This window comes from Oncorhynchus nerka, linkage group LG28 (assembly GCF_034236695.1).
Source record: "Oncorhynchus nerka isolate Pitt River linkage group LG28, Oner_Uvic_2.0, whole genome shotgun sequence".
NCBI lineage: Eukaryota > Metazoa > Chordata > Actinopteri > Salmoniformes > Salmonidae > Oncorhynchus > Oncorhynchus nerka.
Genome location: NC_088423.1, coordinates 71178782 through 71322960, shown reverse-complemented (window position 1 = coordinate 71322960; position 144179 = coordinate 71178782). Strand labels below are relative to the sequence as shown.

The 144179-nt window shown below is 43.2% G+C and overlaps 4 protein-coding genes and 3 non-coding genes across 8 annotated transcripts; all 7 read right to left on the bottom strand.

The window, feature by feature from the left end:
* Positions 1 to 72257: 72257 nt before the first annotated feature.
* On the bottom strand, positions 72258 to 110352 carry LOC115112226 (copine-7-like). The gene is made up of 15 exons (XM_029639145.2): positions 109728 to 110352; positions 94982 to 95164; positions 94644 to 94718; positions 91050 to 91124; positions 86755 to 86838; positions 86576 to 86665; positions 86312 to 86410; positions 85844 to 85930; positions 85072 to 85131; positions 83842 to 83975; positions 77273 to 77327; positions 76141 to 76192; positions 75653 to 75786; positions 73463 to 73699; positions 72258 to 72884 (listed from the first exon to the last, which is right to left on the bottom strand). The coding sequence occupies exons 1-15, from the start codon at positions 109899 to 109901 to the stop codon at positions 72711 to 72713; spliced, it is 1713 nt and encodes a 570-aa protein (XP_029495005.1). The 5' UTR covers positions 109902 to 110352; the 3' UTR covers positions 72258 to 72710.
* Positions 110353 to 117558: 7206 nt separating this feature from the next.
* On the bottom strand, positions 117559 to 120630 carry rpl13 (ribosomal protein L13). Its single transcript, XM_029639158.2, has 6 exons — positions 120529 to 120630; positions 119936 to 120053; positions 119535 to 119676; positions 118888 to 119061; positions 118204 to 118260; positions 117559 to 117765 (listed from the first exon to the last, which is right to left on the bottom strand). The coding sequence occupies exons 2-6, from the start codon at positions 120037 to 120039 to the stop codon at positions 117607 to 117609; spliced, it is 636 nt and encodes a 211-aa protein (XP_029495018.1). The 5' UTR covers positions 120040 to 120053; positions 120529 to 120630; the 3' UTR covers positions 117559 to 117606.
* LOC115112588 (small nucleolar RNA MBII-202) lies at positions 117931 to 118015 on the bottom strand. The gene has a single exon (XR_003860962.1). It is a non-coding gene; the product is annotated as a small nucleolar RNA MBII-202 (small nucleolar RNA).
* On the bottom strand, positions 118583 to 118662 carry LOC115112583 (small nucleolar RNA MBII-202). The gene has a single exon (XR_003860958.1). It is a non-coding gene; the product is annotated as a small nucleolar RNA MBII-202 (small nucleolar RNA).
* On the bottom strand, positions 119296 to 119374 carry LOC115112587 (small nucleolar RNA MBII-202). Its single transcript, XR_003860961.1, has one exon. It is a non-coding gene; the product is annotated as a small nucleolar RNA MBII-202 (small nucleolar RNA).
* A 1117-nt stretch (positions 120631 to 121747) lies between the features above and the next one.
* Positions 121748 to 125939, bottom strand: LOC115112239 (glycine cleavage system H protein, mitochondrial-like). Its single transcript, XM_029639169.2, has 5 exons — positions 125520 to 125939; positions 123838 to 123917; positions 123391 to 123454; positions 123164 to 123295; positions 121748 to 122845 (listed from the first exon to the last, which is right to left on the bottom strand). Exons 1-5 carry the CDS (start codon positions 125668 to 125670, stop codon positions 122748 to 122750), a joined length of 525 nt encoding a protein of 174 aa, XP_029495029.1. The 5' UTR covers positions 125671 to 125939; the 3' UTR covers positions 121748 to 122747.
* A 2062-nt stretch (positions 125940 to 128001) lies between these two features.
* Positions 128002 to 139457, bottom strand: kars1 (lysyl-tRNA synthetase 1). 2 transcript variants are annotated; one of them, XM_029639140.2, is made up of 15 exons: positions 139357 to 139431; positions 132613 to 132801; positions 132298 to 132439; positions 131956 to 132121; positions 131756 to 131849; positions 131471 to 131657; positions 131189 to 131314; positions 130838 to 130957; positions 130589 to 130751; positions 130289 to 130462; positions 130098 to 130183; positions 129916 to 130001; positions 129612 to 129738; positions 129238 to 129381; positions 128002 to 128303 (listed from the first exon to the last, which is right to left on the bottom strand). In XM_029639140.2, exons 2-15 carry the CDS (start codon positions 132753 to 132755, stop codon positions 128229 to 128231), a joined length of 1833 nt encoding a protein of 610 aa, XP_029495000.1. In that variant the 5' UTR covers positions 132756 to 132801; positions 139357 to 139431; the 3' UTR covers positions 128002 to 128228. The 2 variants fall into 2 exon arrangements, with proteins under 2 accessions (XP_029495000.1, XP_029495002.1); XM_029639142.2 differs by lacking the exon at positions 132613 to 132801 and having other exon boundaries at positions 139357 to 139457.
* Positions 139458 to 144179: the final 4722 nt, after the last annotated feature.

The window sequence follows — 144179 nt, the reverse complement described above, 5'->3', positions numbered from 1 at the left end:
GCATCAGATGGGAGCTCCTACCACCCAGTGGTCTAAGGTTGCCACTGTGATTTCCTTGCTGACTGGGAGGGTGTTGGAATGGGCTACGGCCGTCTGGGCGAGAGGAGCTTGATTTTAAATGTATTTTTGATCATCCCCTGGAGGGCAGAGGGAGGTGAGTGGCTACTGCAATTACAGCAGGGGATCCAGGCGGCTGCAGAGTACGTGCTCATCTTTCGGACAGTAGCGGCATCAAGTGGATGGAATGAGCCGGCGCTCCATACACTATTTAGAAGAGGTCCTAGACGTAATTGGCTTGTCGCGACGACAACCTTGCCTTGGACGCACTCATTGCGATGGCCATCCATTTGGATAACCTACTTCAGGAGCGCCGGTACACTCATCGCTTCCCTCCCTCAGTGAACACTCGGATCAGAGCATGAATCCATGGAGGTAGGGGGTCACTCGTCTCCCCCAGCTATAGCCGCAGACGGATACAGCTGGGGCTTTGTCTGTACTGTGGACAAGGAGGACACAAGCTCCAGAGCTGTCCGGCAGGTCAGAACCTGGGATTCACAAGAGCAGAGGGACAGTCGCATGATCTTCCACCCCCTGGGACAGGAGTGAGTTCCATCACTGTCTACTAGGCTCTTTTTGGTGTCCATCACACTGACTGTCACTTATGTACGGTGTCTACAGCGTTAGTGGATTTTGGTGCCGCGGGGGAACTTTATTGACCAGACCCTTGCCTCCTCCCTTAACATCATAACTCATACCCGCTCTCCTCTCCTTTTCAGGTTCAAGCCCTGGCCAGTCAGGCACTCACCCTCACCGTGGAGTCCAGTCATCAGGAGACCATCCCCCTTTTCATTACCAGTCCACAAGATCATCCTCGGCCTCCCTTGGCTTCAATGCCATAACCCTACCATCTCATGGTCGAGGATGAGAATTACAGACTGGTCGCCTGAATGCCGGCAGACCTGCTTCCCTGTCCTTTGTGGTTCCATGTCGGTTGAGAGTCCTATGGTTGCCCAACATCCCAGAGGTATATCAGAACCTGCAGGAGGTATTCTCTTCCTCCTCATTGCCCCTGGGACTGTGCCATCGACCTGCTTTCAGGTTCTGTGCAGATGCATCTACCCTCTGTCGGTGGCTGAGAACCAGGCCATGGAGGATTACATCCAAGTTGCGTTCCAACAAGGTTTCATTTGCACGTCCACTTGTCCTGCATCAGCTTTATTTTTCTTTATAGCCAAGAAATATGGAGGGTTATGTCCCTGCATCGACTAGAGGACTCAACAAAATCAGCACCAAGTATCGGTACCCTCTCCCATTGGTGCCATCACGCAGCTTTTTATTTAAAAAAAACTAAAGTGGACCTGCGGAGCGCTTACAATCTCATCCAGGAGGGGGATGAGTGGAAGACATCATTCAGCACCATGTCTGGTCACTACGAGTACTTGGTGATGCCCTTTGTAATGCTCCGTTAGTGTTCAGGGACATGCTCGGATGCCAGATTGTGTATATCGATAACATCCTGAGCTACTCGACTACCCTGGAGGATCACATCACCCCAGTTCGAGCAGTCCTGGAATGCATCCTGGCTGACCATCTGTTTGTCAAGCCTGAAGTTCCAATTCCACCAGAGGTTGGTATCCTTAGGTTACCAAATCAGGGTGTGAGGATGGAAGACCAGTAGGTAGATGCAGTCATGCCATGGCCAGTCCCAACCACCATAAAGGAGTTACAACGTTTTTTTGCGGTTTACCAACTTCTACCACCTCTTCATCAGGAATGTCAGCTCTGTTGCTGCTCCTCTCCTTAAGGGAGGGCCCTGTAGGTTGGTGTGGAGCCCATTAGCCGACGAGGCCTTCTGTCCAAAGGGACGTTTCACCTCCACCCGCTGCTCAAACATCCAGATCCCACAAGATCCTTTGTGGTAGAGGTGGATGCTTCAGAGGTTGGCGTGGGGGCAGTTCTGTCTCAACGACACTGAAATTGTACCCCCTGTGCTTTTTTTTTTCTTTCTCTAAAACTGTCCTCTGCAGAGGAATTCCGATGTCGTGTGATCGGGAGCTCCTGGCGGTAAAGTTGTCATTAGAGGATTGGAGACACTGGCTGGTTCCTTGGTGCCCTCCATTCGCCATTCTCACTGACCATCGGAACCTGGAGTACATACGGACAGAGAGGAGGTTGAATCCGTGCTGTTCTTCAAGATTTGACTTCACGCCAACTTATCGCCCAAGTTCAAAGGACACCAAGGCTGATGCCCTGTCCCGGCTCTACGATTCGGGGGAGAGGGTCCTGTACAGAGTGCACCCATCCTCCCTGCAGACATCCTCCAGGCATTGGAGAAGGAGCCCGCACCCACTAACTGTCCTCCTGAACGCATCTACGTTCCCACTGATAAGGGATCGGCTGCTGACCTGGGCACACATCTGTCGTCACTGGACATCCAGGTATTTCTTGCACCATCCATTTAATCTGAGCGCGGGATGTCACTCGCTACTTCAACTCCTGTTCTATATGTGCTCAAACACCCCCCCCCCCCCCCCACAGAACACTCCAGCAGGGCAAACTCCTTCACCCTTCCCGTGCCTTCCGCGACCCTGGCCACATCCATCCATTGACTTTGTAACCAAAATCCTGTTAAAAATCCTGTTTTTAATCACTCTTCCTGGTCTCTTCCTGGTCTCCCCACTGCTCTCCAGGTCGCTGAGGCACTTTTCTGGCATTATGGCCTTCTGCAGGACATCGTCACTGCCCGTGGCCCTGAATTCACATCACGAGTATGGGGGGCCTTTAGGGAGACGCTCCGGGTCACGGTCAGCCTCACTTCCTGGTACCGGCTTCAGACAAACGGGCAGATAGCGGCTGAACCAGGAGCTCAGGAGTTTCCTGAACAGTCACTGTCAGGACCGGCAGGGTGAGTGGGCACGTTTCCTTCCATGGGCAGAGTACTCCCAGAACGCGCTACGTCACTCCTCCACTGGATTGACCCCCTTCCAGTGTGTTTTGTGTTTTCAGCCAGCCCTGGCTCCGTGGACCCCGAGCCAGACCAATGCTCCTGCGGTTGAGTGGTTTTGGCGTGCAGAAGTGTGGCGTGATGCTCACGTAAGACTCCAGCACGCCGTCTACTGCAGTGAGACCCCTGTGTTCCATCCTGAGGATCGCGTCTGGCTTTCTACCAGGAACCTCCCACTCCGCCTGCCCTGCTAGAAGCCCTTCTGGACTCCCGGTGTCGTGGGGGTCAGCTCCAGTACCATGGTGGACTGGGAGGGGTATGTAGGGTTCCGGTGGAGGACTTTCAAGATCCCAACATCAGCCGTGATTTCCACTTTCGCTGTCCAGACCGATCTGCTCCTCAGGGTCGTCTCCTTGTGCGGCGTCGTCCTGCAGCAGGAGCCGCGCGTCAGGGGGGGATTACTGTCACGTCTACTGCTCCTCCGGCGTTGCCGGAATACTAACCACCGGGCCTGGGATTCTTCATTACATGCACATGTTGATCATTATGATTCACACCTCTTATCTGTCCCTCCCTTATGTTTGTTCCTCAGTCGGTATTCATGTTTGTTTTATTAAACGTTTCACCTGCTTCTTGATTCACAGCGTTTTCGTTCAAATTTCAATGGCATGCTTATTTCATTTAATTGACAATGGTAACTATCAATCAAAACTTGACAATGGAACTGATGTCTGTGCCCAGTGAGAATGTATCCAGAGGAATAATGTCAACCTCCCACTTGATGTGACCCCTCTCTTATGTGACTATTATAATTGAGGAAAGCTATTCACAGAATTACACAGGCTCTTAGTCCAAACCCCAACCCAAGGACACTTATATTCCCCCAGAGAAATTGACTTTCTCATATTTCTTCACTTGGGCACTGTCATTAGAGCAGTGAAATCTTATGCAGATGATTCTGGTTCTTTCAAGACTCACTACAAATCGGGAAAAGGCACTGACAGGAAGTGGTCTATGCACCATAACTCTTATTTGAACTTTTTCCTTGTCATGATTCATTAGAACATTTAAAGGACGCATAGTGAGCCATGTGCACAATCCCCACAGCAATCTGACATCTCATTGAGATTTACATGATCAAGGCACAAGTGAGTCCATTAGTAAGCACAGAGTGTTTTACTTTACTAAGGCAATGAGGGCATAAAGTCAGTAATTTAATAGTCTGATAACCAGACATCTGTCATTGAACTCCACAGCTCCGAACCATACATAGTAGCCTGATAGGGTTTGAGTGTTAGAGCCCTATAGATGGTGGAATATAAATAGACAAGTATGTTCTTTGCAACATGTTGGCCAAACAATGCTTTATCTCAAAGACTCAATCATGGACACTGACAATTGTGGCTGCTTTGCGTGATGTGTTGTCTCTACCTCCTTGCCCTTTGCTGTTGTCAGTACCCTATTTTGTTATGCTGCCATGCTGTGTTGCTGTGTTGCTGCCATGCTGTGTTACTGCCGTGTTGTCTTAGGTCTCTATGTAGTTTTGTCCTATTTTAATTTACATTTTTAATCCCAGCCCCTCTCCCCGCACAAGGCCTTTTGGTAGGCCGTCATTGTAAATAAGAATGTGTTCTTAACTGACTTGCCTAGTTAAAGGTTAAATAAAAAATACAGCTGTCCTTTTCAATTATCTGTGTGGTGGGTATGAATGATGACCATTAACTGTTTTTCCTCCTGGGTAAGACTGCTGCACTAATTCATACATTGACAGAGTTATGCAATACCTATGCCACTGTGCTTCTGCCTCCTACCCTCACACAGGAATGCCAATCCTGAGGCTAGAGCATTTCAGCATTACATAATCACTCCTCCCCTCTCACTCGAAAAGAGCTCTGCTATGGTATGAGCTATTGACATTCATTAAATGTCTTGCCTCATCTGTTGTTTTTCTATGCCACAACATTGATTGTAACCCCTAACCCCTCCTCTCTGCTCTTGGGAGTGTAGAGGCTGGTTGCTAGATGCAGGGAAGCTGTGCACTGCATAATGTTAAGGCTCCTTTGTTTGCTGCTCTCCCCACAGACTGAGCTCTCGGTGTGGGGAGGCAACGGAGGGGAGAGGGCCCGGTAAGGTTTCCAGAACACTGCCTTCCATAGTTTGTCTACAAAGCAGGAACATGCAGTGGTGGATACCGTCCGCATCTCCAGTCTATTGGCACCTCGCCTTCGAGAGCATGATCTCTCTTTGCTATGAATAAATAAATAAAGCATAAAGAATTAATGAATAAATGAAAGTGTGGCAATGGTAATCATCCTCTTGGAGAGCCTGCAGGTTCCCTTCATTAAAGTTTCATAACCAATCATTAAAATGCAGGCAAGGAGGAAGAGAACCAGCCCACATCTTTACCAGATCAACCCCCTTTTCACGAGGGAACAAAGTTTTGAATAAATGTATACATTCATAATGAAATGTGAAGATGATGTGGCTCGGAAACGTTTGGCTGTTGGAACTGCTAAATGAACTTCACCTCTAACTTACTGTACTGTAGGGCTAAGCCTGGTCTTTGAATCATCTTACTTCCTGGACAAGGTATTTACTAGGCAATCAAAACAGCAATTCCCTCTGGTGGCCTAGCTTACTGAGCAGCTCCCAAGACTTGTTTGTTGATTGGCCTTTCAGACACCTATTATTTCTATCAGAGAGCAGACCTGTCCACCAGCGGTGATGACAGAGCGACAGGGACAGAGCCTCTTGCTTTTCTTTAACAGATGGAGGTGCCTGCTCCTCCGTATCCCCTTTGACATGGTGTGGAGGAAATCTATCATGGAGAGTTTTCAAGGGTAGGTCATCCAACTCGAGACCTCATACTGTAACTTTTCTTCCTGTCTAATTTGCAATGCATGTCTTCTCCCAGAGGGCTACTAATTCATTAGCAGTCTGCATGACTGACGGAGCATGGAGGTGCGTTACAGTCTACTTAACCCTGTTTCCCACTAGAGACAGGAGCCATAAAGACATCCAGCACACCACACAGACAGTATAATAACTTTAAGTTGTTTCAACCCTAGGCAAAAAAAAGCCTCTCCTTAGTGAAACACTGCTGTAAACTTTAGGATCAAAGAGATAACTATGGCTGGCGATATAATATATACCATTAGCGTGATACAACCCCAAGCTTAATAGTTTATGCTATAGTTTCGATTGGACTCAAATACATGCAAAACAATTCCAAAGGGGCGTTCAAATCTGGAATGTTTTACAGTGTAATGCCATTTTAAAGCCTGTCATAGTTATGACTCCACACAATTATCACATCATGCAGAAAATGAAATGATAATAACGTCATGTTCCTTTTTAAAGCATAGCTAGTAATCTCTCAAAAAGTTGTATTTCTCCTTTGAAAGGACACTAATGGATGATCAAAACTGAGAGCTGGAAAATTGAATTTAAGGGCCACTGGGCTGTTTCCTGTTTCCTTCTCTGTGTTATTTGTCTTGTCCTCTCAAATGGGACTGCTGTATTCCAAAGAGGACATCCATTCAGGGAGAGCTGCTTGCAACTGCATACATTGTTGAATCTGTAATTTGTATTTCCAGACAGTATGGCAAAAAACAGATACTGTTTTCGTGATACATAACACACAAGAAATGCAGCTACATTAGGTGAAAAAACGGGCAACATCATCAATATTCAATATAAGAGACATATGGGACTGTTAAAAGTAACAGAAAATATCATGAGCAACCAGCCTTGGCCTAGTTTGCACTTAACATTAGAACACTCATTCAGAATGCAATTTGTGATAACGTAAAAGTTATGAATTACACTACAATAATTTATCTTTCTTTCTCTCGCTCCCCCCCCTCTCTCCGTCAGTGTGTGTGTGTGTGTGTGTGTGTGTGTGTGTGTGTCATTCAGTGGAATCATCTTTTCAGGCTGACAAAATCACTAACTGCATTTGAAGTCGGAAGGTTACATACACCTTTGCCAAATACATTTCAACTCAGTTTTTCACAGTTTCGGACATTTAATCCAAGTAAAAATTCCCTGTCTTAGGTCAGTTAGGATCACCACTTTATTTTAGCTTTTATTCCTTTCATCACGTTTACATACACTCAATTAGTATTTGGTAGCATTTCCTTTAAATTGTTTAACTTCGATCAAACGTTTCGGGTAGCCTTCCACAAGCTTCCCACAATAAGTTGGGTGAATTTTGGCCCATTCCTCCTGACAGAGGTGGTGTAACTGAGTTAGGTTTGTAGGCCTCCTTACTCTCACACTCTTATTCAGTTCTGCCCAAAAATTGTATATAGGATGGAGGTCAGGGCTTTGTGTTGGCCACTCCAATACCTTGACTTTGTTGTCCTTAAGCCATTTTGCCATAACTTTGGAAGTATGCTTGGGGTCATTGTCCATTTGGAAGAACATTTGCAACCAAGTTTTAACTACCTGACTGATGTCTTCAGATGTTGCTTCAATCTATACACATAATTTTCCTCCTTCATGATGCCATCTATTTTGTGAAGTGCACCAGTCCCTCCTGCAGCAAAGCACCCCCACATCATGAAGCTGCCACCCCCATGCTTCAAGGTTGGGATGGTGTTCTTCGGCTTGCAAGCCTCCCCCTTTTTCCTCCAAACATAACAATGGTCATTATGGCCAAACAGTTCTATTTTTGTTTCATCAGACCAGAGGACATTTCTCCAAAAAGTACGATCTTTGTCTCCATGTGCAGTTGCAAACCGTAGTCTGGCTTTTTTATAGCGGTTTTGGAGCACTGGCTTCTTCCTTGCTGAGCGGCCTTTCAGGTTATGTCCATATAGGACTCGTTTTACTGTGGATATTGATACTTTTGTACCTGTTTCCTCCAGCATCTTCACAAGGTCCTTTGCTGTTGCTCTGGGATTGATTTGCACTTTTCACACAAGAGTATGTTCATCTCTAGGAGACAGAACGTGTCTCCTTCCTGAGCGGTATGATGGCTGCATGGTCCCATGGTGTTTATACTTGCGTACTATTGTTTGTACAGATGAACGTGGTACCTTCAGGCATTTGGAAATTGCTCCCAAGGATGACCCAGACTTGTGGAGGTCTGGGATTTTTATTCTGAGGTCTTGGCTGATTTCTTTTGATTTCTCCATGATGTCAAGCAAAGAGGCACTGAGTTTGAAGGTTGGCCTTGAAATACATCCACAGGTACACTTCCAATCGACTCAAATTGTGTCAATTAGCCTATCAGAAGCTTCTAAAGCCATGACATCATTTTTTGGAATTTTCCAGGCTGTTTAAAAGCACAGTCAACTTAGTGTATGTAAACTTCTGACCCACTGGAATTGTGATACAGTGAATTATAAGTGAAATAATCTGTCTGTAAACAATTGTTGGAAATATTACTTGTGTCATGCACAAAGTAGATGTCCTAACTGACTTGCCAAAACGGTGGTTTGTTAACAAGAAACTTGTGAAGTAGTTGAAAAACTAGTTTTAATGACTCCAATTTAAGTGCATGTAAACTTCCGACTTCAACTGTAGGTCTATAACAGTTTGGGTCTAGAGTGTCTCCCCCTTTGAAGAGGGGGATGACCATGGCCGCTTTCCAATCTTTGGGGATCTCAGATGATACGAAAGAGAGTTACGGCAGATAATTTTAGAAAGAGCATCCTACAATCTAAGCTAGATGCCCTCAATCTCACACAAATTATCAATGAACATACCAGGTACAACCCTAAATCCGTAACCATTGCCCTCTAAATACACCTCTGCTGTCTTCAACCAGGATCTCAGCGATCACTGCCTCATTGATTTTTAAAAGTAGAAGCTCGATTTGTTTGGGCACAGACCTGGATAGTAAGTAACTCTGCAGGCTATCTCTGCAGTAGATTGCAACTCCGCCCCCTTTGGCAGTTCTATCTTGTCGGATGATGTTATAGATAGGGATGGACATTTCAGGATTTTTGGTAGACTTCCTAAGCCAGGATTCAGACACGGCTAGGGTTGGCGGAGTGCGCTAAAGCAGTGAATAAAACAAACTTAGGGAGGAGGTTCTAATGTTAACGTGCATGAAACCAAAGCTTTTACGGTTACAGAAGTCAACAAATTAGAGCCCCTAGGGAATGGGAGTGGTGCTGGGGGCTGCAGGGCCTGGGTTAACCTCTACATCACCAGAGAAACAGAGGAGGACTAGGATAAGGGTACGGCTAAAGGCTATAAGAAATGGTTGTCTAGTGCGTTCGGAACAGAGAGTAAAAGGAGCAGATTTCTGGGAGCGGAAGAATGGATTCAAGGCATAATGTACAGACAAGGGTATGGTAGGATGTGAGTACAGTGGGGGTAAACTTAAGCATTGAGTGACGCTGAGAGAGGTTTTGTCTCTAGAGGCACCAGTTAAGCCAGGTGAGGTCACTGTATGTGTGGGGGGTGGGACAAAAGGGCTACCTAAGGAGTATTGGGCAGGACTGGGGGCTCTACAGTGAAATAAGACAATAATCACTAACCAAAACAGCAATGGACAAGGCATATTGACATTAGGGAGAGGCATGTGTAGCCAAGTGATCATAGGGTCCAAAGAGTAGCGATAGATGAGTCAGGGAGCCAATTCAGTTGTCGATTCTACGCTTGGCGAGCTGGAGACACAGCGATTCAGACAGCTTGCAGGCCGGGGATAGCAGATGGGCCTCCAGCGACGTAGCAACGGAAGAGCCTGTTGAAACCACCTCGGACGGTTACATCGGCAGACCAGTCATGCTGGATCGGCGGGACTCCGTGTCGGCAGTAAAGGTTCCAGGCCAATTGGCAAAAGAGGTATTGTAGCCCAAGAATTGGCTGGTGAACCTCTTTGGCTAGCCAGGAGATGGGCCTAGCTCCAGGCTAGGAGTAGACACTCGGATAGCAGCTAGCTAGCTGCGATGATCCGGTGTAAAGGTTCAGAGCTTGCGATAGGAATCCGAAGATGTGGTAGAGAAAAAGCAGTCCAATATGCTTTGGGTCTCTGTGGAGACTGGCAGGAATTGACTGGGCTGAGGCTGGCTGATGTCCGAGTTAACGGAAAGGACCGCTAGCAGAGGCTAACAGACGTGTTAGCTGGCTAGCTTCTGATGGGGGTTCCGGTTCTAAAGTATAAAAATAGCAGATCCATACCACATTGGATAAGGGGGGTTGCAGTCCGTAGATGGAAAGTGAGATCGAAATATATACTAAATATATACGAAGAAAATGATATATACATGGGACAGGACAGGACGGGACAAGACAAAACACACGTCCGACTGCAACGCCATCTTGGATTACCATGAATTGGCTGTGTGGTTAGAATTTTATTCACAAGCCAACAGCCATCAACCAAGAGGCTCTTGTTAGTCATTGCATGTAGCAGTAGTACAAAGTGCAGCCAATCAGGACATAATCAAAGCATGATCATCATTTCATCTTTTGTTTTATCCTTGTGAGACAATAGCAATGTTTCTTTAATGAGTGAGAGCACACTGTTATTCTGGAGACCATTCAGCATTCCAAATATCTGCTGCCATCCAAACGCCCAAAGCCCCACCCAGCTCTCTCTCTCTTTCTCTCTCTCTATTTCTCTCACCTCCAGTTCTTGCCTGAAGCCGGCGCTAGGTCTCCATCTCCCCTTGTTCTGGCTTTGCTGCTGTTGATCTAAGTGGGAGCCAGGGCTTGCCGAATAATACACCAGGATTTAGTTTTTATATTGAGCTTGTAACACCTCTGCCGGTTCCAGTGCTGTACTCACATTTAGTTTGACACCAGTGAGAGAGAACTGTTGACTGAGAGGTGGAGTCCCATTGCCCAAAATGACATAATGCAACATGTAGAATCGCTGAGAAGGATAACACAGAGACTCAAAATAGATCCTGTGGACCAGCTCCTTATGTCGGCTGACATGAATGAATCTGCCTCATAGCTTTCTTAAAGTGGGAATAGCTATCTGTGAACATCTCCTGAAACGTGATACTGTTTAGTAATATAACCTAATATAGTAATATAAATTAATTGCAAATTCCTTGTAATTGTTTTTCATTATTTTCTTGACTCCTAATGAAACCTGTTAGTTGTCCATCTGTGCCTGAAAAGTCATATGGTATCGTACAGAAACAATGGAGGGGTTATTTTATTCCCTGCCCTTTCTCTCCCAGGTTTCTAGGATTCTTTCTGTTTAGGTCTACTTCCCAGGTTCACTTATTTCCTGGAGGCGATCGCTGGCCACTTTCATGTGGCGCTGAACTTCAGAAACCGGATACAATTGCTGTCTACTTTCCTGTGATGCTGAAGTTGTTGCGCATGAGCCAGGAGCTGTCCACTGTTCAGTGGCGCTGAAACTCTGACATTCTGATTCCGTCGCTGTCTGTATCAGTGGTGCTGAATAATTGCTGTTAGCTTCTTTGTTTACTTTAGCACCTGACCTTGCTCTCTTGTGGATCTCTTTGATTCGAAGAGGAACTCCCTGCCTGTCAGTGTGATAGGAGGAGAGGTGATAGAAGACTGTGCAGAGTGATAGAGAGTAGAGACCAAGTTGTTATCCTGTCAGACTGACAACACTCAGGGGATCCTGGGTAACAATGAAGCTGACAAGACTAGCACAGCGGAAGACTGAGGTGGTGGTGGAGTTCGGTGTGGAGACCTGGAGTGTGTCTTGCCGGTGTGTCTAATACACATCTGTCTTTCAGCATCGGTGTCTTTTATCCTCCATCCCTCTATCCCACTGCTGTAGGCATGAGCACCTGTGTGCAGATCTACCTCGCTCCTTCCATCCGCGTCTGATCAGCTAGTGGGTGAGAGCACATGAGAGAGCCGAGTCTGTTTGTTCTAAATGAAAGGAGAACACTTGAAAAATCTCTCTTATTCTGTGTACAGTGAAGCACAGCAAAACTTCAATGGATTCTAGTCCCAGAGGTTCCACAGAGGTATTTTCTCTTTGAATCAATACACACATCTCTGTGCCAAAACTAGCTAATTACCCCCATGAGTTGTATGAGTTCCAAGTTTCAGGTTTCAAGTTGTATTTCTCACATGCTCAAGTAGAGTGAAATGCTTAATTTGCAAGCCCTTCTCAGCAGTTTATTATTCAATACCAAAATAGTATAACATAAAAACATGAGGAATAAAACATATATATGTATATATATATATATATATATATATATATACAGTACCAGTCAAAGTTTGGACACACCTACTCATTCAAGGGTTTTTCTTTATTTTTGTCATGTATTGTCATGTTATGTCTTGTCCCTGTGCTTTCTCTTCTCTTCATTTCCCCCTGCTGGTCGTATTAGGTTACTTTCTCTCTCTCTATCTCTCTCTCTCTCTCTATCGTTCCGTTCCTGCTCCCAGCTGTTCCTCATTCTCCTAACGACCTCGTTTACTCTCTCACACCTGTCCCCTCTTTTGCCCTCTGATTAAGTCTCTATTTCTCTCTCTGTTTCTGCTTCTGTCCTTGTCGGATTCTTGTTTGCTTTGCCCTTGTCCCGTCCTGTTGTAATCTGCCTCTTCATCAGATGCTGCGTGTGAGCAGGTGTCTCTGTCCTCTACGGCCCGCGCCTACCCGGAGGGACCAGCAGTCTGTTGCCGCTAGCCCTGCTATTCTCCTCTACTACTAGAAGGGGGACTCTCCTGTAAAGATAGAGGATTTATGTTTTCCCTGTTTGGACATCTCCTGTAAAGATTGAGGATTTATGTTTTCCCTGTTTGGACATTAAAAGACTCTGTTTCTGTTAAATCGCTTTTGGGTCCTCACTCACCTGCATAACAGAAGAATCCGACCAAGAATGGACCCAGCCACTTCGGATCCTCTCTACTCAGCCGTCGAGATCCAGGGAGCGATGCTAGGCAGACACGAGCAGGAATTGTCTGTTGCTCGACATGCCGTTGAGACCCTGGCCGCCCAAGTCTCCGACCTCTCGAAACATATTCACAATCTCCGCCTCGATCCACCGGCTACTTCCAGGGCTTCCGAGTCTCCGGAGCCCAGAATTAATAACCCACCGTGTTACTCTGGGGAGCCCACTGAATGCCGCTCGTTCCTCACCCAGTGTGATATTGTGTTCTCTCTCCAGCCCAACACGTACTCCAGGGGTACAGCTCGTATCGCCTACGTCATATCTCTCCTTACTGGACGGGCTCGTGAGTGGGGCACGGCAATCTGGGAGGCAAGGGCTGAGTGTACTAACCAGTATCAGAACTTTAAGGAGGAGATGATACGGGTTTTGATCGTTCAGTTTTTGGGAAAGAAGCTTCTGGGCCCTGTCTTCCCTATGTCAAGGTAATCGATCCATAACGGACTACTCTATAGAGTTTCGCACTCTTGCTGCCTCCAGTGACTGGAACGAGCCGGCGTTGCTCGCTCGTTTTCTGGAGGGTCTCCACGCGGAGGTAAAGGATGAGATTCTCTCCCGGGAGGTTCCTTCCAGCGTGGATTCTTTGATTGAACTCGCTATTCGCATAGAACGACGGGTAGATCTTCGTCACCGAGCTCGTGGAAGAGAGCTCGCGTTATCCGTTTCCCCCCTCTCCGCATCTCTACCATCTTCCTCCACTGGCTCAGGTGCTGAGCCCATGCAGCTGGGGGGTATTCGCATCTCGACTAAGGAGAGGGAACGGAGAATCACCAACCGCCTCTGTCTCTATTGCGGTTCCGCTGGTCATTTTGTCATTTCATGTCCAGTAAAAGCCAGAGCTCATCAGTAAGCGGAGGGCTACTGGTGAGCGCTACTACTCAGGTCTCTCCTTCAAGATCCTGTACTACCTTGTCGGTCCATCTACGCTGGACCGGTTCGGCAGCTTCCTGCAGTGCCTTGATAGACTCTGGGGCGGAGGGCTGTTTTATGGACGAAGCCTGGGCTCGGGAACATGACATTCCTCTCAGACAGTTAGGGGAGCCCACGGCCATGTTCGCCTTGGATGGTAGTCCTCTCCCCAGGATTCAGCGTGAAACGCTACCTTTAACCCTCACTGTCTCTGGTAATCATAGCGAAACCATTTCTTTTTTGATTTTTCGTTCACCTTTTACACCTGTTGTTTTGGGCCATCCCTGGCTAGTGTGTCATAATCCTTCTATTAATTGGTCTAGTAACTCTATCCTCTCCTGGAACGTCTCTTGTCATGTGAAGTGTTTAATGTCTGCTATTCCACCTGTTTCTTCTGCCCCCTCTTCACAGGAGGAGCCTGTTGATTTGACAGGGGTGCCGGAGGAATATCATGATCTGCACACGGTCTTCAGTCGGTCCAGGGCCACCTCCCTTCCTCCTCACCGGTCGTATGATTGTAGTATTGATCTCCTTCCGGGTACCACTCCCCCCCCGGGGTAGACTATACTCTCTGTCGGCTCCCGAACGTAAGGCTCTCGAAGATTATTTGTCTGTAGCTCTCGACGCCGGTACCGTAGTCCCTTCCTCCTCTCCCGCCGGAGCGGGGGTTTTTTTTGTTAAGAAAAAGGACGGGACCCTGCGCCCCTGCGTGGATTATCGAGGGCTGAATGACATAACGGTTAAGAATCGTTATCCGCTTCCCCTTATGTCTTCAGCCTTCGAGATCCTGCAGGGAGCCAGGTTTTTCACTAAGTTGGACCTTCGTAACGCTTACCATCTCGTGCGCATCAGGGAGGGGGACGAGTGGAAAACGGCGTTTAACACTCTGTTAGGGCACTCCAGCTGTCTTTCAGGCATTAGTGAATGATGTACTGAGAGACATGCTGAACATCTTTGTTTTCGTTTACCTTGACGATATCCTGATTTTTTCACCGTCACTCCAGATTCATGTTCAGCACGTTCGACGTGTCCTCCAGCGCCTTTTAGAGAATTGTCTTTATGTGAAGGCTGAGAAGTGCGCTTTTCATGTCTCCTCCGTCACATTTCTCGGTTCTGTTATTTCCGCTGAAGGCATTCAGATGGATCCCGCTAAGGTCCAAGCTGTCAGCGATTGGCCCGTCCCTAAGTCACGTGTCGAGCTGCAGCGCTTTCTCGGTTTCGCGAATTTCTATCGTCGTTTCATTCGTAATTTCGGTCAGGTGGCAGCTCCTCTCACAGCCCTTACTTCTGTCAAGACGTGCTTTAAGTGGTCCGTTTCCACCCAGGGAGCTTTTGATCTCCTCAAGAAGCGTTTTACATCCGCTCCTATCCTTGTTACACCTGACGTCTCTAGACAGTTCATTGTCGAGGTTGACGCGTCAGAGGTGGGCGTGGGAGCCATTCTGTCCCAGGTCTCCCATTCTGACGATAAGGTCCACCCTTGCGCGTATTTTTCTCATCGCCTGTCGCCGTCAGAACGTAACTATGATGTGGGAAACCGCGAACTGCTCGCCATCCGCTTAGCCCTAGGCGAATGGCGACAGTGGTTGGAGGGGGCGACCGTTTCTTTTGTCGTTTGGACTGACCATAAGAACCTTGAGTACATCCGTTCTGCCAAACGACTTAATGCGCGTCAGGCTCGTTGGGCGCTGTTTTTCGCTCGTTTCGAGTTCGTTATTTCTTATCGTCCGGGCTCAAAGAACACCAAGCCTGATGCTTTATCCCGTCTCTTCAGTTCTTCAGTAGCCTCCACCGACCCCGAGGGGAGTCTCCCTGAGGGGCGTGTTGTCGGGTTGACTGTCTGGGGAATTGAGAGGCAGGTAAAGCAAGCACTCACTCACACTCCGTCGCCGCGCGCTTGTCCTAGGAACCTTCTTTTCGTTCCCGTTCCTACTCGTCTGGCCGTTCTTCAGTGGGCTCACTCTGCCAAGTTAGCCGGCCACCCCGGCGTTCGGGGTACGCTTGCTTCTATTCGCCAGCGTTTTTGGTGGCCCACTCAGGAGCGTGACACGCGTCGTTTCGTGGCTGCTTGTTTGGACTGCGCGCAGACTAAGTCCGGTAACTCTCCTCCTGCCGGCCGTCTCAGACCACTTTCCATTCCCTCTCGACCGTGGTCTCACATCGCCTTAGACTTTATTACCGGTCTGCCTTCGTCAGCGGGGAAGACTGTTCTTCTAACGGTTGTCGATAGGTTCTCTAAGGCGGCTCATTTTATTCCCCTCGCTAAGCTTCCTTCTGCTAAAGAGACGGCACAAATCATCATTGAGAATGTTTTCAAAATTCATGGCCTTCCGTCAGACGCCGTTTCGGACAGGGGTCCGCAATTCACGTCTCAATTTTGGAGGGATTTTTGCCGTTTGATTGGGGCTTCCATCAGTCTCTCTTCCGGTTTTCACCCCCAGTCTAACGGTCAAGCAGAACGGGCCAATCAGACTATTGGTCGCATCTTACGCAGTCTTTCCTTTCGAAACCCTGCGTCTTGGGCAGAACAGCTCCCCTGGGCAGAATACGCTCACAACTCGCTTCCTTCGTCTGCGACCGGGCTATCTCCTTTTCAGAGTAGCCTCGGGTACCAGCCTCCTCTGTTCTCGTCCCAGCTCGCCGAGTCCAGCGTCCCCTCCGCTCAGGCTTTTGTCCAACGTTGTGAGCGCACCTGGAAGAGGGTCAGGTCTGCACTTTGCCGTTATAGGGCGCAGACTGTGAGAGCCGCTAATAAGCGTAGGACTAAGAGTCCTAGGTATTGTCGCGGTCAGAGAGTATGGCTCTCCACTCGTTACCTTCCCCTTATGACAGCTTCTCGCAAATTGACCCCGCGGTTCATTGGTCCGTTCCGTATTTCTCAGGTCGTTAATCCTGTCGCAGTGCGACTTCTTCTTCCGCGACATCTTCGTCGCGTCCACCCAGTCTTCCATGTCTCCTGTGTCAAGCCTTTTCTTCGCGCCCCGTTCGTCCCCCCGTCCTTGTCGGGGCGCACCTATCTACAGGGTCCGGAAGATTATGGACATGCGTCCTCGGGGCCGTGGTCATCAGTACCTAGTGGATTGGGAGGGGTACGGTCCTGAGGAAAGGAGTTGGGTTCCATCTCGGGACGTGCTGGACCGTTCGCTGATCGATGATTTCCTCCGTTGCCGCCAGGTTTCCTCCTCGAGTGCGCCAGGAGGCGCTCGGTGAGTGGGGGGGTACTGTCATGTATTGTCATGTTATGTCTTGTCCCTGTGCTTTCTCTTCTCTTCATTTCCCCCTGCTGGTCGTATTAGGTTACTTTCTCTCTCTCTATCTCTCTCTCTCTCTATCGTTCCGTTCCTGCTCCCAGCTGTTCCTCATTCTCCTAACGACCTCGTTTACTCTCTCACACCTGTCCCCTCTTTTGCCCTCTGATTAAGTCTCTATTTCTCTCTCTGTTTCTGCTTCTGTCCTTGTCGGATTCTTGTTTGCTTTGCCCTTGTCCCGTCCTGTCGTAATCTGCCTCTTCATCAGATGCTGCGTGTGAGCAGGTGTCTCTGTCCTCTACGGCCCGCGCCTACCCGGAGGGACCAGCAGTCTGTTGCCGCTAGCCCTGCTATTCTCCTCTACTACTAGAAGGGGGACTCTCCTGTAAAGATATAGGATTTATGTTTTCCCTGTTTGGACATCTCCTGTAAAGATTGAGGATTTATGTTTTCCCTGTTTGGACATTAAAAGACTCTGTTTCTGTTAAATCGCTTTTGGGTCCTCACTCACCTGCATAACAATTTTATACATTGTAGAATAATAGTGAAGATTTAAAAAATATGAAATAACACTTATGGAATCATGTAATAACCTAAATGTTATATTTTAGATTCTTCAAAGTAGCCACCCTTTGCTTTGATGACAGCTCTGCACACTCAACCAGCTTCATGAGGAATGCTTTTCTAACAGTCTTGAAGGAGTTCCCACATATGCTGAGAACTTGTTGGCTGCTTTTTAAAAATATATTTAATTACATTTTAATGAACCTTTACTTAACTAGGCAAGTTAGTTAAGAACAAATTCTTATTTACAATGATGGCCTACCCCGGCCAAACCCTAACCCGGACGACACTGGGCCAATTGTGCGCCGCCCTATGGAATTTCGCTGTATTTAGCGCCATCCATCATTCCTTCAATTCTGACCAGTTTCCCAGTCCCTGTCGATGAGAAACATCCCCACAGCATGGTGGTGGCAGGGGATGATGTCCTTGGGGTGATGAGCGGTGTTGGGTTTGCGCCAGACAGCGTTTTCCTTGATGGCCAAAAAGCAACATTTTAGTCTAATCTGACCAGAGTACCTCCTTCCATATGTTTGGGGAGTCTTCCACATGCCTTTTGGCGAACACCAAACGTGTTTGCTTATTTTTTTCTTTAAGCAATGGCTTTTTCTGGTCATTCTTCCGTAAAGTCCAGCTCTGTGGAGTGTGTGGCTTAAAGTGGTCCTCTGGACAGATACTCCAATCTCCGTTGTGGAGCTTTGCAGCTCCTTCAGGGTTATCTTTGGTCTCTTTGTTGACTCTCTGATTAATGCCCTCCTTGCCTGGTCCATGAGTTTTGGTGGGTGGCCCTCTCTTGGCAGGTTTGTTGTGGTGCCATGTTCTTTCCATTTTTTTGTTTCAAATATTTTTATTAAACACACACAAGAATGGTGTATAGGTATACATGACAGGTATAAAATTATTATCTAAACATAAAAGAGCATACAGGAACAACAAGACCCAGAGTTCTGGGTGCAGAACAAATAATACAAAACACGACATACAGAACAAGGACACGTAGAAAGAAAGAGGGAAGATGTCCCCCCCATCCCCTATCCCCCTCCCACCTGCTCGGGTGGTAGGGCCAACACACGCTGCCCAAAGGTAGATTAAAATATTACAATTGAGAGTGCGTTAATAAGTACAAATTCACAGCGCCGACTCGTCCAATTAGGAGAGGAAAGGCTGCCAGATTTTATCAAAAGTTGATAATTTATTGTTCAGAATATATCTAATTCTTTCTAAGTGTACATTGTTTGCCAATTCACTGAGCCATAATTTGGTAGAGGGCGCTTCCCTCCTTTTCCAAAACAACAAGATTAGTTTTTTTGCCGAGATGAGACCATACGAGATTAGTTGTTTTTGGGGGTTGGTTAATCCGTTTAGGGACTCAGATACTCCCAGGATTATCAGAAGCGGGTCTGGATCTATTGAAGTCTCCAAAACTTCAGAGAGGATCCTAAAAATTCCACACCAATAACCATGCAAGCTAGAGCATAGGGCAAAGCAGTGGAGTAGTGTACCCTGCGTAGCCTGACATTTATCACATGTAAGGGATGTGTCAGGAAATATCCTATGCAGTTTAGTTTTGGAATAGTGTAATCTGTGTAATACCTTGAATTGTATGAGACGATGTCTGGAATTAATGGAGCATGTGTGGATATACTCCAAGCTCTCTTCCCAGTCTGCCACTGAGATGTCAGTCCCTAGTTCTTCCTCCCATTTTGCCTTGATGGCATCAGTAGAAGGTGTGCTATATTTTTATACATCCGTCAAACATGGAAGGTTTAGCATTCCCAAATGTTGGGAGGTGTTTTCTAACGTAGTCTCTAATTTGTAGGTATCTGAAAAAATTACTTCTGGGAAGATTATAAGTTTCCCTCAGCAGCTCAAAGGAAGCAAAGGTCCCTTCTATGTATAAATCCCCTATGGTACTTATCCCCAACTCTCCCCATCGCTCAAAGGTGTTATCGAGGTTAGAAGGGGCAAAGGAGGGATTCCTGGCGACAGGGAGCATGAATGACATTGGTCTGAGCTCAAAGTGGACTTTAATTTGCTTCCAGATTCGGACTGTGCCATGTATTATAGGATTGTTACAATAAAGTGACATCTCCAGATTGACAGGCGACAAAATCACAGCGCCAATAGAGAAGGGGTGACACTCCTCACGCTCCATACTAAGCCAGCTGGGTGCCGGGAGTACGTCATCCAACAGAAACGTAACAATGCGGAGGTTAGCGGCCCAGTAATAAAATATAACATTTGGGAGAGACAATCCTCCTTCCATCTTGGATTTACAGAGGTGTTTTTTACCTATCCTGTGTGTTTTATAATCCCAGATGAAAGGATTGATAATTGAGTCCAGTTGTTTATGAAAGGATTTAGGTATGAATACTGGGATGTTCTGATATAGGTAGAGCAGTTGTGGGAGGAAGACCATTTTAATGGCATTAATTCTTCCGAGCAGAGAAATTGGGAGAGTTCTCCAAAATAGTATGTTTGCTTTGAGTTTTTGTATCAGAGAGGGGAAATTCTCTTTAAATAGTAAGGAGTATTGTTTGGTAACTACAATTCCTAGGTAGGTAAATTTTTCTGAAGATAACTTAAATGGGAGATGTTCTAGCCAGGAGGTATTTTGCGACCGTATGGGCATTAATTCACTCTTGTTCCAAATTATTCTGTATCCCGAGAAGGTACCAAACAAATTGATCACATCAAGAATAGCTGGGATACTAGCCTGGGGTTCTGTTACATAGAGGAGGATGTCATCTGCGTATAGGGAGATCTTATTTAGAGTATCTTTAGTATTATAGCCGTGTATTGCTGCATGAGATCTAATCGTCTGGGCGAGCGGTTCGATAATTAGGGCGAAGAGCATAGGCGACAGCGCACAACTCTGCCTTGTCCCCCTGTTGAGGTTAAATCGGGCGACAATGATTGGTTAGTGAGTATTCTGGCACAGGGGTTCCTATATAAAAGCTGGATCCAATTTATGAACCTATCTCCAATATTACATTTCTGTAGGACCTTGAATAGATAGGGCCACTCAACTTGGTCAAAGGCCTTTTCGGCGTCAAGAGATATGACGGCAAGGTCCACGTTGGGTAACCTCTGAGAATACATAATATTGAAGAGGCGCCTGAGATTGAAGAATGAGTTTCTGTTAGGGATAAAGCCGGTCTGATCCGAATGGACCAATTTGCCAATTAAAGTGCTAAGCCTGTTAGCCAGAGTTTTTGCTAAAATCTTTTGGTCTGTATTAAGGAGAGATATTGGTCTGTATGACCCTACCTCTTCTGGATCTTTACCCTTCTTATGTATAACTGTAATGAACGCTTCGTCCAAAGTAGAAGGGAGAGCTCCATCCTCATTGGCCTGAATCAACATTTTGTGCAGATAGGGGAGAGCATGTTGCTGAATGTTTTATAGAATTCACCAGGGTATCCATCTGGGCCCGGGGTCTTGCCACTCTTTAGAGATTTAATTGTTTCTCGGATTTCATCAAGAGATATTTCCTTATTCAGGAAGTTAGAATCTTCCTGGTTCAGGGCAGGAAGATTACAGTCCTCCAAAAATGTTTGCATAATTAAGGGGTTAGGATCCGCTTTAGATGTATATAGAGTCTCATAAAACTGCCGGAATCTGTCATTGATGTCTTTGGGGGAAGAGAGTAATTCCCCAGATGCAGATTTAACCCTGTGAATCATTCGGTCACTCACATTTTTTTCGAAGTTGTCTGGCGAGTAATTTGTGTGGTTTGTCACCAAACTCAAAATATTTTTGCTTGGCATAGAGAAAAGATTTAGCAATTTTAGCTGAGAGAATCTGATTATATTCAAATTTTAAAGAGGTAATTTTTTCATGTTTCTCCATAGATGGGTGGCTAGCATTCTCCCTATCCAGTAAGTGAATTTGTCCCTCTAGTTCTTCCAGTTTTCCTCTGTTTTGCCTACTCCTGGCAGCCTGAAAGGAGATGATACAGCCTCTCAGATAAGCCTTCAGTGTTTCCCACAATAATGCTGGGGAGGTCTCTGTGTTGTCGTTGGTATCAAAGAAACATTTAATTTGGTCTTTAAGATATTCACAGAATGTTGGTTCTGTGAGGAGCTGAGGATTCAACCTCCAGACCCTCTCGTTTGGTACAATGTCACCCAATCTCAGGGAGAAGGTGAGTGGACTGTGGTCCGAGATTATAATATCATGATACCTCACATTACAGGTATAGGGGAGTAGTCTAGCATCCAACAAAAAGTAGTCAATTCGAGTGTAAACCTTGTGAACATGAGAGTAAAAGAAGTATTCCCTACCCGTAGGGTTAGCGATCCTCCATATATCAAATAAGTTTGAATTTTTATGTAGGTATTCAAGAATTCGCTTGAATAGGAGGTAGGGGTTCGCCGGGTAGAGGATCTATCCAAATATTGGTCTAGCACACAGTTAAGGTCCCTCCAATGACCAGGTTAGTATGGGAGATATCTGGAATCAGGGCAAGGACTCTTTTGAAAAAGAGGGGTTGTCAATGTTTGGCCCATAGATATTTAGTAGAGTTACTGAGGTAGAGTGGATTTCTCCTATTGCGATCACATACCGACCCTCTTTATCCGCAATAGTGGTTTTATGTAGAAAGGGAATTCCTTTCCGTACCAGAATCGCTGTGCCTCTCGTTTTGGCAGAGAAGTTAGAGTGATACACTTGCCCCACCCACCTACACTTAAGTCTGCTATGAGAGTTATTCTTCAGATGGGTTTCTTGCAAAAAATATCAGACGAGAGTGCTTTCAAGTGGGCTAGGACCTTGCCCCTCTTAATTGGTTCGTTTAAACCCTTGACATTCCAGGAAGTGAATGTAAGCCCCGCCCCTCCTCTCGTTTGTAGTTCCTATGGTGGCCTGCATACCATGTAACTTGATAAAAAGGTAAGAAAGCGCACCAAACCATCACGATCAGCATATGTAGCACCTACACCCGAGCAGTATCCAACCCACCCCTCCCCCTGCAAGCACCTTTACTTCCCACCCTGTTCCCCTAATTTCCCCAACACTTACCCCCCATCAACCCACATTTAACAGGCATGTACAAACAGGAGAGAAAAAAAGGAAAAATAAAAATAATAAACACATTGTCTGGCCGATGCCAAAAAAGCACGGCGCGACCTCGAACAAGAGGTAAAACAAAAATAAAATCCCAACTATACGTTCACCTCTCACTATCCTAGAACTTCTACTAACATATGAACTGAGGAGGCTCCCGCGAATTAAGTGTTCAGTTAGCATCTAATAAACCTAAACCGAATAAGTTGCAACTTAAACATATTGCGCATTTAAGCGTCATCCTGGGTCAATCCCAGAGATAAGCAAGATATAGCCTCAAGATAATATTGCTAAGCACTGCCGGTCAAAAAATAAACCATCCGCAACCGACCTAGTCAGCCGTACCTTTACATACTGTGGGTCAGGAAATCGGAACAAGGATTTGTTAAATTAAACGTTCCCCCCATAAAAAAAATATGTTTAATAAGTAAAAATATATACCTTATATATATATATATATATATATATACATACACATACATACATACATACACACATATATACACATACATACACACATACATACACACATATACACACACATATATATACATACACACACACACATACACATACCTATATATACATATATATACATACACATCCATAAATATACATGTATGTATACATACCCACACAAAAAATCATATATAAAAATATATATTTAAAGAATATGTATATACATCCATATGCACACATACACATACAAACATTCATACCCCAGAATAACAATCTACACTGATTTAAAATATACACATACATAATACTAAAATGCTAAGAGAAAATAGTAATAAAGTATAAATAGTAATTATATTTACGCACACCTACACATACATAAGCACTACAGAGGGCTGGTGGGACTCTAGTCGGGAGAGAGGCCCACGGCCAGACAAAGGCAGAAAGGCAGAAAACATCAACTTGCTAACCAGGCGTCTGCCCCCTCCCAACCATCACCCCCAGTCCCCTGCAAGCAATAAATACATGGTATGGTAGTAAGAGTGATGTAAGGATTGTAAAATAAAAAACAAAAGTGGGGGAATATAAGTATATCCGTCCGAAGGTGTCAGTGATCAAACCTGGAAGTAAAAAATATGCATCGCTGAGCACAGCCGGGATGAAAGTGAATTTAATGTTAAATGAGAGCTCTGACCGCCATCCATTGGTCTGCTCAGCGTCTTACATGCTCGGTAGCCCTTGTTGAGCCCGTTTAATACGTTTTCACCCAATATGGTATAGTATGGATTCGAGTCCATGAGCAGACCTTAACACGCACTAACAAGGCACTCTAACCTGTACGGGGGATTGGTGTATATCCCCGGATAAACTTCTCTGCGTCCAAAACCAAGGAGAGCCAAATCTTCTCACCGGAAGGCGGGGTAATTCTTAGTGTTGCAGGGAAGAGTAAGGCTGGGCGAAGATGGAGTTTGTAGAGTTTGGTCATGACATCTCTGTAGTCAGCTCTTTGCCACATCGGGCGCATAATCCTCATAGACACGGAATGGATGCCCTTTATGTGACAGGTTGCCCCTCATTCGAGCTTCACGCAGGATAAGATCCTTGGTCTTGAAACTGTGACAACAGATTATTACTGGGCGAGGACGTTGGCCCGGTCCAGGCACTGGGACAAGGGAGCGATGTGCGCGGTCCAGCTGGGGATCCGAATCCAAAACATCCGATCCCATTGCATCCTTCAATAGCTTGGCGAAGAAGTCAGTAGGGCGAGAGCCCGCCTCTATCCCCTCTGCCAGACCAACAACGCGAAGGTTATTACGTCTGGATCGGCCCTCCAGGTCCACCACTTTCACAGAAAGCCTCTGCACAGTATCCTGCAATGACGAGCATAGCTTCTCTAGCTCGTCGATCCTACCAGCGTTGAATTCAGAAGCTTTCTCAAGGTCCACAATACTCTGGCCATGCGAAGCGACCGTTCGAATGACGCTCTCGATTTTGGTGTCCAGCTCAGCAATAGTGGCCTTAAGATCCTCAGCTATAGCAACACGTAGCTCCCCCAAAGCACGGGTAAGTTCTGTAAGTGTCACGTTGTTGCATGTGCCTCCCGCCATGTCTGTCTCGTTGTTTAATGGGGAGTAGGCCTCCGCTGTGGATTTATTGTCCTTTGGTCGCTTATTACTCGGCATTTTCATATAAAAAGTTACAATCTTGTATTAGAAAGAAACGTTTGTTGTAAAAAGTGCCATAAAGTAGGTTAAATTAGATTATTTCGCAAAAAAGTTGCAGGAGCCTCTCACGCACAGCCGTTCACTCCAACATGCTAGCTCCGCCCCCTTTCCATTTTTTAATAATGGATTTGATGGTGCTCCGTGGGATGTTCAAAGTTTCTGATATTTTTTTTTTATAACCCAACCTTGATCTGTACTTCTCCACAACTTTGTCCCTGACCTGTTTGGAGAGCTCCTTGGTCTTCATGGTGCCGCTTGCTTGGTGGTTCCCCTTGCTTAGTGGTGTTGCAGACTCTGGGGTCTTTCGGAATAGGTGTATATATACTGAGATAATGTGACACTTAGATTGCACACAGGTGGACTTTATTTAACTAATTATGTGACTTCTGCTTGGTTCCACCAGATCTTATTTAGGGGCTTCATAGCAAAGGGGGTGAATTCATATGCATGCACCACTTTTCAGTTTTTTTTATTTTTAATTTTTTTTAAACAAGTAATTTTTTAAATTTCACTTCACCAATTTGGACTATTTTGTGTATGTCCATTACATGAAATCCAAATAAAAATCCATTTAAATTACAGGTTGTAATGCAACAAAATAGGAAAAACACCTACGGGGATGAATACATTTGCAAGGCACTGTAGGTGATCAGGCCCACCTCCGTTGTGTCGTCAGCAAACTTGATCATGGAGTTGGAGTCATGCATAGCCACACAGTCGTGGGTAAACAGGGAGTACAATAAGGGGCTAAGCACACACCTCTGGGAGGCCCCCATGTTGAGGGTCAGCGTGGCGGAGGTGTTGTTGCCTATCCTCACCACCTGGGTTCGGCCTGTCAGGAAGCCCATGATCCAGTTGCAGAGGGAGGTGTTCAGTCCCAGGGTCCTGAGCTTGGTGACAAGCTTGGAGGGTACTATGGTGTTAAACGCTGAACTGTAGTCAATGAACAGCATTCTCTCATAGGCATTCCTCTTGTCCAGGTGGGAGAGTGCAGTGTGGAGTGTTAATTGAGTTCGCATGTAGATCTGTTGGGGCAGTATGCAAATTGGAGTGGGTCTAGGGTGTCTGGAATAATAGTTGATGTGTGCCATGACCAGCCTTTCAAAGCACTTAATGATCACAGATGTGAGTGCTACAGGGCAGTAGTCATTGTGGCAGGTAGCCTTAGAATTATTGGGAACACTAATGATGGTGGTCAGCATGAGGCATGTGGAGATGATTCCTCTCCATCCCACTAGCTACCTCAAGGTGCACACACACCATTGGTGAGCTAACCCTGCAAGTACAGTACGGTCTTCAGCTGTCCTTGAACAGAAGGTACTGTAAGTCATCGCCATTACCTTCTTTGCTAAGAGCAATGCCAGGAGTAGTAAGGAAGCACAGTAAAAGTATCCCAGTAATCACTAATGAGCCAGCACATGCAATGACACAATAATTAAGTTCCAATCACAGCAGATAAAACATGACCCTCGCTCTGAGGCATATATAAGGAGAGAGAGAGAGAGAGAGAGAGAGAGAGAGAGAGAGAAGAAATTACTGTACCCAGTCAAGTGGAAATAGATTCTCTACCCTTGTCTATGCTCGGACCTGTTCAGCAATCTAAATGGCACACTATCTAGATAAGGTCAGGCCTCCTTTTCTCTCCTCTCCCCTCAGGTGTGAAATCCAAACTGTTGCTCCATGAGGTGACTTCCTATGATGGATGGACGGGCCCACAGAGGACCAGAGACCTTCACCACCACCCCATCACCTCGACTTCCTGGCCTGTCTCTGACTCCACCCCCTTTTCTGCTGTTCTTCTCACCCTGCCAAGCCTGCTCTCATCCAGAGAGGATGAGGTGAAGTGAGAGGCATAATTGGGCCCAGTTATGCCTCTGGGCCAAACTGGAGGTCAATGAGAGTGTCAAATGTTGTTATTTGTTAGCTGTTGGTGGCTTATTTGATCGAATATAAGTTTCATAATGATTAGGTTTTTACCAAGTGTACTGATATAAGTAGGACAGGTGACAAAAAACACCATATCAGCGTTGTGCCTGGTCATCACTAGTTACCACAAAGTCATAAACCTAGCCTATTTCTACAATTTCTCTTCTTAAAATGTGCTTTTAGACCTAACCCTAAACACACTGCTAACAATATGCCTAACCCTAACCTTAATTTAAGACCAAAAAGCAATTTTTAGTTTTTCATGAATTTTTAGGATCTCGCCAATTTTGACTTTGTGGCTGTGGTAACTAGTGGACACCGTTCAAACCTATTGTCCACACGCATATCTGTCCTCTCATTGGCTAGAATGATCCCAACTGATCTTGCCCCCTCCCGACTGCCTTCCATTTTCAAGACATTTATTGTCATTGTTAGTCTGAACACTAGAGTATCTGGTCAATATAATGGATAATCTGTGTCTCATCACACTCCCATAATGACTGCCAATTTTTCCCATGAGTTAGTAATGGGTGAGAAACACATGTCCGCAAACTCCCGTGGCTCTGAGAGAGGAGGTAAATTACCTGCTCCACCTCGTCAGCTTAGGTTTAGATGCATGTAATCATAGGTCCTAAACACTGATGGCCTCAACGATGTGTGATGGGTTACCTCTACATGTCCACAGAAGCTGCAGTGTGTGGGCATTTTAGCTCTGGCAGTAAGCGAAAGGTGAGTGCCTGGCTCTAGTCATATATTTGTCAGTGCCTTGACAGCTCTCTTTCATCTCCTCCTATAGGTTATTTTCATTTCCATTTTCACCGGCCAGATGGTTTGTACATAAAAACTGTCGCAGCCAAAGAGAATATCAGACTAAAATAAAAAAGAACTGGTACATAATTTACTAAAATACATACTGCATGCTACTTTCACAGTCAGTGTGAAGGCGATGGAATGGCTATGATTATTCAAATGAACAAGAATGTGACAGTCAAATACAGTATGCTGTCCTTAACAGGGGAACCCTCAAATTGTTAAATTACTGAATGTTATAATAACTGTATTATTACGATAGCAACCCAATATTTACTGAACGTGTGTTATGATATGGGGGGTAGTTAGTGTTGAAACATAGGCACCACACTACCAGGACACACTTCCACACTCTATCCCCAGGTGGCAGCACCAACCGAGTCAGGGGCAGGTGCTATGCCAAGTCTTATTAAGCCCACAGGTGGAGGCAATCAAGTAATGATTAGTGCGCAAGCTTGCAGAGCCGGACGGCTGCAGGTTATTTTCTTGGTGGCCATGTGGTCTTCAAAAGCTGACCCTAGGGCACAGAGTGGTGCAGCGGTCTAAGGCACTGCATTGCAGTGCTTGAGGCCGTGAGCGGGAGACCCATGAGGGGGCACACAATTGGCCCAGCGTTGTTTCCTCTGACACATTGGTGCGTCTCGCTTCCGGGTTAAGCGAGCATTATGTCAAGAAGCAGTGCGGCTTGGCAGGTTCGTAATTTGTTTGTTTATTCCATTACTTACCTCGAGGCAGAGTGGCCCACACTCATTGAATATGGCGCTTTTAAATGTTAGAGCAATCACAAGTAAAACCTTTCTCGTGAATGACCTCATTACTGAGCGCAAAGTTGATAGCATGTTTCTCACTGTCATCAGACTGTAGTGCCGCTGTTAATGAAGCCTCCCCCTGGACTACAGCTTTTCATACTCTATCAGAAAAGGGAAAAAAGTTGGTGGGACAGCCTCTATTTTAACTAATGCTCTCAGCTGTAAGGACATTTTTGTTTGGTGACTTTGGGTCTTTTGAGCATCATGCTACACTGTTTAAATGTCAGCCACCAGTGCTGGCCATGACCCTGTATGGCCACATAAGCACTGCCCCACTTTCTTTACTGATCTATCTGAACTATTTTCTATTGTCCTTGAGAACTATGATGAAATTGTTGTGTTGGCCGATTTTAATATTCATGTTGACTAAGAGTCTGAGTCCAAGGCCATTGAATGTATGAATCTTTTGAGCTCTATGGACTTTATCCAACATGTTACTGGGCCCACCCATAACTGCAGCCATACTCTGGACCTGGTTATTACCAAGGGGCTTTCTATTGACATATCCTCTATTGTTGATGTTGCTTTATCTGGTCACCACTGTGTGTTTTTTACTATCTTGTTGCCCATAGCACAGGGTATTACTGAACATGTTATTACTAAACGCTATCTTACCTCTGAAGTTGCTACAGATTTTGAGTGTATGCATAATACTCCTCCACCTATTCTGCCTTCTTCTTGTGATTATTTAGTTTATAACTTTTAATAGCAAATGAAGGGCAACCATTGACGACATAGTTCCAGTAAACTTGAAAAAGGCCACATCAAAACGGAGAGCACTTTAGATGAGTGAGGAAACTAATCAATTAAAGAGAATTTGCAGAAAGGCAGAGCGGAAGTGTAGAAAATCAAAGTTACAGGTCCATTATGATATTTTGAGAGAGCAACTTGGCATATATAACAAGGCAATTAGAAATGACAGACGGGCTCATTTTTCTAACTTGATCACTATTAATCAGAATCATTTGAGAGTGCTCTTCTCGACCATTGAGGGCCTAATTAATCATACCCCCACAAACCTATGTGAACTTTTGGGTTAGCGGCATATTTCAGACATAAGATAACCAACATTAGGCTGGGTATCAGTCAAGCAAGACCTGATGAGAAGTTTGATTATGTGCCCTAGCCCACCACACAAAGGCACTATGGATTTATGTTCCCTGGTTGACACAGACATGCTCAGGAAAGTGGTATCACAACTTATGCCTTCTGCCTGGCTTCTCCATCCTATCCCCACCACCTTCTTCAAAACAGTTTTTAATTGCATATCTGAAGAAGTGCAAGATACTGTTAATCATTCCCTGTTCACAGGCACTTTCCCCACTGCACTAAAAACTGCTATGGTGAAATCCCTTCTGAAGAAAAGTTATGTAGATTCTTCAGCTCTTAGTAATTTTCGGCCAATCTACATTCTTACGCAAAATTCTGGAGAAATTGGTGTTCAAACAGCTAAATGATTTTCCAAGTGCTAACTGTATTTTCTTTTTAATCCAATATGGTTTTCGTGCCCACCACAGCACCAAACAGCCTTAGTTAATAAGGTGATAAATGATCTTAGAGCCAACACAGATGCCAAACAGCTCTCTGTCCTTGTATTCTTAGATTATTAAAAAAAAAAAAAACTTTATTTTACTAGGCAAGTCAGTTAAGAACAAATTCTTATTTTCAATTACACCTTGGAACAGTGGGTTAACTGCCTGTTCAGGGGCAGAACGACAGATTTTGTACCTTGTCAGCTCGGGGATTTGAACTTACAACCTTGCGGTTACTAGTCCAATGCTCTAACCACTAGGCTACCCTGCTGCATTCGACACTGTTGACCATGATGTCCTTCTGGACAGATTGGAGAGGTGAGTTGGCCTCTCCGGTCCAGTTCTAAATTGGTTTAGGACCTATTTAACCGGTCGAGAGTTTGTCACCTTTGGTGAGCATAACTCGGAGAAAATACATATATCATGTGGCGTTCCACAAGGTTTGATTTTGGGTCCGGTACAGTTCAGTTAATATATGTTACCCCTTGGCAGCGTTATCAGAAAGCACAGCATTGATTTTCACTGCTACGCAGACAATACACAACTATTCATTTCTATGTCACCAGAGGATTTTCGCCCCACGGATAGATTATTAGACTGGATTAGTGATTTAAATACTTGGATGGCTCACAACGTCCTCCAGCGTTAGACAAGACTGCACATTTTAATTCACCGGCAATAAATATAAAACATCAGGTAAAAAACCTAGGTGTTATTTTAGATTCTGAACAAAATTTTGAATCACACATTAGGAATGTGACAAAAATAGCTTTTTACCACCTGAGGAACATTACCACGGTGCAGCCGTTTCTCTCTCAGGCTGATACAGACTCATCCATGATTTTATTACAAGCCAGCTTGACTACTGTAATGCTCTCCTGTCTGGTCTACCCAAGAAAGCCATTGGTCAACTGCAAAACAGAATGCTGCAGCACAGGTACTGACCAAGACCAGATGGAGAGCACACATTACACCGGTTTTAAGGTCTCTGAATACATTTTAAGACGATTCTATTGGTTTTTAAACCAATCCCGATACATGTCAGAAATGCTTTTATTGTATGCAAGATCCCTCAGGTCCTCTGGCACTGGCCTTTTCACTCTCCCAAAGCCGAGGACCAAGAGGCATGGAGAGGTAGCCTTCAGTTATTATGCTCCCACCCTCTGGAATAACCTGTCAGAGAACCTGAGACGGGCTGAAACCGTATTAAAACACATATTTTTAGCTTTGCTTTCCTTAGTGTACATTTTAGTTGTTAAGTTTGTGTCATTCTTTATATTTTTTATCTTATTTTTGTTGTGTAGTAAATATTTCAGCTTTTATTTTCATTGTTTATTTGTTTTTTCCTGTTAAACACATTGCATTCCATGTCTGAAATGTGCTGTATAAATAAACACTTGATTTTATTTTATTTAGATGAACTACATCACCACCTTATCCGCTTGAATAAAATACAAAATAGTAGCTAGCAGGATGGAGATCACAAGTTATTTTTAATGAGGGCATTTTGCAAGTGGCTAGTTTACATCAACTACATTCACAAAAACTTTTTGTCGCACCCTGATCTTTCTCATTTGTCTTTGTGCTTGTCTCCACCCCCTCCAGGTGTTGCCCATCTTCCCCATTATTCCCTGTGTATTTATATCTGTGTTCTCTGTTTGTCTGTTGCTGGTTCGTTTTGTTTCGTGAAACCTACCAGCATTTGTTCCCCTGCTCCTGTCTGTTCTTGCTCCTGTTTTATAGTCCTTCTCAGTTTTGACCGTTCTGCCTTTCCTGACCCTGAGACAGCCTGCCATTCTGGGCCTTTTGCACCCTCTCTGGATTACTGACCTCTGCCTGCCTTTGACCTGTCGTTTGCTGGCACCTGTACTAGAAATAAACTTTTGTTTCTTGGACACTGTCTGCATCTGGGTCATACCGGATACTTTTCGAATCACAACCTTCTGGCATCTCTGCCGCATGATTTGTTAGGAGGGCTGTCTGTCTGAAGATGACCCACCCGGAAATGTTTTATTTCCTTATCGAAGTCCAAAAGAGTCCATCAGTCATTGAAACCAGACCCTAGTCACTATTTCCTAGGGTCGGGTGTTCTAGACTAGAGGCCATGTGGGTTGAAATCCTTAGTTTTGGAAATGTCCTTTTAAGTTTATTTTTGTGTATATATATATTTCGGTCATCATTTTGAACAAACACTAATCCGCTTGAGCTAGCCGACCCAGTAGGAGTCAACTCAAGACTGAGCTGGCCCTAGATCTAAGGTAAGGTTGCTGCCTTCTGGGCACATGTATATACAACACGGTCCTCATCCCCTGATTTCTCACATAGATGCACACCTTAAATCAGGTTTCAGACCAGTTAACTAGGCCTAGGACCCCTAGACTTAGCGAGCGTATCAATATTAGTAGGCTAGTTATTGGTTTCATAACAATGCACCTGATAACTTTCCTTGTTAATAAAGTTCCTATAAGGAAATCTAAATAAGTGCTTGTGTCTTATATCAATGTTCAGATTGATCCATTTCCCCCACTAGAGATTTCCATTTGCTTTGTATCCTTCCTCTCAGACACAATTATGAGTCAGGGCCGTCTGGAGAGATGTGTCTCTGCTGCTCTTTGTGGACCTCGTGACTGGCTACTGATCTAAAATAGAACATAATTAGTCCAAGAGGCTGTTATCTGAAGGTTGAGAGAGAGAAGTCCTCCATGGACCCCTACTGGCTAACGTTCTACCTTGGGTAGTGATGGCTCTGTTTAGGGCTCAGAGAGCAAGGGGAGACTTCAGGTCCAGTCTGGAGCACAGAAGCTCCGGGTGGGATGATGGATAGGGAGCATCATGGAAGCATAATGGGAGCTTGTGACAGAGTAAGAACTAATAACAACCGAACAGGTCAAACGCTAACACCACTTCTAGAAGTCTGAACTTTGAGCTGGCCTCAAAGTGTAGGATGTTATCCAATGTTATCCTCCAGTGTAGGATGTTATCCAATGTTATCCTCCAGTGTAGGACGTTATCCAATGTTATCCTCCAGTGTAGGATGTTATCCAATGTTATCCTCCAGTGTAGGATGTTATCCAATGTCGCCATTCACAAGTCCCTCTGCAGTAATTCCAATGTCTTAAATAGGCAGGTAGAAATGAAGGATCCATTTAATGTAATGGGATTTAGTTATTTCCCTTTCATTTGATTGGAGTTTCAAATCCAAACACCTCAACACAGAAATTAAAGTTATTCTCGTCTTGCCTCCCAGGTAAACGATCCCAGATTGGACCTAAATTGATTTGTTTTATAGAGCTTTCGCTCGCCAGAAGAAAGTAGACATTACACACACAGACCTTTGATGATCTGCTTCACTTTAATTTCTCTCTCATTTGTTTCCTGATAGTGATCAGCTGGGAGTGTAAGCTGGGGAGGCACTGGCAGAAACTAGGGTACATAATGAATGGATGGGAGAAATAGATTTGTCTGGCGGGCCCTGAGCAAGGACTGATGGGAATGATGATGAATTTATCCCCTCATTAGGCTAAGAGAACACACAGTCTTTTACTATGTTGGATTGCATTAAAGCTGAGGTGTCCAGCCTATCAGCACTGGGACAGTCAACACCATCAGTTCTGGCTTGGCTGCCCTTGCCAAGAGGTGGGGCTCAGTGGATTTAGCTAATTTCCTTTCAGCAGCAGAGAAACACTCCCATTCAGCCATTCAGTAATGGTTAGTCAAGCACAGTATCGTCAGTCCCAGAGCCAATCATCTCTATTCAGTCTGGTAAATCACCAAACCAGAGTATATTACTCATCAGACAGCAGCCTTCCGTCACCTTGCCAGAGCCCATTTCCTGCCACGCAGGGCTTCTGTTTTGTGCAATTTATTTACCCATGCCCATCTGAACTGGAGAATATTTGGTCATTTCTGTATCATGGATTACTGGGAATATGATGTAGATGTTTTAGTTCATCTAATGTGATGATACTCCAAATTATTACATAGAGGCACTCAACTATTTTCAAATGTAGAAACAAACATGTTAGGTTGGGTGCATCCATGCTGCAAGCCTGACAGTTTTTCTGCTCTGATATTTTCAGTTAGGTTAAAATAATAGTTTTGAGTGTGCATTCGTGCATGTGGATGCATGTGGATTTTTGTCTGCACCTCTTATGCAAATCGGTGTGCGGGATTTCATTTACACGCCCCTCTGAATGTGTTCTTGCTGCAATATCTTTAAACTCCCTCCACTCAACTTCAAACTCCAGTGCACATTGTCAATCATCTGAAATGCCACATCACATCACACTCCAGAGAAATAAATTGAAAATATGATGACAAATATAATTTCTCTCTCTCTATAGGTAAACGTATGCTGGCCACATCTGGGCATATTTAAAGAAAGGTGTCGACAGTATCTTTGAGCAGAGGGGGTAAGGTAGTAGTGGATTCAGCAGTATATCTCTATGTCTGAGGCCAATCTCCATCCCACCATGCCAGGCAGAGCTCCTGTAGAGATGGTGGTGAATCAGTCGTAATTGAACATTTCTATTATAAGCTTAGGTTGGGGAACTTCATTGTACTGCTGACCTGTGCAGTTCAATAGGCTTCCATTGGCAGCTTTTACTCGCAAATCATTAGCCTTTTGTGTTGCAGTCAGTTTGTCTGTACTGTTGGAAAATGGTACATTTAATGGGCACAGCAGGCTGGTTCTGAGACGGTTGTATAGGCACAGACGTCTTTAGGAATGTATGGGATGTACAGTGCATTCAGAAAGTGTTCAGACTCCTTGACTTCTTCCACATTTTGTTACGTTACAGCCGTATTCTAAAATTGATTAAATAATGTATTTCCCTCGTCAATCTACACACAATACCCCATAATAACATTTTATTTAAATTTAAATGTTTAAATCTTAGCAAATGTATTACAAATACAAAACTGAAATACCTTATTTACATAAGTATTCAGACCCTTTGCTATGAGACTTGAAATTGAGCTCAGGTGCAGCCTGTTTCCATTGATTATCCTTGAGATGTTTCTACGACTTGATTGGAGTCCACCTGTAGTAAAGTCAAATTATTGGACATGATTTGAAAAGGCACACACCTGTCTATATAATGTCCCAATGTTGACAGTGCATGTCATCGCAGGAATTGTCTGTAGAGCTCTGAGACAGGATTGTGTCAATGCACAGATCTGGGGAAGGGTACCAAACAATTTCTGCAGCATTGAAGGTTCCCAACAACACAGTGGCCTCCATTATTCTTCAATGGACGAAGTTTGGAACAATCAAGACTCTTCCTAGAGCTGGCCGTCCGGCCAAACTGACCAATCGGGGGAGAAGGGTGTTGGTGCGTTCGTAAATTCACTCTGGAGTGCCAGAGAGCGGTCAAAGAGTGCACTCTGGGTGTTCATAAATTCACTCTGGAGTGCCAGAGAGCGGTCAAAGAGTGCACTCTGGGCGTTCATAAATTCACTCTGGAGTGCCAGAGAGCGGTCAAAGAGTGCACTCTGGGCGTTCATAAATTCACTCTGGAGTGCCAGAGAGCGGTCAAAGAGTGCACTCTGGGAGTTCATAAATTCACTCTGGAGTGCCAGAGAGCGGTCAAAGAGTGCACTCTGGGAGTTCATAAATTCACTCTGGAGTGCCAGAGAGCGGTCAAAGAGTGCACTCTGGGAGTTCATAAATTCAGAGCGTTGTCAGATTGTCCGTTTGTAAAATTCAGAGCATTTTGCTCTCGGAGCGTTTAGAGAGCACACTGGATGCTCTGGCCGAGGGGTAGGGTTGATCCGAGTGTTCTGACCTCACAACAGCAGTCAAGCACCCAAGCTAACTGGCTAAAATTGGCTAGCTTGCTTGCTACTTCCAGACATAACTGAGAGAACACCTCATTCTGACCATTTTACTTGCCCTAGCAGAGCTGGTTAGGCTGTTTTCATGTTATCCAGAGCGTTTGTGACTGTAATTGTGCTGCTGGCAACAATTTAACTAAGCTTTTTTGCAGATTTTTACTGACACCGGCCATATTCAACGGGTGTTGAGCGTTCATAAACTCATCAGTTATCCTGCGCTCTGGCACACTCAGACGAGAGTGCTCTGAAATCGGAGTAGATATTTCCCGAATCCACTGTATGTGTCCCTCTGGGGCTCAAATTGCACCTGAGTTATATGAAATCATGAACAGTTTGTAATAGAATAGTATAATACCATACTGCCAATGACCATCAGGAATATCAAAAATAGGTCACACTTTATTTTGATAGTCTGATAGGGCTCTCCAACCCTGTTCCTGGAGAGCTACAGTCCTGTAGGTTTTTACTCCAACCTTAATATATAGGACACCTGGTTCCAATAATTAGCTGGTTGATGGGCTGAGTCAGGTTAGTTACAACTGGGGTTGGAGCGAAAAGCTAGGACTGTAGCTCTCCAGGAACAGGGTTGGAGAGACCTGCTGTAGAGCATCTACAGATAAGTGATCCCAGGGGTGTCAAACTCATTCCATGGTGGGCCTCGTGTCTGCAGGTCTTTGTTTTTTCCTTTAAATTAAGACTTAGACAACCAGTTAAGGGGAGTTCTTTACTAATTAGTGACCTTAATTCATCAATCAAGTACAAGGGAGGAACAAAAACCTGCAGACATTTGACCCTCTGTGGAATGACTTTGACACATGTGAACTATGCAAATAAAGTGTTACCCCAAAATACAACCAAGACTCACCAGTGCACTTTGATTGGTGCTCTTCTTTTATCATTAAATGTGAAAGAACATCACAAAATCAAACTACACCATAGCACTTCTGGCCATCAGTAAGAGATAAAGCAATCAGTTTGGGGCATGGCCGCTGTATTTAAGCAAAACATTCAATGCTTTGCTCTCCCTCTGTCAAGACGTCCTTGGATAGCCCTCTTCTGTCCATTATGCCTCTCCATAGGCTCTGCCTTTCAATTAGTGCCATATGAAGGGACAGACACAGACCTGCTCTCAGGTGAATTATAGGTATTCCGTCCATTCCGTCCATCCACACAGTAAACTGTTTTCCATGGAGATTTTATTTGTTTGTTCATCCAATCTATTGTCTGAAGCAGAGATCAGGCTCAATAACAGGACCCCACTGGGCAAAGATGTCAGATCAACATCCCATTATATGTGATGTTTTATTGAGTTGTCAACAGACAAACAGTTCAGTTTAAAATAAACCAAACCTTTGACTAACCATTTCCGGTGCCATTAAAGCAACATTATTACATTGATAAAGTATGTTGTAATAATGAGGAAACTATGACTCAGCCAATGTTTTTCCAGTGGGAGGTGGAGGAGGTAGGAGGAGAGAGAACGTTGGTACCTGGGAGGGAGGGAGGGAGGGAGGGAGGAGTACCGTAAGTGCTTTAGGGTCTCCATATTACTCCGACACCCAGAAAGAGAGAGGGGAGCGAAAAAGAGAGAGAGAGGAAAGAGAGGGATATTTTTTAAAGAATCTTGTAGTATATAAATATATTCCCCTTTCTCTAATCACCATTACTATTTTTTTCCCTGTTATTGTTGTCATTATCTCACTTTGCTTTAGAAACAGTGGCCTTGTTATTCATGCTTATAAAGCTTATCTGAATCTGAGAGAGAGCGAGAGAACGAGAGAGAGACAGAGAGAGGAAACAAGGACCATTGATGAATCTCTGAATGACATTTGGCACTGTGAACACTCTCCCTCTGCCTTACAAACTGCTCTGAACAACGTGTCTAATGGAAGCTGTTGTAATGTTCAGCAGACAAAATGTCCCTACTAGAACTGTGAGGGTAATTACTCAGCTCTTGCTCAGCAAGACAGGAAGCACTGTCATTGCATAGCTCCTTCACTATAGATGGGATTTTGTATACCAAACATATTCATCATTGCTTTTCCCTGCAATGCTTGATGGCAGTTTGCAACAAAATACATTTTGGGATAATGGCTGCTCATTTGGTGTCTGTCACAAGCCGGGGTTCCATGACATTTAAACTACATCATAGCGTCAGTCTCTGGCATCGTGATTGCCTCTGAAAAATAAAATTTCCTGCTTAGAGATTTCACATCCACATTTCACATAAAGCTATTGTGGCCACATATCATTCACGAAAGAGAAGGTTTGAACATGAGATTAAATGTGTTATCTAAACCCCAAACAAGACAACGGAAAAAGCGTAGTCAACAAAATTGATATAAATATATATATATATTGAAAAAAATTAACGCAACATGTAAATCATTGGTTCCATGTTTCATGAGCTGAAATAAAAGATCCCAGAAATGTTCCATACGCACAAAAAACGTATTTGTTTTGGCATATCAAGAAGCTGATTAAACAGCATGATCATTACACAGGTGCACCTTGTGCTGGGGACAATGAAAGTCCATTCTAAAATGTGCACTTTTGTCACACAACACAATGTCACAGATGTCTCAAGTTACCACATCAGCCCAAGACCTCCACATCTGGCTTCTTTACCTGTAGGATCGTCTGAGACCAGCCACCCGGACAGCTGATGAAACAGTGGATATGCACAACCGAAGAAACCGTCTCAGGGAAGCTCATCTGCGTGCTCATCGTCCTCACCAGGGTCTTGACATGACAGCAGTTCAGCCTTGTAACCGACATCAGTGGCAAATGCTCACCTTCCATGGCCACTGGCACGCTGGAGAAGTGTGCTCTTCACGGATGGCAGACCGCATGTATGGCGTCGTGTGGGTGAGCGGTTTGTTGTTGTCAACGTTGTGAACAGAGTGCCCCATGGTGGAGGTGGGGTTGTGGTATGGACAGGCATAAGCTATGGAAAGTGAAAACAATTGCATTTTATTGATGGCAATTTTGAATGCACAGAGAAACCATGATGAGATCCTGAGCCCATTGTCGTGCCATTCATCTGCCGCCATCACCTCATGTTTCAGCATGATAATGCACGGCCCCATGTCGCAAGGATCTGGGCACAATTCCCGGAAGCTGAAATTGTCCAAGTTCCGTGGCCTGCATACTCACCAGACATGTCACCCACTGAGTATGTTAGGGATGCTCTGGATCAACAGCGTGTTCTAGTTCCTGACCATATCCAGCAACTTCGGAGTGAGACAACATTCCACAGGCCACAATCAACAGCCTCATCAACTGATGTTTTGCACTGCATGAGGCAAATGGAGGTCACACCGACACTGACTGGTTTTCTGATCCACACCCCTAGCCAGAGGTGGGACCAAGTCATTGTTTTAAAAGTCGTAAGTAAGTCTCAAGTCTTTAGCACTCAAGTCCCAAGTCAAGACAGGCAAGTCCGAGTCAAAAACTCAAGTTAAGACCGTCAAGTATCAAGTCAAGTCTCAAGTCCTAAACTTTGACTTTCGAGTCCTAAACAAGTCATAATGTGCTCTTCACCAAATGTAATACCATTTCATATTTTTAACAAGAGTAATAGTATATTACATTTAAGCAAATCATGAATCCTTTTAAAAATATCTATATATTTATTACTTTCTAAATAAATGTTATATTTCCATGGAAATACATGAGTAGCCATGAGAAAGACACACCCTCCCCAATAGTGATTGACTATCGAGGATCACTATGGGGCGCAATCGGGCGATGTAGGCTTGTACACAATCGCCCAACCTTAACACACACAAACACACACTCTCTCTGTGTGGTTACAGTAGGTCAACGGTTTTAGGAACAGCAGTAACATCAGGCATTATTGGCTACCAACAGCCTAGCCAGTTGTAGGTCAATCTTGGGTGCAATGATCACGTTCCCGCACTGACTGACTGTGTGGAGGCTCATTGATTTAACGTTACGTTAGCCTACATGATACACCAGTAAAGTAATAAAATATATACCTGTCGGCTATATTAGCCACGACTTAGAAATTGTTGGGTCTCCGTCTGTAATTTTCTTCCCACATGTTTTGCAAGTTGCAATCTGTTTGTTGTTGATACAGTGTAATCTTTATATCCGAAAATAATATTTTTGGGTATCATCTTTCCAAGGGCTCCGTCTGAATTCATCCCCCGACGTTCCTCTGCACTGCCACTCACAACTTTTTCTCAGCTGGCACAATTTGATTGGCTGCTGTCTGATTCAAACTGTAATCTGTTAAAAGAAGCGTTGACGAGCTGCACACTTTTTTTAAAAGCATCATTTATCAAATATGAATATTTGGGCTTTGGGAGGGTATCAAGTCAGGTCGAGTCATAAGGCTCAAGTCCAAGTCAAGTCACAAGTCATTGGTGTTAAAGTCAAAGTCGAGTTGCAGTCATCATATTTGTGAGTCCACACCTCTGCCCCTAGCTATTTGTTTTAAGGTATCTGTGACCAACAGATGCATATCTTTATTCCCAGTCATGGGAAATCCATAGATTAGGGCCTGATTTCCATATATGAAGTGTATCTCAGTAAAATCTTAGAAATTGTTGCATGTTGCGCTTATATTTTTGTTCAGTGTAGATTCTCAGCAACTAAATAGATTCTCCCCTTTTTCAGTGAGGTATTAATGAGTTTCTATTGTGACCAGTGGTGATTTTAGCATGTAAATCTTGGTTGGGCAAACTCAAAAAAATGTTTTTAGATACATGCCAGCAAAGCCATTACACAACACAGCACTGAACAATACATTAATTGCACTTTAACGGCGATAAGCGGTGCCCACAAACTGTAAGGGCCTACATAAAGCTGTACCAACAGCAAAGCTTTCTTTCCAGCACAATGGAGTGAATCCTTACCACGCTACACCTATCAGTGGAGCCTTGTCTGGCAGAGAAACAATTCATTCTGCCTCGTCTACTTCCTTTAAAAAAAACATAACATATATGGCTGACTTGCTTAAACAAATGTGGGTTCTACTGACAATTGAGATGTACAAACTATGGCATAATGGAAAGATGAGTGGATAAGAGGCATTCTGTAATTTTGATTAAGACATTAATGAGCGAGCTAAGACGGACATAGTCAATATAACTATATGCTCAGCACTTTTGAAATGTACAGCGACAGAATGCAGAACATGGGCTGCTCTTACAGTATTTTCCCAGTACAACAAGTCAGAACCGTAGGATAACTAAAGGGGGCATATAAGCAGACAATGAAAGCTCTTACAATATTAAGATGATGACATTTCTCAAAAACAGTTTATAGACTACTGTGCGCCACCTAGTCAGAACAGTAACGTAAGGCAAAATTAAGAGGTGAAAATAGACCAAATTATTAGGGTGAGGCACATGGGCTACTAACAGCTTACTACACAACATACACTTAGTATTACTTTCTTAGCTACAGTATACATATCTCACTGGGATATATCATCATTTATGCAGCAATATATAAGACATTTTTGGACTCATCTTGTTGGGATGTGCTCACTTGAACAGGAAGGTGTCGCGGCGGTCCTTCGTGGGAATATTTTGTCATCATAGAAAGAGAAATATTTACAATTCCGTTCACAATGTATTTTCCCAGTATGAGCTTGTTTATTCCTGACTTCCCAGTTGCAATGCTTGCGGTTAGCCACTGTCACCGATTCCTTCCAAACCACTCATTATTGAATATGCGATTGCCAACTTGTTGTGTAATGTTTATGTCCAATGCCCGATGATCACCGATACATTTTATCTATAATATATCTTCATTATTTCTCTTCATATGACAAAGGTTAAAAAGGATTTGCCAGTAGATCGTCAACTTGATTCATGATGATCCGTCCAATCATAGCTACTGTACATATAACGTCATTTGACGTCATTTTATCTGAGGCCAATGATCTTGGCTAACAAGTTGAATCAGCAATACAAAATTGGGTTTAATAATTTATTTACTAAATACCTAACTAATTACACATACACACAATTAATCATAAGTTGATTACAAATTACGTCATAAAGGAAAACGTCCCTAGCGGGCGGAACAGATATGACAGCTTGTTACACAAAGGAAAAGAGGCTGGGTTGAGTGAAAGAGTGGGAAGACAGGAACAAAGGCGAAGCTGTGCTATCGTAAATACATTCTAAATTCTTATGCATTCTAAATTACCGCCCATTTGGAAAAGGAAAATGCAATAAATATTTACTCTGAGCTGCGCTTCAGTAGGTTGGTGGTAGATGGAAGGCCATTTTGCCAAACCGAGTCCTTTGTTCTTTGAAGAATGTCTGGTGGTCAATTGGATACGTTGTAGTAACGTCGTTGTGGTAGACGGGATGCTCAGTCTGTTCCTTCCTAACCTGCGTTTGCAGCTGCTGTTGCTAACTTAACGGCTAGGAGGTATCACTTCTGTAGTGAATAAGCGTTCAAAGTTCATACCATTCGCAACCAAAGCTCACGCTGATGTTGGCTTCATTCTGTAGTTATTATCTGAACCATTCTTACATAGGACCGTCGTCCTCACGTCCTTGGAACAGGAAGTTATGTTGTCGTCAAGGCTTTATATAGGAAGGGAGAAAAGGGGTGTGTTTCATAGTTTACAACCTCTGTCTCTTCACGTGGGCGGGCCACTGAGTGAGCAGCAATATCTTATGAAAACCCACATCTCACATTTTAGAAGCTAAAATCACATTTCATCCCATCATAAATAATTTCATATTCAAACATTTAAATTGAACAACAATTCCATGTGAATCCGATAACTCTGATGTGTAGACTTTCCACTGTAGAGTTTGTAATCTTATCATTGATGAGAATGTCTCAGATGACAACCGAACTGACATCATATTCATTAAGTACCACCGCATATGTTCAATTTTTCGGATTACCTGAATATAGTTAATTTCCCCACACATTCTGATGTTCCCAGAATCTATATGTTAATCAAGTTTTTTTTAATGTAACCTCAGTAGGGTAGAGAGAGGAAAAAGGGGGGAAGAGGTATTTATGACTGTCATAAACCTATCCCCCAGGCCAACGTCATGACAACAGGCTACTTTGACACTGACGAACAGGGAATCTGAGATCAAGAAAAACTACCTTGTATTGAATCCACCAATCGCCTAGGCCATATTGTACAACGTGAGGAGGAAATTATCTTCCTAAAAAAGTTTGGCCGATGCGCTCATGCCAAAAGCCTAATCTCTCTGTTGTTTTGCTTTGTTAAACAATGCTGTTTGCTCAACAGTAGGCTTATTTGGAAGTTGATCAAATCTTTTGGTAGCCTAGAGACAGATTATTCTTCTCTTTTCATCAGGAGCCGTTTGCTTTCCAGCCTGTGTTTTCCCACGATTGTATTAGAAATATTACGAAAGGCCTGTTTTGGCTGCATGCTGTTCACTGACATTTGCCACGTGTCCCCAACTGTACCTTGTGATTGGGCTTTACACAATCCACAACTATGCCATTTTTTAAATATATAAGCTATTGATCCACTAGGGATAAATTATAGGCCTCCACCTAATGTAGCATTCTGAATTAAATAGTGTAATTTCAGTGAATCTCATTCTAGTTATGTGAGAGATTCAGGTGGATTCTCTCTCTCACCACCGCAATGGCCATGCGATGGTCTCTAGGTGTCACGTTGTTCGTAATAATTATGATCGGACCAAGGTGCAGCGTGCATAGAGTTCCACATGTTTAATAAAGAAACTCACCAAAACAATACAGAACAATAACGAAACGTGAAGTAATGCAGTGCTCACAGGCACTACACAAAAACAAACAATATCCCATAACCCGCAGGTGGAAAAATGCAACTTAGTATGATCCCCAATTAGAGACGATGATTACCAGCTGCCTCTAATTGGGAATCATACACAAACCCCAACATAGAAAATAAACCTAGAACCCCACAGAAATAATAAACTAGACTAAAACCCCTAGTCACGCCCTGACCTACTCTACCATAGAAAATACAGGTTTTCTATGGTCAGGACGTGACACTAGGCTACAATGTTGCACAAACCATAAACCCGGGCCAGCCCAACACAAATCAATTCTTAGAATATCGGGCACATTTTCACATTCCGTTTTTTAGGGGGCAGGAGAATTACAGAGGAGGCAACTCAAATTAACACTGATTGCTTTTATTGCCATTTTTACACTGCAATCAGTGAACATTATTCTTCATGCCAGGAGAGTTACCAGATCCGGGAAAATAGGTTCCAGAATGAAACAGTCCAAAACTGAGAGGAGCTAGATCATGTTCCCGCAGGATCCGGCTCAAATTAAGCACTGGTGTTCCTGCTGAGTTCTGTGTGCAGTGGAATAGATTTGGTCTGTTAACAGGCCTGTAATTCCCAATCTCCCCATCAGCCCTGGGCACTCTGTGTTGTTTACTTTACTGTTTGTCTCCATTTCACTTGAGCCTGCTGAGACTGTGATTCAATAACCCTGTCATCCACGCATCTGCCTGTCTACACAGGCAGATGCGTGTGTAGTCCTCCTGGCCATTTGATTGCTTTTCTAACATTTTCAACATATTCGTGTTTCACAAATAGGAAATAATACACTTGATTCTATGAGGAAAATGTCATTTTAATGACAGTTTTAACCTCACTGCTGGAGGGAGAACAGAATGTGCTGTGCGCTGGATAACATACTACTTTTCTCATTACCTCTCTGTGGTGTAGTGTGCCATGAATCTTGATGTATAATTATTATCGTTGTCCTGTAGCCACAAGGGGTGTGTCAGATAGTCTGGTTAGGAGGGAACATGCACAAACACACACATGCGAACTTGCGCGCACACACACACAAACGCGCACACACACACATACATTGTCTGAGCTGAAAATAAGCCCTGCATGAGCATTTGTTTTTTTTTAGACCACATAGGCCTACTCAGAGAGAGTACTGAATGGGCCAGGGAGGTAGTCCATAGGGAGAGGTAAGAGACTGGAGAACCAGGGGAGATAGATTTGACCAGACGAGGATGTTGGCAGGGAAATTAAAACTAGTCTAATCTTTGTGCAAACACCTGGCAGAAGTTGATAGTGGTCCTGTCATTCAAACTGTTTTAATCCAAATCCAATGAGCACATTATAGCCAGCAGTCTTCCAGCTCCTCTAACTTAAGCCTACTTCCCTCATAGTCTGTTCCAAATGTTTCTTAATCTTTCACACCCTCACACGTTTTCACACTCTCACACGTTTTAATTAGCTGCACACTGAATTAAATACAGGATGGTTTGAATTATTACTTGTCAATGTGGTGTTGCTGAAACCGTTGCGGACTGTTGCATCTGCAGCACATTACTCACGTCTACTAATAGATATGCCAATTGCTGTCTATGAATATCAGATGAGGGATTATTATCGCTGATACTGCAGCTCTGGCGTAATGCAACCTCATTTTATGGACCAGGGCCTTACGTTGTCATGGGAGGGAAACCTTCACATAAACTATACGGAAGAGTCTTACTCCAGGGGAGCTGAAGTAGCAAACAAACATAAATAAGAACAAGTGTTCCTGTCGCTTTATAGATCTTCTGGTGGAACTGCAGTGGGATGGAGGTTGACTCGGATGCAGATCTTCAGACTGTAGTAATCTGAGGTCTCAGTTAGGTGTAATCATTATTTTCTGATTTTGGCTGAACTACAGAGAAAGACGTCACGACAGGCAGTCTACACCATAGAGATACATATGTTTGTCTAGTCTGATACAGAATCTCAAGACATTTTCTGTTATGGAATCAACATCGATGAACCATAACCCTGGAAAGGTATCACCCATTTCAGTGAACACTAAGGACAGCCCACTACAGGAAATGTAGAGCCATGTTGAGGCTAAGTGGCATGCCGATGATGTTTTCTGATGTCCTTGGAAAAAACAAACAAAAACTGTCATTATAGCTACTGAAGAGTAAAATATCTTAGTTTTTTATCATTCAATTAATTGGATGATGCTCCATTGTTGACGCCCACCCAGAATCTCTTGTCTATACTACAGAATCTCTTGTCTATACTACAATATAGGCTGTAATTAATGACCATTGATCCTCTATAGGTCCACTGTGGTGTGGAGGAGATCAGATGTGGACCCGGCTCTAACGCTTCTTCCTGCCTGTCTGCGTCATCACTGGTGTCCCTATCGGCCTGCTACATTGACCATAGGCCTGCAGATGGTTTCAACTTTAGTGGACAAACAGCCTTGACATTTCTGGCTCCTGTGACAGTGAAGCAGATCCACAGCCAAATGAAGTTGTCTGTAGGATATTCTACCATACACACAGTTAGCTTTGTAATATTGTTCAGATATTTGCAAACATGTCAACAATATTCTGAAACACAAAATCACAGAATGGGGAGTGGGGCAGTGAGCAACACATGAGAAGCAAAGTATTTACCTTTATTTTAGACACACACAAACACGTTCGTGCGCACATACCCACACGTGCGTACATTGGTACACGGGCAGAGAATGAGAGAGAAAGATGCCTTTCGTCATTGGTCGTTGGATGGCTTTTCTACACTGTCAGTCTCTAAGTACCTTTGGGCTGCTGGGGGAATATACCGCACAGGGGTAAAGTGAACGATTGCGACTCCAGTGGACCGGCGAAAGTTGGCCTGCAGGTCATACAGCTTCACAGTAACAAGACAAAACAAGTGATTTGGAGCAGGAGCATTGTGATTGCTCTGGCAGGAGAACATGGTTTCTATGCCAGTTACCTCCAGTTACCTCCACGGTCTTAGTGAGTCAATTGCCTCCCTCCACAACTCACTGCTTGGGCGTCAATCTTGAAAACAAGGGCCAGCTTGGGAGTACGTTCTACAGATTGCTTGGGCTTGAAGTCACTTCGTCACACAGAACACAACATAATAACAGTGCTAATTGTTTTGCAGGGTCAAATTGACTCCTGAAAAGCTTTGCTTGTGTCTCAGTACTTCAAATCAAATCATATGGTATTTGTCACATGCGCCGAATATCACAGGTGTAGACCTTACAGGGAAATTCTTACTTACAAGCCCTTAACCAACAATGCAGTTTTAAGAAAATACAAAAAAAGTAAGAGATAAGATTAACAAATAATTAAAGAGCAGCAGTAAATAACAATAGCGGGGCTATATACAGGGGGTACCAGTACAGAGTTAATGTCAATGTGCGGGGGCACCGGTGTCAAGGTAATTGAGGTAATATGTACATATAGGTAGAGTTATTAAAGTGACTATGCATAGATAATAACAGAGAGTAGCAGCAGTGTTCTGGGGGGCAATGCACATAGTCTGGGTAGCCATGTGATTAGCTGTTCAGGGGGTAGAAGCTATTTAGGAGCCTCTTGGACCTAAACTTGGCACTCCGGTACCACTTGCCGTGCGGTACCAGAGAGAACAGTCTATGACTAGGGTGACTGGAGTCATTTTTAGGGCCTTCCTGGCCTGGTATACAGGTCCTGGGTGGCCCTGGTGATGTACTGGTGATGTAATGATGGTGTTGGAGTCGTGCTTGGCCGTGCAGTCATGAGTGAACAGGGAGACCAGCCTTTCAAAGTATTTCATGGCTACAGATGTGAGTGCTACGGGTCGGTAGTCATTTAGGCAGGTTACTTTAGTGTTCTTGGGCACAGGGACTATTGTGGTCTGCTTGAAACATGCTGGTATTACAGACTCAGACAGGGAGAGGTTAAAATTGTCAGTGAAGACACTTGCCAGTTGGTCAGCGCATGATCGGAGCACATGTCCTGGTAGTCAGTCTGTGTCTGGTAGTCAGTCTTGTGCATGTTGACCTGTTTAAAGGTCTTACTCACGTCGGCTACGGAGAGCTTGATCACACAGTTGTTCGGAACAGATGATGCTCTCATGCATGCCTCAGTGTTGCTTGCTTCAAAGCGAGCATAGAAGTGATTTAGCTCATCTGGTAGGCTCGTGTCACTGGGCAGCTCGCGGCTGTGCTTCCCTTTGTAGTCTGTAATAGTTTGCAAACCCTGTGTCCTGACTTTGGCCTGGGGGAAGGTTTATGACAGTCATAAATACCTCTTCCCCCCTTTTTCCTCTCTCTACCCTACTGATGTGAAATTTGAAAACCCTTTGGTTAACATAGAGATTCTGGGAACATCAGAAGGCGGCGGGAAATGAACTATATTCTGGTAATCCGACCAATTGAACATATGCGGTGGTACTTAATGAATATGATCTGAGACATTCTCATCAATGATAAGATGACGTAAAACCTACAGTGGAAAGTCTGCACATTGTAGTTCTCTGAAATGTAATTTTAGCTTCCAAATGAGAGATTTGCATTTTCATAAGGTTAGGGCTCTGCTCAATCAGTGGCCCGCCCCTGTGAAGGGACATGGGTTATAAAACTTTTCAAACACGCTCTCCTCTCCCTTCCTATATAAAGCCTTGATGACAATATAACCTCCTGTTCCAAGTACGTGAGGTCTGCAGCCTCTGCGTTAAAAGGACTAACATGTCAACTACAGAACTAAGCCAACCTCAGCGTGAGCTTTGGTTGTGAGTGGTATGAACTTTGAACTCGTATTCACTACAGAAGTGATACCTCCTTGCCGTTGAGTTAGCAACAGCAGCTGCAAACGCAGGCTAGGAAAGAACAGACAGAGTATCCCGTCTACCAACAACGTTACTACAACGTATCCAATTGACCACCAGAGACATTCTTCAAAGGACTTGGTTTGGCAACACGGCCTTCCATCTACCACCAACCTACCGAAGCGCAGCTCAGAGTAAATATTTATTGCATTTTCCTTTTCCAAATGGGCGGTAGTTTAGAATGCATAAGATACTGTATTAACGATAGCACTGCTTTTCCCTTTGTCCCTCAGTCTTCCCGCTCTTTCACTCAAACCCATACCTTTTCTTTTGTGTAACCAGCTGTCATATCTGTTCCGTACTATGGACGTTTTCCTTTATGACGTCATTTGTAAACAAGGTATAATTCATTCTGTGTATATGCAATTCTGTGTGATTAGTTATTTAGTAAATAAATAATTATACCCAATTTTGTATTGCTGATTCAACTTGTTAGCCAGGGTTCGTGAAGATAACCAAGTATTTACAACTTTCAGATGAGACTGAATTAAGGTGACGATTAATATTGACTGCTATTGATGTAAAATATTACTAGGTCTTTAAGAGTTTATTCGGAAGATAACAGCTCTATAAATATTATTTTGTGGTGCCCCGCCTCTCTAGTTAATTACATTTACATGATTAGCTCAATCAGGTAATATTAATTACGGAGAACGGATTTTATAGAATAGCATGTCATATCACTTAATCCGGCATAGCCAAAGACACGACACCTGCCACATCCGGCGAGCGTCGGAGCCAGTGTAGTAGGATTCAATCTTATCCCTGTATTTACACTTTGCCTGTTTGATGGTTCGTCGCAGGGCATAGCGGGATTTCTTGTAAGCTTCCGGGTTATAGTCCCACACCTTTAAAGCGGCAGCTCTACCCTTTACCTCAGTGCAAATGTTGCCTGTTATCCATGGCGTCTGGTTGGGGTATGTACGTACAGTCACTGTGGGGACAACGTCCTCAATGCACTTATTGATAAGGGACTGACGTGGTGTATTCCTCAATGTCATCGGAAGAATCCCGGAACATGTTCCAGTCTGATAGCAAAGCAGTCCTGTAAATTTAGCATCTGCTTCATCTGACCATTTGTTTTATACAGGTGGTGAGGGTAGGCAACAACATCTCCTCCCCGCTGATCCTCAACACGGGGGCCCCACAAGGGTGCGTTCTGAGCCCTCTCCTGTACTCCCTGTTCACCCACGACTGCGTGGCCATGCACGCCTCCAACTCAATCATCAAGTTTGCGGACGACACAACAGTGGTAGGCTTGATTACCAACAACGACGAGACGGCCTACAGGGAGGAGGTGAGGGCCCTCGGAGTGTGGTGTCAGGAAAATAACCTCACACTCAACGTCAACAAAACTAAGGAGATGATTGTGGACTTCAGGAAACAGCAGAGGGAACACCCCCCTATCCACATCGATGGATCAGTAGTGGAGAGGGTAGCAAGTTTTAAGTTCCTCGGCATACACATCACAGACAAACTGAATTGGTCCACTCACACTGACAGCGTCGTGAAGAAGGCGCAGCAGCGCCTCTTCAACATCAGGAGGCTGAAGAAATTCGGCTTGTCACCAAAAGCACTCACAAACTTCTACAGATGCACAATCGAGAGCATCCTGGCGGGCTGTATCACCGCCTGGTACGGCAACTGCTCCGCCCTCAACCGTAAGGCTCTCCAGAGGGTAGTGAGGTCTGCACAACGCATCACCGGGGCAAACTACCTGCCCTCCAGGACACCTACACCACCCGATGTTACAGGAAGGCCATAAAGATCATCAAGGACATCAACCACCCGAACCACTGCCTGTTCACCCCGCTATCATCCAGAAGGCGAGGTCAGTACAGGTGCATCAAAGCTGGGACCGAGAGACTGAAAAACAGCTTCTATCTCAAGGCCATCAGACTGTTAAACAGCAATCACTAACATTGAGTGGCTGCTGCCAACACACTGTCATTGACACTGACCCAACTCCAGCCACTTTAATAATGGGAATTGATGGGAAATGATGTAAATATATCACTAGCCACTTTAAACAATGCTACCTTATATAATGTTACTTACCCTACACTATTCATCTCATATGCATATGTATATACTGTACTCTAGATCATCGACTGCATTCTTATGTCACTAGCCACTTTAACTATGCCACTTTGTTTACTTTGTCTACATACTCATCTCATATGTATATACTGTACTCGATACCATCTACTGTATGCTGCTCTGTACCATCACTCATTCATATATCCTTATGTACATATTCCTTATCCCCTTACACTGTGTATAAGACAGTAGTTTTGGAATTGTTAGTTAGATTACTTGTTGGTTATCACTGCATTGTCGGAACTAGAAGCACAAGCATTTCGCTACACTCGCATTAACATCTGCTAACCATGTGTATGTGACAAATAAATTTGGATTTGATTTGATTTGATTTGATTTTATAGACCGAGTCACTGGTGCTTCCTGCTTTAATTTTTGCTTGTAAGCAGGAATCAGGAGGATAGCGTTGTGGTCGGATTTACCAAATGGAGGGCGAGGGAGAGCTTTGTACACGTCTCTGTGTGTGGAGTACAGGTGATCTAGAATTTCTTTTCCCCTCTGGTTGCACATTTAACATGTTGATAGACATTTGGTAGAACTGATTTAAGTTTCCCTGCATTAAAGTCTCTGGCCACTAGGAGCGCCGCTTCTGGGTGAGGGTTTCCTGTTTGATTATTTCCTTATACAGCTGACTGAGTGCGGTCTTAGTGCCCGCATCTGTCTGTGGTGGTAAATAAACAGCCACGAAAAGTATAGCTGAGAACTCTCTAGGCAAGTAGTGTGGTCTGAAGTTTATCACAATATACTCTTCTTCAGGCGAGCAAAATCTAGAGACTTCCTTAGATTTCGTGCACCAGCTGTTGTTTACAAATATGCACAGGCCGCCCCCCCTGGTCTTACTGGAGTGTGCTGTTCTATCCTGCCGGTGCAGCATGTATCCCGCTAGCTGAATATCCATGTCGTCATTCAGCCACGATTCCGTGAAACATAGGATATTACAGTTTTTGATGTCTCGTTGGTAGGATATTCGTGATCGTACCTCGTCTAGTTTATTGTCCAATGATTGCACGTTGGCGAGTAATGTTGACGGTAATGGCAGCTTTCCTAGTTGTCTTCTGCGGGTCCGGACGAGGCATCCGGCTCTTCGTCCTCTGCGTCGCTTCCTTTTGCGAATGATTGGGATGTCTGCCCTGTGGGGTGTTTGGAGAATATCGTGTGAGTCCTGCTTGTTGTTGTTGTTGTTGAAGAAATCTTTGTCAAATCCGAGGTGAGTGATCGCTGTCCTGATATCCAGAAGCTCTTTTCTTCCGTAAGATACGGTTGCAGAAACATTATGTACAAAATAATTTACAAATATCGCAACAAAAAAAACACATAATAGCACAATTGGTTAGGAGACGGTAAAACGGAGGCCATCTCCTCCGTGCCATTTTCCATTTTTTCGTCAGCCCTCCCCTCCAGCGCTGTCAAACTGCAGACCTGAGGGTCTGTCTGCCGTTTGACAGCAGCCACTTGAGGACAATGCAATTATGCGTGAATCATGAATCTGATCTGTGTGTATAAGTGTCCGGGGTATGTCATGAATACTGAACACGAGAACAGTGGCAGAAATACAGCATGTGAATAGACAACTGAAGAAATAAAGCATTTATGCACTTAGTACTGTAAGTAACTCTGGATAAGAGCATCTGCTTAATAACATCCCAAATATAAACCAACCTGTACCAAGCATCTGTTTAGTAGGCAAAGTGGTTAAAACAAGACAGGAAAAAGAGGAGTGGTTCAGGGGTAACAGGAGAAGACAGTGTCATAACAGGAAAAGAAGTATTCTTTGGGACGTGAAGCCAGCAGGACTGTTCTCTTGTGTGCTCAATTGTATACCTCTGTGCAGTTTGTGTTCTGACAGGTAGCCTGTGTGGAGGTCAAGGAAGGGGTCAGGAGTGACATGGAGGCAGCCAGCTGGGGACTGTTGGGCGATTGTCAAAAATATCACAAAACGCTCACACTGTTGCTACCTCCCTCTGTGAATAATAAGGCTTTTCACTTTGGGAAGTTTCTCAAAGACTTTCTTTTTAGACAAAGAGATTTACCATTGGAAGATCTTTAGCACTGTTTTAAACGATATAACATATAAGGGCACAAGGCTAGGCCCAAGTGCAAACACAGGAGGCAGATGGTAGAGCTCCTATATTTATTATAACAAAGGGAGTAGGCAAAGGCAGGTCGGGGACAGGCGAGAGTTCATAAACCAGGTCAGAGTCCAAACAGTACCAGACAATAGGCAGTCTCGTGGTCAGGCAGGGGTCAGAAACCAGATCCGAGTCCAAAACAGTACAAGGGGATAGGCAGACTGGTAGTCAGAACAGTCAGAGTGGTGAGGCAGGTGGGTTCGGAGTCAGGACAGGCAAGGGTCGAAACCAGGAGGACTAGAAACAAACAGAGACTGGAGAAAGATAGGAGCAAGGAAATCCACTGGTTGACTTGACAAACAAGACGAACTGGCACAGAGAGACAGCAAACACAGGGATATACACACCGGGGATAATAAACGACACCTGGAGGGGGTGGAGATAATCACAAGGACAGGAAAACCAGATCAGAGTGTGACATAACAAAGTAAATAGAGAGAGAACGGACCAAAGGATTACTTGATGCAATAATATTCATAACTCCTGTCAGGTGACAATTGAAAGACAGAATGAACACGTCAAGTGTACAGTAGGCACACAAAAGGTGTCCTTGCCTACTGCATGTTGCTATTTATTTGAATCACTCTACTACTCATAAAAAACAATAAAGGACATGCAGAATGATACCACACATCATTTGAATGTAAACCATCATCAGCAGTACAGACGGTAATGAGATTTGTGGAGAATGAATATAACACTTGAAAATGGTCTCAATATCAAACAATACAGGAATTGTAATTCCTACAGCATATGCCTCCTAAATGCTAAGGAATAATAACCCCCGAGCTTCTGAGTAACGTTCTTGCTGTTTACTAAATTCTATTTATACTTCTCTTTAGACCACTCTGTCTCCTTTTATGAGAAGCCAGGCCTAGCCTGAGTGTTAAAAGGCAGTTTGATGTCACTCACAGTAGTGAGAATGGCAGCCCCTCAGGCTTATCGCAGCAAGGCTGCCTCCCTCTGGTTCCAACAGACCTCCACCCACGCGTCTCGTGATGTGCCTGACATTTTGGGATATTCGCCTGAGATATTATCACTATCACAGGATCTGTTTGCTGCAAAAAAAACGATGACTATTCCCCATTCCTTCCCTTTGGCACAAAACACATTTGACTCAGAGAAAAAGATCACATTGAATGCTGTCATGTGGACACAATGGATTACCTGCTGGGACAACCTCCGGAACATTTGTTCAATACTCTCATCAGTTGATCATGATAGGAGTGTTCAACAAAAAATCTGTAATGCGTCTTCTCAATTAACCATAGGGAAACCTTGGCTTATTCTGAGTTGCATTACTACACCTACTGCAGCATATTGTAACCAACCAGCAATGCTAATTTGATGTGAGTGCAGCACCATCATTTAAAATTCTGTCACAGGTCAGGCTTGGCCTTCTTTTAGTTCTCAGTAAGAGCTGATGGAGGGGGATGAGGCTAGTCTAAGGGCAGAGGTGAGACTGTGCAATTGGCTCAGGTTATATGGCCATTGATTTATGTTGTCTCTTCAGGGAGGGTTCTGCTACTGGTTAGGGCTTTTCTGCAATCCAAGGGAGATGCACACTGACGATACTGGTCTACACATCACATGTAGCCTTCTACAGTATAGAATTCCAGCAGGCCTATAACCATACGCTGTATGTTGCTTAATCATTGTTAAATAATGATGTGACAAGGTAAATATCCTAAGAGGCATGTTGTGAATCACCTAAGTGAAAGATGTATCCTATATGTCCATCACACAAGCCAAGGCCCAATTACTACAGTTCTAAAAATCAGATCAGTCCAATCATACAACAAGTCTACATGCATACTATGCATACAGTTACTGTAGACTATAAATCCACCTTAAAGGGGCTTTCTTTTTCTGCTTGTAAATTGCTAACCATGTAACAAACCAACAGCAACAACAACCTTGAATTATATTCATTAATTTGATTGAAAGGTGAGCTTTTCTTCTACTATTTACTACACCAGGACAACTATCTATGCTGAGGGACCAACAAGTCTAGAACGTTGTGTCTCTAGTTACCTATGTTCATTGTTGATTACAACTAATTATTTTTCTAATGCCTGCCCTTGTTATGCATCCAGTAGTGTTAGTCATCTAATTGCGGGAATAGGACCAAGACTGGAAAAAATTAAGCACATTTATCACCCACAGAGACAGAAAGCCATTGGAGGGGAATCTCAATTGGTACTTCAATTTGATTATTTATTCACAAAAAGACAGAATGGCCGCGTTACAACACATTAGTACTTTCTTGTGACCGGTTCATCTCTCTCCCTTATGTACTGTGTGCTGTGGGAAAAGTATACCCTCCATTTTTCTTCTCAAAATACACTATTTACAGCCACACGAATGCAATAGCTGTAATGACTAGCCCAAAAAATGGAAAAAATCTCTCTGTCTAACCCACGACCAGCCCTCAATCCCATTTAACTCTGCAGACCACAGAAAGATCTATATTTGCTACTGAACAAATATACTGAACAACAATATAAATGCAACATGCAACAATTTCAACACTTTTACTGATTTACAGTTCGTATAAGGAAATCAGTCAATTAAATAAATTCATTAGGCCCTAATCTATGGATTTCACATGACTGGGCAGAGGCGCAGCCATAAGTGGGCCTGGAAGGGCATAGGCCCAACCATTTGGGAGCCAAGCCCAGCTAATCAGAATGAGTTTTTCCCCACAAAGGGCTTTATTACAGACATAAATACTCCTCCGTTTCATCAGCTGTCCGAGTGGCTGGTCTCAGATGATCCAATAGGGGAAGAAGCTGGATCTGGAGGTCCTGGGCTGGCGTGGTTACACCTGGTCTGCAGTTGTGAGGCCAGTTGGATGTACTTCCAAATTCTCTAAAATTATGTTGTTAGAGAATGGTAGAGAAATTAACATTCAATTCTCTGGCAACAGCTCTGGCGGACATTCTTGCAGTCAGCATGCCAAAATGCTGCACACTCCATCAAAACTTGAGACATCTGTGGCATTGTGTTGTGTGTGGCCTTTTATTGTCTCCAGCACAAGGTCCACATGTGTAATGATCATTCTGTTTAATCATCTTCTTGATATGCCACACCTGTCAGGTAGATGGATTTTCTTGGACAAATGCTCACTAACAGGGATGTAACAAATTTGTGCACAAAATGAAACATTTCAGAGATCTTTCATTTCAGCTCACGAAACATGGGACCAACACTTTACATGTTGCGTTTATATTTTTGTTCCGTACATAATGATTGCCAGTATTGAGCTACCTTCAGGAATGAGATTGATGGAGAGAGGTCAAACAAGCGTATTGTATTTACAACATTAGGAATTCAGCGGGTGCTTTACTGATTGGAATAGAACCAGTCTATGGCACCAGTTTGCTCAGTTATAGAAACAATGATAGAACAGTTTATGCTCACATAACTCTATGCATTGCTATTTCTCTCTTTGAACACTGCTATCTAGTGATGGTCTGATAACCAACCTCCACAGCACTATAGTCATTTCTATTGAAGCCCTAGCTGGTTGGCTTGGTTAATAGTGCTAATTATATGTCCCGGGATTCAGCTCCCTGACTAAGAAATTAATACCCTGAACTTTTAAGATAGGAAATAAAACTAACCTTTCAAAGTGCTTATCTAAAACCTCACACTAATATGTATTTCTATCTTTTCCATGGTTTATTGCTGCTCTGGCATTTTGAAAGGGAAGGTTAAGTCAGATAAAGCAACAAAGATGCGCAACCATTTTATTTTTTTATGGGAAAATATGCCTGCTCCTGAAATGTCAAATGAGGTTGGTCTTTCAAATATGAATTTAAATTAGTTTGAATATTGTGAGTTTATCAGACCTATACACTTTTTGTAAAACATCCACAATGACCCAAAAGTCAACAGAATACCATTTTCTGATAAGACAATACACAACCCACAATATTGAAACATGATCCATATCTGAATAATTCCCGAACACATCAGGGATTACAGAAGGGGAATAAGTACACACTCCTGAGGGGCCCCCGTGTTGATGCTTAGCGTGGCGGATGTGTTGTTGCCTACACTCAAAGCCTGGGGTCCAGGATCCTGAGGGAGGTGTTCAGTCCTAGGGTCCTGCCCTTGGTGGGGACTATGGTGTTGAATGCTGAGCTGTTGTCAATGAACAGCATTCTTACATACTGTACAGTATATTCAGACTCCTTAACTTTTTCCACATTTTGTTACGTTAGACCTTCTAAAGTGTATTGAATAGTTTTTCCCCTCATCAATTTACACACAATACCCCATAATGACAAAGCAAAAACAGGTTTTTAGAAATGTATACTAATATACACTGCTCAAAAAAATAAAGGGAACACTTAAACAACACAATGTAACTCCAAGTCTATCACACTTCTGTGAAATCAAACTGTCCACTTAGGAAGCAACACTGATTGACAATACATTTCACATGCTGTTGTGCAAATGGAATAGACAACAGGTGGAAATTATAGGCAATTAGCAAGACACCTCCGATAAAGGAGTGGTTCTGCAGGTGGTGACCACAGACCACTTCTCAGTTCCTATGCTTCCTGGCTGATGTTTTGGTCACTTTTGAATGCTGGTGGTGCTTTCACTCTAGTGGTAGCATGAGACGGAGTCTACAACCCACACAAGTGGCGCAGGTAGTGCAGCTCATCCAGGATGGCACATCAATGCGAGCTGTGGCAAGAAGGTTTGCTGTGTCTGTCAGCGTAGTGTCCAGAGCATGGAGGCGCTACCAGGAGACTGGCCAGTACATCAGGAGACGTGGAGGAGGCCGTTGGAGGGCAACAACCCAGCAGCAGGACCGCTACCTCCACCTTTGTGCAAGGAGGAGTAGGAGGAGCACTGCCAGACCCCTGCAAAATGACCTCCAGCAGGCCACAAATGTGCATGTGTCTGCTCAAACGGTCAGAAACAGACTCCATGAGGGTGGTATGAGGGCCCAACGTCCACAGGTGGGGGTGGTGCTTACAGCCCAACACCGTGCAGGACGTTTGGCATTTGCCAGAGAACACCAAGATTGGCAAATTCGCCACTGGCGCCCTGTGGTCTTCACAGATGAAAGCAGGTTCACACTGAGCACATGTGACAGACGTCACAGAGTCTGGAGACGCAGTGGAGAACATTCTGCTGCCTGCAACATCCTCCAGCATGACCGGTTTGGCGGTGGGTCAGTCATGGTGTGGGGTGGTATTTCTTTGGGGGGGCCGCACAGCCCTCCATGTGCCCGCCAGAGGTAGCCTGACTGCCATTAGGTACCGAGATGAGATCCTCAGACCCTTTGTGAGACCATATGCTGGTGCGGTTGGCCCTGTGTTCCTCCTAATGCAAGACAATGCTAGACCTCATGTGGCTGGAGTGTGTCAGCAGTTCCTGCAGGAGGAAGGCATTGATGCTATGGACTTTGGATCAGCCTGTTGGATCAGTTGGATCAGAGTTGGATCAGCCTGTAGTGTGGTTTTCCACTTTAATTTTGAGTGTGACTCCAAATCCAGACCTCCATGGGTTGATAAATTTGATTTCCATTGATAATTTTTGTGTGATTTTGTTGTCAGCACATTCAACTATGTAAAGAAAAAAGTATTTAATAAGAATATTTCATTCATTCAGATCTAGGATGTGTTATTTTAGTGTTCCCTTAATTTTTTTGAGCAGTTTATATAAAAAAAATATTGGAAATATTGCATGTACATAAGCATTCAGACCCTTTACTCAGTACTTTGTTGAAGCACCTCTGGCAGCGATTACAACCTCTCCCATTCTTCTCTGCAGATTATCTCAAGCTCTGTCAGGTTGGATAAGGAGTGTTGCTGCACAGCTATTTTCAGGTCTCTTCAGAGATGTTCAATCGGGTTCAAGTCTAGGCTCTGGCTGGGCCACTCAAGGACATTCAAAGACTTGTCCCGAAGCCATTTCTGCATTGTCTTGGTTGTGTGCTTAGGGTTGTTGTCCTGTTGGAAGGTAAACCTTTGTCCCAGTCTGAGGTCCTGAGGTTTTCATCAAGGATCTCTCTGTACTTTGCTTCGTTCATCTGTCCCTCGATCCTGACTAATCTCTCAGTCCCTGCCGCTGAAAAATATCCCCACTGCATGATGCTGCCACCACCATGCTTCACCGTAGGGATGGAGCCAAGTTTCCTCCAGACGTGATGCTTGGCATTCAGCCCAAAGAGATTCATCTTAGTTTCATCAGACCAAAGAATCTTGTTTCTCATGGTCTGAGAGTCTTTAGGTGCCTTTTGGCAAACTCCAAGCGGCTATCATGTGCCTTTTACTGGGGAGTGGCTTCCGTCTAGCAACTCTACCATAAAGGCCTGATTGGTGGAGTGCTGCAGAGATGGTTGTCCTTCTAGAAGGTTCTCCCATCTCCACAGAGGAACTCTAGAGCTCTGTCAGAGTGACCATTGGATTCTTGGTCACCTCCTTGACCAAGGCCTTTCTCCCCCGATTGCTCAGTTTGGCCGGGCGGCCAGCTCTAGGAAGAGTCTTGGTGGTTCCAAACTTCTTCCATTTCAGAATGATGGAGGCCACTGTGTTCTTGGGGACCTTCAATGCTGCAAAAATGTTTTGTTACCCTTCCCGAGATCTGAGCCTCAACAAAATCCTGTCTTGGAGCTCTACACACAATTCTTCGACCTCATTGCTTGGTTTTTGCCCTGACATGCACTGTCAACTTTGGGACCTTATATAGACAGGTGTGTGCCTTTCCAAATCATGTCTAATCAATTGAATAAAATAAAAAAATGTTTAGCCCTTTTTCTCCCCAATTTCGTGGTATCCAATTGTTACTATCTTGTCTCATCTCTACAACTCCCGTACGGGCTCGGGAGAGACTAAGGTTGAAAGTCATGCGTCCTCCGATACACAACCCAACCAAGCCGCACTGCTTCTTAACACAGCGCGCATCCAACCCGGAAGCCAGCCGCACCAATGTGTCGGAGGAAACACAGTGCACCTGGCAACCTTGGTTAGCGTGCAAATAAAGAGAGTCGCACACTCCATATATAAACTATATAAAATTTATTGGGTAAAAATTTCGGCTCACTCTGCCTTCTTCAGGGTAGCACCTCTCCATTAAAACATGTTTTTATTCAGTCAATTTAATTTACCACAGGTCGCCTCCAATCAAGCTGTAGAAACATCTCAAGGATAATCAATGGAAACAGAATACACCTGAGCTCAATTTTGAGTCTCAAAGCAAATGGCCTGAATACTTATGTAAATAAGGTATTTCTGTTTTTTTTTTTTAAATTTAATTAGCAAACATTTCTAAAAACCTGTTTACACTTTGTCATTATGGGGTATTGTGTGTAGATTGATGAGGAAAATGATTTATTTAATCAATTTTAGAATAAGGCTGTAATGTAACAAAATGGGTAAATAGTCAAGTGGTCTGAATACTTTCCGAAGGCACTGTAGGTATTCCTTTTGTCCAGGTGGTTGAGGGAGGTGTAAAGTGCAATAGAGATTGCATCATCTGTAGATCTGTTGGGGCAGTATGCTAATTGGAGTGTGTCCAGGGTGTCTGATATGATATAATACATGCCGTTCAGCGTACACTTTTATACAAAGCGACTTACAGTCATGCGTGCATACATTTGACTTATGGTGTTCCCGGGAATCGAACACACTATCCTTGCGTTACAAGCGCCACACTTTATCAACTGAGCTTCAAAGGATATGCCTTTCAAAGCTTTTCATAGCTATAGATGTGAGTGCATCGGGGCCATAGTCATTTAGGCAGATTACCTTGGCAATCTTGGGCACGGGTCGTGGACTATGGTGGTCTGCTTGAAAAGAGAGAGAATGAGAGGGAGGGAGATAAACAGAGAATTCAGACAGTATATTTTGACAATGCTTTATATTCCTTTGGGTCTATTTGCCTCAACTATAAGTCTATGTACCATATAGCCATCTGTTAGATAGGAGACAAACTGATGTATCTCTGTTCCCGTGGAGCTGTCTTCGCTCTGTAAACTATTTTCTCTCATCACTCTGCTTTGATGACTGCCAACTGACTCTAATAGAAATCGTCTGCCAAAGACTGGTGGCAGTCAAAGTTATATGGCATGCAATTGCTGCTCCTTTCAGATGACGGATAACGTTTTGGAATACTGCCAGTAGCATTTGTCACTAGAATATAAAATGACAACAGTATGCATTGGAAAGAGAAAATAAAACACATTATAGAGATGCTGTATATCTTCACTCGCAACATATCCAAACTACTATACCTTTGAGATGCAATCTCAGCAAGTCTTGATAGCCAAGGGACGCTAGTGGAGAGGTGTGTGTGTGCATGTGTGTGTGAAGCGATAGGGAGAGAGTGATGATATACGTTTTCTGTACATACAGTGAGCTCCAAAAGTATTGGGACAGTGAAAATGTTGTTGTTATTTTGGCTCTGTACTCCAGCACTTTAGATTTGAAATGATACAATGAGTATGAGGTTAAAGTGCAGACTCTCAGCTTGTCAGCTTTAATCCATATCCGCTGAACCGTTTAGAAATTACAGCACTTTTTGTTCATAGTCCCCCCATTTTATGGGAACTAAAAGTATTGGGACAAATTGATTTATATGTATATTAAAGTAATTTGCAGTTTGTTTCGGTTGTGTTTCAGATCAATTTGTTCCCGCTAAATAATGTATTGTGTCATTTTTGGAGTCACTTTCATTGTAAATAATAATACAATATGTTTATACATTAATGTAGATGCTACCATGATTATGGAGGGTCCTGAATGGGGGGGGGGGGTTATGATATTGATGCCTCTGTAACTTTCTCACTCATCATTACTTACAATTCATTCAGGATTATCCGTAATCATGGTAGCATCCACATTAACGTAGAAGTGTTTAGAAACATATTATTTTCTTACAATACATTATTTACCGTTAATTGAGCATAACATTATCTGAAACACAACCAAAACAAGCAGCAAATGCATTCAACAAATGTGTAGAGTCACAAGTTTGGTGTAGTCATTGCATGCTATGAATATGGGTCCAAATACTTCACTTTTTACTACTTTAATACAGATGGATAGAATGGTGCTGGAGGGGATGGCCGCTGTTTTACCGATGCTGGCACTAAGACCGCACTCAACAAGCTGTATAAGTGTCACGTCCTGACCATAGAGAGCCCTTATTTTCTCTGGTGGAATAGGTCAGGTCGTGACTGGGGGTTTAGTCTAGTTTATTATTTCTGTGGGGTTCTAGTTTTTTTTTCTATGTTGGTGATTTTGTATGATTCCCAATTAGAGGCAGCTGGTATCGTTGTCTCTATTTGGGGATCATACACTGCTCAAAAAAATAAAGGGAACACTAAAATAACACATCCTAGATCTGAATGAATTTTTTCTTTTTTCTTTACATAGTTGAATGTGCTGACAACAAAATCACACAAAAATGATCAATGGAAATCAAATTTATCAACCCATGGAGGTCTGGATTTGGAGTCACACTCCAAATTAAAGTGGAAAACCACACTACAGGCTGATCCAACTTTGATGTAATGTCCTTAAATCAAGTAAAAATGAGGCTCAGTAGTGTGTGTGGCCTCCACGTGCCTGTATGACCTCCCTACAATGCCTGGGCATGCTCCTGATGAGGTGGCGGATGGTCTCCTGAGGGATCTCCTCCCAGACCTGGACTAAAGCATCCGCCAACTCCTGGACAGTCTGTGGTGCAACGTGGCGTTGGTGGATGGAGCGAGACATGATGTCCCAGATGTGCTCAATTGGATTCAGTTCTGGGGAACGGGAGGGCCAGTCCGTAGCATCAATGGCTTCCTCTTGCAGGAACTGCTGACACACTCCAGCCACATGAGGTCTAGCATTGTCTTGCATTAGGAGGAACCCAGGGCCAACCGCACCAGCATATGGTCTCAGTCTGAGGATCTCATCTCGGTACCTAATGGCAGTCAGGCTACCTCTGGCGAGCACATGGAGGGCTGTGCGGCCCCCCAAAGAAATGCCACCCCACACCATGACTGACACACCGCCAAACCGGTCATGCTGGAGGATGTTGCAGGCAGCAGAACGTTCTCCACGGCGTCTCCAGACTCTGTCACGTCTGTCACATGTGCTCAGTGTGAACCTGCTTTCATCTGTGAAGAGCACAGGGCGCCAGTGGCGAATTTGCCAATCTTGGTGTTCTCTGGCAAATGCCAAACGTTCTGCACGGTGTTGGGCTGCAAGCACAACCCCCACCTGTGGACGTCGGGCCCTCATACCACCCTCATGGAGTCTGTTTCTGACCGTTTGAGCAGACACATGCACATTTGTGGCCTGCTGGAGGTCATTTTGCAGGGGTCTGGCAGTGCTCCTCCTTGCACAAAGGCGGAGGTAGCGGTCCTTCTGCTGGGTTGTTGCCCTCCTACAGCCTCCTCCACATCTCCTGATGTACTGGCCTGTATCCTGGTAGCGCCTCCATGCTCTGGACACTATGCTGACAGACACAGCAAACCTTCTTGCCACAGCTCGCATTGATGTGCCATCCTGGATGAGCTGCACTACCTGAGCCACTTGTGTGGGTTGTAGACTCCGTCTCATGCTACCACTAGAGTGAAAGCACCACCAGCATTCAAAAGTGACCAAAACATCAGCCAGGAAGCATAGGAACTGAGAAGTGGTCTGTGGTCACCACCTGCAGAACCACTCCTTTATTAGGGGTGTCTTGCTAATTGCCTATAATTTCCACCTGTTGTCTATTCCATTTGCACAACAGCATGTGACATTTATTGTCAATCAGTGTTGCTTCCTAAGTGGACAGTTTGATTTCAAAGAAGTGTGATTGACTTGGAGTTACATTGTGTTGTTTAAGTGTTCCCTTTATTTTTTTGAGCAGTGTATTTAAGTAGCATTTTTTCCACCTGTGTTTTGTGGGATATTGTTTATGTGTAGTTGCATGTTAGCACTCCATTGTCGTCACGTTTCGTTTAGTCTTTATTGTTTGATGTGTGGTTCACTTACTTTAAATAAAAGATGTCTGCTTCCAACGATCGTGACAATAAGACCATAAGCAAACAAGAAAATACTCATCCAGAGGCAGCGCTCCTAGTGGCTGGGGACTTTAATGCAGGAAAACTGAAATCTGTTTTACCTAATTTCTACCAGCATGTCACATGCAACTAAAGGGAAAAAACTCTAGATTACCTTTACTCCACTCACAGAGGCGCGTACAAAGCCCTCCATTTGGCAAATCTGACCTTAACTCTATCCTCCTGATTCCTGCTTACAAGCAAAAACTAAAACAGGAAGTAACAGTGACGAGCTTAATAGGGAAGTGGTCCGATGAAGCGGATGCTAAGCTACAGGACTGTTTCGCTAGCACAGACTCACATGTGTTCTGGGATTCATCTGATGGCATTGAGGAGTATACCAAATCAGGCACCGACTTCATTAATAAGTGCATTGACGATCCCCACAATGATCATATACCAACCAGAAAACATGGATTACAGGCAACATACATACTAACATCCGCTGAAGAGCTGCCGCTTTCAAGGAGCAGAACACTAATCCGGATGCTTATAAGAAATCCCGCTATGCCTTCCAACGAACCATCAAACAGGCAAAGCATCAATTCAAGACTAAGATCGAATCCTACTACACTGGCTCTGATGCTTGTCGGATGTCGCAGTGCTTGCAAACTGTCAAGGACTACAAAGGGAAGCCCACTGCAAGCTGACCAGAAGACATCAATACTATGAAATAACACATATGGAATCATGTAGTAACCAAAAAAAGTATTAAACAAATCAAAACATATTTTATATTTGAGATTCTTCAAAATAGCCACACTTTGCCTTGATGACAGCTTTGCACACTTGTCATTCTCTCAATCAGCTTCACCTGGAATGCTTTTCCAACAGTCTTGAAGGAGTTCCCACATATGCTGAGCACTTGTTGGCTGCTTTTCCTTCACTCTGCGGTCCAACTCATCCCAAACCATCTCAATTGGGTTGAGGTCGGGTGATCTGATGCAGCACTGATGCAGCACTCATCATTGTCCTGTTGAAAAACAAATGATAGTCCCAATAACCGCAATACAAATGGGATGGCGTATCGCTGCAGAATGCTGTGGTCGCCATGCTAGTTAAGTGTGCCTTGAATTCTAAATAATTCACCAACAGTGTCACCAGCAAAGCACGCCCACACCATCACACCTCCTCCTCCATGCTTCACGGTGGGAACTACACATGCAGAGATCATCCATTCACCTACTCTGCGTCTCACAGAGACACTGCGGTTGGAACCAAAAATCTCATATTTGGACTCATCAAACCAAAGGACAGATTTCCACCGGTCTAATGTTCATTGCTCATGTTTCATGGCCCAAGAAAGTCTCTTCTACTTATTGATGTCCTTCAGTAGAGGTTTCTTTGCAGCAATTTGACCAGGAAGGCCTGATTCACGCAGTCTCCTCTGAACAGTTGATGTTGAGATGTGTCTGTTACTTGAACTCTATGAGGCATTTATTTGTGCTGCATTTTCTGAGGTTGATAACTCTAATGAACTTATCCTCTGCAGCAGAGTTAACTATGGGTCTTCCTTTCCTGTGGTGGTCCTCATGAGAGCCAGTTTCTTCAATTGCACTGAAATGTTCCGGATTGACTGACCTTCATGTCTTAAAGTAATGATGGACAGTCGTTTCTTTTTGCTTATTTGAGCTGTTCTTGCCATAATATGGACTTGGTCTTTTACCAAATAGGCCTATCTTCTGTATACCACCCCTACCTTGTCACAACACAACTGATTGGCTCAAACGCATTAAGAAGGAAAGAAATTCCACAAATGAATCTTTAACAAGGCACACCTGTTAATTGAAATGCTATGCATTCCATGCTTCATGAAGCTGGTTGAGAGAATGCCAAGAGTGTGGAAAGCTGTCATCAAGGCAAAACCACCATACCTTGAAGAATCTAAGGTTTTACATGTATTTTTATTTGTTTAACACTTTCTTGGTTACTGCATGATTTCATATGTGTTATTTCATAGTTTTGATGGTTTCACTATTATTCTACAATGTAGAAAAACATAAAAATAAAGAAAAACCCTTGAATGAGTAGTTGTGTCCAAACCTTTGACTGGTACTGTACATTCACATTCCTTCAGACTCTTCACATTCGCTGCTGGTACTCTCTGTTTATTATCTATGCATATTCACTTTACCCTTACCTACATGTACATATTACCTCAATTACCTCGACTACCCCAGCACATTGATTCGGTACCGGTACCCCTTGTATATGGCCTCGTTATTGCTATTTTATTGTGTTACTATTTTTCCTTTTGTTTATTTAGCACATTTTTCTTACTTTTGGTCCCCTAAAATAGGGGGACTATATCCAACAAGTGCTGTAATTTCTTAACAAGTCACCACATATGGATGAAAATACCCTCAAATTAAAGTTGACAATCTGCACTTTAACTCATAGTCATTGTATCATTTAAAATATAAAGTGCTGGAATGCAGAGCCAAAACAACAAAGATTGTTTAACTTTTCCAATGCTTTTGGAGCTCACTGAATGTCAGAGAACATCAGAAGAGATGGCTAATTACTCCTGAGCAGCTCCCTACCTCCACCTTCAATCATTAATTTCCTCATTAGAGCCTGCTGCCCAGCACTGTAACGCACACCAATCTACATCCCGCCCTGCCGGCGAGTGGGAACCCAGCTGGGCCTCCCTGCGTTAAAGTCTCTCTATAACTCTCAGTTGATGAGCTGTTTCCTCTGTCTCAGGGTGCGACTCTGTTGTCGATTCTACTGCCGATGAATGTTTGACTGTGCTGAGCGCTCTTTAATTGTGGATGTAAATCAGGGCACAAAGGATCTGCAGAGAGAAGAGAGTGTTTCCCCTTTACAGAGGAATGGGTCCACTCAGCTTCATTATCCTTGCTAATATAGACAGGAAAACAGTAAGGGAGAGTGGGGTAAGTTGAGCCAAAGGGGTAAGTTCACCCACCGTTGTTTCTAGGAAACCATACACAAAATGTATAATTTGACCAGATATTTAGGAAGAGGTCACCATTTCATGGAGTCTGTGATGGTAGGAATCACATGGAAAAGTCAAATTAATTTATTTAGAGGTTTCATGATGCTTGTTTCTAAACCAAATATATAATTTTAAGATTGTTCATTACATAAGGTGGGGTCTCTATAAGCTTCAATATGAGGTCCTAAACCTAGCATGAAAGTGCATCCTTGTAGCTGTCTGGGCTAATATAGTCAAATTGTATACCTCAACTTACCCCATACACTCTTTCAACAGGGCACCGTCATAGGATGCCACCTTTCCAACAAGTCAACAATTTAATCCATTTTAGAATAAGGCTGTAACAAAACAAATGTGGAATATATCAATGGGTCTGAATACTTTCCGAATGCACTGTATTACTTTCTGTATAAGAACACAAGATCCTGAAAAATATTTAGATATTTTTTAGAAAGAATATTATATTTCCCTTGACGGAGTGATGCAGAATGTAAAACATTGATCAACTTACACCACTCCTCCCTACAGCCAGGCCTGCTGGAGGAATCCAATACCTCTCGAATGGTCGGCAGAGCAGCATCAGGATTGTGGGATATCAGTTTTCCAGGATATCACTTCAACCCCAACATTATGTTTTATCAATACTTTTACCACCACTTTGACCTGCCGTTGTGAGGTTTAAAAATAAACTTCTTTACAACCATGTGATGGAAGGAGCAGGGTTTTTACTGTAAGACTTGAAGAAGCAGCTTATCCAGCAAAGCTTTAGCCTCGAGCATAGAGCTCAGCTGGGGTGGCTTGTGGATTCTATCTGGCCTTGTGAGGGCACTGAACAACACAGTCAAGGCTTCTGTTAAAAAATAAGTATTTAAAGAAAAACTTCCCTCTATTCCGTACCGAGCCCTCTACCACTCCCCCTCCCTGGTTTTCTCCGAACATAGGTATTCTCACAAGTCCCCGTCACCATGGAAACAGCCGCTATGCAGCGCTCTCGCACAATAGCCGTTAAATGAAAGGAACTGTCTGAAGGAGCAGTCTTCACCCCCATTACATGTACTGACGCTATACAGCCTCATCCTCACTGACCCGGCCACGGTGAGCGTGTGCATGGAGTATCCCGTCCAAAGCTTACGCCACACCGGGGAAATCATACGAGAGCAGAGATTGCGTCTCCCAAAAGACTGCTGCATTCCTCTCTCAATTGTATTCCTCTTTCCCATTTAAATTGAACCACAAGGCAAAAAACATGTTATAGGTCCCAGAAAATGAACAGGAGATGTCACTCCATCTCTCTGGTGGTTTAATGGCATCAGTAAGTGCTTTGAGTCAGATGTGGGGTTCACAGGGGCCACTGTAATGGAAATATGTGAGAAATTCCTATTGTAGCAACATATTATCCAATATTGTCTTGCCTCCAAAAGGTACGTCATAAATTCCCACAACCTAATAACCTGAATCGAATGAGAAGAAGAATGATCAAATCAATGGCAATAAATACTAAATCTTTATTTAGTTTTCCACTTAAAAACCATGGAAGAATATAGACAAATATTTCCACTTTTTTTACAAGGATGAGACATCACAGACACTATCATGCAGTTGACTGGATTTATTGGCCTAAATGCAAGATAAATAGAGCATCCACAACATGAACAGAGGTTTGTGCAAATGCAGGCTTGCCTATCAGCATATCATACTCCAAAGGAATGCACAACACATCTTAACAACAGAAGTAAGCATGCAATGAATTCTCTTTTTAGAATTAAAATATCTATGACCTCAAAATCATCCAGTGGTTTAGGGAATACACAGCAGGGCAATAGACTAGCCTGTATTACCTTCCACCCATTGTACCGTAGTGTTCAGAGCCCATGTTTGTCAGTGGTGAATGCAAAATAAATATCTCAGATTATGTACTATTCGCCGTGCTCATTTAAAAACAGTCATTCTCCCTGCATAAATATTTTAAAGGAGACATCCACCATTGAAATCAATACTGCTAGACACAGTATGCATCAGGGTTAGCAATACCTGCACTAACTGCATTTGGTCTAAAGGGTTTATTCTTAAAATTAACTAAGCAAAGGATGATTTGAGTTGATGGAGAGTGCTTTGGCTTGTGCCTGAGGGCAACATTACATAATGAGCCATGTTGTCCAGGGCCATGTTGTCCAGGGCCATGTTGTCCAGGGTGGGAACAAAAGTACAGCACAGCAAAGAAACACCAGAAAGATGCTGATACTTGTGCCTTGAGCATATGGTGTTCAAATCCCGTTCCCCCTCAGGAACAGGAATACTGATTCATGTCAGCTTGATATCACTTGCTGTTGCTCAGAGTGTGTAATGTATGTATGGTCTTAGTGCGCGCATATGTTGAGCTGCACACAAGCCAATTCTATGAAAATGCACACTGTTTTAGCTTGTGCAATAAAGATAAGGACCAAGGGGCTGGAACGGTAACAGTGTACCCCATCATCTTGCCAATGATTCATACATTTCTCAATATAGATCTGATAGATAAGGTCTCTTGCCATTGCACAACAGTAATCCTAAAAATGAGTTATCCATTCATGTGATGAATAAATCCATGGCATTATGCCACCTTGAGAAATGGTGTCATCATATTCAAACAAACACATAGTAGATATCCAAACAAAAACAAACAAAGAATGAATAAATCTAAAGTACTTCAATATATTACCATTGACGTCAGCACTCAGTCCAACAGAACATTGGCAAATGTTCTACATCAATTTCCCCATCCTACACGTCCCACTGCAGAGCCCCAGTGTGGAGATGAAAGTCCATCCAGGGTTATTTACATTCAGCTGATCAAGTAGGACTCCAGATCTGGGCGTCCTGAATCAATAGGCAGTAGGCTTATGGTCCTTAGTAACAGATACACACTCACTGTTCTTCAGAGGAGCTCAGACCACAGCACACAGGAGTACCGGGGAGTTTAGCCACAGTTATGTACACAAGAGCACACGGGCCATCTGGGAGAGATGCAATTATTGAGAGAGAAGCCAAAGTGAACTTGATAATTACAAAGTTGCATCAACAAAGGGGACAGAGGCAATGGCACGGACTGGCATCAACATCTAGAGACCTATATTATGCTAATTGGCCAATGACCATCTATGGTGGGTTCAAATGAATTCCAGCCTGCATGTGGTTGTTACTGTCCAGAGAAATGTACTGATGAGGATTAGGGCTAGTTTTCCTAGTGATTTTCATGGTATTTCTCCATTATGAGAAAACATTTGCAATCTTTATACTGAATTGCAAACCTGTTTTTAAGTGTTATTCTTAGTGTATGTAAAAATATGGGCAGACAAAATAATAGGATTTCAGTGATTCAGGTTACCTGTTTGCATCATATCTGATGCACCTAAACTACGTCAGTAGAATTTTTTTATCAGAAGAAGTTCATGGAACTATGTGCAAGACTTCTTACCCATGATTTATACAATCAACAAGTCAAAGTGTCAACAGAGACAACAAAATAGTTCCTAGAGGGAAAACATTGTTACAGTACATATTCATCATGGAGGGATGTGCATGTAAAGCTGCTTACCATAAGTCAGCAGCATCTCATCCAAACAAGGCCATGATCCCACTCTCTGGTCTTCTCTCATTAACGTCAGTGTACTCCTGTGACATTTGCACTCTTCAAACAATAGAAATCATATACATTCCACCGTATTTCGTTTCTTCAGCAGACAGTGCAGTGAGGTCTTTCACATGAGTAATGAGACGCAAGGTTATCTCCCTTGAATAAGATTTTTTTTGAAAGACCTAAAATATCATACAGCCTTGTGATACAAACACCACGAAGAGCCCCATTTAAAATGTTCCTCATTAATTCAGTTAAGAGATGTCACTGGCTAAGGCTCCAGATAGGGATTGATCTTTTTCTCAACCTGACCGAAGGTATGCTTCATATGGAGGTAATGGGCGTAACAGTTGAAAAAGATCTCATTTATCTGATGTAGATCTTCATCATTAATTATCATGTATACACTTCTGTAAAATGTTATTTGAATGCTCTGCCATAATGACTGCTTAAGGTTATTATAAACCCGAGATTGACATAAATACATGTTATGTTACATCGCTAAATCTGTAATAAATCACTAAGCTTTAAAACGTTGTACTGTAACGTAATATTAGTGTGAGTCATGTTACAAAATGTCAGGTTTGCTTGTACAGTACCCGTCAAAAGTTTGGACCCATCTACTCATTCAAGGGTTTCTCTATATTCTTACTATTTTCTACATAGTAGAATAATAGTGAAGACATCACAACTATGAAATAACACATATGGAATCATGTAGTAACCCAAAAAGCATTAAACAAATAAAAATATATTTTAGAAAGTAGCCACCCTTTGCCTTGATGAAAACTTTGCACTCTTGTCAATACGTTTCCAACAGTGTTGAAGGAGTTTCCACATATACTGAGCACTTGTTGGCTGCTTTTCCTTCACTCTGTTTGGGATGAGTTGGACCGCAATCTCAATTGGGTTGAGGTCGGGTGATTGTGGAGGCCAGGTCATCTGATGCAGCGCTCCATCCCTCTCCTTTGTCAAATAGCCCGTACACAGCCTGGAGGTGTGTTTTGGGTCATTGTCCTGTTGAAAAACAAATGACAGTCCCACTAAGCGTAAACCAGATGGGATGGTTTATCGCTGCAGAATGCTGTGGTCACCATGCTGGTTAAGTGTGCCTTGAATTCTAAATGAATCACTGACAGTATCACCAACAAAGCACCTCCACACCTCCACCATGCTTCACGGATGGAACCATATATGCAGAGATCATCCGTTCACCTACTCTGTTTCTCACAAAGACACTGTGGTTGGTACCAAGTCTCAAAAGGCCAGATTTCCACCAGTCTAATGTCCATTGCTAGTGTTTCCTGGCCAAAGCAAGTCTCTTCTTATTATTGGTGTCCTTTAGTAGTGGTTTCTTCGCAGCAATTCGACCATGAAGGTCTGATATACGCAGTCTCCTCTGAACAGTGGTTTTTGAGATGTCTGCTACTCAAACTCTGTGAAGCATTTATTTGGGCTGTTAATTCAATGGTTTTTGCGACTGCAGTTTTCTGGATTGACTGACCATAATGTCTTAAAGTAATGGACTGTCGTTTCTCTTTGCTTATTTGAGCTGTTCTTGCAATAATATGAATTTTTACCAAATAGTATATCTCCTGTATACCACCCCTACCTTTTCAAAACACAACTTTTTAGCTCATTAAGGAAAGAAATTCCACAAATTAACAAGGCACACCTGTTAATTGAAATACATTCCAGGTGACTACCTCATGAAGCTGGTTGAGAGAATGCCAAGTGTGTTCTAAGCTATCATCAAGGCAAAGGGTGGCCACTTTGAAGAATATAAAATATATTTAGATTTGTTTAACACTTTTTTGATTACTACATGATTCCATATGTGTTATTTTATAGTTTCGATGTCTTCACTATCATTCTACAATGTAGAAAACAGTCAAAATAAAGAAAAACCCTTGAATGAGTAGATGTGTCCAAACTTTTGACTGGTACTGTATATGACTACCTTTTCTGTGCAGGCATCGTGTTGGAATAGTAAAATAAAGTTTTACCTAAATGTCTTTCCACATAATTGAAAGACTCATGTGGTTTGATATGTTTAGATCCCCCCCCCCCTCCCTTTCAGTTGACAGGCTCTTCCGACAATACCAGTGATGGGCAGTAAGACTTAGAGAGACACAGCAGAGCAAAATGGACACAGAGGAGAAGCAGACTGACGCCTTGGAGAGCCTTAGAAGTCATAGAAAAATCAATTGAGGGCCGAGGTGCCAGTATCAGGGTAGAAGGGGACAGAGAGCATGTGACCATAGTTGATCAACTCTGGGAGGGATTCACCTGCATGCATCCCCAAAACAGGAGGAAGAGGACGAAGGCTCCAGCATCATGCTGAACAGGCAGATGGATGCACAGCCAGGCAGAGGGACATGATCCGAATGGAGAGAGAAAACAATCCAAAGGTTTCTAGTCTGTGTGTGAACACTGTACGAATGAAAAGGAATGATAACACCACTAATATTAATGACCATGGTTCTTGGTCCAGAGCAGCGATATGCACCCTCTCTCTCGCTCTCTCTGCTGGACAGATGTAGTCAGGCTGTGGTCCCCACTGCTGGCAGTGATTCTGTAGGGGTGTTGGCAAGGGAGGTGGGAGAGTCACATGATGGGACGGGCGGCATGGGGCAGATGGCCTTGTGACTGTAGTACTCCACCACTTGGTTGGGCACTTCCGCCAGGACACATTTGGCTAAGGCAGCGGGCGAGGCCTGTGAAAAATAGAACACAGCTGTAGTCTGGACAGTTCTGGCACAAGACCCCAAACGGTTAAAGCAATAATTTTCAGTGGCACCTAAATCCAATGAAACTCTGGGCAAATTGTGTTTTAACCTAACAAAAGGAAGAATGGAAAGAGTGATTTGTGTTTTCCGTTGTTTGGGCAGCGGTCAAAATGAAAGAGAGCTTTGGGGAGCATACAGACAAATCGCATCAAGCTTTTGGAGGTATTTTTGCATTTTTCATCATTACTTTTCGAAATTAATGGATTTTCTTTCCTGGTGACAACATTTATTTTTCTTAGGAGGGTTTTCTGAAGCTCCTCCATCTGTAGCACTGGCAATTGGAGGGTAATGCTATTACCCCCCCTTTGGAGGTCACATTGGGAGACTTAATGGCCTTCAGCATCGCTATTATAAAAAGTAGTGCAGTTTCTGAGACCTTTTGAGACCCACACCTCTGTTCTTTTGGCTTGGTTGGAATATGACTGTGGCATAGCAGAGTAGAGGGAGGTAGGGAAGTTGGAGGGATGGAGGTATAGACAACGGAAGGGAAGGAGGGCAATACTGACTGTTTTGAAGTCTCTGAAGGGCACAAACTGCACAATGTCTCGGAGGACGGGCTCTCCTTTGGGTGAGCGCAGCACCCCGTCATCCCCGTCCAGGATCTGCATGTCTGTGAAGTCTGCATTGCCCACGCCAACGATAATGATGGACAGGGGCTGGTAGGAGGCGCGCACGATGGCCTCGCGTGTGTCTGCCATGTCTGTCACCACGCCGTCCGTGAGGATCAGCAGGATGTGGTAACGCTGGAGGAGAGAGGAAAGAGGAGAGGGTTGCGGTTGCGTGTTGACCTTTTGTCACCACACACTTCAGTGCTCTTGGTTTGTCTGTGTGTAACACATCATCCTCTGAAATCTGACTGCTCCCACTGAGAAACACTGAGAAAAGTAATAATGTATTCATCTCTAGTCCCATCAACACCGCTCTCTTTCCCTGCAGGATATCAATATGAATGAGAAAATCCTCAACATCTACATGTATCCTACATTTGCCAATGGATTTTACATATGAGGTCTATGAGTGTATTCCCTTGTATTCTCCTCTCAGATGTCCCATGAGCCTAGGGATTCAAGTGCCCCGGCTGCAGTTTTAACTCATGTCCTGAATTCTCTTTGCATTGAACCTTTGGTCTCATTTACTGATCAGAAGAAGGGATGATTGAATAATGAATGAAGATCAGTACAAGGACAAAGCAGAAGAAATGGCCAGAATGATGGAAAAGTGTTTCGAATGTAATGGGAATAGCCTGAGGGCAAACTAATGTAGGAACACATTGATATTAAAGGCCTTGGGCATTCTTGTTAACTCAATCCGTGCAGCGTTTCATTGAGAGATTTTAAAAGGTTCTTATGCAGAACCTCAATAAATTATAACAGATTTATATAATGGGTTGGTCTAATCCTGGATGCTGATTGGTTAAAACCGTGTTCCAGACAGTGTCTATTCCACAAGTTAGCACCGGCTAAGGCTATGAAATGCCTATTTACTGTTCCATCTCACTGCGCAATCCACTGTCTCATCAGCCCAACCAGACAATTTATAAACTTGATCTCCCATTTCTTTTAGACTAGTATTTGGTTTTCAACAGCAGAGATTTGTATAAACCTTGCTGTCAGTCTCTTTGATATTTGTAACATTGTTTCAATATTGAAATTCGATCTCCAGCTGTTCGATTGTAATCAACGTGTCGGGACTCGGGAGTCAGGATGAGACAGACAGGCAGCTTTTCTCAGCCAGTTGAAATCATAAATCAGCATAGTTTTTATGGATATATACAAACAAATGTCCATAGAAAAACAGGTCAAACTAAACAAAGTGCAGCTAGTTTGCGGTCTTTCCAGCTTCAGTTTGAAGTAATTGTTTTAGCTGTGTCATTGGCTAGCTCCTCCAAACAGTTTACTGGTGAGAGAGCAAATGTTCCATGCCAGGTGAAATAGCTCATCATTAGCTCATTGTTATGGATGTATCCAAATAACTGTCATTAGAAAACAGTTTAAACAAACACAAATGCAGCTACTTTTCTGTTATTCTGGCTGCACTGTTTGATGTGACTGTGTTAGCCCAAGTTGGCTAGCTAAAGATAAGGGTATAGGAACGTTGCCAGCCAGCATGACAACGGAACATTTAGAACAAAGGTCCATAGATATAGAATAAAAATACTTAACTGGGTCGTGTCTCCAGCAAACCAGCCAGCCGGCTTGGGCAGCAATCCTAGATTTGACGATTTGGACAATATCTTGTGGAAGTAGTATGAATAAATGTATCTAAATAACGTTTTTAATGGAAATATGTCAATCATTATTTTATTTTGTTGGTATCCCGTTGTATAAAAGTGATAATTCCCTCAAATACGGTGTTTGGAGGATATATTGGCATGGTTTGCCGGCCTGAGACTAACAACAACAGTGCCAATTTCCTCCAAACACCGGCTTCTAGAGACATAATCACTTAATTAGACAAAAACATTTAATAGTGAATGACATCACTATTATGTTTTTCATTTCTACACTCAATCATACACCTACATGGTCTGTCTTGGCTGACTGGTATTAATTGGGTAAAAGCTGAGCTGAGCCTGAGACAGCTCATCCATGGAGGCTCAATGGGTGGGATATCAGTTATGGATATTTGTATTTTTCTCCATATCATGCAGGCCTGTACTGTACATCACTCCATTACAGCAGTAAAGGGACGCTTACTGAGGCATCTTTGATGGTCTCCTCTCCTGCTGACAGCTTGGCTATCCTGCTGATGATGGGAGAGACGTTGGTGGGGCCATACAGCTGGATCTTAGGCAGGCAGTTCTGGTAGGCCTCCACCACCCCCTGAATCTCTGAACACACAGACACACACACAGACATACACGCACACACACACACACACGTTCTACTGTGGGTACACACCTTGAAGTAGCACATTGAGGGACGGAGGGAGGAAGGGAGAGAGACAGGTGGGCTGGAGTAAAATAACTAAGGATCAAAGTATTACTGGAAATGTGAATTTGTAGGGCTCTGTGTCCATTAAAGATGGGTTCTGAGAGCGGGAAAAGCACTCAAGCTCCACATGTTATCTTCTATGCCAATTTTTCATTGTAAAATGTCAGCGGTAGAGATTGATGGAGGGTTGGGCAGAGCTGCTGAGATGTTCAGAAGTATAAGGTACCCAGAGGAGGCTTCATCTCTCTTACCTTCACATTCATCGTCCTCTGGGTTGAAATTGATGGCAAAGTCATGGGACACCTGTTTGTTGGGAAATTTAAAAAAGTCAGACACAGTTGTACTGGAAATTAGTGTAGACACAAAATCCCTATGCCTCAATTTAAATACAAATGGGGTCTTCAAGGACACTCATTTATTTCAGTTCACATTGTACAATCTTTTGAATGTCTGAAGTAGCTTTGGAATAAATGAAAATATAGGACCATAAGTCGACATAAAGCTTACTTTGAGTATGAGAATGATCATGTTCCTGATATTAAGTGGTCCAGTTATCTTATTGAACAAAGCCACAGCCTCACAACCTTTTGAAAGCGTTTACTATTTTGGGTAAATACAACAGCTTTGGGCTCTTGAACTATTGCTGAATTTACCGATTTGGTTTTGTAGCATTTTAGCAGCCTGGGGTACAGAAATAGTTCAGATGTGGCATTTTTCTATCCAATCAAAACAACAGTCTTTTAGGTCCAGTGTATGTACCTTTGACAAGACAGATGCCATTAAGCCATAATTACAGAACTTACAGTAGTCAAGTCTATTTAAAAGCCAATGCACAGAACAGAAGCAGATGCTGATAGCCTTCTTTTCTCTTTTCTCTGTCTGTTGACCTGCCAGTAATTCAGTGTGCCTGTAATGTGACTCTCTATCTCTGGAAGCAGTCTGTGTCTGAAAGCGAGCGGTGTGTGTGTGTGTGCGCGCGCGCGCGGCACTTCAAACCCTCTCCCCAGGGTGCTAGTTAAAACAACAGCGGAGTCGCTGTTCTCCATGGCAAATCTGCTAAAACAACGCCCCTCCTCGCTCCTGAAACCTTATGACAAGTGGCCATCAACACCAAGGAGCCTTGCGCCACACTGCCTGCTTGCCATTATTTTAATTTCCTCAGAGCATGTTATTTTCTCAGGGACAGGTATTTCCAGAGAAGGGGCTTGTGAATAAAAATAAACTCAATTATGAATTTGAAATGTGAGACATTGACAGTGACAAATGGTGTCAGGAAATAGGGCAATCAGCCATTCAATATAGACTTACGGCAAAATACCAAGAAAGAGATGGAAAATAAGCAGTGAGGGAAAGATTATAACAACTAAACAAGATAATACTCACCTCGTAATTGGGTGGAATTCTGGCACCAAATCCCAAGGCGGAAAATCTTTTGTCACTAAAATGTAGAGTAAATCAATCATACAATAATACTGTTGTCACTGTTACAATAGAGAACACACTGTCACTGATCAAATGGAAGATACTTGTCGTGAACATTATTGTAATTGATCTCTTCCACACAGGAAAAAATACACTGCAAATCCCTCCTTTTAAGTCTTGTTTACAATTCAATCAGTTAGGACACTCAAATGACAATTTAAGAATTGCGTCTGTGTTCCAGCTGTCAGTTTGCACCTATGGGGTGAGATTATGTTACTATCCGCCACCAAGTGGTTATTGTGCCGTCGCAATGGCTGTATTCCCCACATCATTATCGGTATCATTCTAATATGATGAGCTGATGTAGTACTACTATATGCTTTGCCATATTGAATGCATTACTCTTTGTCAGGAGGGCAGGAGAGCACTGCACTAGAGGAATGAAAGCAGGAACTGTGAGGGAGAATGAGAGTGTAAGACACAGTAGGACAGAAGCAATGCCTGCTGGGAAATACCACTAGACATACAGTAGATCTGATCACATGGTATGCTGTGGGGCTCACTGAGCAGTATGCGAGCCGAGACAAGAGACAAAACAGGAGTCCTCATAATGCAACGGCAAAAAGAGAGGGTTGAAGAAAGGATTCAAATGTGAGATGGAATGATTAGTGAGACACACACATTCCCTCAGAGAACGAGAGCTGTATCTACCACTCTCCAATCCATGGCACTGTGAACATGTGTGCTGAGCTGTGTTAGCTTCTTTTCCATCACATTAGTAATACTGCCTAAATGCATGATTTTGTCTCTGCTATCAGGACATTTTTCATGCAGAAAAAAAAGTGGATTCTCGAGCACCGTGGCAATCTGAATGAACATCTCCATAATAACATCTTGGTTTCATCCATCAGCATTTGAAAGGAGCTGTTTTAATTTATTTACTGCAGCAGGAAGGGGCGAGAGTGATGACATGGGCTGGGATCACTAAAGCAGGAAGTAATAAGCATTCAATTGAAGATTTGCCTGTAAGCCTTCATTAGAGACAACTAAAGCTTTCCCTTTACTCTGAACTTTAATTCGCTGGCTGATTGATACGTTCTCCAGCACATTAAAGGCAAAGTAATGGAAAAACAGATGATAAAACCCTTCTGGTCTCATCATCTACCCTTGGGAATTAAGAATGATCATCTCTGTGCAAAACATAGTAATTGTCATGTCCTGACCTTAGTTCCTTTCTTATGTCTACATTTTAGTTTGGTCAGGGCGTGAGTTGGGGTGGGCATTCTATGTTTTGTGTTCTATGTTTTCTATCTCTATGTGTTTGGCGTGGTATGGTTCCCAATCAGAGGCAGCTGGTAATCGTTGTCTCTGATTGAGAACCATACTTATGTAGCCTGTTTTCCCATTTTGAGTTGTGGGTGAGTATTTTCTGTTTAGTGGTTTACAGGGAGGAGGTAAGGGCCCTCGGAGTGTGGTGTCAGGAAAACAACATCTCACTCAACATCAACAAAACAAAGGAGATGATCATGGACTTCAGGAAACAGCAGAGGGAGCACCCCCTATCCACATTGTAGGGACAGCAGTGGAGAAGGTGGAAAGTTTAAAGTTCCTCGGCGTGCACATCACAGACAAACTGAAGTGGTCCACCCACACAGACAGTGTGGTGAAGAAGACGCAACAACGCCTCTTCAACCTCAGGAGGCTGAAGAAATGTGGCTTGTCACCCAAAACCCTGACAAACTTTTACAGATGCACAATCGAGAGCATGCTGTCGGGCTGTATCACAGCCTGGTACGGCAAACTGCTCTGCCCTCAACCACAAGGCTCTCCAGAGGGTGGTGCGGTCTGCACAACGCATCACCGGGGGCAAACTACCTGCCCTCCATGACCTGATGTCACAGAAAAGCCAAAAATATCATCAAGGACATCAACCACCCGAGCGACTTCCTGTTCCCACCACTACCATCCAGAAGGCAAGGTCAGTACAGGTGCATCACAGATGGGACCGAGAGAATAAAAAACAGCTTCTATCTCAAGACAATCAGAACGCTAAACAGCAATCAGTAACTCAGAGAGGCTGCTGCCAACATTGAGACCCAATCACTGGCCACTTAAATAAATGGATCACTAGTCACATTAAACAATGCCACATTAATAATGTTAACATATCTTACATTACTCATATCATATGTATATATTGTATTTTATACCACCTATTGCACCTGGCCTATGCTGCTCGGCTATCGCTCACCTATACATTTACATATTCTCATTCACCCCTTTAGATTTGTGTGTATTAGGTCATTGTTGGGAAACTGTTAGTTAGTGCAGCAATATCGGAACTAGAAGGACAAGCATTTCACTACACTCGCATTAATATCTGCTAACAATGTGTATGTGACAAATACAATTTGATTTTGACACAGACTCCATTCTGTCCACTAAGAGGAAGATGCTCAGACATCCCTCTAAGCACAGAATCTCAAGGCCCCATCTCTCTATCAACCCAGGGAAAAGAGAGCTGGTAAAACAGCTAGGATCAATGAAGGAAAGCAGCAGATGTGATTTCTCTCTCTGCCCCCAGTTGAGTTATTGAAATGCTCTCTTTGTTCCCTCCATCAACACTTTGGTCCTTAATCTCCTTAATCCTTAACTCCTTAATCCTCAGATGAAGAAAGAGGGGAAAGTGGACCTTCTCTCTCCCACCACCCTCCATCGGGAGATTTAAGCAGATTCTGTAAATGGCTAATCCTGCTTTAAATGAATCCCACAGGACCGAGCTATCCAGGAGAAAGGACAGGAATAACCTGCAGGGGCTATGGAGGTGTACGAGAACAAAATTGGCTGCAACACAACGCGCCAAAAACACATTTTCTCTGACAGCAAATCATGACAAATGAGTGACTAAACTGCATGCAGGGTCAGGTTGGGCGGGAAGTTTTGTTAATTATTGTATGTAATGCAAGGGAGATCCATCACAATGGGCGAATGAGAAATGAGCCTACAACATTCTCTCTGCTCGGCAGTGGCAAAGCCCGTTTCAAGTTCTATAATACAATTCAAACCACTCATGTCTATCTCTGCCTTGAATAGCCATCTTTGACGTACTGCTGTTCTTGTATCTTTCTATTCCATCTAGTCCGCTGTGTTTTGTCCAAACAGAAACTCATTACAATGACGGCGAGATGGACCTGAAACAGCTTCTCAAAAGTTGCCTCAGTGATTTTTATCTGACTTTTCTCCTCTGACACATGTTCCATAGCTCCTGAAGTATCAAGAGAAGAGGCTGTACAAATACTTCCGCTGGAGCTACTGATACTTAGTTCTGATGCTTGGCACTTCTCTGTTCTATCAGTCAGTGTAATACTTTGTGGGAATAGAACCTGGTGTTTGAGAAAATGTAGAGGTGCCACAAGTACCGAGCACAGACAGAGAGTGAAAGAAACTGGCTTTCAAGTCTGACTATGGTTTTCTCAGATAAAGTAGACATTCTCTGGGAAGTGGCCTTTCTGTGTAGTGGTATACATATTCTCTTTGATTGTGCTCAACGTTTTAGGATTCTTATGCCTTTTTCCAATTGAGCCTGGATTAAACATTACAACCTACAGGTTGGTTCAGTGTGTGTGGAGTAATGGTCTGCCTCAAGTGTTTTCTTAAGCAGCACGTGCCTGTACTAAGTGTCTTTTCTCAAGTGTTTTCTTAAGCAGCACGTGTCTGTACTAAGTGTCTTTCCTCAAGTGTTTTCTTAAGCAACACATGTCTGTACTAAGTGTCTTTCCTCAAGTGTTTTCTTAAGCAACACATGTCTGTACTAAGTGATACATCCCAAGTAGAGACTGCTATGCTCTGGAGGATTACCACCCCGGTAGACAGCTATATTTCAACATGACACCAGTAAGGAGAGTGGGAGAGCCAGATGTGATGTTGTTCCCAGGCCTGTTAATGAGGATGGCACAAACATGTGGGCTCCGTGGTGGCACCTCTTTCTCACTTCCACGTGACATGGTGTGAGAGCGGATCTTGCAGGCGGGTGTCTTCACTGAGCCCCGTTCCCCTCTCAGTAGGAGAACCAGCCACTTCCCACACAGAGCAAAAGGTGCCCGGATCCTAATCCAGCTCCTACTCTGTAAATGTGATCACACATCACCTGATGTCCCCCACAAGAGGCCTGCATGCCCACGTTGTGCACCTGAATAACAGCCTGACGTGGGAGGAGATAACCCACAATATGTAACGTAGGCGCAACACTTAAAGGCATGTTTGTGACACCCAACACCAAACTGAGTTAGCTACCTACACATCTCTTTTCCAGGTAGCTAGAGTCTGTGTCTCTCCAACAGGTCTTCTGCTGTTCTACAGTTATCTCTTGTACTTTATTAATTAGGCAGCCAACGTTCTCCACACATTCAACAGGAGGAGCCAACACTGGCATGACTCAGTGTAAATCCTAATTTGGCTCTGTGCCGACAGACAAGAGACCAAATTCTAAATAATGTGTTACTAATTAACCAGTGTCTGACAAGACTGCCCCCGATAACTCTGGTGTATATGGAATAGATATTGAATTAGTCATTTAGAAATTAGAAGTGTAACTATAATCCCAGTCAATTACATATCCTTAACAAATACTGTATACAGAGAGTAATGTGACCACACATACAAATTATAATATCCCCAGCCATTGAAACCATTATCTCCCCAAACCCTTGAGAGCCCTGTGCATCCTTCTGCCATCTCACCATGGCTCCGCTGCTGCCTCTCCTCTGCCCATCCTGCTGCTGTCCCTCCCTGACTCTGCTAATCCTGCTGTGCCACTACACCAGGATGGGTGTCCTCTCCTCTGCCCATCCTGCTGCTGTCCCTCCCTGACTCTGCTAATCCTGCTGTGCCACTACACCAGGATGGGTGTCCTCTCCTCTGCCCATCCTGCTGCTGTCCCTCCCTGACTCTGCTAATCCTGCTGTGCCACTACACCAGGATGGGTGTCCTCTCCTCTGCCCATCCTGCTGCTGTCCCTCCCTGACTCTGCTAATCCTGCTGTGCCACTACACCAGGATGGGTGTCCTCTCCTCTGCCCATCCTGCTGCTGTCCCTCCCTGACTCTGCTAATCCTGCTGTGCCACTACACCAGGATGGGTGTCCTCTCCTCTGCCCATCCTGCTGCTGTCCCTCCCTGACTCTGCTAATCCTGCTGTGCCACTACACCAGGATGGGTGTCCTCTCCTCTGCACCCGCCGCCACGGATGGAACAAGACCTGCTGTCTACTGCACTTGGAACCATCTCACTTTGTGCACATTCCAACAACGGCAGCAGAAAAGGCAGCGGCAGCAGAAAAGGCAGCGGCAGCAGAAAAGGCAGCGGCAGCAGTAACTAAACTGACCAGCTTCAACTCAAACGCTGATTCTGCCTCCAAGCAACTTCATCTGAGATTTCCCCAGGGCCTCCTCATACATTGCCAATGTCTGTGTAAAGCAATTTGTTTGCTCTAATTTCCTCCTAGTAAGGTGGAAATATAAGGACTTAATGAAAGTGATGGCAGTGGGCATGAGAATTGCAGGTGGACCTTAGTAATTTTAACGCATTAATTAAAAAAAAAATTTGTTGTTGCAGTTTCGTATTATCTGGCAAAAGTCTTAGATTACATGGAGGAAATGTATGACATCAAGTGGCTGACTGTGTTAGATTCTATCTGCGTAGCGGTTGCTTTGGTGGTGTCAAATCCACAAGCGGTTCCTTGCCTTACCTTATCTCGGACACTGCCATTGGATGCAGCAAAACCACACCCGACTTTATATCCGACAAATCCCATGCAGCCATGTAAGAAGTTCATGCCGTCGCATTACAATTTCAGACACTCGAACGTGTGATGTTATGTTGTCTACACCTCGATTAGACTGATAGCCTATCCCCATCCAAATTAACATGAAAACATGCACACTTTCTATCGCAGTTTTGAACTAACGCGGTAGGGATAATAGGAAGGGAGTGATTTTTAAAACACACAAGAACAGCCACTCACCAATTTGCGGATTCATACCGCAGTTACACCTTCAACACCGCCCAAACAACTTGACTTATCACTGGATCTGACTGAATCGAGGCCTTATCATTGTTTAACTCTGTCACTCATTTTCCAACTCATGCTTCAGTGAGTAGTTAAAAGAATCCTCAGAATTCTATTCTATTTCAGCATTCCACAATTTCCATTATCTCCTCATAGCTGGGAATTAGATGAAGTAGAACCACTGGCTCGGTACATTATGAGACATCTACCGAATGGAATGTAAAAAGTTACATTTCCCATTGATAGACGTACAGAGAGCAGCCCCACAGATAGAGATCAGGATGAGAGGCTGGGCAGAGAGGCATGGTGCTGACTAACCTGTCATAATCCTGACAGATCTCCCCCACTGCTATCAAAGCCTTCAGATACTCATTGGGCTGGTACGGGTTGATGTAGTGTAGGGAGCAGCCCCACAGATAGAGATCAGGATGAGAGGCTGGGCAGAGAGGCGTGGTGCTGACTAACCTGTCATAATCCTGACAGATCTCCCCCACTGCTATCAAAGCCTTCAGATACTCGTTGGGCTGGTACGGGTTGATGTAGTGCAGGGAGCAGCTGTTCCGTGGGTCTCCGTTGGAGGCTGTGAAGTCAATGGCCACCTAGAGCAATGACAGATTCATAGAAGACTGTAAACAAACCAAACACCATAAAATACTGGACCTAGAGTCTACCTGTCAATGAAGGTTGTGTTGAAGAAGGCTATTCTGTACAGTGCTCTGTTAAACTGGTGTTCCTATAGAGGACGATTATGACAAATCAACTGACTTCCATTGTGTAAGTGTCTGGAGCCTGCGTCTTTGAGTGACTTGACTTTTCAACCCGGGAGCAGCCTCATAGCCTTAAATACTGTAATATCGCAATCATGTCCTCAAGCATAACTGCTTACGCAAATGAATCTGTATAATATATGGTGAAAAAAAGATCTAAAATATATAAATGAACATTGCTGAAGCCGTCTGTTAAATTTCAATTTTTTATGTCCAGTCATTGCGCAGATGTTCTCAGCGCAATTTATACGACCAACATATGTGCAGGATGCGTTGAGGGCATGTAAAGAAGGAGCAGCCAAGGACAGAGATATTTCACTTCTTTGACGTCAGCAGTGCTAAAGTTACAGGCACAAGGAGAACTGCAGAGCTTCTCAACAAGGGTAATGATCATGCAAATATTCTGCAGGTATTTTTGTTTGAATCATTAGTGCATTATCAAAGGACTTCTATAGTGTTCTTCATCTGTGGAAAGTCATACCTAAGGCCGTCTATGCAACAATGAAGCAGTGCTCCTAACATAGCAGTTCCCCTAAATGAATATTCATTATTGCCTCAGTTATCTTTCTAAGGAGCTAGTCTTCAGTTAGAAAAGCACCCGGACACATCGGAAAATGCCAGTCAGCAAGGTAATGTTCCATTAGTTTAAAAAATGCAGAATGTAATGTTTCACACTTAGAGAATGTAGCATTTAATCAAAACACTGGCCTTGATGACAGCACATAGCCTGGAAATGGAACACTGGTTTAAATTTCACAGGCAGGTTAGAATACTAGGCTTATTGTCTATTCCAATACCTTAACAAAGGCATATGTATAGAATGTGTATGCAGTCAGTGGATTGTACACCTTTGAAGGTTAGCATAGCATTGTACCATGCTGCTAAGTGATGATAATATGCTAGTGCACGCATTGGCTACTCAACTTACTGTAAAGTGGATTTGGCATCCTCCCATGATGTAGTCGAGGAAGGAATACACTCTGTGAAGCTGCAGAACAGAGAAGAAGCTTTTAAACTAAACCCCAGAGGGTGGGGAGTTCGGACTTGGTGGAGTACTCAATGTTTTTAGATGGATTCCAGTTTTAACCAATGGCTGTTCAATTTACAAAAGAACAAGTATGTATTTTAAAACTATTATTCAACCACATCTCAGTAGCTATGCACTGTTTAGAAAACAAGTATTATGTAGTAAGCATGAACATGGAGAATGGTGATGATTTCATTTAGTCTGAAGGCAGCAGCTCTGTGATGTGCAGTGTGTTCTCTCCATGCCAGTTAGAGATCACACACCCAGTGGGGGCGGCAGAGGATTCAAACTGAGACACAGCAGCAATCACATGAGCTGAGGCGCAGTAAACTAATTCATCCAAATGAAATAATCAAAATGAGAGGCCTGAGACACACCAACAGCTACACCAATTTTTAAAAAAAAAACATTTTTAAAAGACCTGCGAACTAAAAACATAGGGGGAAAGCACGGTGACAGCCACCCACAGATGTAGTCATTTACAGAAATGGGTAGCGGGGGTGGACAGTAAACTGAGGATGATCGCATTTCTAAAATGAGCAATATTCATTAATTAGCACTATGTGTACATGTTGTGAGAGAGTACAACTGAATAGCACAGAGACGGGGATGATTCTCGATGTATTCGATAGTGGAGAGTTGCTGAGCAGGAGCTGTAACGGTTGGCTCTAACCTTGAGATCACTGAGGATGACCACCCCAGAGTTCTTGTAGTTCTTTTTCTTCAGTTTGTACTTTGGATTCATGCAATCCCATGTGACCTTTAACACAAGAGGTAGACAATACTTTTTTTATTTTTTATTTATTTTACCTTTATTTAACTAGGCAAGTCAGTTAAGAACAAATTGTTATTTTCAATGACGGCCTAGGAACAGTGGGTTAACTGCCTGTTCAGGGGCAGAACGACAGATTAGTACCATGTCAGCTCGGGGTTTGAACTTGCAACCTTCCGGTTCCTAGTCCAACTCTCTAACCATTAGGCTACTAGTAATGAGTTATGACTTCTGCGGTATGACTTGCAGAACATAGAACTCCAGCGTGACATTTCTTTCATCCATTTCTGTCTGTCACAAGTGGGACATCAGTGACACACATCAAACTTTCAACAGTGACTGACAGCACTCTCTCTCCGTTCGACTGACCTTGCTTCCACCGCCAATTTTCTGCATTTCTCTGAAGGTGGCATAAAACTCTCCGATGAAGTCGTGTTTTCCCCTGGAGTCGTAATCCCAGACTAGGCACTGTGACACAACCAGACAGTGACAGACAGAACCCTCTGATATTGACTGTTCGTTCACCAGTAAGTTACTTCATTCACCAGTTCCATTCATTCATTCATTCATTCATCAATAAATACCACAGCAGCAATGTTAAACCATCACACTATGACTTCCTGTGTTTCTTACCTTGAGCTTCCTGTCCTCATCACAGCTACACAGAGAGATGAGAGACACTTTAAAGGGCTCCCACACGGGGTTCAGGTTGTTTTTGATTACCTGCAAGAGCACATTAGACATGAGTAACTTTCACCACACATGGAGAAGGAGAGGTAGATACAGAGAGGATGAATAAATGTGTCTATTACCTCAGTTCTGTGAACGAGCTGTTCCGTCCCATCATCGTTGATTCGATATATTTCCAAAAAGGGGTCTGACTTACTGAAGAGATCCTGACAAATATACAAACCAATCAAACATAATACACTAATTCTAGTTGAGCCATTAATGTACAGTCATTTATCTCAGACAATCAAATAACAAACAAGTGAAATCACACGCACACAGATGTTATCTTGGGAGAAAGAAAGTGTGTGAGAGTGAGCGGGGGGCACAAAACAAGATATTTAATGTCCCCATTTCTGGCTGCATTAGCCTGATACAGCTCCACAGGGACAGCCAGGGAGGAAAGAAGGAGGTAGCCCCCCCCATCTCGTTGTCACGGCAACCCCTTGCCAGTGGCGTCACTGTGGACTGACGTGCATTACAAGTGCATTTGTCTGTCAACATTTAATCCCTGTCCAGCAATAACAGGTCTCACCAATTATATAATCAGCACCATTAATTAAGTTAACTTTGACCAGCACAGTCTACTGAGTTCCATAATGTTACAAGTTCCATAATGCCCTCCAGCGTTTCAGGCAGCATTACAGTATTAGAAATAAATGGGGGATATTTCATTGCATGATCCATGTTGCTCATACTGCAAGTCATCTACAATTATATATACACTGCTCAAAAAAATAAAGGGAACACTAAAATAACACATCCTAGATCTGAATGAATGAAATATTTTTATTAAATACTTTTTTCTTTACACAGTTGAATGTGCTGACAACAAAATCACACAAAAATGATCAATGGAAATCAAATTTATCAACCCATGGAGGTCTGGATTTGGAGTCACACTCAAAATTAAAGTGGAAAACCACACTACAGGCTTATGCAACGTTGATGTAATGTCCTTAAAACAAGCCAAAATGAGGCTCAGTAGTGTGTGTGGCCTCCACGTGCCTGTATGACCTCCCTACAACGCCTGGGCATGCTCCTGATGAGGTGGCGGATGGTCATCTGAGGGATCTCCTCCCAGACCTGGACTAAAGCATCCGCCAACTCCTGGACAGTCTGTGGTGCAACGTGGCGTTGGTAGATGGAGCGAGACAAGATGTCCCAGATGTGCTCAATTGGATTCAGGTCTGGGGAACGGGCAGGCCAGTCCATAGCATCAATGCCTTCCTCTTGCAGGAACTGCTGACACACTCCAGCCACATGAGGTCTAGCATTGTCTTGCATTAGGAGGAACCCAGGGCCAACCGCACCAGCATATGGTTTCACAAGGGGTCTGAGGATCTCATCTCGGTACCTAATGGCAGTCAGGCTACCTCTGGCGAGCACATGGAGGGCTGTGCGGCCCCCCAAAGAAATGCCACCCCACACCATGACTGACCCACCTGCCAAACCGGTCATGCTGGAGGATGTTGCAGGCAGCAGAACGTTCTCCACGGCGTCTCCAGACTGTCACGTCTGTCACATGTGCTCAGTGTGAACCTGCTTTCATCTGTGAAGAGCACAGGGCGCCAGTGGCAAATTTGCTAATCTTCTCTGGCAAATGCCAAACGTCCTGCACGGTGTTGGGCTGTAAGCACAACCCCCACCTGTGGACATCGGGCCCTCATACCACCCTCATGGAGTCTGTTTCTGACCGTTTGAGCAGACACATGCACATTTGTGGCCTGCTGGAGGTCATTTTGCAAGGCTCTGGCAGTGCTCCTCCTGCTCCTCCTTGCATAAAGGCTGAGGTAGCGGTCCTGCTGCTGGGTTGTTGCCCTCCTACGGCCTCCTCCACGTCTCCTGATGTACTGGCCTGTCTCCTGGTAGCACCTCCATGCTCTGGACACTACGCTGACAGACACAGCAAACCTTCTTGCCACAGCTCGCAATGTGCCATCCTGGATGAGCTGCACTACCTGAGCCACTTGTGTGGGTTGTAGACTCCGTCTCATGCTACCACTAGAGTGAAAGCACCGCCAGCATTCAAAAGTGACCAAAACATCAGCCAGGAAGCATAGGAACTGAGAAGTGGTCTGTGGTTACCACCTGCAGAACCACTCCGTTATTGGGGGTGTATTGCTAATTTTCTATAATGTCCACCTGTTGTCTATTCCATTTGCACAACAGCATGTGAAATTTATTGTCAATCAGTGTTGCTTCCTTGGTGGACAGTTTGATTTCACAGAAGTGTGATTGACTTGGAGTTACATTGTGTTGTTTAAGTGTTCCCTTTATTTTTTTGAGCAGTGTATATATGTTCAAGTACTTTTAAAAACAAAAGGTTAAACATTCAAGACATTTAAATGCAAACCTTTGAAAAGGTACTTTGTCAGAGCCGTCACCCATTGTGCTGGTAAATCAACTACAATATTAAAGTGCCTCATCACAGCTGATCACCATTGTGAAGCAGGCAGTATTTATAGCCTGTGTGGTATAGATCATGTGCATAGTCTATTAGAGTAATATTTCTCAGTGTAATGGGATCCTCAAAGTCATTTGAACGGAGAGATTCCATACAAAGATAGGAGCCTGGCAATTAATCTGCCTGAGGATGTGACCCCCCCCCCCCCCACACGTCTCTCTCTCTCTCTGTTCCCACCCCCCTCTCTCCCACTTTCCATCTCCTGCTCTCTTTCTGGTTCCAAGTAGAACTGTTTAGGGTTCCATGTAGAACCTTTTACACAGAGGGTTTTCTAAGAGCGTACAGGGTTGGCTGATAGGGTTGGGCAACAGAAATGTAATTATGTCAATAAGCAAAAGAAAGAACGTTTTAAAGCCACCATACCACCATTGATGAATTTCCCTGACTCCAATGTACACTGAAGATTCCATTAGCAATATTGCTTGTGTCTAAATCACAAACAGTGCAATTTGAAATCTGTTTTTATTTCCACATGGAATTGCTCATCATGACCCCTTTTCTATTGGATTGCTAACTCTAATAAATGCATTAACGGAGCCTGGGCTCTGCTCTGATGAATACACACTAAGCAGAACTTTACCTCCACTCCCTGTTAACTTTCTCCAACACTGCTTAGAGTCAGAGGCCAATTGCACCCTTTGCTTGGTAGCATTCTGAGAGCATAGAGAGGCAGGAAGAAGATTTCTGCTATAATCATTGATGTCAGAGAGTTATTCCAGTCTTGTTGACTGAGACATGAACCTTCTGCCTTGAGCCTTGTGTGGGTGTGCCAGCTCTACTGTAGGTGCCTCAGTGCTCCAGCTCCCAAAATCTGTTGCCAAATATCTTTCGTAACCCTCCTAAATGCTCTACCGACAACAAACTCCCTCGTTCTGAGCTCACCATGCATTTTACATAGCTTTTCTCTGTCAAGCCATTTGTTGAAAAACTACTGCTGTCTGTGCTGTCTTTGCACAGAGAGCCCCATGTTGGATTGATTTCTTCATCTTGTGTTAGGGCGCAGGAATTTAGAGTCGAAAAGGACAGGTCGATCATGTCCTTTGGATATTGCAAGGCAGCCTTTCAGAGCCAGGATACTTGAAATGCATAAATTCATGAATGGCAGACAAAAATGGAATGGTAGGAAAAGAGAGAGAGAAAAAAGATATTTTGCAGATAATCACTAAGAGTATGTTTCTGCTTGAGGCACAGAAAGTGAGAGGGCGGAAGACCCTGAGAGATATGCAGAGAAAAGGAGGAAGACCCTGAGAGATATGCTGAGTAAAGGAGGAAGAGAAGGAGAAAGGCAGATATTAGTTGAGAGACGAGGAGAGAGAGGATAAGTGCAGAGGCGTTCGGGTACGGCTTGTTGCTGCTGTAGGAAGAACAGACACCTGCAGAGCTTCAGGGCCTGTGGTCCATTGTGGGATGCTTTGTGTGGAGGGGCTATTTGCAAACAGAGAACCACACGGTAACACCCTTTACACACACACTGACACACACCAACACAAAAACACACACACACTGAACTAAGCAAACCTCACACTGATCTCACCCTCATCTTCCTTTGGCTATCTGTCAAGGGTCCATGACACACCATTCTCACAAGGCTTGTCTCAACGGGGAACCAGCATTTACAGAAAGCCAAGTTCAATTCAGACTTAATAGAACAAATGCTGAAATGCATGTTGTCATGTCATCCAGTAAATACAGTGTAAAGCATATGGATCTAAATAAATGTTGCGTTTATAAGTGTAGAAAATCCATATCCTCTTCGTTGTATAAATCTTTGTCTGGTTAATGACTGATAATGTCAAAAAGAGATCTTGAAATCACATTCACAGGAGAGAGGTTCAACAGCCAGCAATAAGCACAAATTCACCCATGAACTATATTGACATTTCCATCAAGAGAAGGACCCTAATCCCTTACCTTATCATCCAGTTTCTTGGCACAGAAGAACAGTTCAACATATCCATTGTTGCCAGAAATTTCTTCAGCGTGTACCTGAAAAAAGGGTTTTAGTAAGTCACATTTTTGCCCAATGAGAATATTTTATTTTCAGCAGCAGACAGCCTGTCGTATGACATGTAGACAGGACCTTGAAGCCAATCAAAATATGTCACATAAAATGTTGAGGAGTGTTATTACTTTTAAACTTCAACAGAAAGCTCCTTCAAGCCGAGAAACAGATACGGTTCCATTACAGTAATGCAGAGCTGGCCAAACGGAGCTGGGTCCAAATTTAGTCCACAAGACCGTTTAGTTGGCCTCCAAAAGGAATACACTAATAGCAAATACGTTCATTATTCTGCATATTTAAAGGATTATTACCGACAGGTTAATAAGTTTTGCTGAAAAAACACAAATGCTGTTGTGTGTGTGTGTGTGTGTGTGTGTGTGTGTGTGTGTGTGTGTGTGTGTGTGTGTGTGTGTGTGTGTGTGTGTGAGAGTGAGAGAGAGTGAGAGAGTTAAAATTGGCAATAAAGACACATATTTAATTCCTCAGGGCCGTGGGGTGAGACAGGGATGCAGCTTGAGCCCCACCCTATTCAACATATATATACTCAGTGAACAAAACATTAGGAACACATTCCTAATATTGAGTTGCACCCCATTTTACCTTCAGAACAGCCTCAATTCCTCGAGACATGCACTCTACAAGGTGTCGAAAGCATTCCATAGGGATGCTGGCCCATGTTGACTCCAATGCTTCCACAGTTGTGTCAAGTTGGCTGAACCATTCTTGATTCACACAGGAAACTGTTGAGTGTGAAAATCCCTGCAGCATTGCAGTTCTTGACACACTCAAACTTCATGCGCCTGGAACTTACTACCATATCCCTTTCAAAGGCACTTAAATATTTTGTTTTCCCATTTACCCTATGTATGGCACACACATTGTCAATGTCTTAATTGTCTCAGGCTTAAAAATCCTTCTTTAGCCTCTCTCCTGCCCTTCATCTACACTGATTGGAGAGGATTTAAGAAGGGACATCAATGAGCGATCATAGCTTCACCTGGATTCACCTGGTCAGTCTGTCATGGAAATGTTTTGTACAATCTGTGTACAGTATATCAATAAATTGGCGAGGGCAGTGGAACAGTCTGCAGCATCCGGCCTCACCCTTCTGGACTCAGCAATCAAATGTCTACTGTACAGATTATGTGAGACTTGGGCCCAATGAATCTCAGTAAATAGAAAATAATGGTGTTCCAAAAAAGCTCCTGTTACCAGGACAACAAATATAAATTATATCTAGACACCGTTGCCCTAGAGCACACAAGAACTATACCTACCTCGGCCTAAACATCAACATGACAGGTGCACAAGGCAGTGAATGATCTAACAGATAAGGCAAGAATGGCCTTCTACACCATCAAAAGAAACATACAACTAGACATCCCAATTACGATCTGGAAAAAAATACTTCAATCAGTTATAGAAGCCATTACTCTCTATGGTTGTGAGGTCTGGGGTCGACTCACCAAACAAGAATTCATAAAACGGGACAAACACCCAATTGAGACTCTACATACAGAATTCTGCAAAAAAATATACTAAGTGTACAACGCAAAACCCCAAACAATGCATACAGAGCTATTAAATTCTATAACCACCTAAAAGGAAGTGATTCCCACACATTCCACCACAAAGCCCTCACCTACAAAGAGATGAACCTAGAGAAGAGTCCCCTCATCCAACTGGTTCTGGGATTCTGTCCACAAACACAACCAGACCCCACAGAGCCCTAGGACAGCAACACAATCAGATTCAACCAAATCATGGGAAAACAAAAAGAGAACTACTTGACACACTGGAATTTATCAACCAAAAAACAGATCAAATTGGAATGCTATCTGTCCCTAAACAGAGAGTACACAGTGGCAGAATACCTGACCACTGTGACTGACCCAAAATTAAGAACATCCTTGACTATGTACAGACTCAGTGAGCATAGCCTTGCTATTGAGAAAGGCAGCCATAGACAGACCTGTCTCTCGAAAGAAGACAGGCTATGTTCACATTACCCACAAAATAAAGTGGAAACTGAGCTGCACTTCCTAGAATTCTGCCAAACATATGACCAAATTAGAGATACATATTTCCCACATATCACACAGACCCACAAAGATAAACTCCCATATCTGTTTAGGCAAAATAGTGCCGTGTGCAATCACAGCAGCAAGATTACAGTAAAGTATATGGTTTCTGTTATTCAAACAAAACTGTGGCAAGCTTCTCAATAATACAGCACAGCAAAGCTTGGTGCATGTGTCGTATCAGCAGCTTGTCAAGCTTTCTGTACGTACAGTATCTTGGATTAATATGATTTATTGTATCTCATATCATGGTGCCATTGTCCTGGTGAGTGTTGTGTAGGCATAATGTGTATTGTGTATTGGATTATGGCCCGGCAATGAACGTTCTAGTTAGAAGACTATTGTAATGTGATGCTTGCCAGTAGGAGCCACAGTAACTGCATACAACCTTAATCCCTACCATTTGACCAACTTTTCTCCACATCCCATGTCCCCATATGCACAATGGGCATCTGAGAGATGTGTTACAAACACTGGGAAGGGATTTTTCTCACAAAACACAACAGTTGTCTGTTGTTCTGCCACCTTCCAGATTAGCCTGCAGGCACATTACAGGCAGACACCATGTCATTGGGATCCATCTCACAGACAGACCTGACAAAGCCCAGGCCCATTATCATATCAGGAAAAGCCATTTTCAGAAACACCATGACACAGGTTAGCACTAATTCACTAGAATGCATTAAGCCCACACTGCTACAGAACTGTGCTTAAACAAACCCATTATATCCCCCATAACCACCTCACAGCAAGCTGCCGCCATCTGATCGCATCCAATCAATGGTCATAATGGCAACACTAGCCGAAGGGAAAAATCCTCAAATGCCATCTTTACTTTGGCCATTTCCATCACAAGCAAGTCATTCTCAGCCCTTCTCTCCAAGGGAAATTTATGCGTAGTTTGTTAGGGTAAAATCAATAAAGATAGGTATCAATAAGGCAAAAGGTCTGTTGTTGACATGATCGAATTCACTCCTTGGGCAAAACCCCTTCTCATCTCTGCAGTATAAGAAGGCACAGAGATCACAGACTCTGCACCTCTGACTTAACAGGAGCAGTGAGGAACGCTGACTCTTCCTCCCACTCCACTAAAGGTCAGATCTGCAGGCTTGTTAAACACAGTTTCTCTGTGTTGTTCCCTTTAGTATGGCAATGTAATGTTGGCCTGGCAGATGGTGTTGAGACCATCCAACTGAAACAACACTCTGTGCTTTAACGTCCCCCTCTCTTTGTCATGACAGATATTGTGTATGAGTCATGAATCTTTGTACAGAGAAGCATCCTTACATCACAGGATTCACATCATCTACTTGCTTGAATTGATTTAACAAGTCATTGCATTTGATTTTGCTTGCCACTGTTACTGCAACAGTGAGCCAATGGTGAGCGAGATCAATAGGGTGATGAATAGGGGGAACCTACCGTGATGGCGGATTTCCCAGCGTACTTCGCATACTTTAGGAATAAAGGCTTCACCATCTTCTTCTGGGCTACAATCTGTGGAACACAGGAAAACTATGAATGACTGGTGACTAGTGAAGCAGTGAGAAGTATTACCGGGCAATTAGTACGAAAGCAGTTTGAGAGCAGTATGATGAGGACTGGTGACCTCTAACCTTTACCCTCTGACCTCTGTTGTTGGTGAGCAGCAACTCAACTCAGCTGTTCCATTCAGTTTATGTGTGGTGAGTGATTTGATTAGACATAAGAAATGGCACATTGGATAACTGAGTGAAAGGGTCAGACATTCAGTACAGGACCTGGCCGAGCGTACACTCCACCCCACCCAGGAAGTCGTCATCGCGGGCGCCAATACTGTGAGTGCCATGGATGTCGTAGACCTCGAACCGCAGCTTCTGAGCTTCCTCAAAGTAGTAGTCCAGGGTGAAGACCTTGGCAAAGACTGGGTGCAGGTTGCTCTTGATCACCTCTGTCCTGTCAAGCTGAAGAGACAAGAGGGGAGAAAAAGGCACAGCGTTAGAATGTGGACACGTTGTTGGATATTACTGGAGAAACCCGGACCTCCAACTCAACTCTCTAATGAGAGCTTCCTACCAATTAAACATAAAGAGGGAAGTTTTATATGCAATGTACATTGTATCAGTTCATTTGCAATGCTAATTAATGTATGGGACATGGTGATGCATTCATGGGCACATGGGAATGTAGGAACAACAGCCAAATACCCATCTGCACCCGGATCACTGCTACAGCCACTTTTGGCATTCGTGTTTGTTTTCCTGTTGATTAGACCAAAATGTAAATCTTGTGAAGCTCTTGTTCAGACAGTGACAGCAGAGAGGATTTTAGTGGACTGAGGGCTGAGAGCTCAGCAGACACACAGCTCATCCATTGCCATGCTTGGACATTCATACACCTGTTTATCTAATACACCTGGTTCATGCCTGAACTCTCCACATTGCCACCTGCTTTCAGTGGAGCACAGAGGCTGTGTTTACACAGGCAGCCCAATTCTGATCTTTGTCAATAATTGGGCAAAATATCAGAATTTGGCTGCCTATGTAAACCCAGCCAGAGTGTACCCATCTAGCACCCAGTATCCAATTATGTCCAGTACCAGAGAAAGTATTACTAATAATTTAACTCCAAACTAGGTATTATGAGGGGAGCCAACTCATCATCAAAAGCATATGTATCCCCTAAAGATGCTATCAGTAAATTAAAGTGACCTAAAAAGCAGTGTTTGAACCATGGTTTAAGTGTTTCATGGTTTAAGTGAATCAATGGATTTCAAACTGGAGCTATTAAAAAAGCATATTAAAAATGATTCAAGCCTAAGGCAACTATCAATCTAAATCTGGTAAGGAAACTTAAAATGCCATAAATATTTTACTCTCGTTTTCCATTTCTTTTCATTTGAGAAGAAAGTTGTGATGGTAAAACAGAAGATAGTCAGAAAGTCATCAAACACAGATAGTTAAATATGAAAGGAAATTTTACATCATCTCCGTAGTTTGACCTAAAACAGGAAATACTAGAGAGATTGTCATCAATCTCAAACCAGGCCTAGCCATCAATCTCACTAACAACCTTATCGTAGCACAGCCAAATCCCACCCGTCCATAGAGCACAAATCAAGAATGAAGCTCCCTGATCAGCAGTTCTGTCAAAGCTCTCTAAAGTCAGAGTCAACATGGGCCCCACACACCAAACGCCATGAACATACATGGCACACTATAGTACACACATGCAAGTCCACGTTAACATTCAGGAGTTAATCCTACTGCTTTACCTCATGCTGTTGGCCTTGAGCTGACGAGAACACACAGACACCCACACACAGAATGGTTGATGAGAAGCAACAGAGAAAGCATGCACCTTTTTTCACTGACAATCACTGTGGAATAGAGTCTAGTCTGCCAGTCCTAATTAGAGACACCTCCAGAGTGTTGAAGACCACGTTATTACGTATTCTGATATAAATGACCTGAGGAATGGGGGATTGTCTTGTTATTCATTATTGACCTTGCAAACAGTAGAAAGGGTGATTAATTTCTCAGGAGATAACAGCTAAGACATGTTTTAATTAGACTCTGGCCCTCCTCCTCTTGCTGTTTCTCTCATTCTCTGTCTTTTTTTCTCTCTATCTCTTTCTGTGCTATCTGGTTGGACATACTTGTGAACACAAGTTTGTTTCCGTGTGTGATGAAAGCTACCCAGAGCCACAGAGGAAGGGCTGTGTGATGAAAGCTACCCAGAGCCACAGAGGAAGGGCTGTGTGATGAAAGCTACCCAGAGCCACAGAGGAAGGGCTGTGTCTGTGTGATGAAAGCTACCCAGAGCCACAGAGGAAGGGCTGTGTGATGAAAGCTACCCAGAGCCACAGAGGAAGGGCTGTGTCTGTGTGATGAAAGCTACCCAGAGCCACAGAGGAAGGGCTGTGTCTGTGTGATGAAAGCTACCCAGAGCCACAGAGGAAGGGCTGTGTGATGAAAGCTACCCAGAGCCACAGAGGAAGGGCTGTGTCTGTGTGATGAAAGCTACCCAGAGCCACAGAGGAAGGGCTGTGTGATGAAAGCTACCCAGAGCCACAGAGGAAGGGCTGTGTCTGTGTGATGAAAGCTACCCAGAGCCACAGAGGAAGGGCTGTGCCTTTGTAATGCCCATTCATCTGGGGTGGCAGGGAGACTCTACAGAGAGGTGACTGTCTGACGTATGGCGGGATCTCTGAGGTCCCAGGGAGTCAGCTCCCTCTCTCCTGCTTGCCAGCAGCACACCACCCTGCATCCCACTGCTGGCTTGCCGCTGAAGCTAAGAAGGGTTGGTCTTGAATGGGAGGCCAGATGCTGCTGGAAGTGAGGTTGGAGGGCCAGTAGGAGCATTCTGGCCAAAGGAGCTCCCAATAGAGTACCACAGTATGAGTCATAAAATCTAGTGGTCAAACAAGGAAATGGTTCCACTTGTTTGTTTTTTCCCATAGGGGATTTTAGAAACACTTAAAATAAGGGCTGTGTTTGATGTAGGCTTACCTTGGCGAGACGTTTTGATAACCGTGTAAATCTAAATATACATGGTTAGCAGATGTTAATGAGATTGTAGCGAAATGCTTGTGCTTCTAGTTCCGACCATGCAGTAATATCTAACAAGAAATCTAACAATTTTACGACAACTACCTTATACACACAAGTGTAAAGAAATGAATAAGAATATGTACATAAAAATATATGGATGAGCGATGGCCGAACAGCATAGGCAAGATGCAGTAGATGGTATAGAGTACAATATATACATATGAGATGAGTAATGTAGGGTATGTAAACATTATATTAAGTAAATTTGTTTAAAGTGGCTAGTGATACATTTATTGTCCTGTGACATCGAGTGGTGTTGGTGTCCTGGAGGGCAGGTAGTTTGCCCCCGGTGATGTGTTGTGCAGACCTCACTACCCTCTGGAGAGCCTTACAGTTGTGGGCGGAGCAATTGCCGTACCAGGCAGTGATACAGCCCAACAGGATTCTCTCGATTGTGCATCTGTAAAAGTGTGAGAGTGTTTTTGGTGACAAGCCAAATTTCTTCAGCCTCCTGAGGTTGAAGAGGCGCTGCTGTGCCCTCTTCACCACGCTGTCTGTGTGGGTGGACCATTTCAGTTTGTCCGTGATGTGTACGCCAAGTAACTTTAAACTTTCCACCTTCTCCACTACTGTCCCGTCGATGTGGATAGGAGGCTGCTCCCTCTGCTGTTTGCTGAAGTCCATGATCATATCCTTTGTTTTGTTGACATTGAGTGTGAGGTTATTTTCCTGACACCACACTCCGAGGGCCCTCACCACCTCCCTGTAGGCCGTCTCGTTGTTGTTGGTAATCAAGCCTACCACTGTAGTGTCGTCTGCAAACTTTATGATTGAGTTGGAGGCGTGCATGGCCACACAGTCATGGGTGAACAGGGAATACAGGAGAGGGCTGAGAACGCACCCTTGTGGGGCCCTAGTGTTGAGGATCAGCGGGGTGGAGATGTTGTTTCCTACCCTCACCACCTGGGGTTGGCCCATCAGGAAGTCCAGGACCCAGTTGCACAGGGCGGGGTCGAGACCCAGGGTCTCGAGCTTCATGACGAGCTTGGAGGGCACTATGGTGTTAAGTGCTGAGCTGTAGTCGATGAACAGCATTCTCACATAGGTATTCCTCAAGTCCAGATGGGTTAGGGCAGTGTGCAGTATGATTGTGATTGCGTCGTCTGTGACCTATTGGGGAGGTAAGCAAATTGGAGTGGGTCTAGGGAAGGGGTGTCAAAGTCAAATGGACGGAGGGCCAAATAAAAAAATCAGCTACAAGACGAGGGCCGGACTGTTCGAATGTTCATTGAAAAATTTTTAAATGACGCATATAGTCTAGTGAACCTAATTGAACCTACTGAAAACCTAACAAATATATTACAATATGATCAGATAAATAAAGCAATATTTTCTTATGGCTCTGTCAGTAATCTTTAATTTTCAACAGACACAAAAGACAAATTTCCTTTATATAAATATCCCCATAACATGAACATTAAATGAAAGAAACCGGTATTCAAGGCACCATCAGTAGACTATATTTTCTATTTTAGCAAAAGTGGGCTAAATTTACTTCAAAGAAAAACAATAATAGCAATTTTCTATCATCCACTCAACTGAAATATTTTAAAATATAATTGGATTGAAATACAAAAATAAAGTGCAAAAATCTATTAATCAAAAAAACAACACTTTGTTTAAGGAGAAGTAACATGCAGTGAAAACAAATATTAAATTTTAACTTTTAAACTTGAACTGAGTAAAAACTCTAAATATGTGATTGCACAGTAATGTTCACTTGTTTGAGGTTGAGGGTGATACTTGGTGGTGTCCCATCTTTTCCACAAGTTCATCAATGTTCGGGGTAAGGCTCTGAGCTGAAGAAATCCTCAGAATTGAGTGGAGGTGTTCAGCAGTAAGTCGACTTCTGTGTGATGTTTTGTTCAGGTTCATCAAAGAAAACAGTTGTTCACACAGGTATGTGCTGCCAAACATAGACAACGTTTGAGCAGCCTGGATGCGCAGCTGGGGCATTGTGCCGGGAGGAACGGGCGAACTCCGCAGCACCCACTGCCGCAGCCCTCAGTGCATCATTGCATTGGAGGTCAATCAACTCCATTTGGAGGTTTGGTGGTGAGCTTTCCACGCACTTAACCTGCTTTTTGTGCTTCAAAGTCAGCAAATCGGGCGTCGAAAGTCAGCGGCAAGCATACCTATTTTATCAGCCAACTGTGTGCTCGAACGCACTGGTAGAGAGCTTCTCTTTCATGGTCTGGCAGCTGGGAAAGTGGCTCAAATTTTCTTTCCGCATCTGCGTCTCCCACAGAGTCAGTTTGGTTTTAAATGCCTTCACTGTACTGTACATATCAGAGATGACACGATCCCGACCCTGCAGCTGCAAGTTTATTGCATTCAGATGACTCGTAATGTCACACAGAAAAGCCATTTCACACAGAAACATTTCGTCTCGGAGTTGTGTTGTGTCTTTCCCTTTGCTGTCCAAGAACAGACAAATCTCCTCACGAAGCTCGAAACATCTTTGAAGCACCTTTCCCTGGCTTAGCCATCGCACCTCTGTGTGATAAGGCAAATCACCATGCTCCGTTTCTAACTCCGTCAGAAATGCCTTGAACTGGCGGTGATTCAAACCTTTGGCTCTGATAAAGTTAACTGTGCGCGTGATGATGCTCATTACATGCTCCATTTTCAAGGCTTTACCGCACAACGCTTCCTGGTGTATGATACAATGATAAGCTGTCAGCTCACCTGTCGCGTTTCCTCTTGCATCTTTTCCCGTATCTTCGCCACCAGTCCGCTCCTGTGTCCACACATCGCAGGTGCTCCGTCGGTTGTCAAACCCACAAGTTTTTCCCAAGGCAGCTCCATCTCATTTACACATCTTGACACCTCTTCATACAAATCATGCCCCGTAGTTGTGCCATGCATAGGACGTGAAAGCCAAAAACTCCTCTGTCACGCTTTAGGTTGGAGTCCACTCCGCGGATGAAAATTGACAACTGGGCAATGTCAGAAATGTCGGTGCTCTCATCCACAGCCAAGGAATATGCAATGTCCCTTTTTCACAAGCTGCTCTTTTAGATTGATGGACAACTGGTCTACTCTCTCGGCAATGGTGTTTCTGCTCAGACTCACATTTAAAAAGAGTTGCCTTTTTTCTGGGCAAACTTGACTTTAATCATGCAGTTTTTGATGAAATCCCCCTCCGTAAATGGCCGGGCTGATTTAGCGATCTCTTCTGCCAAAATAAAACTGGCCTTGACAGCAGCCTGGCCTTGTGATTTGGCTTTTTGAACAGAGCCTGTCAGATTTGAGGCCTCGTTTAATTCCTCTGCCTTTTGTAGCCTTTGTTCCATGTCCATATTCTTGTTTTTGTCCGCGTGTTTCGTGTTCATAATGTCGTCTCAGATTATACTCTTTCAGTACCGCCACACTTTCTCCACACAGAAGACACACAGGTTTTCCAGCTACCTTCGTGAACATATACTCCGACTCCCACCTTGTTTGAAACCCCGGTTCTCAGTATCCACCTTCCGTTTTGCCATTTTTGATGGGTATCTGAAAGTTAATTTTACTGTGATGCTGACGACTGCTGTGCCAATAAATATTGAAATGAAGCAGCCTACTGCTCGGTGCGTCACCTTTGCATTGTGGGAAATGTAGTATTGGTGCGTGTAAAAGATCTGTCGGGCTGCCGGCTTGCTGCGGGCCGGTTCTAAATAAATCAAGATCATCCCAGGGGCCGTAAAAACCTTCTTGCGGGTTTGATGTGGCCCGCGGGCCTTGACTCTGACATATGTGGTCTAGGGTGTCAGGTAGGGTGGAGGTGATATGGTCCTTGACTGGTTTCTCAAAGCACTTCATGATGACGGGAGTGAGTGCTACTGGGTGATAGTTATTTAGCTCAGTTACCTTAGCTTTCTTGGGAACAGGAACAATGGTGGCCTTCTTGAAGCATTTTGGAACAGCAGACTGGGATAAGGATTGATTGAATATGTCCGTAAACACACCAGCCAGCTGGTCTGCGCATGCTCTGAGGATGCGGCTAGCGATGCAATCTGGACCGGCAGCCTTGCGAGGGTTAACACGTTTAAATGTTTTACTCACATTGGCTGCAGTGAAGGAGAGCCTGCAGGTTTTGCTAGCGGGCCGTGTCGGTGGCACTGTATTGTCCTCAAAGCGAGCAAAAGAAGTTGTTTAGTCTGTCTGGGAGCAAGACATCATGGTCCTCGACGGGGCTGGTTTTCTTTTTGTAGTCCGTGATTGACTGGAGACCCTGCCACATACCTCGTGTCTGAGCTGTTGAATTGCAACTCTACTTTGTCTCTATAGCTTGTTTGATTGCCTTGCGGAGGGAATAGCTACACTGTTTGTATTCGGTCATGTTTCCAGTCGCCTTGCCCTGATTAAAAGCAGTGGTTCGTGCTTTCAGTTTTGCACGAATGCTGCCATCAATCCACGGTTTCTGGTTGGGGAAGGTTTTAATAGACACTGTGGGTACAACATCACCGATGCACTTGCTAATAAACTCGCTCACAGATTCAGCGTATTCATCAACGTTATTGTCCGATGCTATGTGGAACATATCCCAGACCACATGATCGAAGCAATCTTGAAGCATGGAATCCAATTGGTCGGACCAGCGTTGAACAGACCTGAGCACGGGCGTTTCCTGTTTAAGTTTCTGTCTATAGGCTGGGAGCAACAAAATGGAGTCGTGGTCAGATTTTCCGAAAGGAGGGCGGGGGAGGGCTTTGTATGCGTCGCGGAAGTTAGAATAACAATGATCCAGGGTTTTGCCAGCCCGGGTCGCGCATTCGATATGCTGATAAAATTTAGGGAGCCTTGTTTTCAGATTAGCCTTGTTAAAATCCCCAGCTACAATGAATGCAGCCTCAGGATATGTGGTTTCCAGTTTACATAGAGTCCAATTAAGTTCTTTCAGGGCCGTCGATATACACGAGGATATACACGACTGTGATTATGATCGAAGAGAATTCTCTTGGTAGATAATGCGGTCAACATTTGATTGTCAGGTGAACAAAAGGACTTGATTTCCTGTATGTTGTTATGATCACACCACGTCTCGTTGGTCATAAGGCATACACCCCCGCTCCTCTTCTTACCAGAGAGACATTTGTTTCTGTCGGCGAGATGCGTGAAGAAACCAGGTGGCTGGTCCGACTCTGATAATGTATCCCGAGTAAGCCATGTTTCCGTGAAACAAAGAACGTTACAATCTCTGATGTTTCTCTGGAAGGCAATCCTTGCTCGGATTTCGTCTACCTTGTTGTCAAGAGACTGGACATTGACGAGTAGTATGCTCGGGAGCGGTGCGGATGTGCCCGTCTACGGAGCCTGACCATAAGACCGCTCCGTCTGCCCCTTCTGCGGCGCCGTTGTTTTGGGTCTGGGATCCAAACAGTGGATCCGCTTCGGGAATGTTGTATTCCTGGTCGTAATGTTGGTGATTTGACGTTGCTCTTATATCCAACTGTTTGACACCCTCACTGTAGGGCTCTATGCCCCAGAGCAGTGAAGGAGACATTGCCCTGCGTAGGATCTTTCAGATTGGATTTTAAACGGGTGTCCTGACTCTCTGTGGGCATAAAAAAATTCCATGGCACTTATCGTAAGAGTAGGGGTGTAATGCCACGTTCAAAACAACTGGGAACTCAAAATTCCAAGTCGGAAACTCAGGTATCTTTCTAGAGCTACGACTTTCCGACCTTAAGATAACTGATGTCATGATTTGACTTTTTTTTTACACAACAGAGAAAAGAGGAATCTAATTAAGTAATTCTCGTACAGGGAAAGTTGTATCAGTGACAAACATTAGAATGCAAAACCGCTACAGGTGGGGGGGATTCAGAGAGGAAGAATGTGAGTCGATTTCGTGATACCTAACTTTGATAAAATAAGTATAAGCACATCGTCAACTAAAAAAGTTCTGAGGGTTTGTCCTTGTGTCCATTGAAGCACCGCGTTATATTTTACAGTGAAGTCTGCAGAAGTCTTCCTTTGTCGGCCACTCTTTTGTCTGCACACCCGACACATGTGCTCGATTGGCTGGGGAACGACGTCTGGCTGGTGGCAGAATATTGTATATAAATGTGTTAATATGGGCAGTATATTGTATAAAATGTATAAATATAAATGCGCTGCATTCGTTCGGCAGGAGAGAGAGAGAAGCAAGATGTGTGTCGATTTAGCTACTCGCTCTTTCTCAGCCTTTGGCATGACGAGCAAATGATTTTCATGACAATGTTGCATACCTGTTCAGATGGATTTGAGAGCAAAGGAGTGGGCCACCAAAGACTGAAATACAGAGCAGTGCAACACATATCACAAGGGAGTGTTCATTCAAGAGCCTCTTCCACAGCCCAACTATCTTGACACAGCTCTCAGAATTCAGCAAAACAATCTTTAGTAAAACCATGAAGTGGCTTCTACATCGACAAACATGCTCCAGCCACTGTATATCAACAGCACTGGTTAAGATGGTTAAGATCAGTGGCATGTATTGATGGATGCCAATGGAAGCCAGGCTTTCCCAAATCATTTATCAGGAAAAAACATAAAATAATGTATCTTACGTGTCTGTGTTTTCATAATTGTCCTTCAATTCGCAAGAGACTGAATTACCTGAGAAGATACCCGAGCGAGAGAAACAACGCCCCTCTGTCTCTATGTGTAGGCCATCTATCTGATGGGGTCTGGTCATAAAGAGTACAATATTGCTGCTGCCCGTAGCATTGAATGCAAGGGAAGTTAGCAACCATTTGGCCTCCCTTAATTAAAAAAGTATAAAATAATAGCCAATCAGCATTGAGCTCAACTTTGAATGGTCCTGGCACACCAAAATAAAGTGTCAAGGGAAGCCAGTTTGGATTTGACTTCAGTCCTATCATAGAGAAATACGGCATCTATTGAAACAACTTGAATTGTTGCATCTCGTTGTGTTGTTGTCCTCTGGTGGCTAGCTAGCTAAAATTGTCCCTTTCCTAAATTAGCCATGGATGGAGATAGGGATTTGGACTTGTGGTTTTACTTAGTTCTCCGTCCTGGCCAATGATTATAAAGGCAATTCTGATCCAACCATAAACTATATTGTGACCCTGGACTGAGAGGATGGAAGCTACATGTAGAAGGCTAACATTGCCCATGAAAGGAAGTTGGGCTAGCGAGCAATTCTTTTAGCCAGGTAGCCTAGGACAACAACAAAATAAGACTGTACTGTATGATAGTCATAGACCTTTTTGTCAGCATGAAAGGGAGGGTGGCATTGGTGTTTCTCTACAAGTAGGGTGAGTCAACATGTTATTTTATAATTTCACCAACACACACACACACACACACACAAATACATCAGAACCATGGACAGCCACATAATTTGTAACTTACATTGATTGGACAAAATAGTTTTTGGTATCTTTTAGTTGTCACTGTATTAGACTATGCATAGGTGATTTGATGATGTTGAAATGTTGAAATTGAAAATGGTGCTGGAATAGTGGCGGCAGCTCCTACATTCTTTGCGACATGCAGTATCTCTGTGGTTCAAAATTGTAGTTGTTTAGTAGTCTGAAAATGTCAGAAACATTAACTTTCTTGACCATGCTGTAGGTCATGTAACTGTTTGTTACATGCAAGATGCTTTGTGGACTTCACCGGACAGATGTTGCTCTCGGGTTTTGTGATGAAACAAAGGTGTGGTTGAATTTGTCCTGCCACTGGGTCTTCTTATTGTCTCAGCCTTTGGCCCATATATCACAGTCGCAAGGCATATGAACTAACAGGTTATAGAGCAAACAACGCAATTATCACAACACATAGGTTGTAATATGGCTTTTTTCCCCCCGGCTTGGCTTCCCCAGTGATTTTAACCACGCACCACTTTTGGATAAGATACACAACATGACCAAAAGTATGTGGACACCTGCTTGTCAAACATCTCATTCCAAAATCATGGGCATTAATATGGAGTTGGTCCCCCCTCTGCTGCTATAACAGCCTCCACTCTTCTGGGAAGGCTGTTATAGATGTTGGAACATTGTTGCAGGGACTTGCTTCCATTCAGCCACAAAAGCATTAGTGAGGTCAGGCACTGATGTTAGGTGATCAGGCCTGGCTCGCAGTCTGCGTTCCAATTCATCCCAAAGGTGTTTGATAGGGTTGAGGTCAGGGCTCTGTGCAGGCTAGTCAAGTTCTTCCCTGCTGATTTTGACAAACCATTTCTGTATGGCCCTCACTTTGTGCACGGGGGCATTGTTATGCTGAAACAGGAACGGGCCTTCCCCAAACTGTTTCCACAAAGTTGGAAGAATAGAATCATCTAGAATGTCATTGTATGCAATAGCATTAAGATTTCCCATCACTGGAACTAAAGGGCCTAGCCTGAACCATGGAAAACATACCATTATTCCTCCTCCACCAAACTTTACAGTTGGCACTATGCATTCGGTCAGGTAGCTTTCTCCTGGCATCCGCCAAATCCAGATTTATCTATCAGACTGCCAGATGGTGGAGCGTGATTCATCACTCCAGAGAACTTTACACCACCACTTTACACCACTCCAGCCTACGCTTGGCATTGCTCATGGTGATCATAGGCTGCTCAGCCATGGAAACCCATTTCGTGAAGCTCCCAACGAACAGTTCTTGTGCTGAAGTTACTTCCAGAGGAAGTTTGAAACTTGGTAGTGAGTGTGTCAACCGAGGACAGACGATCATTACGCGCTTCAGCACTCGGAGGTCCGTTGTTGGTCCTGGATGTTTCCACTTCACAATAACAGCACTTACAGTTGACCGGGGCAGCTCTAGCAGGGCAGAAATTTGACAAACTGACTTGTTGGAAAGGTGGCATCCTATGGCAGTGCCACGTTGAATGTCACTGAGCTCTTCAGAAGGCCATTGTACTGCCAATGTTAGTCTATGGATTTCATACCCCTGAAATAGCCAAATTCACTACTTTTGTATATATAGTGTAGCAGTGAGTAATGCTGCCTGGAAGATTCAGGCCAAAAAATAATCTAATTCAGCGCACTGCATGGACTACATTGATGAACTACCACTTACATCACTTACATCTGCAAGCCAAAGCTGTTGTGAGAGTTATATATTTATTTTTTTAGGTCAAAGAGTAAACAGGCCATTGCAAACAGTAGATAGCAGGGATGCAGTATTTTTCTCTCACCCTCTCTCTCTCTCTCTCTCTCTCTCTCTTTCTCTTCCCCTATTTCTCAATTCTTCTTGCACACTGACATTCAGTATTGACTGGGCTTGACAGACTCACATTTCAGAATTCTTGTTTCGTAGGATTTGTTTTGCTGTAACAAATTTCATTCTCCACTGACATGGATGATATGGTTATTCGGAGCATTAGGTTGTATCAATTATATCACCTCCTAATGCTCGAGCTGAATTTAGGGGAGTTTAGGGGAGTTATGTAAACTACACAAATGCTCCGCTTGCAGAGAACCAAGGATAATTTCCTCATGAAATGTTGTTTTATTGCATTACAACAGCGACAAATTGATTAGTGTGTGCTCAACACTATCAGCCAAGCTTCATTATTGCCAATGCCTCGGAACACATTTCTCATTCATAACCATTAACTTGGGCCTCAATAAATGCTTCCCATCTCAACACACTACGATTTGGCATTTTCACTTGTTAATCATTATCTGGCAATGCCTGGAAGAGAGGCCAATACATTGGGGCATAATTGCAACATGTACAAGAAATTAGGAACATTAGGAACAACTTGCTAATATTGAGTTGCACCCCCTTTTGCCCTCAGAACAGCCTCAATTCTTCAGGGCATGAACTCTACAGGGTGTCTCAGGCATGGTTTACTCTTGAAATTCTTTGCACCTTATTTGTGGAACAATCTTTATGTTCTTAAATGTGATGTTTTGGTGCCTCTAGAGCAATTCAGAAAGCTGATTGAGGACCTTATTACTGATGAATGTGTTTGCTTTTATGTCCGTGTTTTTCTTTCTGCTTGCATTTTGTATTTATATCGATGTGTATTTTCTGTAATTCATGTCATTCAGGGCTCATCTGTAAAAGAGACCTTGGTTAAATAAGGATAAATAAATACAATTCACAGGGACGATGGCCCATGTTGACTCCAATGCTTCCCAAAGTTGTGTTAAGTTGGCCGGATATCCTTTGGGTGGTGGACCTTTCTTGATACACACAGGAAACTGTTGAGTGTAAAAAACCCAACATCATTGCAGTACCGTACGCCGTTCAAAGGCACTTAAATATTTTGTCTTGCCCATTCACCCTCTGAATGGCACACATACACAATCCATGTTTCAATTGTCTTTGACCTGTCTCCTCCCCTTCATCTACACTGATTGAAGTGGATTTAACGAGTGACATCAATAAGGGATCATTGCTTTCACCTGGATTCACCTGGTCCTTCTATGTCATGGAAGAGCAGGGGTTCCCTCTTAAGGATCGGACCCTTTTAAAAAAATGTTTTGCCTAAAATGACATACCCAAATCTAAACTGCCTGTAGCTCAGGACCAGAAGCAAGGATATGCATATTATTGATACCATTTGAAAGGAACCACTGAAGTTTGTGGAAATGTGAAATTAATATAGGAGAATATAACACATTAGATCTGGTAAAAGATAATACCAGATATTTATTTTCATCTTTGAAATGCAAGAGAAAGGCCAAAATATGACATAGGAATCTAGGTGATATTTCGATTTTGGCCAACAGATGGCAGCAGTGTATGTGCAAAGCTTTAGACTGATCCAATGAACCATTGTATTTCTGTTCAAAATGTTGTATCAAGACTGCCAAAATGTGCCTAATTGGTTTTATTAATACATTTTCAAATTCATAACTGTGCACTCTCCTCAAACAATAGCATGATATTCTTTCACGATAATAGCTACTGTAAATTGGACAGTGCAGTTAGATTAGCAATAATTTAAGCTTCCTGCCTATATCAGATATGTCTATGTCCTGGGAAGTTTTCTTGTTACTTAAAACATCATGCTAATCACATTAGCACACGTTAGCTCAACCGTCCCGTGGGGGGGGGGGGGGGGGGGGACCGATCCCGTACAGGTTAATGTTTCCTACATTCAGTGTATATGATATATTGCCAACACTGTTTTAGATTGGTGATATCTGTTTCGTTACAATATAGTAATTAGAAGACTCTACCTTTCTGTCTTGCTTTTAGTTTTTTCCTATGATCTATAGCACCACTGGCAGGTCTGGAATGAATGCCATGTTTGTGCCATGTTTGTAATACATGGAATTAAACATTTTACGACTTTTGTACACTCAGTATATACACTTACAACAAGCATCGCTACATACCATTACAGACACTCTTATGGTCCTCCACTTTGTTAACATATTTTGCCACTAATGCATGGCTTAATTAACAAGGGAATGGGAAGTGTAGGCCTCTGTGCTTACTACCACGGATTCATATCAACATACATCAGCAGTGCCAGGCTGGAATCCCATCTCAAATCACCCCATCTCATATGGGAATGCAGTGGAATGAAGGAACAAATATGGATTTCTTTAACAACCACCTATAATTAAAACAGTCTTATAGATACACAGAATATCAGTGTGGACTCTATAGTGGACTACTATAGTGGACTACTGCATCATGGGAAATATGCTATTCATAGCTCACACACCCCCAGCTCATATTACAGATAGTGTACCAGTGTAATTCCAAGACAGACAAGAAACTATGATCTGCAACGTAGAAAGAGATTGTGAGAAAGAGATAGGGAGTCAACATCATAGAGATACTTATGCAGCTCATTACTGGGGTTTGAGTTTCACAGGCTTAGTTGTTTTAGCATCAACATCCATTACTTATTGTTCATACAATCAGTACATTATGGAGTGAACCATGTTAGTCAAGACTTTACCAGGCCAGTAGGTTGGGGACATTCAGGGGATGGGGGGGTACTCACCTCTGTCCACTGTCCCTGGTTCTGCACCATGAGTATGACACATGGGTCAGACTTGTTCAGTGTGTCTCGGTCCAGCAGGGCCTTGCAGGCGACGCGCAGCTCCACTTTGGAGACGCAGGCGACAGGGCCACCAAGGGCGGCCCCTGGAGAGGTAGCATCCTGGACGTCATTCATCCTGGCTCAGGACCCGAGGTGTCAACCAGTAAGGAGCAAGAGAGGGTGGGTGCTGCCGAGAGCTCAGAGTAATGGGAACTACTAGGGATGGCTAAGGGATTCAAGCCGAACGAGGCACTGAAATCTCACAGAGTTAGATACATAGAAGAATGGATCCTTGGACTTGGTAGTGAAAATTACAAAAGGGAAAAGAGTTCTCGCAGAGGTCTGTATTTGAGATGAAGGCAGGTGTAATTTAATTTCTGCAGCGATAACAGACAACGTGGGCTGAGCTGGATGGAGGCTGGGGAGTCTTGATTAGATGACCAGAAAGCTGTGGAGAGTCACGATTCAGGATCAGCCAAAATGTGTTTTCATATGTTCTTCATGAAAAAGTTGTCCATGAGCATCACAACTGGGTTAAAAAAAAGGGTATGGTCCCGATCATCCTTCTCTTCAAAGTCCACGCAGGTGCTGTATCTATGTAAAGAAAACACTAATTAAAGGTCCAATGCAGCTGTTTTTATCTCAATATCAAATCATTTCTGAGTAACAATAAAGTACCTTACTGTGATTGTATTCAATTCAAATGGTCAAAAATAGCTTCTTAGCCAAGAGCAATTTCTAAAGCAATAATTTTTCTACGACTGTCTAGGAGTGGTCTGAATGGGGAAAACTGAAAACTAGATGTTATTGGCAAAGAGATTTGGAACTGTCTTTCTTATGGTGATGTCACCAGGCAGACCAAAACATTCAATCTTACCAAAACAGGTTGACATTTCAGGTGGTCTTTTCAAACAGCTTTTGTATTAAAAGGCATAATAATTTTCAAAATGTCAACAGTATTATTCCAACCTCATAGTGTGAATACATATATAAAACATAGGAAAAAAAATAACGTTGACGACTGCACTGTATTTAAGTATTTGCAAAATACCATATATCCACAAACAAAATGCTATTGAACCTTAACATCATCCTAATCTTAAAAGGAGCGAATTATAGGTACCCAAATAAATATTATCAGAATCCAAGTTCAGACAGGAAGAAGTTTGCATATGAGGTATGCTATGAAGGTGATTGAATAATAACAGGTGAATTGCTACTTAGTAAAAAAATATAGAATAGTGACAAAGCCTGCCCAGGCGCAAGAATCCACATTGCCCTATTTCAGCACCACCGACAATGGATAGCGACCTTCAGTCACTCGACTGCTGCTCTCCAGTGGGGTGAGGCTCGGTTGAAGCAATTATGTCACATTAGATCAGGCGCCCTTGGCAGCAATCATAAGTGTTTGACGAGGTAGTTAGAAACAATAAGAACAAATGATAAGGGCTCCATATGACTCATAAAATAGAACACATATTGAGATTATTGGCTACTATAAAACAACCAATAACCGAGAGTTGTAATTAGTTCGAAATAATCTGCCCAACACTTGTAACGTTCAGTTGGTTCCATGTTCTTATAAGTATTTGTTTATATACTGCAATGACATAACATGGTGGTGGAAAATAAATGCAAAAAATAAGTGCTGATCTATAAATGTTACAGATAAAAACGAAAATGTGGAAAAGATATTCTCATAACCTCTTATTGATCAGCAATATGTCTACAACCTGTTGTCTGACCAATGAACCAACAACTACATGGGCACACACCCCTCCACGGTCATGTTAAACCGTGCGTAGCATGTGCATTTAAAATATAATGTGTCTATCTAGTATATATATATCTGTGCTATATCTGGTAGACAGTCAGTTATAGACAGCTAAGCTTGATAAATGACTACTCAAGACTTGTACAATTGTAATTGACATGACTTCTATCCAACTAAGCGACTCATAAAGATTTTGTTCTCAACTTTGGTCTCAATCTAAATAATTTCCTACGATAACTACAGCATGATTTGTTGAGGGTGACAGAGAGAAGCGCGACTGCCTTATTCATTCAATTATCATCACAAAATATATATAAACTGATCTACATTACTGGCTAAACTGGTCGTTTATCGATGCACCTCCACAGCCTCTGAATGAATCCAAGCATTTCACAGTGAATGATATAACAATACAACATACACGTAAAAAAATTTAAAAAAATACTCTGCAATAACATTATTATGTTCGATTACCTCCATCATTTAGACACTTGCATCATATGCTTCAAAATAATACATCCAAACTCTTGCTGCTTGTTCCTACCTGTCGTGGTCCCCTGGATTTACACTTGTTGTTACCTTTCCTTCAACACACTGCTTGATTTTCCGAAACTCAGGAACAGTGGGGGGAGAGGCAAGGGGTGTGTGATAGCAGAGCGAGGGAGTGGATCTTCCAAACCACACCGATAAAACTCGCAATGTCCCCAGAATCCGCTGGAGGGAGACGTAGAGGTGCGACAGCGGTTCACAATAGTGATACACGAACACTATTTTGGCGGCTGTTCCACACTAATCATCTCACCTTTCTGCTCATTTTCCCGTGAGCCTTAGCTAAAGTTGACCACCAGAGCATTTATGCATTTGTTGATTATCCTTTTAATTTAATCTGCTATAGATCAAATAAAAAACACAGCCACAGTGACCAACAGACAATTAAAAGCATACAAATTACACATATACAACCATAAATGTTTTCCTCAACACTAATGGGCTACATATTATACATATTACATATTATTATACATATTACATATTATTATACATATTATACTGTCCACATACAATGTGATCCCCCCCATTTGTATTGCTGGCTTATATCTGCGTATCAAACACTGCAAACACTGTACCTTGTTGCCAGATCATATCTGCTCAGTTTAAAGGCAAAATAACTGTCTGCAATCCACCCAAAAATATTCACTCGATTACATCAAGTAAGAGATACATCGTCTCTCCCTCCAGTAATAGGTCTATTAGTGTGACACAATGTAACTACATTACTCCCAGTGGCTAGATATGACTTTTAGTATCACTGAAACGACTGCTGTCTTTCACGGAGCTCAATAATTACAACCCCAGGAAACACAGGAGACACTTGACAGCCAGACAGCAGAGATTGAATTAGACAGATCCTCGGGTGATGGCACAACAAGTTGTGTGTGTGAGCGCCCTGATGTGGCTGGCCAGACAGCTAAGGACCCTAAGTGACACTGAGCTCTAATGGAGAAACAATGGAGATGAATCGCAGTCGGTGCTACTCTTATAAATAACAGGCAATGTCTCATACTCTCTCACCCTTCCGCTACATCTGCCACCCTCACACACACACACACACACACACACACACACACACACACACACACACACACACACACACACACACACACACACACACACACACACACACACACACACACAACAGCATGTTTAAGACTATTTAATAACAATGAAAGGCCTATAGCTAATGCTATAATGATCTGAATATCAACAAGTGTTGGGCAGGTTTTAAAATAATTTGACACCCACACTTACACACTACCCGTTCTCTTCATATGAAGCCTTTTTCAGCCCACCCACAAGGCCTATATCATTTTTGTGAACTCACTAAAACTGGCTAAAGATTATATAACATGATAGCTTTCCAGACGACAATGAAGTGTATTCAGAGTTGTACGTTTTCCTTTCAAAGCACTTAACTGTAGCAATTATAAGTGGTGGGGGTCCCACCTACAGCACATATCCTTTCTGCCTTCCCACTTGGATGACAATAGGCTGGGTAAAAGAATTCAAGTACACTATATGCCTGCTCCCACTGCTTAATAAGGTCAAGGCCTATTATGGGATGTAGAGAAAATGTCTGACTTAGCAATTCCTCTCCAAATGTTCTCTAAATAGGGAAACATCATTGGTGGCAATACATCCTCCGGGTTCTGGTGTTGATTACAAGAGAAGCTTTGCTCAATTCACTGAGCCCCTCTTTCAGAGGTGGCCAGTCAAGGAGCACTCCACAGGTACACAGTTGAGGTCTTGCGCCTTGTAAAAACTAGGCCTCCAGAAAGACTATTGGCAGTTAATAGGGAGGCTAATCAGCATTGAGCAGAGAGCTACCTATTCCAACACCACTAAACGTTTAGCTCGATTTTAATTATTTGCTTAACTGGGCTGTTTGTCCCTCATGATCACATCAAACAAACCCTGCAGCAGGAAACATCCTCCCCTCCAAGGCTTTCTGCCTCTTTAAAACAGAGTGCTGTTTCCTTGACCTATGACCCTGATGGTATCACTGATTTCCTTTATGTTATAATTCTTAAGTAAATGTAAAGAAGCTCACATGAATACCAGAATTAACATGAAAACAGGGGTTTGATGCCACGGTAGCAAGATGGTTTATTGCAGTTGTAGCCTAAAGAATGGTCACCCTATTTTCTTAGATTCTCACTTCCTGTGTATCGAACTCGATGGGAATTCATTGCAAGTAGGAACCAGCAGTGCCCTGGGCCATACACCTGAGCTCAATTATGCTGTAGCTCTTAACCAGAACCATCTGTTGCCGCTGTGCCAACACTAAAGCCTCTCTCTTGACTCTTCCTGTGTATTTATGCATATATTTATCAAGAGGCTTCTTGCTATCTAGCTGTTTATACCACTCTAGCTCCCAGGCAGACATTACACTGTTGTGTAGTTCAAATGTTTTCCCGTAAAAATGGTGCAGGATTGCTTGCGTTCAACAGAAAACTATTTTGATAACGAGAGCCACATACCAACCAACTTTAACAATTCCTGCCATTCAGGTGACAAAAATGGAAAACAAGAACATTGAATTTGTGCAGGCACTAGTGAGGAGTTTGTGTAACTTCATATGTAATCCTCAACCCAGCAGGTCCCCTGTGTTAAGATATTCTTAGACATATTGGGCAAACTCCCAATACTTCATTGATTCTAGAGGCTCCCATACTGGCTATGGTTGCTCCTATTTCCACTTAAATCTAGTTGGTGTGCTTTTGTTTTAACGTGATCTAGTTGATCTAAATATGGCTCAGTGAATTGGAAACGAAGCTTATGTTTTATTCTGCGCCGATCAGAGGTTGTCTTGGCTGACAGTATGCAGGAGCAGAGGAAATGTGATGTTTGCATAATACTCCCACTGCCCAGCAAATCAAGAGACATGACATACACTCAAAGCCTGCATACACTCAATTTAATATGAATTCATTTAAGGTATAGCCCACACACACACACACCTCAAGGCTGCCTTCATGTACATTGTCAAAGCTACAGTGTATTGGTTAAGTGTAGGTGCTATAGCATACATTGCTACAGTTGACATTCAAGTAACCTTAAAAGCAGTCATGCTATCAGAGGAGCATAGGAACAATGCTGTCAGACCTTGTTACCATAGAGTCTGCCGTTACTGTGGTGATAATCTCATCCCCAGGATATTACTCACAGTGCAGAAGTGTCAGGTGCATGGGAATACCATGGTGGTAGAATGTCAAGGTACAGTGCCTTCGGAAAGTATTTAGACCCCTTGACTTTATCCACATTTGTTAAGTTACAGCCTTATTCTAAAATTGACTCCGTCCCCCCTTAAACTACACACAGTACCCACTAATGACAAAGCAAAAACAGGTTTAGACATTATTGTTAATTTATTAAAAATAAACCACTTACATAAGCATTCAGACCCTTTATTCGGTACATGGTTGAAGCACCTTTGGCAGCGATTACAGCATTGAGTCTTGGGTATGAAGCTACAAGCTTGGCACACCTGTATTTGGAGAGTTTCTCCCATTCTTCTCTGCAGACCCTCGATCTTTGTCAGGTTGGATGGGGAGCGTCGCTGCACAGCTATTTTCAAGTCTCTCCAGAGACATTGGTATGCTAACTACAGGAATGTCCACCAGAGCAGTTACCGGAGAATGTTATTTTCTCTACCATAAGCCGTCTACAAAGTCATTTTAGAGAATATGGAGGCACGTCTAACTGGCCTCACAACTGCAGACCACTTGTAACCATGCCAGCTCAGGACCTCCACATCCGGCTTCTTCACCAGCCACCTTGACAGCTCATGAAGCTGTGGGTTTGCACAACCGATGAATTTCTGCACAACTTGTCAGAATCCGTCTCAGGGAAGTTCATCTGTGTGCTCGTTGTCCTCACCAGGGTCTTCAGCTGACTGCAGTTCGGCGTCATAGCCAACTTTAGTAGGCAAATGCTCACTTTCAATGGGCACTGGCATGCTGGAGAAGTCTGCTCTTCATGGATGAATCCTGGTTTCAACTGTACCGGGCAGATGGCAAACTGCATGTATGGTGTCATGTGGGCAAGCGGTTTGCTAATGTCAATGTTATGAATAGTGTCCCACGATGGTGGTGGGGTTATGGTATGGGCAAGCATAAGCTATGGACAACAAACACAATGGTTTTTAACGATGACAATTTGAATGCAGATACCATGAGATCCCGAGGCTCATTGTCGAGCCATTCATCCGCCACCATCACCTCATGTTTCAGCATAATGCACGGCCCCCAATACACAAGTATCTGTACACAATTCCTGGAAGCTGAAAATCTCCCAGTTCCACCATGGCCTGCATACTCACCAGACATGTCACCCATTGAGCATGTTTGGGATGCTCTGGATCAACGTGTCATGACAGTGTGTTCCCATTCCCACCAATTTCACAGCCATTGAAGAGTGGTACAACATTCCACAATCAAATCTACGCAAAGGAGATGTATGCTGCACGAGGCAAATGGTCACACGAGATCTGACTCTTTTTTTTTTAGGTATCTGAACAACAGAACCATCTCTATTCCCAGTAATGTGGAATAAATAGATACAGGCCTAATGAATTGATTTAAATTGACTAGATTTCCTCATATGAACTGTAACTCAGTAAAATCTTAAAATTGTTGCATGTTGCGTTTTACACCCCTATAAATACCAAACTGGAAATCTTAGGGCTAGGATGGGAATCTAGGAATTCCACAATCAACCTTTCCATAGATTCTTTTGACTACACAACTCAAAACCACATTTTCATGAACTACTACAGGGCTGGAGGATTGCTCATAAGTCCCTAAAACATACAAGCACACAAGGTTCTGGTTGAACTAGCAGTGAAACTAACGTGTGTTTCGGAGATGGAATTGACTCGCCCTGGGTGCCACATTCTATTGAGATTTGAAAGCAAACACTTCTGCTTTACATCACTTAACAGTTTGAATGGGTTTATGAAATTAATCAAGAGCAGTAAATTTAAGATCAATTATAGTTTGTGGATGAATTTACTTATACATTTTTGGGCTTGAGGACAATTGTGCTACATTTGACACGCTGAAGACGACTCAAAAAGCCACTTCCTTGAAAATGTAACTTCCATAGTGTGTACTTCACACTCAGGAGACTGGTTTCCACATACAATTAGAAAATGCCAGGGTGAGGGATTTTCAATGTAGTACAGCTGCCACTTGCTGGTAGTGACTGGGCAAGATGTATTCCATCCATTTGTCTCTTGGGTAACACAGTAAACACTATTTAACATTAGCATTGATGCCTGTATTTCTATAACCCATCAAATGTGAATTGAAATACTAACGCATGAAAAAACATTTTTTAAATGTACCTAAGTTGAGTGTTTAACACCATTGAACAGAAATGTATCCACAACTGCAAAAAAAAAAACATTACAGGATGAGATGGTAACAAACATGACCCTTCAAATTGAAAAATGACCAGTGAAGTTATACATGTTTTTATTTTTGAAAGTTCCATAGAAACTAACGGTTATTTCTTCTTGTCAATACTCTCAGCTTCCGCCTCCTTTGCCCTCTTGGCACGGATGCCGAAGAGACGGGCATTGGCACGGGCCATACGCAGGCTGGCGAAAGCCTTGAAGTTCTTTTCATCCTCAGAAATCACCCTGGCCTTCTCCTTCTTGTGTACCTGCAGCAAAGGGAGAAGAGCCCAATTACAACAATGTTGATGTAAATATATACTCATTAAGAGTAGGGCATTTCAGTCAGAGAAAGTCAAATACAATGAATGGATTAGGCACTATGTTATTACTCAATGATTTAATTATTTGTACGTCCACTTCTGTAAGTTAAGGCCCAGCACAATCTGGCAGTCATCAGATAATAGGTTCAAAGAGAATCATCAAGGTAATACAGAGATTCCGGAGAATTTGTCATCACTTGACTGCTGAAAGAGCTCGAACATATGTTCAATACATAAGACTCTAGATACATCCTCTAAATATTTAAATTATGACATGGTCATCCCATTTATATTCAATAACCATAATCAGCGTTAAGTTTGTTTTAAAGAACATGAACTTCCTTTTTTTGGGTGAATCAAGTGATATGAATGTGTGATACGTACATTCTTGATGGGCATGACAGCGCCAGAGAGCTGCGTGGCCATCTTCAGTTCCTCCTCCTGGAGAAAGGGAAAGGTTTTAATGCTCGCAGGAAAAGTAACATCTACCATGTGCACATTCAAGACAATGCAGTCAATCTAAAATGCTACTGGGGTGAAAAGAGATTTCAAACATTTAATTGCACACCAACTGAAACTAAATCTACAACAGAGCACGTAAACAAAGTCCAGATAACCATGCAGATCAATGTTACTCTGCACAAAATGCAGGAAAAAATGTCAAAACCTCCACAGACCAGTTTAAAGCCCAATTTCTACAGCTTAACTCCAAAACTTCCTTGCTAACAGGCCGTTTCAGAAACTACAGAATGGGCACTGGACACATGAAACCGGCAGTCATCAGATAATAGGTTCAAATGTAATCATCAAGGTAGTACAGAGATTCCGGAGATTTTGTCATCACTTGACTGCTGGCCCAGAGCTGCTCACAACCCAGGTTTCTTTATTTCAATCACAAGCTAATTTTCTGAAATCACGTTTAACAGTAATGTTACGCATGACTGATGAAATCTTCCAACGCAAATATTTATAATCTGAGCGTCAAATGAAGCAATCACTGACAATATGGTTATGCGTGTCCCATATGTTAATAAACACTCAACCCAACGTTCTATGACTGACACTTACAGTGCTGTCTCCCTTCTTGGGTGCGGAGGCCTTCCTGGGGAAGAGGATGAGCTTGGAGCGGTACTCTTTCAGGCGCTGTACATTGGCCTGCAGGGACTCCGATGACCTGTTGCGACGGCGGGAGTCAACAGAGATGCCAATGGTGCGGGCTGTCTTCTTGTGGATACCGGCAGCCTAGAGTACAAAGCACATGCAAAGCAGTGAACCAAATATTTGAGGAATGTTGGGCATTTAGTTGCTAGCCATGCCCGGACTTTTAGGAGTGTGAAGGCTTGCACATAACTCAATACAAGTAGATTGCTACATTCAGACAAAAAAGCCTGTCAAACAAAAATGGGTTAATAACTGGCTTGAGCCCCATGTTATGAATCAATTGACCAGTTTTAAGTTTTCATATGCACAGCACGCATTAAAACAAGCAGACATCAGCAAATAGGTTCAAGTTGAATCATCAAGGAGGTACAGAGATTCCGGAGATTTGTCATCACTTGACTGCTGTAAAAGGTTATAGTAGTCTGCAAGCCAAAATATATTCAATAAACTCACACCTTTCTTTCAGGCTGTTTAGTCTTACATAACGTACTAACACTGCCTAAACCTGGAGGTTATTATTCACAAAGTAAATGTACTGTTAATATTCCTCTTACCTTGAGCTCCTCCAGGGTGAAGCCACGTCCGGCGCGCACCTTGGTGTGATACCTGATGGTGGGACACCTGACTTGAGGCCGGAGGGGTCCGGCCACAGGACGTGGGGCAATACGACGAGCCTTGATCTGACGGGCCTTTCGCCTGAAAAATGAGGAGTCTGTTCATCACATAGACCTCCATCACACACATACATACATACCATGCATACAACAAAACTACACCATAGTCATAATTCCATACAGCTAGTTAACCAACTAGGTACATCACATAAACATGCTAGTTAATAGCTGGTAGGTTTGCATACAGCAGACGTTTGAAACGTAAGACAGTTCAACCAAAAGTTAACATGTATCCAACCATTATACTTTACTTAAAACCAATGTAACTAATCAAGGCCTACCTGCGAGTCTTCCTTGCGGGCTGGTTGAACCAGGTGCGCACCCTCGTCTGCCAGTCTTTGTGGAAGTGTGGGTTCAAAAGCATGCCATTCCGGCTGGGTGCCATGGTTGCCTACTTCCCTGAAACAGGAAATTAACACATGTAGAAACTAATCACATTTAGCAATAAGATCAGCCCATCCAGCGGAGGGAAAAAAATGAATGCTAAATGCTGTTAGCTAGCCATCACGTCCAGGCTAACTGGGGATGCACCAATTGATTTCAACACAAACAGACGTATATTTTACTGTGTTAATGGCTCCGTAATCATTGGAGTTAATTGTCGATAATCTAGATCATTACCGACAGGTTGGTGACAATGAAACAGTTGTAACGTCACTGACAACACAGACCTACATGCGTCTGCAACCCAGAAAGGTTTAGCAGTCAACCTATCTGGCTTGTCTTTATCTCAACTAACTCATCAATAGTCATATATTCTGAACGACAACATCATACACGTTGGCAATAAATGCATAAAAGTAACATACATTTTGATATATTGGAGGATTAAGAGCGATTTCGTTTGAAAGACAGTGAGCTTAGTTTCACATACCGTCTGAGGCGGAAAATGGCTGAAAGGAAAAAGGAAGTTCTAAAACTGTGCATTGTGGGATATGGCACCCAATGGTAGACGCAATGGTTCGTCAAACGGATGTACTAAAATGCACGTGTGAAGAGTTGTATTAAAACAGATTCAATCATAATCTTCGATTTAAAAAATATATATATCTTGTTCAGAATCCATTCAGATCGAATTAGCTTTTGTACGCTTTTTGTTAGTATATCAAATTTTCTTGGTTTTGGCATAATGCTAACGTGCTTTTCATACCATAATCAAGCCCCAATACAACACATATTGAAACAACCAGTATGCATGCATGAAAGATGCTTTGTTCAATAACTAATGGTCGTACACTCAAATCTGATTTATTGCTGATGTATTTTTGTAGGTACACCACAATGGGTCACTGCAGCCCCACAAAGTTACACACGGTTCACTTATGGACCTGTTTCACACAGCCTATTTTTCAGAGTATCCCCCAATTTTCCATTCTCATTGTAATGATAATGAATGACATGTTTTCAATGTAGGAGCGTTGTGCATCGAAATATTAAACCCTAATACTTTCTTGAAATCACAATAAAGATATGCAGCACACTTTTTAAAGTGCACATTAACAGCAACACCGTCACTCTGCTCATTGCATCAAGACAGGACCATCCCGAGAGGATCTTCTCTGTCCGACAGCCAAATGGTATTCATCTGTAAAGTATTTAAGCCCCATTCCCCTTCATAGTTAAAGGTTAAAAACTATATAGTCAAAGATTAGCTGTTTCTCTGCTACACTGATTCTGTGCCCACTTTTGCCATTAATCATTGACCAAACCCTCCCCTGCACCTCATCTCTATCTTGATCTAAGGGCAAAAGTCAAGGTGTGCCGAGAGTCAATGTTAGCAACGAGAAGCGGCCAGTATCAGCATGTTTGTTTCAGCAGTGCTTCTCTACCCCCTGGTTTTTCACATGTTAGGCATCAGAACAAAAAGGTCTAGTTCAAAGCAGGGTAATTTCTAGGAATAGGTCCACACACACCCTTCACAGAATGGGAAACTAGCCACTAACAATATATACTACTGTTCCATTAACCGACTGTGCTGATTATATGTTAATAAATCAGTGCTACTGTGTGGATATATTAAATGTGTTAATATCACTGGAGTGTAACTTTCAGTTACCATTAGCTTGAATCACTTGGGTTGGAAAATACAGCAGCAGGATATCAAATCAAATTTTATTGGTCACATACAGTTTAGCAGAGGTTATAGCAGGTGCAGCAAAATGCTTGGCTTCCTAGCTCCTAACAATGCAGTAAAAGTGTCAAACAAGTACACAAATAATCAAAAACAAGATATCATGAATGTCAGGACAAATCCAAATGAAATTTACGCATATATAGGGCTACACCAAAAATATATACTAAGAATATGTATAGCAGTAGACATTAGTGGGCTATGCCACCATCCAGTATATAAATACAGGCGGTGTATAAACAGTGTAACAAAAAAATGCAATATATCCCACATATTCCAGATGTTACCTCAAAATACAAAAATATCCCAAATATAATTGATTCTTGTTTCATTTGTGCTGTAGTCTTTTGTTCTAAAAGGTTATCTTGCTGAAGAATGTGAATCTACAAGTGTGGGAGTCTTTGGAAGTGCCAAGCTGCCAGCCAAAGTTTTGACTAGTCTTGCATTGCCAGACACCAAATTAAGTTCAGACTATTAGCTAATGACTTAAGGTGGTTTATGGAAGTGAATAGTACTGTATTTCATCCTTCCCACCAGATGGAATATAAAAGTCAAAATGAAAAAAAAACAATGGATTGTACGCTGTATTTCATTTATCCGACTTCTCATTTCCAACCTGTTGCCACTTGTCTGTATTTTCTTTCAGTCCAAACGAAGCACCTGAAATAATAAATCCTTGATTATTGTGCCAACAGGATTTATCGTTGTGCCAACAAGACATGGGAACAAACCATTCAGGTTGTCTTGTGGTTTCATCAGCAATAAGCACAAAGATGAGCATTGTTAATTAACATTTTGGTTATCTTGGTGATGAAACAATTACAGGCAAAATAAATAGGGCTACTTTACAGAATACCATTTGAGCTGAGATTTTACAGCCCGTCCAGATAGGATTAGTGTGAAAGACCTGTAGTCATCATTAAAAAGAACATTTAAAAAAGGAACATGGAGAGTCGAGCAGTCTACTCATCAAGGGATTTGATCAATTTCTCGTAGGAGCCATCGTCCATGAGGCCATCAAGTTCTGCAGGGTTGTCAATAGTCATCTTAATTAGCCAGCCTGGAAGTCAAAGAACAGCAACCATCAGTAACATTGTCAGGAGAGGGGATTTAATAGTATGTTGAATGATTATTCACCAACAAAAATCACATGAGGAGGAGGCAGGTACCCTTGCGGTTAAGAGCGTTGTGCCAGTAACCGAAAGGTCGCTGGTTTGAAACCCCAATCTGAATAGGTGAAAAATCTGTCAATGTGTCCTTGAGCAAGACAACCCTAATTTGCTCATCTAAGTTGCTCTGGATAAAAGAGTCTGCTAAATGACTAAAATGTCAAACATACACATCAACTGATTTGTCATGTCACTGTCTTGATACTCACCCCCTTCGTAGCAGGATTTATTCACTAGTCCAGGGTTGTCTGCCAGCTCTGTGTTGATTTCAGTTACCTCTCCAGTCAGAGGAGAGTACAACTCACTAGCAGCCTTCACGCTTTCCAAAGCACCAAACTCCTCTGAAACACAAGCAAAGGACATGCAAAACCCTCCTTACTGGCAACAAAGCTCATTTACTTGTGGGAGGAAACTTAAACAGGAATAAAAATCTCACCCATTTGTTCAAGTTTTTGCCCCACCTCAGGGAGTCCACAAAACACCACATCACCTAATGCTTCCTACAATGGAGGGACACAAATTATAACATTTTAGCAGATATTCATATTTGAAGTATACCTTGAGGAAAGTCTGGGAAGAATTCTAACGTGTAACTGATTTCATGAAGCATAAAATAAGGCCAATGAAAGTTGTGGTAAACTTAGTTATTGCACATATATCAGATTGGCCCTCAAATTTTAAGTCAGGCATAATACAAGTAGTCAATAGTTATACATATGTAAAATTGTATATGTCTTTGTATTGCAGGACAAGGTGCAAAGTCCCAAAATAAATCTCTCAAGACAATACAGGCATTATGTAGACCAATAAATGTCAGATTATCAGTAATTAAGAAACAGCAGCACACTAAATCATTGATTAAAGTATCAACCAAACTACCTACCTGAGCAAAATTGCTGATGCCAACTGTACCAACTCCACCCTCTACTCGTACCCACTCATGCTTGTCTGTGAATTTGAGGGCTGTAAAAATAGACATACACGTCAGATAATGGGATGTATGTGCATAGAAAAACAGCAGACTAATAAAGTATTAGTACACTACACTGACTAGTTGACACGGCCATAAACTTGAAAAACTAAAAAATGTAAAGTTCTGTGTTCTATGAGTACACAATCAGTTTAGGGTTTCCAAACTCTGGGGGGGGGGGGGTACCCATCCCAAACATTGCCCTTGATACTTACCGTCCAAAGGACACTAATGTACTATGGACCAGAGCCATAAAGTATTGTGCAAAACTACAAACCTAATTTAAAATACTGCATGATGGCAAAAGATACCATTAATGTACTGCCCCACATTCAGCCAAGTAATGTCAAACTAGATGTGAATTGTATTACTATCACCATTGTGATGTCAATTGCTCAAACAATGCACCAGCATTCTCCAGCTATTACTGTACACAGTATGAGTGGTGGGAGGAGCACACACATAACAGTTCTCTATTGGTTGAAGTAAAAAAAAAACATCCTTCCTCTAATCTGCTATGTAGGCTGTTCCTTCTATTAAATTAACTAGTAATATTTTATATTATTTTGGACAGATATGTAATCCAGATTTTGAGCAAGAAACATTAAAATATGGTTTATGTAAAACGCTGTCAATCTTTCCCGATATGCTGGGGAGGAAAGAAATGCCTCAGTGTCCAATGCTAGCATCAGATCATGCAGGAAAAAAAAAATACAGGTTTAAACCAGATTGTGAACTGTGCATGATGCTGGGGCATGGCTGGTTTGTCTGAAAGACTCAGGGGAGAGCCTTACCTTAATGGAGATCTTCAATATCATTTAGACTAAACCACCACATATGTATTTACCATTTGCAGACTACACATGTAGTAAATATGCTAAATATAGATGTATGATCAAATGTTTTACTCCTGACCAGCCCATGTCCAAACTCGTGCGTGACTTGCTGTTAGTAATTATCCATTACATTGGGGCACGAGAAAGTGGGTGTGAGGGCCTAACAAACCTAATTTTTTTTTAAGACCGTGGATAGCAGACCCAGCAAATCGTTGCAAGGTCAAGTTAAACCTCTGATAGGCTACACTGTAAAACATTATTTAAGAAAATGAACGCTTTAATCGACCTGGCTACCTTTGGGGACATCCCAGATAGCAGTTTATGGAAAGCGACCATATAATTCAAAATGTTACGGTTAAACCAACCTATCGCGGGGAGCGTTGTTCGACAGGCTGGTCAGGGAATCCCAAAATTCCATTGGAATTTCATAAAAACAAAATCACTTTATTTCTGTCTGGAAATAACGAGAGAATAGTTTACTTTTAGACCACGTAACAGCCAGCATTAGGCTACTTTTTATTTGTGCCATCGACCAAACTTTCTTAGCAGTGCATTCGTTCTAAACTGCTTACAAAACTGGATATGCTGATCACCAAATAAAATAAAAATCGTTCATGCTCTCTCTGACGTGTTGAAACGTACCGTGGGAATGTCACCAAAACAGCGTGAGATCATTCCCCCTCTGCGACTGGAATGTGTAGCCACACATCAATTGTGATGTTGATAAATCTAGCATGCAACATTGTAACAAATTGTTACCTGTGAACAGTCGCGAGGCGGTGCTCAGTGTCCGTGCGGTGTTTGCCTTCCATAAATGCCGATTTGCGGATATCTGTACAGGTCGAGAAAGCTGAACCAGTACTGTGGAAAAGTTTGCAGAAAGGCACCGGAACGCTACTCTCATCGCCATCTTCAGTGTCGGCCGAAATGATTACACATGCAATTGACTGAGTGGAACGCGCACAATCACCATTTGCGCGCTCTCGATATTAAATAGAAGCAGAATTTCTTCAGGACTATCTGGAAGTTGGACCGTATTTGCCGATAAGGCTTTTCCTTATATGGATACTCTCAATGCGTAATAAATGCGCAACAGAATATTTCGGAATATAATAGTTGTTTTCCGCATAGTTGGCAGTGTTAGATTTTCTTCTGTCTATTAGTCTGTCTACTCTGCATCTTTATGGCATTGTGGAACTAACCATAAGGTTTTGGGCGCGTTCCTCTGCCCAGGCGTTGCTGAAGAGTTTTATATTTTACACTGCCTGTATTTTAACTGTCAGCTAATCACATACGTTATAACAATCTGTCAATCTATGCCTTGGCACTCAACCATTGGTTGATTCATGCAACATCTGAACAGGGGAACGCGATCATTCTCATTATGCTTGGTAGGTTATGACTCTAAATAGTTTTTCCTCCATGAATATTACAGCCCCAACCCCGTCACTGTTTCTTTTGTGTCCGTTTTCCATTGTACTGTAGTACACAACTGTTGAGATTGGGTAACAGTTCCTAGAACATAGTGTTGCTTTCATTAACACTCCTGTTGTGTTCGTTTCATGTTAATTTATTCTGTGTTCCCGGTCCAAAATGACCGCCCCGTTATAGCTGATCATAATCCATAACAACCCATATATTATGTTGTTAGATCTTTTTATCAACTTAAGTTCTTGCGAACATTACAAGTTTTGAACTTCTACTTGCTATTTATGGCCTGTAGGCCTCATTGACCTGAGCTCATACAACTCGTTTTTGATAAAAAAAAAAAAAAAGCATGATGTATGGATTATTTTGACTATAACAAATACTCAGATGAAACATATTGTGCTATTTATCAGACTACTTTGTCAAAGTTTAACAAGGACTCTCCTCCTCACCAGTGTCATGATTAAAGATAAGGTCAATAGCCTCACATACATGAATGACTACATCGTTTGGACTACCTATCTTTTGGTCATTGTGCAAGCCACAGAATGAATTGTGAGCAAGGCCTCAAAAAAGCTTTAGATACCAGAGCTGCAAGAAAGGTTCTATATATTATTGAAACAATGTTGCGATTGTTTGTGAGAATGCCAACAGGTGTGGTTCCCATGGGGGAAAGATTCTATTTGGGAAAGGTTCCTTGTCATGGAACCCAAGAAGGGGAGTGAGGTGTGTGTGTGTGCTCAATCACACATGCATGTGGGGGTCTGGGAGAGGAAGTGTGTCCATCTCATGAATGGGCATGTGCCTGAACTCAATTTTATACACTAATTGTAGTCTCCCCATTCATTTTAAATGACCGGTAATCTTTGACCGGGAGCACCACAGATGTACAAAAGTTAAATAAAACACCCAAAGTTTTATGAAAATCATCTAAATGTGTTTTGTGTTCAGATGCCCTGTGTGGATAAAGTCATGGAACCTTATGACAATCAGATGAAATTAACTCAATTTTTCAGAGAGAACTTGTAAATCAGTCCAATTTGACCGGAACACAGCAGGAGGGTTAAACAAATTCTGGTTCTTGATAGATTTCACACTAGGGTCCAACAGTACTTTGCAGCATGACTAGAAAGTGATTGGACTGCATTCACTAGAAATGAACTTACAGAACACATCTACTCACCTTGTGCTCTTCCTCCTCTAACCAAAGGTATTGTACACAGGTCCTCCCACACAATCCTTTTAGGGGTGTGGTGCACATTGGTCGTCAAATATTCAGTCACTAGGGGTGTATTCATTACGTCTTGCAACAGAAACCGTTTACCAAACAGAAGGAAACAGGGATTGAGCTACCTGAATTTGTCCAATAGAAACTCTAGTTTGTTTCTAAATGTTTTCTGTTTGGAAAAAAGAAAAAGACAAAACATTTTGTAACAGAATAGGTGGTCATTCTGCCAAACAGTTTCTATTGGACAAATTCTGGTACGTTCCTCTGTTTCGTTTGTTTCCGTTTAAGACCATGGCTAAAGAACAGACCAGTAACCTAGGCCTACTACTACAGTATATCAGCTGTAGACGCATACTTTGACATGTAACTCAATCATGGGAATACAGAATCACATTTCTGTCCAATTTAATTTTTGTGCCAATGGCAGTTGTGAGTGAACATGTTTTTTTTCTAGTAGTTGGACTGTATAGCGTACAATAACACAACAAAACATGTCCAGAAACCCTCATTCACTGACATTACATTGGGCTTGGATGTCCACCACACTAATGAGGGAAGAAAGAATAGAGACAAAGCACAAGGTAATAAGAGCACACAATTTAATGTTTCATGTAATGGTGGAAAAATTATTTAAGTAACTTATTTCCCTTAATAATGCAGATTGCAAGATTCAAACCATATGATAAAATGGAAAACAGTCAATGCCACCGGGAAACAGTGAGACCAGACCAACAGACCAATCTGATTATTTCCCCAGGCTTCATCACCATGCCAACCCCTGCAGAGATCTGCCAGCAGGCGAGGTCACAATACTACACAGAGGTGCCCTCTGTGAGAGGGGCTGTCTTGTTGTCATCAGGCTTCATGGCTGGGAAGAACAGCACCTCCTGTGAAACAGAATTAACATCAGGTGGTTTCCCAGACACTGAGTCCTGCTGAAGTGCATTCAAGTTTGTAGTGTATTGCATGTGTAAACAAGCATCAAAACAGTGTCCCCTACTGCATAATAATAAACATGCATGCCTAAAGCCTTGTTCACATTGGCAGTTTGAAGCGACACACATGCAAATTCTTTTGCATTTCCGATTCAAATCTATTACTTTTCCTGCAGTCTGAACAGCCAAAAAGCACATTGAATCAAGGCTTGAAATATCTGGTTCCATGTGCTACAGTACAATGGAAGTCAGATACAAATCTGATTCCTGGCCATTCAACTTGTGTCTGAACAGTCAAATCTGATTTATTGTTTTTTAGACTTATTTGGCATATCTTGTTGCTTGCTAGCTACTCGGTTGACAGTGTGATAAGAACACGTGGTAGCTAACGAGCTTGTTAATGGTTTACAAACAAATGACTGGATGTTCTAGAAAGCTGAACAGCTACCTAGCTAGCAGACTGCTGTGACTAGCCAAAAAGGACTCCTTTTGAAAGGTGGATCATCTTATCATTTGAGCCTTTATAAGTGTTCTTACACTATGACTTTGAACATTTAAAGCAACTGGGAAACATCCATGGCAGACATTGTCGTGATCTTAGCTGCTACATAACTTCTGAGTGATAGGAAGCACAAGCACCACCAATCAGCCTACACCACTGAGCACACACCAGTCATTACTATGACAACTAGCATAGCCATGTCCGCAAATGACTGCCATCTGAACACACCCCCACCCCGATTTGGTCACTTGTAAATTCCTGTTTGAACACTCAGTATTCCAAAACAGACTTGAAAAACTACATTGATTTGAGCATTAAGGCCTACAGTGCTTTAGAGATTGCACAGGATCTATATGGGCCTCTGTCTGTATGTATTGACTGTACCTTGATGTTGTTAGAGTCTGTGAGGAACATGGTAAGACGGTCAAGGCCCATGCCCCAGCCAGCAGTTGGTGGCAGGCCATACTCTAGTGCCGTGCAGAAAGTCTCATCAATGGACATGCTCTCGTCATCACCCTCTGCCTTGGCCTAATAAAACACAAAAATACACACAGAAGCTAGATGAAAAACCAAAACAAAGTAGCTCATCAATATTTATGGGTGGTGACTCAAACAGGAAAATATCACAAAGAAAATGAAGCACCAATGGTAACTAAGTTGACGTAAGGCAACTTAGTTTGGGAAATGTGTCAGTTCAGTGGCCCCAACTACTACATTGCTTCTAGCATTACTCAGCCGACTCGCCCAGGCACACTGACCTTAGCCTGTTGCTCAAAGAGCTCCCTCTGTCTGATAGGGTCGTTCAACTCAGTGTAGGCATTACAAATCTCCTTCTTCAATACAAACAGCTCAAAACGCTCCGTCAGGCCTTTCTCTGACCGGTGCCTATATGGGGAGAGATCAAGGAGAGCATAGCTAGAGACATCAGCATTGACAAGCAGGGGGCACTGCAAGACCTATGTTGACTCTTATTTCAAATGGTAACCTGCAGTCCATTGGAATGTGAATAAGAGCATTGTTGCTTGTTTTTAAATGAGTGTAATATGGATAGGAAGAGCTCACCATTTGGCCAGGGGGCTCATGATCTGTGGGTGGTCACAGATGAACGTGGGGTTGATACACGTGACTTCCAGGAAATCTCCCACCAACTGCAGGGATAAACATCAACTTCAGTTTAGTCGTGATGTCAACAACACGGAAGAGGTATAGGAGGAGGGTTTCCTGATGTAAATTAGAAAAGGCACCTTGTCAAGGAGGCGGGCAGTGGTTCTAGGAGGAGGGCACTCCACTCCTTTCTGGGCACACAGCTCATCAAAGAATTTACGTGTCTCTGGGGTGGGTGGAGAGGGACAGGTCAGTAAGACAACCTAGGAAATTCTATAAATATATAGAGGTATAGCTGTGGCACTGTACTGACCGGCATTCATTATCTTACCGTCACTGTCGTAGGTGTCAGCAGCTGGGAACTTGACGCCCATCTCCTTCTCCAGGTCGTGCGTCATGCTGACCCTCCTGAAGGGAGGAGTGAAGTCGATCTCATAGGTCGGGCCCTCTGGACCCTCTGGATGATACTTCACTTTGTACTCTCCAGTGATGTGCTTGACCATCCCTGATGGGAAGAGAGAGTAGACCAGTTAGTTATGGAACCTAGCAGCTACATACCTACATGTCACTGTGAGTAACACTATATATTCACATTCCAGAATGATGAAGCAGAAACACCCCCTTCATTCACCCGAGAGAAGCTTCTCTGTGATATCCATCAAGTCATGGTAATCTGCATAGGCCATATAGAATTCGCAGGTGGTGAACTCTGGATTGTGGGTGAGGTCAATGCCTTCGTTTCTGAACTGCCGTCCAATCTCATACACTCTGTCAATCCCCCCAACCACAAGCATCTGGGAAAAAAAGACACAGAAATATGAGCATTGAGTTGAAAGTGTTTTTTCATGTGTTATTGGTTCTTCCTCGGGGGACATGTTACCTTGTGGTAGAGCTCAGGAGCGATCCTCATGTAAAGGTTCATGTCTAGGTCGTTATGGTAGGTCACAAAGGGTTTGGCCACGGCCCCACCAGGAATCAGGTTCATCATGGGCGTCTCAATCTGTAAGAAACGTGTGTTGTGGTTTTAAAGTCTCAGTTACCTATCTCCATCTATCACCAAAACCCTGTTTGTGAAAAAGAAACCTTTAAAATAACTTTCCACATCAAAGAGAAGAAGCTTTACCCCTCTTGAAGTCTTAACCCGAACTCCTCCACACTCCAATGTAATTTTCCTGACAAACCATTTAAAAAAAAAAAAAAAAAAGTGCCCCCTAGTGGCTATTTCCCTCACCTCCAGGAATCCCAGCCCATCCAGGAAGCTGCGGAGGTAAGTGATGATCTTGGCACGTGTTACAAACTTCTGCCTCACATAGTCATTGAGAATCAGATCCAGGTATCGCTGGCGAAATCGTGTTTCCTGGAGGCAATGGGTTAGAGAAAGTGTGAAGATCCCAAAAAATTGTAATTTCTTCTGCAGGTTACATGAATTAAAGGTGTCATGTATCATCTCTCATTTATATGAAGGCCTGACATGTTTTCTGTATGTCCACTACAGGATTGTGAAGGTGCTCACCTTGTCCTTGAGACCAAAGTGCAGGTGGGGCAGCATGTGCAAGCAAGGTGAAAGCAGGGTCATCTCTATGGGAATGATGCTCAGTTCGCCCTTTTTGGTCTTCCCTGGATTACCACGAACACCGATGATGTCACCACGCCGCAGCTTGTTGTTGATGCGCACAAACTCCTCCTCAGACTTGTAGCTCCTGACAGGAAAGATTGACAGACGGTGTTAGAAAAGATACATGAGGGAGTTATGAGCTCACATGAGTAGTGTAGTTCTGGGAAGGACCATGTTCTGTACCTGTTGGTTGCCATAACTTGCAGCTTGACGCCTTCCCCTCGCAAGTCATAGAAGATTAACTTGGCCCCGGACTCTCTCTTGGCATGAACACGACCTGCCAACCACAGAGTTTCACATATGTCAAAAATACAGATTGACCATCAAATGACAACATCATATTATTTCAAATCACAATATTTGAAAACAATTGTTGTCAGTACCTGATACATTGAGGACAATGTCTGTTAGCTGGTCTCCAGGCTGTAGGTGGTTGTATTTCTCAATGAACCCTGTGAGCGACAGATCTACATTGTACTTGTGAGGGTATGGGTCCTCTGCTGTGCCCTTCAGAGCTTGGATGGCTTGAGTGCGGATCTTAAAGTATTGCTATTGGAATAAACAATATAAAGTGAGGTTAGTGCAAATGTACAAGAGCTCAATTACTGCAGCCCTATTTTTGAGAAATATATATTTTTAATCTTCTACTAAGATCAGCAGTCAAATGTTCTGAAGAAAATCACAAGAGGGAGGGAAGGACGATCCTAAACATCCATATAGCTCACGTTAGGGTCCAGGGTCTCCTCATCTCCCCCGTATGCATTCTGAACTGCCTGGTCATTGGTCTGCTTCTGCTCAACCTGCTCTTTGACTTTGGCTTCCTTCTCAGATGCCTTCTTCTCAGCTTTCATTCGCCTCTTCAGCTCACTGACAACAACACAGACACAGAGGGTAACATCAGGGTATCTAGTGGACTCAGCATCGAGGTTGAGGACTACTCGGGAGACTACTTTATGAAGCCATACAAGTAATTCCTAAAAAGGGAATCATTCATGACAAAAGGTTAGTTGTTTTTCTCACTGAACGGAAAAGCCACCAACCTTTTATCACCTCGCCAGCGAGTCCCCTGAATTAGAGCTGGGACTGACACTGTGCTGGGGAGAGCGAACTTTACCCCCTGAGCCCTGACCCCAAAGGCTTGACACACCTGGTGCCTGGCAGTCCTGACCACCAGAGTCAGCATGGTGATGCAGGCTGACCTACTGTGCTATACCAGTCAATGACCAGACCTGGAGAGACACACACACACAGCTGACTTATTTCTGTGAATTTGAAACATGGGAACAACACTTCACATGTTGGATTTATATTTTTGTTCAGTGTAAATGGGTTTAGTAACACTGGTGTAAAGTAAGTAGAAACACTTTGAAGTACTACATAAGTAGTTTAAATATTTTTGGACTACTTTTACTCCACTACAATGAAGTAAAAGTCGCAGGACTTTGCAGTTCGAAAACTCTGCCGTCATTTTCATATGGCCCTGATATATATCGGGGGTGTCTCTCTATAAAAGTCCCTGGCCTCACACCAAAACACAGATTTAAGAGTCAAACTATCGTTCAAAATCAACAACCAACCCATGTCAATGTTGATGTCCTATTTCGGGTCGTGATTCGGTTAAGTTAAATAACAAAGCAACTGATTTGCTTCTTTTCCGTTTCGCCAGCCTCCCAGAATCTCCATCCGAAATTCCAGAATTTACAGAATGATTGTAAATTCTCTTCTAACCAGTGATATAAAAATTCTTATATTCTGTGTGTCATTTGAATAGGGAACTGACAGTGTTTTAGCAACATTACTTAAAAAATAAAAAAAATCTGACAATGTGACCAGTTAGATATGGTCATTTCCACATCTTAATAAATTCATAGAATGATTGGGAACAACATTTGAAAACTATCACAATGTAGAGTGGGAAAGTGGCCATGCGTTTGGAAAAATAATAGATACTGCAGTAAATAATTTACAACAAAAAAACATCTGTCTCACCCAGGACCGGAGTCTACGCAGACTGGTGCAGAATAACCAATCAAAGCCAACAGTAGGCCTTTATGCCACACATGCCTCCTATCATTCGATTTGACCTGGACTGTGTTTACAGGCAGTAGCAACGACACGATTTTAGATCATTAGAAAGCATTCGCCAAAAGCCACAAAATACACCTGAATGGATTTCTACAAATATTTAAATATCATGGGAGTCCTATTGATCAATCAACCATGAAAAGGTAGGCTCCCTCTCCCTTAGTTATGCACATCGACAACAGCAAGATCAACAACTAATGCTATCCAGAGCGAGATTAGATGAACACTTAAACCATTGCCTGGCAATGCATGCTTGTCCCCAACCCACGTTTGACAACTGAATGGGAACTTTCCGGCACGCACAGTTGATCCATGCCAAATACATTTGATTGACAACTAAGTAAATTGTTGGTAAATTACCTTCAGTGTGTCAGTGTGCTCTGGGTCGTTCGTAAATTCAGCGCATTGTCAGATTGTCTGTTTGTAAATTCAGAGTGTTTTTCTCTCCAAGTATTCAGAGCCACACACACACACTACACTGGACGCTGTGGTTGAGGAGTAGGGTTGATCCGAGCGTTCCTCACAATGGCAGTCAAGCACCAAGTCAAATGGCCACCTCACTCTTGACCATTTTACTCGCCCTAGCAGAGCTGGTTAGGCTGTTTCCATGTTATTTAGAGCGTTAGTGACTAACTGCACTAGTGGCAACAATTCATCAGTTATTCTGCACTCTGGCACATTCAGACAAGAGTGCTCTGAAATCGGAGTAGATAGCCAGAGTGAATTTACAAATGCAAGAGATATGCTAACTGGATAATAGTTGTTCAAGGTCAGCATAGTTAAATAGATAGCCAGCAACGCGATTCACATTTATTGCTAGCTGAACAAATGACGCCTGTATCTCTAGTTGTAACCACCAAAAACAACATGGGGAAAAAGGTCAGTCACTCATCCAATGACTTCCTCCTTAGCTGGCTAGCTAGCTACCTAACGTTAGGCGCCATGCTTTTAACTTGCTAAATAAATAGATTTGCTAGCTTATTAGCCATGTTATGACTGACTTTTGATCATTGCCTTGCTAGTTATATTGTATTGGAATTCCCAGGATTAGTTCAATTTCTTCATATTTGTTGAGTAGTTAAAGTGCTGTCAGTTCAACTTTAAACAGAGCATACGACCTAATCATTTGCCTGTTCTATTGGATGTTAATGTGATATGAGTGACTAACAAAATAGTGTTGCTTTAAAAAAAAAACTTTCTACATTGGCAACCCACTTTAAAAAAATCCAACATGTTGGCTGTTGGCTGTTTTCTACAAGTTGTCCTCTAACCAGTGATATCCACATTATTCCCAGATTCCATGTGCTTTATCAGTAGGGTTCCTTTGAACAGGATTTGCAATCTGACCCCCCTCCCTCTCCTGTTCTATTGATTACAACTTGATATCGATATGAGTGATTGACAAATAAGTGTTGCATTTCCCTTTGTTTTGGCGAACCCCAAATCAAAACGTGAACCGTTTCAGGAAGCTAGGCGAATGTCGCACGTCACTAATTCACAGGTGAGGCATTTAAATGTAAAACATTTTTGGGGATAAAAATAGAAATGCATTCTGGAACGTGAACTTTCATGTGCCTTAATAACAAACTTGTATGCCATCTGTAAATATGAATCAAATTGTTAAATTCCGAGCCTAGTTGGTTTAGCCAAGGAAAAAGACAGGAACCTTCCTGCTGACCATGATTGGCTGAAATAATGGATGGGGCTGGTCATACCGAGAGATGAGTTTGGATTGGTCTGTAATGTAGCATGCTTCTGTCTATAACATGAGCTGCTCAGTACGTCAATTTGTTTGTACTGTATGGGTTGGGATTATGTTTCATTATTTAGCTAGTTACCCTTTATATCTAAACAAGACTACTTCGCCAGATGATTACACGACCCATCAAGTTAGCCAGGTGTGTCTGGGGATGAGTACAACGATCCATTGTATTTCATTATTTTTGCTACTACTTTCACCACTTTTAGTCTTGAAATCTTTGTTTGTTTACTACACGGCCTCACATGTGAATCCTTAAAGAGATTGGTGGGGATAGGCTCAAGGAGGGTGTGAACTATGCTGAATGGGTGTAGACAAAGAGCTCTCCAGTAGGTGTACCTAAACATTCAATGGCCATTTTCTCAAAAGTAGTGATGGAAGTTTTACTTTCAAAGCAGAATTACTTACCCATTGTTCCTCAACTGCAGTGTATGATACACGATTTTGAAGTCGATAACTATTTTCAACTTATGTTTTACGAATAACAATGGAACTTAACATTCATTTCCAATAGTATTCTAATTAAATCAGGTAAAAACTGCTGACTGAGTCGGTGCTGTGATTGATTTATTTTGATGATATACCTGACATCGTGAAAACAGCTTTGTCCTGTCTAATCACGTTTCAGTGTCAAAAAAAGTGAAGCATTTTCATTGACTTTTGATAATGAAGTACAGTTGAAGTCAGAAGTTTACATACACAAATACATTTAAACTCAGTTTCACAATTCCTGACATTTAATCCTAGTAAAAATTCCCTGTCTTAGGTCAGTTAGGATCACCACTTTATTTTAAGAATGTGAAATGTCAGAATAATAGTAGAGTGATATTTCAGCTATTATTTCTTTCATCATATTCCCAGTAGGTCAGAAGTTTACATACACTCAATTAGTATTTGGTAGCTTTACTTTTAAATTGTTTAACTTGGGTCAAACGTTTTGGGTAGCCTTCCACAAGCATTCCTCCTGACAGAGCTGGTGTAGCGGAGTCAGGTTTGTAGGTCTCCTTGCTCGCACACGCCTTTTCAGTTTTGCCCACACATTTTCTATAGGATTGAGGTCAGGGCTTTGTGATGGCCACTCCAATACCTTGACTTTGTTGCCCTTAAGCCATTTTGCCACAACTTTGGAAGTTTGCGACCAAACTTTAACTTCCTGACTGATGTCTTGAGATGTTGCTTCAATATATCCACATCATTTTCCTACCTCATGAAGACATCTATTTTGTGAAGTGCACCAGTCCCTCCTGCAGCAAAGCACCCCCACAGCATGATGCTGCCACTCCGTGCTTCACGGTTGGGATGGTGTTCTTCAGCTTGCAAGCATCCCCCTTTTCCCTCCAAACATAATGATGGTCATTATGGACAAGCAGTTCTATTTTTGTTTCATCAGACCAGAGGACATTTCTCCAAAAAGTACAATCTTCGTCCCCATGTGCAGTTGCAAACCGTCGTCTGGCTTTTTTATGGTGGTTCTGGAGCAGTGGCTTCTTCCTTGCTGAGCGGCTTTTCAGGTTGTCGATATAGGACTTGTTTTACTGTGGATATAGATACTTTTGTACCTGTTTCCTCCAGCATCTTCACAAGGCCCTTTGCTGTTCTGAGATTGATTTGCACTTTTCACACCAAAGTACGTTCATTTCTAGGAGACAGAACGCATCTCCTTCCTGAGCGGTATGATGGCTGCGTGGTCCCATGGTGTTTATACTTGCATACTATTGTTTGTACAGATGAACGTGGTATTTGGAAATTGCTCCCAAAGATAAACCACACTTATGGAGGTCTATCATTTATTTTTTGAGGTCTTGGCTGATTTCTTTTCATTTTCCCATGATGTCAAGCAAAGAGGCACTGCGTTTGAAGGTAGGCCTTAAAATAAATCCACAGGTACACCTCCAATTGACTCAAATGATGTCAATTAGCCCATCAGAAGCTTCTAAAGCCATGCCATAATTTTCTGGAATTTTCCAAGCTGTTTAAAGGCACAGTCAACTTAGTGTATGTAAACTTCTGACCCACTGGAATTGTGATACAGTGAATTATAAGTGAAATAACCTGTAAACAATTCTTGGGAAAATTACTTGTGTCATGCACAAAGTAGATGTCCTAAACAACTTGCCAAAACTATAGTTTGTTAACAAGACATTTGTGGAGTGGTTGAAAACTAGTTTTAATGACTCCAACCTAAGTGTATGTAAACTTCCGACTTCAACTGTACATGGCCTCACATGTGTATCCTTAAAGAGATTGATGTGGCTAGGGCTTAAGAGGGTGGGAACTACGCTGAATGGATATAGAGAAAGAAGAGCTCTCCAGTAGGTGTACCAAAATATTAAAGGGACATTAACTTGTAAGTGGGGTTACAAGTATGATATACCATTTTGTAGTCTGTATTTTCATCCAATGTAAAAAAAAAAAAAACATTGAGGTGGTGGGTCAAAAATGCATCACTTCAAAATGTAGCTGGCTGTCTTCAACAGGTTGTCCTTTAAGACAGTGATGTAAACAATATTTCCAGTTCCGGTTTTTTGCTGTGTTGGTTTCAACAGCGCATATGTAACAGTATAACTTTAGACCGTCCCCTCACCCATACACGGGCGCGAACCAGGGACCCTCTGCACACATCAACAACAGTCACCCACGAAGCATCGTTACCCATCGCTCCACAAAAGCCGCGGCCCTTGCAGAGTAAGGGGAACTACTACTTCAAGGTCTCAGAGCAAGTGACGTCACCGGTTGAAACGCTATTTAGCGCGTACCACCGCTAACTAAGCTAGCCGTTTCACATCCGTTACACATACAATCTCATTTCCCCCTTAAATCGCTATGAGTGTTTAATATATCACAAAATGTGCCTGCATATTGATTTGGACACTTAAATGGCTCAATGTCAAAACAGAGTTTATCAAAAGTTATTGTCAACACATAAATAGCATATCAGTATGACCTGAACGGTTGGTGAAGTCAGGAAGCAGCAACAGCATCATCATCATTTTCAATTGGTTTTAGGAATAACTTAACATTAATTTCCAATTGAATCAGGTTAAAACTGCTGAATGAGTCCAAAACCGTACTGTGATTTTTTTGATAAACCCGTTCTCACTATTTCAGATATGCCCTGTCTAGTCAGTGTTAAAAAAGTAATACATTTTTTAAAATTTACTTTTGAGAATTATGTATAATAAAAAACAAATACTTAAGACTTTTACACAAGGAATATTTTACTCTAACTTTCACTTGACTCATTTAATATTAAGGCAACTTTACTTTTACTCAAGTATGACAATTGGGTAATTTTTCCACTGAGTAGGAAGAACATTTTCACTATCATTCTGAGCTGATCAGTCAGACCATGTAGCCTAGAAGTAATTTAGCTAGCTAAATCCACTAGCTAGCAAGCCATCCCATTGCAGAAGTGGAATTATAGGATAATTCGCTTGGATGCATATAAAGCTGATGTGTTCAATGTTTCCCCACATAAATAGCACACCAGTATCACTTGAAAGGTTGCTGCATTTGGCACGCAACTCATTACGGTAAAGCTAAAAAAGGCTAACACTACTTTAGCTAAAACGTGGTTTTGTTCATAAACCTACATGAAAACAAGAAACTTCAAATCAGCAAATAACCATGGGTAATTTGTACGATGCAATATGGGTTTTGTAGTCATCTACGCACAGAATAGGATGATAAGCATGCATGCGTGCCCATTAAAGGACTACAAGTAGCACGCGCGATATGCAACTTGAACCGAATGGACCATTGGAATTTGTATGCACATGGTAAACTTGTTTTTCCATCGTGCTTTATCCGAACTGGTGCAACAATATCCTACTACTTTTATCGTTTAATAACAAGGATGTGATCCACACACACCATCAAAGTGTTGCAAACGTCTTCATAAATGCTGTCCAAAAAAAAGAGTGAATCGACAATGGCTTACTTTTTGCTGAGTTTCTCTGCATCCACCTCGGTAACGTCTGCCATCTTATTTTTCTCCTTCGCTAGGCTTTGTCGGGCGTTGGCATCCAAAGTTATGGTGCATTACCGCCACCTACAGTATTGGACAGTGGGCCAGGGAGAAACTAAATTCTACCTGCCAGCCACGTTTGTCATTAAAAAATATTACAAAATATTTGAGACTGTATCTAATGACGTTCAACTCAGTATACTCTTTAAACTAATTTCCTCTATTCCCTTCTCCCTCATACTAGATATCAGCCTCTCTCTTTCCCTCTCATACTTCCCACACTGTATCAATACATGCTCCACTATCTCTCTCAAAATCAAATCAAATACAAATGTATTTGTCACATGAGCTGAATACAACAGGTGTAGGTAGACCTTACCATTAAAATGCTTACTTACAAGCCCTGAACCAACAATGCAGTTTTAATTAAAAGACTGCAGTTTTAAGAAAAATATTTACTAAATTAACTAAAGTAAAATAAATCAAAGTAACAATAAAATAACAATAACTACGCTATATACAGGGGGTACCGATACTGAGTCAATGTGCGGGGATACAGGTTAGTCGAGGTAATTGAGGTAATATGCACATGTAGGTAAAGTGACTATGCATAGATAATAAACAGCAAGTAGCAGCAGAGTAAAAAAAGGGGGGGAGATCAATGCAAAAAGTCTTGGTAGCCATTTGATTAGCCGTTCAGCAGTCTTGTGGCTTGGGAGTAGAAGCTGTTAAGAAGCCTCTTGGACCTAGACTTGGCGCTCCGTTTCCGCTTTCCATGCGATAGCAGAGAGAACAGTCTATGACTAGGCTGGCAATTTTTGGCAATTTTTAGGGCCTTCCTCTGCCTGGATGGCAGGAAGCTTGGCCCCAGTGATGTACTGGGTCGTACACACTACCCTCTGTGGCGTTTTGCAGTCGGAGGCCAAGCAGTTGCCATACCAGGCAACCAGTCATGTTCTCGATGGTGCAGCTGTAGAACATTTTGAGGATCTAAGGACCCATGCCAAATCTTTTCAGTCTCCTGATGGGGAATAGGTGTTGTCATGCCCTCTTCACGACTGTCCTGGTGTGTTTGGGCCATGATAGTTTGTTGAAGATGTGCACACCAAGGAACTCTCAACCTGCTCCACTACAGCCCCGTCAATGAAAATGGGGGCGTGCTCGGCCCTCCTTTTCCTGTAGTCCACGATTATCTCCTGGCAATAATCACACTTTCCTGTTGGAGGTTTTCCTACCAAATGTAAAGTCTTATTCAACTGGCTGTGTCCCAGCCTTAATCTAAAAATAGCCCCCTCTCTTCTGTCCATTCCTGCAGTCCTCCCCGACTTTCTTCTGTACTTGCAATAAATGCCTGCTCTTAGTATCTCTATTCCACTGCTCCTGCCATCTCTGCATCATCACTGTCCATATCAGGGGATTTGCCTCTGCCTTGCTCATTGAAACTCCAACATCAACATCCCTGAAGAAAGTGCTTCTTTAGCCAGTACATCAGCTGTCTCTTTCCCCTCCACCCCAACATGGACTGGAACCCAAGTAAATCTTATTTGTATACCCATTTATCTAATCCTGCAATGGGCTTGTAGTACATCATGAAGCAGGTATTGTCTGCTACGTGATCTAAAGGACTGAAGACTCATCAACATTGCACATGAATCGGAGCAAATAGCTACTCTGTCTGGCTTGACTTCTTCAACCCACTGCAAGGCCAACAGTATGGCCATCAGCTCTACCGTATATAGAGCCAGATGATCTGTAATACGTTTCCTGAGTGCCACCCCACATTCCTGCACTACAAATGCTGACCCAGTGTGTCTGTCCTTGGATCTTTTGAACCATCTGTGTAAATGGCCACAAAATCTTGATACACAGTATCCAGACGTCTCTTTAACAAATCAGATGGATCAACACCCTCCCTATCTTTCCCTAGTCTCTCCAATACTTCTAGGTGGAGGCGGGAGTAGCCATGCAGGGTTTACAGGAATAGCTGAATATTACCCACCCACCCAAAGCTTGTGTTCTGTGCTCGCTCATGTTCCCAGCATACCTGTAAAATCCCTTTCGCAGGATAAGACAGCCCATGTCCCTGTAGGTTGACCCAATAATTCAGCTGCTGTCTCCTAATCTGCAATGGCATGTCCTCCATCTCCACCTGTAGTGCAGCCACTGGGGAGGTCCGAAACGCCCCACTCCATATTCCTTGCCCCTCTATGACATCTAGACTTTCCAATGAGGTCTGGACTGCCGAACCATATGCTATACTGCCATAGTCTATTACAGATCAGATCAATGCAACATACAATACATGGTCCTCAATGAGGAATGAGGAATGCCCCCCACATCACATTTAGCACCTTCTTACACTTTCCCACCACTCTCTTTCTGTGTTCTGCCCAGGTCAGTCTAGCTCCAATGTATACCCCAAGGAACCTGAAGGCCCCCACCCTCACCAAGTTTCTCGAATATACTGTAACCTCAAGCATACCTCATCACCCACCTTCCTCCTGGTAAATAATACCTGACTCCCCACATTAATGCCCACCGCTCTACCTCATCAATTGCCTCCTGTACCTTCCTGACTATGTATGGCACATTTCTTCCCCTCTTCCATAAGGCCCCATCATCTGCAAATAACGATCTCCCAATATCCGGCCATACCTGAGAGTACATCATTCATCATGAATGAAAACAACAAAGGCCTAATTACGCTCCCCTGCGGTGTACCATTATCCACCAGGTAGCTAGCTGCCTTGTCCTTCCCATCTGGACAAGAGGAATACCTATGTAAGAATGCTGTTCATAGCTCAGCCTTCAACACCATAGTACCCATCAAGCTCGGGCCCTGGGTCTGACCCCCGCCCGATCTTCAACACAGGGCCCCAACAAGGGTGCATGCTCAGTCCCCTCCTGTACTCCCTGTTCATCCTTGACTGCGTGACCACTCACACCTCCAACTCAATCATTTGCAGACGACACAACAGTAGTAGGCCTGATTACCAACAGTGACGAGACAGGCTACAGGGAGGAGTTGAGGACCCTGGCGGAGGGGTGCCAGGAAAATAACCTCACTCAATGTCAACAAAATGAAGAAGCTGATCATGGACTTCAGTAGACAGCAGAGGGTGCACGCCCCTATCCACATCGATGGGACCGCAGTGGAGAAGGTCCTTGGAGTACACATCACTGGCAACCTGAAATGGTCCACCCACACAGACAGTGTGGTGAAGAAAGAGCAACAGCGCCTCTTCAACCTCAGGAGGCTGAATAAATTCGGCTTGGCCCCTAAGACCCTCATAAACTTTTACAGATTCACAATTGAAAGCATCCTGTCGGACTGTATCACCGCCTGGTACGGCAACTGCACTGCCCGCAACCGCAGGGCTCTCCAGAGGGTGGTGCAGTCTGCCCAATCCATCACCGGGGCTACACTGCCTGCCTTCCAGGACACCTACAGCACCCGATGTCACAGGAAGGCCAAAAAGACCATTAAGGACATCAATCACACGAGCCACACTATCACCCCGCTGTCATCCAGAAGATGAGGTCAGTACAGGTGGATCAAAGCTGGGAAGGAGAGACTGAAAAACTGCTTCTATCTCAAGGCCATCGGACTGTTAAATAGCCATTACTAGCCGGCTACCACTCGGTTACTCAACCCCACACTTTAGAGGCTGCTGCCCTATGTACATAGACATGGGAATCACTGGTCACTTTAATAATGGAACACTAGTCAGTTTAATTATGTTTACATACTGCTTTACTCATTTCATATGTATATACTGTATTCTACTGTATTTTAGTCAATGACATTGCTCATCCTAATAATGATATATTTCTTAATTCCATCCTTTTGTTTTTAGATGTATTGTGTGTATTGTTGTGAATTGTTAGATACTACAGAACTGTTGGAGCTAAGAACACAAGCATTTCGCTACACCCGCAATAACATCTGCTAAATATGTGCATGTGACCAATTAAAATTGGATTTCCCCACCCACACCTGTATAGACCTTCCAAACAGGAAATCCTTTATCCAGTTGTACGTTCTTCCCCCTACCCCCATAATATCACGCTTGATTAACAACCCCTCCTTCCACATCATATCATACGCCTTCTCCACATCAAAAAAGACAGCTACAACATTCTCCTTGTTCACCTGATCCTTCCTGACCTCTGATTCTATGCAGAGCACTGGGTCCATAGTTCCCCGGCCCCTTCCTGAACCCACTCTGATGTGGCGATACTAGCCCCTTGCTCTCCAGGAAGTAAGTTAGCCTCGCCGTAATCATACGTTCCATAATCTTTCACACGTGATGTTAAAGCTATTGGCCGATAGTTTGTTGGCCTCACTGGGTCTTTCCCGGGCTTCTGGATTGGTACCACTACTGCCTCCTTCCAGCTGCTTGGACGTTCCTCTCCTCCCACACTCTGTTGTACAACACCAATCAGGATGTTGTACATCACTAAGATGGGCAAACATAACATAGCACACCTCATCTTTCCCAGGTGAAGATAACCCAGCCTTGCCCATTGCCCTTTTCACCTCTGCCATGGTGCATTCAACACATCATTTACATCGTCCCTCCTATCTGGTGCTCCTCTCTCGTTCTCTCTCTCCCCCTCCTCTGACAAAATTTGCCGAGCTATGCACTTGGACAAATGTTTTGACCATCATCTCTGCCTTCTCATCTGTATCCTCCCCACTCGTCAACACTGGATAATTTCACTCCCTTCTAACCTCACTTCTCCCACAGGTGTCGCCCTTCCAATGGTGTCACAGAACCGACGCCAACCGGACC

Excerpts from the sequence above, each read along its gene's own strand:
- LOC115112226 (XM_029639145.2), bottom strand. The coding sequence starts at position 109,901 with ATGAATGACGTCCAGGATGCTACCTCTCCAGGGGCCGCCCTTGGTGGC. Across the intron at positions 91,125-94,643 it reads CTGGGAAATCCGCCATCACG|GTACACGCTGAAGAAATTTC; the intron begins GTAGGTTCCCCC and ends CCCTTTTTTCAG. Across the intron at positions 76,193-77,272 it reads GAATTCCACCCAATTACGAG|GTGTCCCATGACTTTGCCAT; the intron begins GTGAGTATTATC and ends CCCAACAAACAG.
- rpl13 (XM_029639158.2), bottom strand. The coding sequence starts at position 120,039 with ATGGCACCCAGCCGGAATGGCATGCTTTTGAACCCACACTTCCACAAA. Across the intron at positions 118,261-118,887 it reads CCAAGAAGGGAGACAGCACT|GAGGAGGAACTGAAGATGGC; the intron begins GTAAGTGTCAGT and ends CCCTTTCTCCAG. Across the intron at positions 117,766-118,203 it reads CTGTCATGCCCATCAAGAAT|GTACACAAGAAGGAGAAGGC; the intron begins GTACGTATCACA and ends CCTTTGCTGCAG.
- LOC115112239 (XM_029639169.2), bottom strand. The coding sequence starts at position 125,670 with ATGGCGATGAGAGTAGCGTTCCGGTGCCTTTCTGCAAACTTTTCCACA. Across the intron at positions 123,296-123,390 it reads GCAAAAACTTGAACAAATGG|AGGAGTTTGGTGCTTTGGAA; the intron begins GTGAGATTTTTA and ends CTTGTGTTTCAG. Across the intron at positions 122,846-123,163 it reads TAAATCCTGCTACGAAGGGG|GCTGGCTAATTAAGATGACT; the intron begins GTGAGTATCAAG and ends TTTGACTTCCAG.
- kars1 (XM_029639140.2), bottom strand. The coding sequence starts at position 132,755 with ATGCTGACTCTGGTGGTCAGGACTGCCAGGCACCAGGTGTGTCAAGCC. Across the intron at positions 130,752-130,837 it reads CTCCTGAGCTCTACCACAAG|ATGCTTGTGGTTGGGGGGAT; the intron begins GTAACATGTCCC and ends TTTTTTTCCCAG. Across the intron at positions 128,304-129,237 it reads CAGACTCTAACAACATCAAG|GAGGTGCTGTTCTTCCCAGC; the intron begins GTACAGTCAATA and ends TCTGTTTCACAG.